Below are 141,809 nucleotides of genomic sequence, written 5' to 3' on the forward strand. Positions count from 1 at the left end.
ATTATTAAGGACACTGACTTTTGTATTGACGACTTTACAGCAAATGAATGCTGATATTGTGCTGCACTTTTGCAGGAGTGCCAGCCCCTTCTTCCATCATTTCCTACTCCTAAATCAGCCAATGCACCCTGGCAAGCTGTACACAGAGGCTCTGGGGCGCATTCTGGATAGCTTCAATGTCTGGTGTGAAAAGAGGATGAGGCCTTTTGGCTGAGCCTGCATATGCAACCTGACAAATCTAATCTGTTAGCCTCTCACTTCATCACCAAGACAATGTATTCATCTTCCCTGGTCCATTAAAGCTTTAAAGGAACATTAAGTCCTCTATAATCTATTTTAATCAAATCAGCATAAATCGCTCTCATGATACCTGCTAAAAGCAGCATGCCCATTTCCCTCCAAAATACGGGGGAGTCCTACAGCAGGTGTGTGATTCACCTGTTTTACAATTAACATTTGCTTACACATTTTTTCCTAACTGTGATTGTATCTGTTCATCTTTTCCTAGATCTCCTCAGTGCAAGTCCTTCAATGAGCCAGCATCTGTGAGACTCTTCTAGTGCTTGGACGCCTAGTTTGTTGTTCTGAAACCAGGAGTGTTTCATCTTCTTGGCAAGTATTCCCTGGTTCAATTTCCACAAAATTGTTAGCCAATCACAAAAGGGTTTGAAAAACGTGTTGGTTGAGTGCGAGTATTTTTGGGTTGAAGGTGAAGTCACAAGCGTTTGGAGTCCAATTTGAGTTGCCAGATCTTGTGTCACAGGTCCAAACCTCTGGATACCAGAGGTTAACCAACAGGGCGGGCACCTTGTCGCCCCTGGGTATGTTCTATCACTTGTTGCCATGGAGCTCCTCCAAAAAAATCTATTGCTTTTCTTTTTACATAGATTTGGAGATTTGATACAAATATGATATGATTAACTTAAATATGGGAAAGAAATTATGTGTTAAATATTATATTACTGGTAGTTTGTCCAGATGCGAGACAAAGTTCATGATTTGATAAAAAAAATGTCACAAAAGTGTTAATTTGAACAAAAATAAAATTGGCAACTTGAAACAAAATGTTACAAATGTGCTCATTTATACAGTGCAGTCAAGAAAGACAGATGAGTCAGAAATGTGATCGTTCAATTGTTGAAACTGAATAATATGAACAAAAATAAATAATGAAAAATGTTGCATGTTTAAATCCATAGACGTTTTTTTCTTTTGTCTCTTCTGTTTCTTCTTTCATGTCATTGGTAATATTTATTGTGAGGATTCATTAACGACAATATGATATAACAACAAGCACTAGTGTGTCAGCCTTATCACACATATAAGTTATTATTATTACTATTATTTTTATTATTAAAGGTTAACTCCTGTTACTTGTAACCCTTGAAGTAGCTCTCAGTTTCATGAAGGTTGGTGACCCCTGATCTACATACACAACAGCATACAACTGCCGGGTGTTCATTTTCTTCCTACAGTGACAGCGGTTGAGCAAGTTAAGTGAAAAACTCAGCACTCTGTTTCTGGCTTGCTAAGCTGCTTGTCATCCACAGATGTTGACTAGCTGAAGCAGTGCATGTCTTTTTCACAGTCAATGTGGAAACAAAGCTACATGAAAATCCCCAGACACTCATTTTCTTCAAACGCTGCCACTCTGCAAAAGTTTCCACAAACCGCTCTGACCATTTTATTTAAACATTTTCATAAAAGTGTCCCACTGGCAGGGAGGTATTACCCTCTCAAACAGCTTCAGCTGACAGATCTACCAATTATATAAAACAGAGGAGAAAACAGCTTACACCAGCCTGGTGATTTGTGTGTCAATTTATCCCATTTTATGCACCGAGATGCATGTTCAGCACCGTTTCTGCTCACGGATGGTTGACGTGGACAGATGTTTGGGGTTATAAGGTACTACCATTTGCAAGTCACATGTGAGAGGTTCACAACAGACCAATTTGTACTTACCGCTGAGTCCTCCGCTTGTATGCAACATCTGATGCCTCGTCGGATTTTACGCATGTGTGTGTACATCGCTGCCAGTAAATGCACGGAGGCGAACGCTACAGAGCACAATCTGACAGGCTACAAACATTTGATCCTAGTTAGGAAGGAGTTACCTGCATATGAATCCCCGTGGCTCGCGTGCATAATAAATGTGCTCTGACCTTGAGCTTTCGCTGTATGTTCACATTTACCAGCTGAATACAAACACAGATGGTTTTCTAAAATCAAAATGTGTACAAATGTACCAAATGTAAGCAATGAGCAGCGACAGCAGCTGTTGTGTAATCCAACATTATTTGAAGCTTTTATACAGAATTCTGTGTAGTCTCACTGTATTTGTGGGGGTGGGTGTTTATAGTCACATTATTTTATTCTGTGTATGAATTTCTTTCTCTCTTCTTCTTAATACGTTCCAATACTACTGATTATTTGTAGTTTACAGGGAGAATGTGCCCAGATTGGAATCTTTCTCTTTGCATGTAAACCTCTGTGAGTGATACTTTCATTAGGAGATTTTTTTTGAAGGGCTTGTTTAACATTTCTGGTCCAAAGGTAACAAAAATGACCTACCCTCAACTTTGAAGCCCACAAGTTAGAGAGGAACATGCAAATCTCTTTAGAGGCCTCTGGGGCTAGGGCTACCAATGTGGAAAAAACAGTGTGTAAACCATTGGCAGTTTCTCCACACGGGCAATCGGGCGGCACAACGCCAAAGGGAAAAAAAGTTTTGTGGGTTTTTTTTCTACCACCTTCAACCATAATGTTTGGCTAGCTGTCAGCGGCTGTCAATGTTGAAGACATCTTCTCCATGTGAAACTGAATGTAGTCCAATCGGCACCAAGCCGCGTTCCCCCGGAGCACTGCTGGCCCACTACTTTTTTGGCAATTTCGGTCTGCTTGCAAATTTCCTCATTCTCCTACACTGTTAAATTGAAGTTTATTTTTGCCAAAGATACTAGAGTCCAGGAAGGCTTGTGCTAGTACAACACCTAACGCCAGGGTCAGCAATATCTCAATGCACGTGGAGAGGGAACTAGTCAGTAAAAAGTCTAACTTCAATGACAGGGGAAATGATCACTTTACTCCTTTGAAAGAGGGACCAGGAAAGTAAGTTCTGTCATTGAAATCATGAGTCATGCGTTATGAAGTTATTGTAAATTAATTGAATACATATCATCAACTCCTGTGCTGTTTATTATGGATTTGCTGCACCCAGAATGAAATATGCGCAGTGAACTGAATGAGACGATGGTGGGGAGTCAATTTATTCTTCATTAATGCTAAAGTAGCCTTTACATCCAAAGCTGCAGAGCAGATAAATGGCCATGTCGAGTCGGTTGCTGGTGGCATTGAGTTGAACAGCAGAAACTAAATGTCCAATGAAATGTTAACATTGTCAAGTAAGGCTGCTATTTAATTTACCCATTGAACAGGTCAGCTTTGGTTGTGAAGGCTACACGTTGGAAAGCTGAGAAGAATACTTTGGGTTTTAGGGAAGTTGGGCAGAAGTATACTTACCAGAGTAAGTGGCTTGAGTTTACACCAGCCTCCACCACCATAGCTCACCCAAAGGAAGTTGCACTGTGGGTTATGTAGGTGTTGGATTTTGACAAGGAAAAATAAGCCTTTTAATAAAAAGTAAAGCCTGGTTCTGCTGCATCAAAATGTGATTGCTTTAAACTGTCCATTATTGTAGGATTTCAGCTCTAAATTAGTACAGCCTGGAGAAGTGGCTTCCTGCAAGGGATGTGTTAATTGGTGAGGTTTAGATGTGTTGGACAGGGGCATGCTAGCTGCTTCCTCATAGTTCCACTCTACATGCTAGGCTAAGCTAACTATCTCCTAAATGTACACTACCAGTCAAACGTTTGAACACACATTCTCACTGAATTGAATGAGACGGTGTGTCCAAACTTAAACTTAACGTAAATGATACTGACAGCTTTAGGAGATGAGCACAGTGAACTGCTAACTTTTTTTTTATGAGGATTCAGGCGCTCTTTTCACATTTTTTCCTCCTCAGATTACGTAGACTTGTCATAAGATGGAGTCACTCAAAGGACTTTAATGAACTGAATATTCTTCCAGACAGCTTATCTCTGTTTTGTCATTATGAAGCAGAATAGCCCCTCACATCGCCAACGTTAAACGTCTGGGGATGTTTCACACCATCTTCATGCTGTATTAGACTCCCGGTCCCTGTATCCTTGTAACGGCAGTGGAGTGTGGACACTGCGGGGTTGAGGGTGGAGGGATGAGGTGGCATTCGACCAACAGTTAGCACCACATAAAGCCTTTATCACACCTAAATGGCTCTGTCTCCCAAAGCCAGAGTGAGATAAGCGCTGCCCATTCATCTGTAATGATGTGGAAGCAACTGGACTGAGTTGAGAGGGAAAGGCTAACTCTGACACTGTGTGGATGGCTGAAAAAGGGTGCAGGGCCAATGGGGCTTTTGTTTGCTCGCTTATCAGAATAATGTGTGAACATGTGTTTATTTATTATGTGTTCTCTGCATGCCTCAAGTTAATTATAAGAAAGGCATTGTTTTACCCTTCAGAGTCCTGTAATTAGGTGAAAATATGTAGCAGTGGCCACATCATGCCATGGATGTTGAAAAAGTTTCCCTTTTGACTGCAACTTACATTTTTGCAGCCAGAGCAGACGCTAGTAGAAACCTGTAACCCTGTCATCACATGTTCTTCGTAAGTTTCTGTTCTCAAGTTATAATTGCAAAACCCTGGAGTTCATGTTCGGCTTTTACTTTAGTAAACAGTATTTGGAATACTTCTTAAAGCATGTCAGGGCAAAAAAACATTTGGCCTTATTTATAGCAGCAGACCTAACTCTAAAGTAAGTTCAGAAGTCTGTCTTTGTTTTTTTGTTTTTGTTTTTCACCCATTTGTGTGGTGATCTGATACCAGGTTCATGACTATAAGGCCCTAAATGCATCAGGGAACCATCACACAAGCCTTTTGTAGATAGGATGTACATTATTATTAGTATTCATATTCAGTTTGGATTTGACAGCTGACAGAAGCTGAATTGAAGACACATTCAGATGTCACTCGAGCTGCACACTAGACACGGTCTGGTTCCAGCTTATCATGAAGAGCAGGGATAAAACGCAGCCTAAAAATGTCCATAAAAATATAAGTCAAGATTGACAGTGTAGTCAGATGCCAGTCCTGTGACACAAAAGAAAGCATAACTAAATAAAAATGGAATGAAAAAAGTAATAATAAAAAATACACGTGCATATCACTCTCCATGGTAGTTTTATTTGCAGCAAATAAAAAAAAAGCTGGCTGACATGACAATTGGGAAAAAAAAAGGCAGCAAACAATATGTAGACAATGTGCCCCAGAGACATAGGCTGTATCTCAGTGGCCTATTTTCACAGGTGCTTTCACATTCATTTAAGATTTACACCTTAACTACATCAATTAAATTCGGGCCGCTACCATGACAACATGTTCACATTTCACTGGGCTTTTCAGAGAGAACAAGACTAAGACTACTTCACAGCCATGTTAGCAGTACTCTGAGGCTGTATTTAAGCACCGCAGTGCATTCGGTTAAAGGCAAATGTCAGCCTGCTGTCATGTGCACAACTCTGAAGTGCTGGGATTATAGCAGATATAATGGTTACCATGTTCTCCATCCTCAATTACCGTGGTAGCATTGTGAGATCTGCTAATTAGTCTGCAACAGCTGATGGACGTCCCATTCTCTTTCCAAGCCATACAAGAGAGCTGAAAGTAATCCGTCTTGTCGTATTTTCAAGTGATTTAAATATAATATATAATCCTCTATTTCTGTAGTGGCACAGAGAAAAGTGAAGATAGTCCTCAGGTAAATATAAGTGCTATAAAAAAATTATACTATAATGATCTTAGTCACATCTAACAGGCACGAAAATCAGCTTCCCGTTGTGTCACCTTGTACCTCTTTAAACACACTGATAGGGCTTAGGGCACTTCTGTTTGCACACACTCACTCATACCTGCAACCTGTCTGTGTCTTGCAGGTTAAATTTGCATCTCGACCGCAGCTCTGGACCCTTCAGGAGTTCCAAAGAGGAAGACGGATGCGACCACAGAGTCTACCTGAGAATGCTACCTGTCCCCTGGCTTCAGCATGGCACCCTAGGAACGCCGTTAACCTGCCCCCTTCCTCCACTCCTGTTTTTGCCTTCGTCATCTCCTATAACCCACTGACTTTTTGATCCCTCTCTGCACCCAGCTGAAGTCCCAGTAATATGAGTACAAGAGCTTTTATTTTGGACATGTTGTTTTTTCCTTTCAATGCTGCCGGCCACCATGGCTCTGGTGGGAAGCGCCACTATACTCCTCAGCAGGTTGCTAATCATTGTCTGGTGTGGCTCTTGGGACTCGGGCTGCACCTGACCCTTTCCTCGTGTCAGCGAGTTGACCTGAAACACCCCATAGTGTCCACAGGTTATGGAAAGGTCCGGGGTATCAAGAAGGATCTCAACAATGAGATCTTGGGCCCAGTGGAACAGTACCTAGGTGTGCCATATGCCACCGCACCTATTGGCGAGCGCCGCTTCCAGCCTCCGGAAGCTCCTGGTTCCTGGCAAGAGATCCGCAACGCCACCCATTTCGCGCCAGTGTGTCCCCAGAACGTGCACGGGGTTTTACCCGAGATCATGCTGCCAGTGTGGTTCACGGACAACCTGGATGCTGCAGCGACGTACGTTCAGAACCAGAGTGAGGACTGCCTTTACCTCAACATCTACGTACCCACTGAAGATGGTGAGTCTGTGGTGTGAGGCAAAACTCTAATACGATATAAAGGAGAAGGTGAAAGTGCTTTGAGAATGGGTCACTGTGAATATTAGCAGATCTTTTAGCGTATTTGCATCAAGCATAAAAGAATTAGCACGTGTCACCCGTGCAGACAGTGTAAGCACAGCTTTTACTTTTCTAATCATTTTCAAATTTTGTATTTGTGTCAGCACTGTTGAGAATGGTGTCATTTTGATAGGCTAGTCAGGATTACATTCTATAGAAGAAGACCTCTTAATGTAAGCCTAAAGACACCCAGGAAATTACTAAAAGAAAATATTAAGATCACTTCTGGAGCTTGTATTCACGACTGTTTCGATTAGTATTGATTAATGTATAATTTTATAAATGCTCCACAGCCGAGTCAGACATAAACTCTCTATTTTGTTTTCACTTTCTTAAGCAATTAGACACATTTTTTAGTACATATTTTATATTGATGTTAATATGTTTAAAAATTATACAGTACATGATATTTGTACTCTACCACACTCTGACATGACGTATTTAGGCTTGAATAACACTAAGAGTATATTGTGGTCAGTTCATTTTTTGACTAAAAAAAAAAAAAACTAATCAGTATGTTTCTGCAAGAAAGCCAAAATACTTATTGTCTTTTAACGGATGATAAAAAGAGGAGAACCTCCTGATATATAATGGAAACTAGCTAAAGAAACTCATGCAGCAACACAAATGTCCTCCAGTATACGGCGTGATGACGTAAGAACATGAAAGCTAATTTTAAGGACATCCTTAATTCATTTTTAGTTAGTGTCATTTTATTATTACCAGACTTCCCCTCACATTTGTGGTTGGTAAGATCTGTTGACCAGCCGACATGCACCAATAATAATCACAATGTTAGTCACAATGTTAATCACAGTGATAGCTTCTTATTCTTATATGGTTGTATATGGTATTCCATATCAAATTGGCAGAATTTGGGCTGGCCTCCTCTTTTTGGAATTTCAATGACCCCAAAGTCAAACAATACCATTGCCATATGTTGTGAAGTGAGTTATTGAGAAATACTGACTGAAAAAGCATTTTACACAATACTTCACACCCAGGGATCATATCACCAAAGTTAAACTTTTTTTATTGGGTTATAAAAATATGTAGCAAATACAGGACTCTGCCAAACACAACCTTGTTTACTCCTCAGGGGGTGATATTAGTTGAAAACTGAAGATCACTACAACGCACAACCTCCACCTCTTCATGGACTGTCTGGGTGTAGGTCTTGCATTAATGATCCTGTGGAGAACATTTGAGAAAACAGATGGGCAAGTAGAAGAACGCAGGATCAAAGTGTAGCTTCGGCGGCAAGGCATATGCTACCGATGATAGCATCAAGGCTAATGATAAAATGCGATTAATGGGCTCGCCTGAGAGTTGACTTAGAGAATTCAAGAAAATACATGTTTATGCGCTACTGCTGCTACGAATGCACAAAGTCTAAGGCTGGGATTAGTCTAGAGTGGTGTAAAGCGTTGTTGTATTTTAATGCTAAAGCTGAAGTTCAAGCCTATTATATTGATGAATGCTCCACAGCCCAATAAAAAGATGGAAACAGATTAATTGCTAGTGGAAAATATGAATGTCACTGTACTATAAAGAGAGACCAGAGCATAAGAGATAATAAAACGGGAATTGTCAAGTGAATTCCTCATACATCCCACAGGAAAGAGTAGATGCATGTTGTTCATGGGTGGAAGGAGAGTTTATAATTGTACAGGATGTATCTTGTACACTACCTATGTCACGTAGTCACAGAGAAGATGATGCAGAGTCTGCTGCGCTATTCCCACGAGAGAAGGTGTGCAAATGAGTAAGACAGATTTTACATGTATCCCTGTCTGCTTGTCAGTATCTGTCACTTATTGTCAGGGGTCACCGCTTACACAAGGCTGATTCTCTCCCCAAGGATATGTTTTGCCTTGTGTGTGAGAGGAAAAAAGAGCCTGGAGGAGAGTGAAGTGTCCCTGAAATCAAATACATTTTTCACTTGTTACCGTTGTCACAATCTCTCCAGTTGTTTACATAATGTTTGACTTAAGTATTTATTAAGTCAATAAGGAACAATCTTAGATCTTGGTACGTAATGGGACAGTCCTACAACCTTCATGGCAGCCATTTTCTTGTTAACAAAATCAACTCAGCGGCCCTCAGATACTGTGTTTTCCTATGTCTCACACCCAGACTGTTTGAACGGTCTGGCAGATCTTCGCTAATGGGTTCCAAACGGAGCGACTCCAGGCTGAAATTCCCCCACTAACAACTTTGTGGGTGGGTGGATTTTAGCCTGGCTTCCAGGTTACTTTAGATTAGGTAACACTAAAAAATAGCTGTGAGTGGTTTGATCAGATTGAAATGACTTTGTACAATTCATCCATACACAGAGCTGTACTGATTTTAAAGTTCGATACAACCCCCTTGCCGAATTTAACTGGTCATTAGCTAAATACCTTTAAAGACTGCATAGGATGCAGGGTCATTCCCTGCATCCTAAGGCATAATATTCTGTATCCCACAAGACTTCTGATATTGATGCTATACTGAAAAGGCAATAAGAATTCAGATTCAGATTCAGAATCTCAATTCTTATTGCCTTTTCAGTTCAATATACATTTTTTTAATCCAATCTTGCAATGTATCTCAATCTGGCGAAAACTTCCTAACTTCAGTGATCCCCTGACTTTTACTCTAGTGCCAACAGAGGTTTGACATCTTTGGTTTTATGTGAAACGTCTCAACAACTGTGAGATTGATTGTGGAGCCTGACATTCATGGTTCCCAGATTTGTGATTCTGAGTGAGATGTACTATACTGTGGTAGGGTTAACTGCCATATCATTTGTCAGACATCCATACACCGTAGAGTATCAACTGTGCTTTAAATTACAGCACCATTATCGCATTATTTTATAGCCATACACAAACAGAAAGTACCATTATCCTCAACTTTGGCTGGTGTTCACTTCTAATTAGGAAATGTTTGCACGATAAAAAGCTGCAGACAGATGAGCTTGGTGAGGATTATAGCTGCTAAACACAGAATGTTAGCTTGCTCATATTAGCATTTAGGTAAAAGCACTACAGTGCCTAAACACAGCTTCGCAGGGTCACTAGCTTGGCCACAGTGTTTCAGCTACACTCAGCTTTTATAGCTCTGTAGTAGGTTTGTTCTCTAAAGTGACGGTCAAGCGTCCAAACGGAGGATGTCGGTGCTGTATTGTGCTGTGTTTGGCAAGGAGCAGATGCATTCCCACTCACAGCGGATGTAGGTGGGCCAATATGAATTGGCAGTGCAGATTCATAAACAGCCTGGATCACAATGTTTTGGTGCCAGGTCCGTGCAACACAGCTCAATTTCAAGACATTTCATCTCCATAGTACAATGCTATCTATATGCTATATTCCACATGCTATATTCTAGCTTAACCCTTTATAGGCCATTCATTGAAATACTTTATAAATTTCAGCCTTGGAGTGTCATAAGACGCCAGAAAACGATATTACTTTTGTGAAAATTTTTTTTTTTTTTTAATATTCATGGAGAAAATCAAGATACATGAATTTAACATATATCATTCCATGCCCTTCTTCATGGTATATAATAAAGCAGTTACACTTATTCATGCAGGGTTGGACCGAGCAGACCAGATATGACACTGATTTGACCTGAGAATCTCTCCTTGATCTCTGATTGGCTGAATGAAAACCACATGCTTCTAAACCTCACTGAGAAGCACAGGGTCATAATTTAAAATGTGTACCAAAGTTACCATATACTGTATGGTTCCTCGCCCTATAAAGGGTTAAGTCATTCACCTTCTGCCTAGTATATCTATTTCTATACCCAGTACTGCTCCCACTGATCATGTTCTCCATGTTTGTCTTTGAACAAGCGGAAATTCACAGCTCTCCTTTCTTTCTGCATCTGTTCACCCCTCTTTCTCTGAAACCATCCCTGCCTCTCCTCCTCTCTGCTCTCCTCTCTCCTCCTCTTATGCAGATGATGGTAGAAGGGGTCACTGTTCTGAATGCAAATGAGCTCAGTGTCCTTCCCCACCAGGCCACGATGTAACCCGCTACTTATTCAACTCAAATGAAATTCCGTTAACTTACTAGATTTATGTAAATAACACAAATGTTCAGCTGGACTGAACCGCGAATTTTACACTCTCCTTTTTTCTCTCTCTTGCTTCTTACCTCCTTCTCTGGTGTTCCACCTTAACTCCCATGGTAGGCAAGAACACTGTCTCACTGCATTCCCATTTCCTCAAGACACTCCCCAGCCAAGGGCCTGAGATCCTTCATTTTTATTACCGCTAGAGCAGCCATTTACCGTGCTCTTTATTAAAAACCATATTTCAGGAGGCAGGACAGTGGAGGCAAGGATGGAGCTGGAGGCTGGGGGCAGTAGAAGAGATGGAGAGCAGAAGGATAGGGCTGCATGTGCTGGAAGCTGCTCCGTGGATGCAAGGTGGGGGGGTTGAACTGAAGCCGTGTCTGACACCTTGTCAAGCAGACAGGCCACCACAGACATGACATACTGCAGCTTCATCCCATTTACTACTCTGAGGAAATGGAGAGGGACGGGAGACAGCTTGCGTTCTGGCCACTAGCGCACTGAACCGAACAGAAGCGCTGTTGACTGAGGGATGGGGCTGCGTTAGGTCAAACTGTGCTGGGACAACCCAAGCTAACTGCTCCTGCATAGGCCATTGCATTTCACTGACCAGTGGTCCATTACATCATGTGGCAGTCAGCCTACTGGCAGGATCCTGTGCTGGAGCAGATGGGAAAGATGTTTTTTTTATCCTAAAAAGTGTGTTTTTCCCTTTGGCTACATCCTACTTTTTGTCTTATCTAGTCCAGTGTAGCGTCTCTTTAAACCTCAGAAGTCCATCAAGACCTAGATACTGACATGAGCGATTATTTCAGCTCAGATACCAAACAAAGAAAAAATGACCAAAGTTTGCCACAGTAGCATAGTCATTGTCTGACTGCTTTCCATACAGGAGTGCCAGCAACAATGTATCCACACAAAACATAGACATCAGTGGGCTTCAAAGCATGTAGCATAAGGGTCCCCTGACTTTTTTTCCCCTCCTCAGACACCACCATGTTGTCAGGGTTGGTTTTTACTAAAACATCTCAACAGCTGTTGGACTGACTTTTAATGACTTGTGATGCCCAAATTTGTCATGACCAGAGGATTGAACGGCTCAGGCTGATGATCCAACAGGTTGAAGTTTAATTTTATCCTGTGAGTCCTATCTCAGCTGCCAAATTAACAAAATTTTGCAAAAGCATTGAACGTCACCAGAGTATAAATAACATTAACTCAGGTTTCAATGAAGTTTACTTTCATAGTTTCTGATAAAACTAGAAAACTATTTGAACTGGTATAGAATTAGGTTCCCTCAAGATTAATTGTAATTACTCACAGTAGTTACTCAAATTTAGTTTATCTAACCCCTTTTCTTCAATTTGTGATACTTTCAAAGTTAATGACATTAGATCCTGAAGCCTTTATATTGCGCTCTAGGATACAAAGATTTCCACTTATTTTCTAAACTTTCCTCAACTCACCAATCCAAAGATTCTTTGTTAATGAAAAAAATCAAAGTACACAGTACAAAGTCAATCTCTCATGTTATTTCCCCTGTTTTATGGAGCCCTGCGTGTTCCATTACAAAGTGCGAACATCTTTGAGACGTGCGTATCATCGCATTTAGCTCTTTATTCGGCATTAAGGACTGGACTGAAATAAGAGAAGTCTCCATTAAGCAGCAAGGTGTAGCTTGAGAGTGGTGCTAAGTAATGACAAAGTGCTGACAATACAGGAAATTAATGTGCCTTTCTATCCATTACCGTTGTGGCTACCTGTCTGCCCTGTAGCCCAGGAACCACGACTGTACCATCTCCTCCTATGGTAGTAAGTGCTCTCTGGATCGGGCGCCTCCATGGTGGTATTCCGAGACTGCATCAAATCCATTCAGCATTGATCCTCTCCCATTAAGACGGGAGATAAACATTTTATATCAGGAAACCATATTCATACAGATGGATGGTTGAAAATGCAGCATCATTACGGTGGAGTGCAGTGATGCCGTGCGTATCCTCCGTCAATAGATGCAAAGCACTGTGAAAGGGGTGCATGCCATCACTTCGCTGTGAGGTTTCCAGCAGGAGGGTTGAAGCATACACACCGGCAGAGTGATAAACCCCTTGGCAACACACAACGTAGTGTATTTCTTTAAAATGAGAGTGCAACTCCTCCCATCGAAGAGAGGAGAATGTGCTGCTGGGTGGGTACGAGGAGGACGGCCACAGATGAGAAGGACACTGTTAACATGCTTTGTGTAGCGCATGGATCTTTACTGTGTGTGTGTGCTTTCTAAAAGGCATGCGGCTGAGAATGACACAAAACGAAGTGATAATTGTTTGTTGATGGAAAGCTCCAGTGACAGACACCAAGAAGAAGCAAATTAATGGGCTCCTTATCAGTTAAGACTTACAGAGGCTGACACGCCAAGGTGTTGGTTGGTCACTGATAAATGCTTGTTATTGGCTCTGCCCTATGGAGCATTTAACTGGTGTTGCCATTAAAGCTTAATGCCGAGTTCCTCTTTGACCTTGGTGAGGAGAAACCTGTCACGAGCCCTTCGCGGGCGGTTTAAATAACGAGAACAGCTCCCTCTTGGCTCATTTGGAAGGAAACCCTACATTTTAAGTTTTGCGCTAATGCGACTACGTGATCACACGCGTCCACGAGTTCCCTCTCGCACGTGTGTTTTTCACAAGGACTGCAACACTGACCCGAGCTTGCACGGGCCACACAGTATCTTGGCAATCCTTCGCTTTTTTCTGGCCGAAAAGAGTGATGGCTTGATTCCGCTTATTGATTTTTCCTCACAAAGCAGCAGCGTGTCAGGGCTGATTGGGAGAACGGTAGAGGAGAGGTGGCCTCTGGGGTCATTTACGAGGCAGTCCTTAACTAGATCCGAAGCAGTTAAAACAGATGAGTTCTGGGTTATCTTTTTAGGAAGCGGCGTGCAACTCTTGTACACAGTCGCCGAAGTGAAACGGACCGTGACGTCTCACAGGTTGTTCGGCCGTTCTCGTCTTTTAATCCTCTCTTGTTTATTCTGTTTAGTTTTTCTGCAAATGCAATCTTTTTGAATTTTGTCTTTTGTCTTCCCTCCCCCCCCTCCCTGTTTTTTTTTTTTTTGAAATCCAGGTCCGCTCACAAAAAAACAAGATGAGTCTACAATGAACAGACCCAGGGATGAAGGTATTTTAATTGCATGTTTTTCTCTCTCATGCTCTATTTTTCAAACTCCGTGGGGAATATGGTATTTGCATCTATATTAATAATCATCTCCGAGTCATCACTCTTTGTGCACATCATATTGTTCACTGTTAACTGGCTTTGTTGGCACACAAACCTGTCATTCTTTCTCGCACACATGCACGTAAATAAACACTACCTGCAATATATATGTTCTTCACCCCCCCTTTGTCAAGTATACTGTTGACTTACAAGAGGAGTTCATTTACCGTCCTTTCTCAGTTGCTATGTGGCTGATCAACCACATGCTGACGTCCTGGCTGCTCCGTGTGTGCATCTCTGAAAATCTATATTCAGCCCTTCATTGTCTGTGCTTTTATTCCGGCACTTAAAGTTGCTATGAAATGGTCTGCTAAATTATTGCCCCTCATAATGTTACTGGGTTTTTCCCAAACCTTCATTTTTAGGCAAGTGGGGAAGTGGAGGATTTCTGCACATTCAGGATCACTTAGGCCGCACAGAGACGCTCTCACTACTCTTTAGTGATGCAGCCAAAACCTGTGCAGACATGTGCATCTGTTTTTGTACACGTGCCCAGCCTCACTGTACATTACATAGCATTGTGCACACGCAGTTGCGTTTCATTCCCACTTTGTGCACGTGTGTCGGCGGCGCGTGTGCAAATCTACGCGTGAGTGCACGTGCTCTAATTTGTACAAATGTGTGTGTGTGTTTTTTCTTTTTTTGTATTTTGGGCTCTGTGCTATTTGAATATTGAATTCTCTCCGTTGCATCTCTAATTGCAATGGTTTAAAAAGAGACAGATGTAGCTAATCCAATTGTGTGGTTCCTTAACGGTGGAAACAGAAGGATGGATTCGTGCGGGATTGTAGAGGAGAGGAGAATAGAGATGAAAGAAAAGGAAAAGCTGAGCACTGGGGAGGGAAACGAGGGGGGGAAATAGTCATAATGAAGACAAGTGCATGATGAAATGACATTTGTAGAGCTTTGGAAGTGAAAGAGATGTGGAGAAAGTCAGAGTGGAAGGGTGGATGAGTCTGGCAGAGCTTGACATTTATGCCGACAACTGACGGGACCTCGTTGGGATCCGGGGCTGGGGGGGCTGGGGTGCGGCTGAATTCTTTCCGCTAATTGCTCAGGTATGGATCGGACACAGGTTCTTAAACATTGTTGGAAAACAGTAGAATTAGCAGCTTATTTCGTGGAAGTAGTTTGTATTGCCTGGGTGTGGATTTGGGTGCTGAGTCTGGCTGAAAAAAAAAATCTTTTACATCCTAATCAATCAAGATTACCACAGGAGAATGAGTGAGAGAGGAGCAGAGGAATGGAAAAAGTAGAAAGTAGGCAGTTTGTGTAGCGGGGTAAGACATTGCTTTGAGAATGGGTGTGCAGGAGGGAGGTGGATGTTGAGGAGGATAGTATCAGGTTAGATCGGAATGATGGAAGTGAATAATGTGCCAGTGTTTTCGGGGGAGGCAGGAAACACAGTGAGCTCCTTGTTGGCCCTATGGGCCGTGGTTTGGTCCCCTAATCCCCTCCCTTTTTGTGCTGAGGCCCCTCTCAATCATTACACTATTTCCTTCACTTCAAAACACATTCAGTTCTTCTATTTATCTATTTTTTATAATTAAACATTGTTGTGAAAAGTGCATCCTTTCCGAATGATATGGTATTCTCCGTTTGGTACTATCACTGCAGGGTCCCCCCCCCCCACCCCCCCTTTATTGCTTTTTAAGCTTAACTCCAGGATAAAGTGGCCCAGACGTTTCTCTTTCTTTTACATCACTTTAACATCTTCCCATGACCTTCTTTCATTATAAGAGGAATTGAAGGCATGGCCGAACAAATATTTCAGTTTTCAGGATTTCATTGTGTTTCTTAGTGTGGCGATTTACGTTCCAGTTACTTTTGGAGATGCCAGTTTCAGTCCGCTTTCATGGTTACGGACTTCACGCAGCACTCTTAATTTGCTGTGTGAAGTCTGTGTACTGTCAGAGTTAAGACAACTCTTGTGGACGCGTGCCATAATCTCAATTGAGAATTGTGAGCTCTCATTGTTTAAATTTCAACGTGCTTGCATTTAGCTGCCTGTTACAGCAGTGGATAAATCAATTTCATATAGAAAATGTTATTTAGAAAACTTGAACCATAATGTGTTCTATTGAAAACATAATAAAAGAAAGCTTCAATGATGAAACATATTTTATGATTGAGGTGCATGGAACAGAAAAATTGGGACACATACTACATAATTGGGAGTATAAGAAAAGTAATTCTCCCCAACACGTAACTATATAGCACTTAACAAACAGGACAGCTGATCCAATGGGCTGTACCCACAGAGAGGAAAACAAAAAATAAACAATTGCTTCTTACAGGACAGCTCCGCTAATTTTCCACATCAGAGACATTTATTGAGTCTGTAGGTAAGTTATTCAAAGCCTTTTCACAACTGTCCAAAGTCAGTGATCCGGCGTCTGGTGGAGCTCGAACATTTGGAAAGGAAAACAGCCGGGGAGTGTGGAGCTGGAAAGCACTGGGCTCACCAGACCTCTGTAACCTGCTGCTCACCTCTCCTCTGCTTGAGGCTTTCAGCTTGAGGCTGCATTAGCTGCTGCTAGCGGAGTCACACAGTCGACTCTCAGACTGGAGCTGTCGGCAGCCGACAACACCTTCTGGTTCCATTGTTGGGCTGACAGTATTATATGGTGCAGTGCTAATCGATTGGCAGCAAGTATGTTTACATTGGTGGTCTTTGTTACTACAGCAGGGTACAACAGTGAAGAGAAAGCGCTGATTGAGCCCTTGAAATGTAGATCCGTGTCTCATCTTAGGTTCTACCTCTCTGAGGATTTAATCCACTGTATTTCTGTGCATGCGGCTGATAACATCTGCTCATACGTCACTCCTCCATACTGTCCTGGCAATGCAGAGATAATAGAACTTGTTTACATGTCCGCTGGGAAATCAGCCGAGGTTCAGAATACACCAGAGGAGGGCAGGAAAAGAGCAGCGCAGTGTCGTGTGCCACTGAAATTTTTTTTATTTTAATCCGGCTTGTGTCATATGATCCATAAAAGATGTCTGCATGTGTGAAGCCATATGTGCCGTTTCTACCACGCGTGTGTGTATGTGCGTGTGTGCGTGCGCGCGCGCGCGCATGTGACTGTGAGTGACGCACCCAAGTGCATGTGTAACCTGAGATTCAGGTGGTGATGCAGGCGGGTGTGCAAATACGTGAGTAGAATTTGTTACCACGGCAACAGGCATTCAGTGAGTCGGTGCAATGGAATGGCTGGTGCAGTTCTATTAGCAAGAGGCAGTTTCCATAGCGACTCGACATCGCAGCTGCCTATGCAAGAGTTTGTGTGTGCGCGTGTTGTGTGTGTGTCTCCGTATGAATACGGTATGAATCCTGTGTGAATTTGAGTGTTCATTAGCGTACCTCGCTATGTATGACTTGCTTTGTAACGTTTCATATCTTTTTCATCCTGGCTATCATGTTGTTGTTGTTTTTTTTGTTGTTTTTTTTTTCCTGTGTGAACCTCCCATCCATTTCTTTGCTGCCGCCAGTTCTGTCTCATGCTGCCCTATTTTCATCTCCTTCCTCTCGTTGCCATACATCCCCCTCCACCCCCCGCCGCCACCCCCCCCATCTCTCTTTCTCTCCTCTTATCTCCCTGTCTCCCCCATCTCTGAGTGCTGAAGCTCATCAGGGTAAACAGATGCTGTGGCTGTTATTTATGTTTCCACTTGGTCTGGCTTTCATACAAATTATCCACAGGCCCTGCACAGTGCGGGCGCTCATCCTAACTGGGCTGCACTGGCAGCTCTCTCAGCCTTATCCACACTCAGACCATACCACAGACGCTGAGGGGAGGGGGGGTGTTTGGTTGGCAAGGGAATGGGGGGGGTCGGGCGGTGGGGGCACGCTGACAGACTGAACCATAGCAACACACTGATGGGCACAAAAACACCAATAGCATAGAGCTCTTCAAACCTGTCTGCAAGATATGCTGCACACATAGAGACAAATTTTAGTTTGGGAAACTACTATCACCGCACACGACAGGGGAAATAGACATCATAGAATAAGATATAGAGTATAGGCCGAGTGGGACAAGCATAAAATACTTGCTCTCAACTGCTAGTCCAAGTGATTTTTTATTTTTTTTATACTACTCGTCTTCCTCCTCCAATTGCCACTCTAACTGTCTGAGGGTAGAGAAATGTACGCACCCCATTTATATTTGTACAAGTCACACCACCTGTTGCTGAAGACGTCTTCCCAGAACAGTCACGGAATTAAACACAACCAACACCTTTCTCAATCTGTGCCATGCAGACATTCGGGACCGCCGCAAGAAGCCGGTGATGCTGTTCATCCACGGAGGCTCCTACATGGAGGGCTCGGGGAACATGTTCGACGGTAGCGTCCTCGCCGCCTATGGAAACGTCATCGTGGTCACCATGAACTATCGGCTTGGTGTGCTCGGTAAGTCTGCCACGTCACGCATTTGAGTCGCTGGGGTGGCGCACGCACCCGCTCGCCGACTTCGTGCTGCCGCGCCTGATCTCACCTTGACCAGAGCTGATGTCAGAATGCGTGTTCTGGAAAAGTTGGCACATCCAGCTTATTGCTCCTTCAGAACATATCTCTTTTGAACACAAAGTGTGCAAGAGTCAAAATGTAAACTCCTTCATCTGCAGGGTTGTGTAGTAGCTCTCAACCTGTCTGACTCTGAGCAAACATCACGGGCCGCATGGAAGTCACTTTATGCCAGTAATGGCAAATAGTCTAAAGACGCTATTTGAGTTTCAACTTGAAGTAGTAAGTCTCTTTTAATGGTTCCTGCAGTGTTGACAGGCCACAGCAGGAAGGACATGTAAGGGAAAGTGCTGGCAGCATGTATAAAAGAAAGACAGGTGTAAATGGGGGGGTGGTATCTCAAGGGAGCTACTGTTTTTGTGTTCTATGTATTATTTTGTTTGCCCTTTCTCCCTTTGACATGTAAATGTCATAAAATATATATATATAGAAAATGTAAAACATACATGGAGAAGAAGCTGCTATCCAAACATGACAGGGTTTTCTACATATGATAGCATTTCTACACACTTCCCAAACCAGTGCCGCACTATAGATTATATTAACACTAAGAAGACTAACTGACTTCAATTAGTGCTGTATTTAAAGAGTGTAAAAAGCTTGTAAACATCAGCTTTGCTCAGGCAGGGCGGTAAGTTAAAACAGTAAATTTTAGATAGCAGTTGCTTAACCTGTTACTTTGCGCAAAATTACATTATGTGAGCATGTGGAAGAAGAAAGGAGAAGGCAATTAAGGCCCACAGTAACTAAAAAGATCCCCAGTGTTTGTGTTAGTTTAATTGTCTTATTGCATAATTCTAAATCTCTCATTCATTTTACATCAGACATGGCTTAATAGAGCATTAGCGGTTATAATAAAAGTACACACAAAACAATAAAAACCAGTGAAACATGTCATGTTTGGTTACTCCTGCCGGGTTCTGGGGGTTTTTAAGATGCTCTTAGCCATCTGTGAGTAGGAGGCACTCATTAATCTAGAGTCAGTTTTTAACAGTGTGAAAACACCTCTTAAGATTCAGATGTTTCATGAGGTGGATCGTGCGCCGATGTTTGGCTTTACAAAGCAACCAGGCGCCGTGTTCGTGAACATGCCCTCTTCACAAATTCGATAATACAATCGAATCCCGACCCTGCGAACAATTCACTTTTTCCTCAGAGTTGTGGGTCTGTAAAGGGAAGAAACCTTGCCAGTTTATTTTTCTTCGGCAGTGTCTGTGAAGAGGCAAGACCTTACTTTGAGAATAGGTGCGCAGGAGGGAGGAAACAACAGAAAGGAAAACACAGTCTGTTATGATGAACTATGGAATTGGATCAATAGATAGCATAATAAAGTTACAATACATCGTTTTCTAAAAGTGAATTCAGTGTTCTGTTACGCTTTAATAACATGACTCACCAGATGGTTTGTTACACAGAACCATCTGAGGCGTCGTCCTTGGAAGCCATTTGGCAAAGGGCAGCACTAAAAAATATTTTTGTTATTGGATGAACTTACGAATCTTCACTGTCCGTCACAGGTTAAAGCCCGATTTAGGGTCTTGTTTTAGATGTGGGGCATGACCATAAAGGCCCCAGGTACTGCCAAGCCCGACGTATACTTCCTCAGAAATGAGGAGACCACAACAGAAAACAGTTGTTTTTCCTTCTGCCGTCTACATGCCATCTCCTCGTCTTTTTTGTGTGTTGCACTGGTAAAAGAAACTGTTGTTCGTCATTTATTAACTTCCACTTTTCAATTCCATTGTTTAAAGTATACAAGGAAACTCAACACAGCTGACCAGCTTTTGTGGCATAATTACAAATCAATGCAGACACACCACCGCACAAATGTAAGGGCTACTTCCTTTGTGGGCATATAAACCAAGCTTTTACCAATGAGACCAACTAATGGCATGATGCAGTGGAAGCTGGAGCAGCGGTTTGTGGATGTTAGCAAGCCAGTAGGAGTCAGTCGTCAGGATGCTTCAGCAGCATCCACACTAACCTTTCTGTATAAACGGTCATCTCCAGAATCTTGACCGCCATGTCCTTAAGCACATAGATCTTTTGATATTGCCATTCTCACAAGGATCCAGCTGCCTCACAAGGCGAACTCTTTAAGTCTCTTCTTGGTGGTTATGAACAGTGGTCTTTAAAATTTAACTTGACAACTACTGCTAAATAAGACCTGAACCATTCCTGAGACGTCGCCATATTTTTGCTTTATTTCATCCCTTGTTGATGATTTGAGCGAAGTGCTAATGTAATGTAGTGACTACTTTTCCCACTGACACACACATCGCATGTGTAGCTAGGACATGTTACAGTCCTGAAAACAAAAGATTAGTGCAATCAGAGAGAAACATTTTAGTATTACATGTGAAAACTACTACAGTCAAACCCAACCTGAACCTTACAGGTTCTGAAACATTATCATCTCAGGTAGTAGAACTCTAAAGCATGCCCGATATTATAGACTCTAATATGCTACAGTGTATTGCTAATTTGGGACTTTGGTCCCCTAAACAGTCATATAGCGTTTTCTCACAGTCTTTAAATTGCACACAATGAGGTCTAGTTAATCTTGAGTTATCATTTTCACAACTAAACTCAGATTTCACCAGCTACTCCTTAATCCGTCAAACGATTGTTATTTGTGCAGCCGGGATTTCACAATAAAACACAAACAGGTGATTTCACTGAGTTCACTCAGCTTAATTAATCGTTGTATTAATGTGCTCTAGTGCAGAGACGCAGAGACAACAGGTAGGACCTGACTCACTACACTTCAGAGACGCGACTTAGTGCCTTTGGTGTACATTCAGCCACTGCAAACAGAGCTGAAATGTGTGTCTGTCAGTGTATTTTTGGATTAAGGGGTATTCTGTTTGTTCATTGTGGTGGAGATTTGCAGTGCTTGCATGGCCTGTGTGAGTGTGGGCTGAGCCGTGTGTGTGTGTGTGTGCGTGCGTGCATGTGTGTGTGTGCGCCGAGCCCTTGTGCTTGCGGGATATCAGTGGAGTCAAGTATTTGCATTCGCCATCATCTTTTTGGAGGTGTTTGCACACAGACACTCTGTGTCAGTCATTGTGGTTGCCAGGTTGGGTAATCAGATCTTGTTTATTGCATCACGCCTGTTTCAACATATCAGAATAATGATAAACAGAGAAATGGAAGTAGTTTAGGATGCAGTCCAAGAATTGCAGTGAGCATTAACAGAGGGTAACGTGATCCAGACTGTTATTGACAGTGCCAGTGGAGAGGCAACAGGGGCAAGGACAAACTGAGAGTTAGTGAAATGAGGACCTGGACCTGCTGCATTATCTTTTTCGATTCTGGCTTTATTAGTTCACTTTTTCTTGCAGCAAATCCTGCCCATTACAAGCTGAGCTTGACTTTCAGCTCACAATTTGGTGTCAGGATTGTAATGTTGTAAAAAATTCTGCACTGATGCTCTTCAGTGGTATCTTCACGTGCTTCTGTTCCACACAATTTGCCCTTGTTTCCAGAGGGTAACGGTGGCCGATTTACACGGACATCTTTGCTGTGATTCATGTTGGAGATATCTGAAGTGCACTCGTGCACTGGACAGTATGTTCATAACCCTGAACCTCTACGCGCTGTCATTAAAATACATACAAGTGCACACACACACACAAAGAGGTGGAGGTTGATCCTGCTGACTGATTATGAAGGATGACGCAGTGTCCTCGATTCCTTTAACATTGTTGAGAATTTTGGTATGTGGGCGAATGTGCTCTCTCCTCTCTCAGATATGCTTCAAATGGGTTACTGTAGTAAGGCGCATGTCCTTGTGTGTGTGTACACATGTGTTTGCGTGTTTTGCGTGTCACGAGCATGCATGTTTGCCTGTGTGCTCCTCTACTCCTTCTTGTGTATACGATAGTGTGTGTGTGTGTGTGTAGTAATTGGTTGCGTGCTGTGCGTAAAATACATATATGAATAATGCACTATCCATCTGAATTTTTAATAGCACCCCTCTCTGACACTGTGCAGTTTAGTCCAAGCGCGAAACAGAGGCATACCATATTTTAATAGTTTTATGTTCTAATCTTTAGCGTTATCCTGTACTTACACACACAGGAGCTTACACATGCCAACCTCATTTCATACGATTGCTGCGCCTTTAAGAGAGTGATACGGAGTCAGGAATCAGGGAAGAAGAGCGAGCAGGGAATGGAGACAGATGAGCGAGGGAGAATCATAGAGAGACAGTGAGGGAAAAGGAAACAGAAGGGGGGGAGATGGGAGCAGTCTAAAAATAAACCTTCTGGAATGCTTTTTTAAATCTGCAGCGATGCAAAGTATTCATTCGAATAAATGCTCCTGCAGTGTGACCGCAGCACCCCTGCATATGGCTGAACGCTTTACGCTTTCGTTCCAGTCTGACAGATACACGTGTAATTTTCCAGCAAATTATATACTTTAAGGAATTTTCTCATCAATTCACGGTACGCCTTGTCGCTGAGGAATAAAAACGGGTGAATGAGGAGAAAATGCGCCGCTGCACACAGCCCGGTTCAGAGGTTTGGTGACAGTTGTGATTTCAGATCGCTGTTCTGCTCACCTTCTCCTACCTTCCTCCTGCTCCGGGCCCAGAGAGCCTTCTGATTTGTGTTGCATAGCCATCTGTTCAGACTAATTAACTAATTAACTAATTAATGAACTCTGGGGAAAGGCCCACCATCGTGGGCTGTGAGAGTGAGAACATTTTTCACCTCAGGAAGAGAGATGAAACGCTTCTTCTGGAAACGTTTCTCCACACTTTCTTCCTAATTTCAGCTTTTTACTTGCAAGTAGTCAAGTAACCTATATAGGAGAAAATGGCACCACGTTTAATAACCTCCTCCTGTACACTATCCAATTCAAGATATGAATTAACCTTAAGTAGGTTATTATCCTACCAAAGGTTTCTTTTAATATTCACACTTTTTGCTCATATGTTTTCTCTTGGAGATTAAAAAGAAGCCGATTCTTTAAAGCAGGCACATTTTAGTGGCAATATCTTGAAAATACCCTGGAAACCAGCCCTACTTCTGCCACCCACTAAATTCTTTTGATAGAAACTTGGCCTGGTGTCTCTCCGTTTGAAACTGACTATGCTCCACCCGAAAACTGCCAGGCCAATCAAATCAATAGGCATTATGTGCTCATCTCTGTATCAGTTGGAACACGCTCTATAGTTAAATCCAAATATTGTGTTACCAGACATACTGACGTCATGATGTTAGCTGGAGGCAAAACAGAGGGAAGCTTGAAGCGAACACGGTCACTTTCACCATGAAAATGTCGCCTTGCTGAAAGATCAAATACACTAACTTGAAGTTTTATCACATACCAGCCACTGCCAGTTGCAGACAGTTTTGGTTTGGCTTTGGCAATTAAAAGAAAGGATTGACAATCATCAACAACGGCACACGGCACAACACATATCAGGTCAGATCAATATGTAATGCATCATCAGTTTCAGCCTTGATAACATTATGGGTTAGAATAAATCGTGACTGAAATTACATTAAGTTAATCATTATTTAGGGGATTCTTATTACACATTGACGCTAATGCTAACCGCTAGGTAACACAATGTAAGTTGCATGTTTCCGGGGGTTCGAGCAGAAGTTGCTACGTTAACCTTCCACAGTGGTTCTTCTTACTTCTTGTAATATCTTTAAAAGGCTTCAATTGATGAAGAAAGCCCCTCGTATGGACAAAAGTCATCTATTGCAAATCTTGCATATGTCCATTCAAGTCATGGTTATAGGCATCAAATGATTTGTATGCCTTTAATTTTTCTTTCATGCAGATGCTAGTTTTCTCAGTTAGGTACGTGTAAACGTCTGGCCATTGCATGGTCAGCAGTCCTTATATAAATAATGATTAACTTAACGAAATTTGTCAAATCGTCCATCCCTCAACTTTTTAAAATAACACTTATGGTCTCAGGGAGTGAGTGTAGTAGTATATTCTCTAAAATGGGCATTGAAATATGGTAACTGCTGTTTACAAGCTATAGTGTTTGAGATGTGTTGTATTCAGTTAAACCCCACCTCTCAAAAAACATCACATTGTTTACAAACCGTGTAGGGCTCTGTTAGCATAAAAGTTTTACTTTACGTAGCAGAATTTGCATCTCCTCTGAGTGAATCCAGAATCCAGTCCTGACCTGTGGGCGGTAAGTTACGTATCTATACACTAGATATGGAACAACGTTCATTTGGAGCTACGTTTACAGTCACCTCATGAATTTATCATCTGCACATAGTGTTTATCTGTGACTTTTTTTAGTTAGTTAGTTTATGCCTTATCAGGAGATTTTCAGATGTTCGTAGAAACAGAGAAACAGACAATAAGACAATGTTCAGTAACATTATTTCAATGTCTTAGTGTTTTAAACCTCACTAAACTTAGTAATGATGTATACTCATACTCATGAATATATACGTTCTGGCTTGCTGTATTACCAGTTTGTCCGTCAACATTAGTTTTAGTGAAAGGATGACACTACTAACAACACTACTTTATCCATTACTTAACCCACACCATTGTTTTTTCCGAGGCCATGAACGCAATCATGTCAAACAATGTCAGTGTATACACAAAATACTGCTCTGCTCAGAGAGCCTTGGGAGTCCGTTCACATTGTGTTGCCTGTTGTTCTCAAAGGCGTCCTTTTTTAATATGACATAAATGGTATTTTTAGCCAGAGCTGTCAATTAATTTGAGTCCGCTGCCTTCTCACAGCTCAGCTGTCTCTAAACACAGATAAAACACACCTCCCACTCTATGCATAGATCCTCAGACGTCCCACTCTGCATGCAGTCCTTCTTTCCCCATGTTTTGCCTGGTGGTCATGCACCGACTATCATGACAGGAAATAAAATAACAGTAATCTTGTCTCAGTTTCAGTCTGATTTTCGATAGAATCAGTTACAGGCCAAATGATGGAACTAAAGACTACATATTTAAATAGTAGGCTTAAGAGATAGAATAGTAGCTAAAGTGTCAAATGTAAGACAGATACTTTATACTAAGCAAAATGTCTTACACATCACATTAATTGTCAAAATTTGTCTGACATTGTCCAGGTCTCTAGTGTATTTAAATATCAGCCATACATCCCTCACCTAATTTGTGTTGCAGACCTCCAACCCTTCATTATCTGTAACAGCTTATCTTGTAGAGGGTCGCAGGTGGCTGGAGCCTGTCCAGGGTACGCCCTGGACAGGTTGCCAGTTGGCACCGACACTTATTTGAAGGTATATTACGATGTTTGTCAAGAAAACAAGATGTCAAGATTTTCTGGAAGTCATAACATCACATAATGTTGTCTAATGTGATAATGTGTATGTTGACAAGTGCCTGAATCAGCACTTATGTTCTAATGGTTGTTTACCACTTAAGTCCAGGGAACCTGCTATCCGGTAACTTCACTGACCCTTGTTTTCTACATAAAACTGGAATTTTTTTTAAAAGAAATTCACAAAATTCTGAAAAATTTAAATTAAAGTGCAATTCTTATGTTCCCAACTTTGCTTGAAAATCATCATGTTTATCAAAATTTCGCACACTGTAAAAAGTAACTACTTAAACCAATTTGCTAAATGCTAAATCCTTTATGTGACTGTTAAATGTAATCAGTTACTTGTAGTATTAGTTAGGAAATGAACGTGACTCAGATATAAAAAGTGTTGAGATGCCTTAACTTAACGTAGACTATATGTTAACTTGATGATTAAAATTGAATTCTGTTTGATGTAAGTAGATGTTTCTTTGAGAAGCTTCGAAACATCTCTGTGTCTGTGAGAGTGATGTTTGAAGCATTGCTTTACAAATTTGCGGGACAGCCTGATTTTATTGCACAGCTCGGCGCCGCTTGAGCGTACATTTGCGACTAAAAATCAAATGAGATAGGTGAGGTAATAAATTCAACGACATATAAGACCTATGGACGCTGTGCTGAAATCGCATTAGTTCAACAGGAGGAAGCCCAATTACAATATAATGATACGTAATTGAAATGGACCTGCCAGCAGGTCTTTGGATTGTACCTTTACTACTGCCAACTAGGGGATTTAACAGATTTGTGTTTAAAAAAAAGTAAATGAATTAAAAAAGATCTTTGAGTAAGAGAATTTTCCATTGTGATTTTCTCCTGTCATATCATCCACCGTTACATTCATACATCGCAGATAATCCCCAACTTTTCTGAGTAGTATTGAATGATCAGATCCACTCTGTTCCAATCATCTTCAGTGCAGGAGACATTCACCATCTGCTCAGGTTTATTCTTTCCTTTTTTGTAATAGTGTCTCCACCTGTGCTTGGTTATTTAGTGACTCCCGTACAGAGAAACGGGGAAGCTTTGTTTTGCTCCCTGGATCTTGACTTCTCACATCATGTCCTGTGTGACGTCACGGTCAAATGATCAGTTATCTCCTTCACTGTATTCCTTTCACCTTTCTGTCATTTAGGATCTAATAGTATCTTTGGGTCATATTCAGTAAAATACCTATCTTATACCTCTGGATTATTTTTTTATTTTTTATTTATCTCCCTCTCCCCTTATTTCTCTGTTGAGAGAATATGTGCAGTGACCTGCTACATTCATTCTGTCCAGTCCTAAATATTACTCTGCAGACGTATGCTCCCATCTCAACAGTCAAACAGTCAGATGTCTGCCTGCAATTCAGCTCTGGAGTGCGAATTTATTTTGTACACAATTCTGGAAACTCAGTTTCTCTCTGTTTTGATGTGGCTTTTTTATATAATGAACTTCTTCTGTCTCAAAAAACAATCCATTTGATACATCACTATGGTAAAATATCTTCCGGTTGCGGATGCAATATCAATAGGGGAAAATGGCTCTTGCCATGACTCATCTCGTCGGTGTTCATTAGAGAAAGGCCAAGTGCTTCTACTGGTTTTTGTGTTATGCTTTCATGAACTCATAAAATAAACTTTTAGAAAAGATTTTTTTTTTTTGATAATGGAAGAGTATGCAGTTAATGAACACAATACACTGTAACCATTTCTGTTTTAAACTTCCCTCCATTAGCTGCTCACTACGCCTCTGTTTCCTTTCATCCATTCATTTCACCGTCTTCACCCTGTATCTTTACTTAGAGGTTGATGACTCTCCTCTCAGTTCCTCGGCCGTTACCTAAAGCAAGTGTTGAATATGCATGAGTTCAGCCTCATAAACTGCTGCTCTCAGCTCTAAAGTCAGAAGTAAGCCCAAGTCAGCAGATGGGAGGGGGGATCAGAAAGAAAACTTACTGGAAGAAAAGGGAGAAGGGAACTTGTTTGACTTATCTTTGGCGATGGAAGATAAACCAGGTTTCCCATCTTTTTTTTGTGCCCTTCCAAAAGGATTGCAGCAGGAGGCGCTAGCTCAAGCTAGCCTGCTAGCTGACACGCTGCACTGCACATGCGTGCGTTGACTTTGTCTTCTAAGTTCACGGACGCGTGCAATGTTGCCGTTCTACTTGAATATGGAAGTGCTGCTCGGATGTGTGTATGCAAGTGCTTTTGTGAGTGTCTGTCCATATCATTTTGCCTGAAGCCCTGGACAGTTGCCAGGCAACCGTGGCAGGCAGCTCAGCACGGCTGGGCAGCAGACACTTCCACATGCCCATGGTTTTGATAAGCGGCACAGGTCAGCGCTGATACATTACCAGGTCAGAGTCGCATCAGGCTAAAGCCAGTCAATTGCTGGAATGATCTAAAGATAATACAATTACATGCTAACATGCAAACTATATATTGATTACTGCCTGTAATCCCTTCAAGGTAGTATTTCTGCTGTGCCAATGATATTTAAATTTATGTTTTTAATAATCCACCAAACACTGCACAGTGGAAGCAGGGAGCAGCTGTTCTTTCTTATAAATCTGGCAAACCTATTATCTCTAGATCACAATTTAATAATACTTTGGTCTCTCCTGATCATTATCTCATTATCATTATTAAAGAAGAAAGATTATTGCCCACTCCAGACTGTGTCACGGTTTGTGAATGCATATTTCTCACATATCAGACGTGACAGATTATAGATTTCCATTTACTTGTGAATGTGAGATAATGTAAAAAGAACATGAGCATCTGACTGTCATGACCTTAGATGTTTAGCTCGTATCTTTGTATAGTCTCTGTTTAAAAAATAAAAATTAAATTAGTATTATTTTTGGGTTCTGACAAGTGTCCTGTTCATCTTTATATTGTTTTTCACACAATATTCTTGTTCATTAAATGTGAGAAATTACTAAATTTACAAAATACTTTCGGCCCCTCTCCCATAAAACAAAAATAACACTTGTGGCTAACATTTATTAACACTGTCCAAATGTGAACCAACGCAAAATAGCCATTTAGTAAAAAAAATATATATATATATATATGTACAGAATATCTGACAGAGTATGTGGAGTCTCTGTAATATGAATCATAATTAATGTAGGTTAACCCACCAAAACACTCCAGGCTTCAAGTGCTGTTAACTGTAGTGCAAGTACAGTGAAGAGTGTGGAAAGAGACGCGCGCTGTGTCACGCTGACTGTTCTGGAAAGGTCAATTTGGCAGGTTATCATCACCACCATCATCGCGGCTGCTGTTGCCATCATCATCATCATCACCATCATCATCATCAACGCCATCACTTACGTTATAAGCATTGACAATAAAACTTAATTTACTGTTCCTCGCCCTAAAAAACGTGCTGACTCTTTGAACTCCGACCATCTGTCCGTGTGTGATGTACTTTACAGCTGTCCCACTTCTTCTCCGACTGCCCTTTAGAGCACATGGCTTAAGTCAGTCACTTCTGTGCCTTCTTTTTGTGTATCTTTGTTAAACACTTGAATGCGTGCTTCAAGAGGAACATCATAGCAGACTGAGGCTGTGACCTTGTGTACAGTGGTATATGCTGCATATACAAGGTTAGACTGGGCATAGCCCTGCAAAGGTAAACATTTATTCACTAGCTCTGCTTATTTAGGTGACATACTGTACAAATAATAAAGGATACGTGTTCAGCGGGGTGGTACAAAACATACTGACATTCCGGTGTCTCTCCGTACCTCAAACTGTCCTAGGACAGAAAAAGCCCCGTTTAATTCCTGCTGTCTCACTTCTGCTCAAGGTAAGACGCAAGCATTCTGCTTATTGTATTCATAACATTCGTGCATCTGTGAAAAACCCTGCCACTTTTTCTCCAAACGTGCCAGATGTGTTTCGTTATGTCCTTTTAAAGATGACTGCCATGACTGTGCTCATCAGACTGCTCAGTGAATCATTGATCAGAGTCCAACAAACGTTTGCTGCTCTTCGATAAACAGTCTTTCATACACAGCTGTCTTTACTTAGCAGCAGCATTTATTCTTCCAGAATTTGGAAGAATGCCTTCTTGGTCCAAATTTCTTTTTAGGTCTCTGCTTGAAGGCTAATTCTGGTCTCTGAGACGCTTCCTTCTTTTGCCAATCAGCAGTTTCCCACCCATTTCATTTACAGTTTGGGTTTAAACCAGTTAACAGCACAAACAAACTGACATCACTGTTTTCAAAAGCTTTACTCAGACTACAGGGGTTTGGGACTGATTTTTCCCACATTCACACCTTCTGACACTTGGCTGAAAAATCTGCCCCAGACTGTGCTATGTACGGAGGTTTAGCCCAGATTATAAGATAATGTCAGGTCCTGAACTGCTTGTAGAATCATCTGGGCCAGCTGGATAAACATCACACATGCTTGAATTTAAGAATTAAAAAATAGGATGATTACACTTTAACTGATGAGACAGTAAACCCTCTGGGCTAGCCTACTATATATAGCTAGCGTAATCCATTTAACAGATATTAAAACTGATGGTTCAAATCTCACCTTCACTTCTGGTAAAAGAAGACGCTCAGAGTGGACCTTGTCTTCCCAACCAGGTTCTCACGCACACATGCATCTCATATATGACATTCGAAAATCCATTGTGTTATGTAATATTCTATTATCTGGAAGTCTGCCATCCACATTTCCGATGAGATTGTTAGTGGCTGATGACTGATGTTGTACAATTTCTCATCATCTTATCCATTTAAGCCGCAAAACCATTGTTGGATATAAGCTGAGACCTTCCTCAACCCTCAACCCTCAACCCTTGTTGATATTTTTAAATTCCCAGTGGACCACGTGGCGTATGTAGAAATGGTAGAAGAAGGACACCACAGTTCCTTTTGTTGTTGTTGTTTTACTTTTAAAGGTTCTTTGAAGCCACAGGGATCTAAGAAGAAATTTATCATGTCTTGTCACAGATTCTTTCTGCTGCCCCCAGGTGGTCAAAATCAGTCACTGCAGATTTGCAAAGTTTTTTTTACACTGGTCTACTTTTAAATTAACCTTTTACACTTAAGTTTCATATGAATAAAGACAAACTTATCTTATACCTAGTAATTACCCACCTGACCACCAGGTGAATTCTTGAACTGGGAAGTTACGGTCTGTTTTGTGGAGAACAAAAACAAAGACATCTGTTATGAAGAACGTTGGGGACGTTCTCAACATGTGTCTCTCCCTGGTGTACTGACAGTCTCGCATGTTTCCCAGAATTCATGTCAGGTGCATCCCGCTTAACATCATCGAGTATGATCGAGGCTTTGTGCCGTTTAGATCTGTGTGTGCAGTTTACGGAAATCCTTTCCAATTTTTGAAGTCCTCACAGTAAAAACAAATTGACAAGTTTGTTGCAAGGTGAAATCGCTCGGTGCTGCCTAAACTGCATGTCAAGGACGGTAGTTCAGAACAAAGCATTCTGCGTGTGCGTTTGGCATTTTGTTCAGTTTATTTTATCTTGTTGTGGGTGTGCACCTACTGTGTAAATGTGTGTCCTGGAAGTAGGTGAAACATGCCTTCTGTTGCTCTCCTCCTCTCTCTGCTGACAAGTTCTCTTAACTGTGTCGTATTTTGAGCGTGGGTATTAGAAATGAGTAATTTGGCAAGCTTTTCGGTGTGAAATCTCCTCAGACTCTCAGTGAGTTGGAGGCTGAGAAGTTACTGATAATAACAGGATGCCATCTTCCGTTTGTGTGGGATATTAAAAAAAAAAAACAAACAAAAAAAACTCATGCCTCCTGAATTTCTGACCTGCTCCCCCATTCGCACATAATCAGTATTTTCACTTTCTTTTCTTTTCTCTGTGTTTCCTCTAATTTGCCCTGCAGGGTTTCTGAGCACAGGGGACCAGTCTGCTAAGGGGAACTATGGCTTGTTGGACCAGATCCAGGCCCTGCGCTGGCTCAATGAAAACATTGGCCACTTTGGAGGAGACCCAGATAGAATCACCATCTTTGGCTCAGGGGCTGGTGCCGCCTGTGTGAACCTTCTCATCCTTTCCCACCACTCCGAGGGTAAGGTTCTGTCACTGTCAGTGCCACATTGGTGGTCGTATACCCTGCTCAAAAGAAATCACCAGTGTGGTGAGTGTATTTCTTTACATGGCACGTTGGGCGTTACAGTCTATGGCCTAAACCTGATAAAGATACATCGCAATATTAGTCCCCCTAGTCTAGGGATGCAGTCAACAGAAATGCATCACTCTCCACTTGTAGCATTATAGTATTGCTGTAAAGACTGAGTAATGTGAAAGAAATCCAGAGTGTCAGCATAGAGGCTGCTGGAGTCGCCAGATGGGTGAAATCAGTTGTTTTTTTGTTTTTTTTGGAGTAAAAACCATTACTCATCTTGGGACACACACCCTGTAATAATCCCAAATAACGTCATTGGGGCTAAGATCACCGAACTGCACTGACAGAATTGTCCTTCTCCAATAACACTAATCCTGTCTGGACAAAGCATTAAGAAGAGATGCCTCCTATACACACGTACACACACACACACACACACACACACACACACACACACACACACACACACACACACAGATAGATAGGGATGACCCTGAGCATGAATGTGTTCTTCTTTTTTTTTCTTGGGTTAGGCCGTACATGTTCGAGCTGAGAGTCAAACTCACCGCTGCTGCTTGTGTAGACGGAGAGGGAGAAAGGGAGGGACATAATGATTCTCCCAGAGAAGAATGAGTCATCAGCATTTTCAAATTGTCTTCCAGGAAACTCTAAAATGCCATTAAGAGTACCTGCTAATGTTTTTGTCTTTGTTGAGCCAGATGCTGGCATACAGGTGACTTTCAGTACAAGATGCGTCCTATACAACCAGTTAAACGGCGTCGACTGTTTTGCACAAAAATCCATCCTGTTGATAGATGATGAGCAGTTAAAATGCGCTCCTTTGGTCATTACCCGTGATGACTTCTAAAAACTATATTAGACACATGTCATGTTTAATTTATTTTATTTTATTTTTTTGCGTAAAATTTGATTTTTTTTGTTGAAAAAAACTCATTGTACTTCTTTTCTAGCTATACAAAGCAAGGAGTTTACCATGTTTTCCACCCCAGTAGGATGCAGCCTGACACGGACCCACACAAAAAAACAGTTTAGGCACAACTTACAAACATGAAGAACAGCACAATGTGTTGACCTGGCCTCCAAATCCACTAGATCCATAACTGATCAAGCATCTGTGTGATGATCCACAGAGACCCCTCCTCTCAACCCATAGAACCCAAAGACCCCCATTAACAGCATATTGTTGCCAGACACCACAGGACACCCTCAGAAGGTCCATGTCCATTCTCTGATGAGTCACAACTCATCAGAGCACAAGAGAGACCTACACATTATTAGGAAGGTGGTCATAATGCTATGCCTGATCGGTGTATAGTGTTAGTCAAAGTCCATGGTTTAGTCCACGATTCCGAGCAGATTGTGTGAATACATATACGTGAACCTATAAATGAATATTTGGTTATGTTTCTTTCTTTTTCTCGTTTCAAAAGTACATTTTGTTCTTTTGCTTTTTCCTCCTTCATGCACCTTGGCAGCTGGTGAAGTCGTGAAAGAAATACAACTTTTTCAAAAGTAAATTTTGCTCACACTTGACATTATGCAACGATTATTGATTGTTACTCATTAATCCCTTAATCCCTTCATCTGATGAAATGACCAGATGTATTGAGTCTCCTTTCTGGCTTAGGTTTTTTTTTTTAAATGTCTCCTTGGCACTGTTTCCACATCTGACAGTTTTCCTCTGCAGATAATGGATTCTGGTGTGGGCCAGCTAGATCTCTCTACCAATGGCTGTGAGCTCAGCACTTACAGCCATGCAGACTGACTTGTATGGCTTCTCCTGGTCACTACTATAACAGTCATTATTTCCACACCTGCTGTGCACCTGGAAACCTTGAGTATGTCACATTGTGTCACATTTCTTTGACAGCGTGCTACTGTGAAACTGATTTAGATATTCTGTAGCAGATGAAAGCACAGCTTTAAAATGCAGGTGATGGCTGTATTGTTCTTTTATGTGATGAAATAACAGCACTGAAAATGCAGCATAAAAAAACTGAAATTAATCTTGTAAAATGCTTGGCCCAATACAGGGAATATTGGGAATATATATCAGAATGCTATTTATTAAAGACTGTGTTCACTTAATTTGAACGGCGTGCCTTTTAAAATACCCACCAGATGCTCGGTCACTAATCTTCTGCTGTGATCTTGGTCGGTAGAGTTGAGAAGGTGAATGGCATTTTGTGCTCTACCAAGAATTCAGATTATGTTATTACTAAACTGGTAACCTTCATTCTGACAGACTGTCCTTGGGCAGATTATAAAAACCGTCACGTTTAGACGTACCGTAGGAAGCAGATCCTCAGTGTGTGCGTGCGAGGGAACACACATCTTTTTTGTCTGTCACGAGTCAGGAAACATTCAGGAGGAGATGGAAAAGCGATTCAGAGATGGGCTTTAATCTGCCAAGGTGTTAGCTCTTGTCATGTTGCCAGCTCTTGTTAACTATGCTGCATGCGGCCCGTAGACAAAGACAAATACGCGCACCTGAGAGGAGACTTCATGTAATACTGGTCACACCCATCAGCTTTCATCTCCATGTGTTCTCATATTATAATATTCCTTTAAGGGTTTGTTTCTATCATTGCTTAATGTAGAATTATTTTTGGTCCAGATTTCGCTATAGTTTGTGCGGTGTCAAGAAAAATCGAAATGAGCTGTTATGCCTAGATTTTCTGTACTCCATTTTGAAGGCAGGCTTTAATGCCGCAAAGTGCAGTAAAAGTTGGAGGGTGCGCGGTTTTTAAAGGTGCCGTGTGTGCGTCTGTGTGTGTGTGTTCAGAGGAGAGATGAGATGAGGAGTCGAGCTGAAGCTGCAGCTGAGAGGCTTCTTAATTGATTTCACAGGGAGAGGAGCGGGGGCGGGGCACATGCAGAATATGGGGGGGCTTAATTATTAATGACAGAATCTGCAGATAAAACAGGGGGACAGCAAGCCACTTTACATAACAGTGCAGCGGCGCAAACAGCGCGAGCCGTTTTCTTTCTCTTTCTGTCGCCCGTCTTCCCTTCTCGCTTTATCCGACTGGCCCACCGCCTCGCGAAGAGTTGTCGACGTTTTCCTTGCTGCTATTTCGCGTTGTATGCGGTGGAAACACTTCATTTTTGTACACCAACTGTTCATGAAGATTTTATCGAGCTATGAGACGCAGTAGAATGTCTACTTCGCCTTGCTTCATATCTAACATTGTACAATTGCGCCTCCTCCCAAATATGCATTATTTATTGTGCTCCTTCTGTAAGGTCTTTAAGGCCCCCTCAGCTGCTTGCAAAAAATGTGTCAGAAAGAAGAAAAAACACATCTAAATGGATCTAGATTAAGTTTTTGAATATTCCCACATATCTTCTGCTTGTGGTCGTTCGTTGTGCAGGCCTGTTCCAGAGGGCCATAGCTCAGAGTGGCTCAGCCATCTCCAGCTGGTCAGTCAACTACCGACCGCTCATGTACACCAAGATCCTGGCGAAGAAGGTCGGCTGCACTCTGGGCGATATGGCTGAGTTGGTGGACTGCCTGCGGAGAAAGAGTTTTCGGGAGTTGGTGGACCAGGACATCCAGCCTGCACGCTACCACATCGCCTTTGGGCCCGTGGTAGACGGAGACGTGGTGCCGGACGACCCAGAGATCCTCATGCAGCAGGTTAGCGGTGATTTCTCTTGACAGCCATCCGGTGAATAATTTAACTTATTGTGTTACCAAACATGTCAGGGTTTTTTTTCTCTAACTGATGAGTGAATACTCTCCTATCAGTGCCGCTGCATTCTCTTATTTTATGTCATGTTGTTTGTCTGTTGGAACGCCAGGGCGAATTCCTCAACTACGACATACTGCTCGGGGTCAACCAGGGGGAGGGCCTGAAGTTCGTGGATGACAGTGAAGGAGAGGATGGAATATCGGCCGCCTCTTTTGACTACACTATCTCCAACTTTGTGGACAATCTCTATGGATACCCTGATGGTCAGATCCTACCCTGTTTTGTCTCAAAATTATTGGCTAATTTAAAGCTGAAATGTAGATTTCCACATGTTGTGCTGTTTATGGTTGGGAGGTTTAAGTTTGTGCTTGTAACTGGACACACTCATCCACTTCAGCCTGCAAGGCAAGGGTCAGGAATAATAAAGCCTGGCATGCCATTGGCGTACTAACCAGTTAGCATTTTACCCCCATCCGTGCATGACATTAATACAGTGTTATCTTCTATGGCTGTAGCTACCATGCACAGGGTTTGACACAAGTGTTTTGTGAGAGTCTTTCATGTAACACGTTTTAGCCTTGAAGCCTTCCTCCTAATGTGGCAGATAGACCACTGCGTGTGCACTCACATTCCTTTTTTGTTTCTTCCAAGGTAAAGATATCCTGAGGGAAACCATAAAGTTCATGTACACAGACTGGGCTGACAGGGACAACAGTGACATGCGTAGGAAGACCCTCCTGGCGCTGTTCACGGACCATCAGTGGGTGGCCCCGGCTGTCGCCACGGCCAAACTGCATGCTGAGTTCCAGTCGCCTGTCTACTTCTATACCTTCCACCACCACTGTCAGACTGAGGCAAGGCCAGACTGGGCTGACGCTGCCCATGGAGATGAGATCCCCTATGTGTTTGGGATTCCCATGGTGGGAGCCACTGACCTGTTCCCCTGTAACTTCTCCAAGAATGACGTAATGCTCAGTGCAGTAGTCATGACGTACTGGACCAACTTTGCCAAGACAGGGTTAGTATAACGCCAAATTTCAAGTGAAATAAAACATAATTTAATATTAACAGATTGTGTGTAAAATTAAATATGTCACAGTTTCACTGTCTGAAAAACTGAGTCTGTTGTACCTTTAGCACTTAACCCAATTGGGAAGTCAGAAATAGGACGTGATTATGACAATCTTATCCCAGGAAAGAGCACGTTGTAATTCTGCTGGAGGTGAAAATATAACAATGTCCGTTTAGTTTTAGTAACTTAAGCCGTGTCTACACAGAATGCACTGAACCACATTAGCAGAACGGCAGCAGCTTTGGTGCTCCGTCTGCGTCTACGCGGGAGGCCTTCAGGCACAGTGCTGAGCTGTGGGTCACCCACACGGAAACGCTCGGATCCCGGTTCACCATCACTGCGGTTTTGAGTAAACGTGGGAAGATAGACTCGATGCGTAAAAATACGCTTTGGCTCGCTCTATGGGTGTATAGCTCAAGTAAAACATGAGCGGTAAGCTTAAAATAGGAGCGTATGAGTTCCGTCAGACATTTGTCAGGTATTTGACTGAAAGATGCAGCTGGAAGGCTTTCTGCGTAGCTTTTGGACTATTTTTTCCCGTAGACACATTATTAGGAACACCTGCTACACCTACACCTGCTTATGTATGCAATTATACAAGCATCTAGTCATGTGGAGGCGGTGCAATGCATGAACTCACGCAGGTTCAAGTCAGGAGTTAATGTCAGTGTTCAAACATGACAGACTGGTGTGCACAGCAGCGTATACAATTTAAATATGATGTCGCTAAACACAAAGAATTCTCTATGATGCCCTGTGTTTTGGGGACTGAAATGCCTGAAGAAAGGTCGCAGGGCAACAGCCAGACTGGAGCTAATGCTAAGGCTACACAGAAACTGAGCAGAAAAGAGTACAATACACCAAACACTGAACTGGATGAGCTATTTGCTTCCACTGTCATCAGCTAAGAACAGAAATCTCCGGATGCATTCACACTTATTTCAATTGATAGAACATTGTTAGAGTGCTGCATTTAATTGTCTGTTCCGTTCTGTACATAAACAGCATGTTCAGTTTGATCATCCGTTTCATGAATCGTCAGTAGTGTGGAGTGTTTTTCTTGGTACACTTTCACACAATGCACAATTTACCACTTTCTAATGGCTATTTCAAGCATGACGGGTTCTCAAATCAAAAGTCATCTCAAACTTTCACAAACATGACAAAGAGTTTGGCGGACTTTGGTGGCAGAATGGCAGATTGGTAGCTTGAATGTGAAGTTGATGAATGTGTAGAAATCACTGAGGCATTCTTGTTCGTCTGAAAAAGAATCTGATAGGAAGGTTTTCAAGAGCTTGTGGAATCCATGAGACTAAGAATAGAAATAGTTTTTAGAACAAATTGAGGTCCATTCAACAAGTGTGGTGTGGTGTTCCTAATAATTCGCTTAATGCGAGTAAAGCCCTGCCCTTTTTGAACGGTTCTTTCTTGAACAAATCCTGTTGGTTTGGTTTACTTGGATTACTGAATTAAAAACACAGATGATACTATTGACGTTGAACTGATTAATAATTTGTCATAAAAAATGATGTGATTCTGATCTTTCTGTGTTCCAGGGATCCTAACTTGCCAGTTCCTCAGGACACCACATTTATCCACACGAAGCCAAACCGTTTCGAGGAGGTCATCTGGACTAAGTTCAGCTCCAAAGACAAGCAGTACTTGCATATTGGCCTGAAGCCCCGTGTCAGAGATAACTACCGTGCCAACAAGGTGGCCTTTTGGCTGGAGCTGGTGCCACATCTCCACAGCCTACACGAGGAAATCCTTAGCTCCATCACGACCCGACTGCCGCCCGGAGGCACCAGCCGCTGGAAGGTCCCTCATCCAGGCACCCGCTCCACACGGCACCCCGTGATCTCCACCTATCCGCCGGACCCTGAACCCGACGGTTCGGAGAGACCCCGCTATTCCCCCTTCCCCAGCGAGACGCGGGACTACTCCACCGAGCTGAGCGTGACCGTCGCCGTTGGCGCCTCTCTTCTTTTCCTGAACGTGCTCGCCTTCGCCGCACTTTACTACAAGCGCGACAAGCGCCACGAACTCATGCAGAGACGCCACCGCCGACTCTCCCCGCAGCGTGGCACGACGATGGGCATGGGTGTCGGAATGGGAGTCGTGGGGGCGCCACCGCACAATGACCTGGCTCTGAGTCAGGAGGAGGAGCTGATGTCACTTCAGATGAAGCAGCAGAGGGTGGAGCTGGAGCACGGGACGCCCCTGCCTTCCCGCGGCGTCCACGGCGACCTGGAACCCCTGCGGCCCCCCGTGTGCCCACCCGACTACACGCTGGCCCTGCGACGGGCTCCGGAGGACGTGCCATTGATGACAGCCAATACAATCACCATGATCCCCAGCACTATCAGCAGCATGCAGCCTCTCCACCCCTTCAACACTTATCCCCCGGTTCCGGCACCATCTACTACACCCGTCCCCAGCCACAGCAACAATGCCCTGCCACACCAACACTCCACCACCCGTGTATAGGACCAGGCACAAGCTCTGCTGTCCCCTCTCTGGGCTTACAGAGATGCACCACACAAACTGCTCCATACAAACTTCACTCTCATCGCCCTCTTTTCTTCTTCTTCTTCTTCTTCTTCTTCTTCTTCACTATATGTTTTGTCTCTTCTCATTAAGCCCTCAAATAAAGCTGCACTTTGTAAGATCCGAAGCAGTGAAATACCTCTAGACTGTAATCATAACACAAAAGGGACTTGATTGAAAAGCTTCTTTGAAAAGCTTGTCATCCTGCTGAAGGTACAAACTGCTTTTCCCCGTCGAAGCTCTTTGAATATGCGGCACTTGGAGCAGTCACCAAACATGCAGCTTTAACCGTGGAGCTCTCCCTCGAAGAGGTTTCGAGAAAATCACAATCAGTCAGGCATCTAATGTGTAGCTTGGTTGTTTTGCGCATGTGTTGACGTGTCAGTGTAAAGCTATGTTGAACATAGAAAACAAATGTTCCCTTTTAGTTATTTAGTGAAACACAGTCGCGAGCGGCTTGTATGAGGCAACATATGCACCAACAAGCTGCCTGTCATAAAGCGCTGATTTCCCGAAACTTACAAATTGCAGCTTTACAGGCCCAATCTGGAAGTGAAATTTGGCACCCTGTGTTGAGCACTGTGTCCAAACAGCTGTCTGAGATTACTGTTTAGTGTGTAATGTATTGACACGGCTGGGAGTGCAAGGATGAGCGCTATTTGACAGCGAAGCATGAGTTTTTCCATCCTAAAACTTAATTTCTCCCACTTACAAATGTGTGTACCTGTTTTCGGGTATAATGCTACCTAATTGTCATCCTAAAGATCCGTATACTCACTTTCGCTTTCGCTTTCGAGACATTTCCAGATTGGGGCTTCACCTGTCAGACGGTACAGGAAATAACCGAGTCCCACTCGGCCTGTGGGACACAACCTGGAATCCAGGCTGCCCATTAGAGCTCGCTGCATCTCCGCCTCGCAGGCTCTAATCATGCCCATTACTTTATTTGTTACTCGCTCATTATCTCTCTGTCTGTATCCCCACCTCGGCTCATTTAACTGCTTCTCTCTTCTCGCCGCCTCGCACTCCTTCTCTCGCTCTGCATCGGCCCTTGTAGCTCTTTTTATTAAACCATTAACGTATTCCATTTCCATCTCAACTTCTTTCTCGCAATCACTTCTAGACTCTCTTTTCCTTTTGGAGTCTTTTATACAAAAAACACAAATGTAAATGATGTATTATTAATAAATTGTAAGGATATGAATGAAAAAAAAAAAAGATATTCTGATATCTCGTTTTTACCAGCATTCTTGGTGCCAAGTACTGTGATAACGTTCCTCTTTCACTGGCGTCCAGTGGAGCGTCTGGAGAGGTCCATCATGACTGTATCTTACAAAAGGAATTACCATCATAAAAAGTGCCAACCCCTTCATCTTTCTTTTTGAACCACACACTTCTTCTTTTTTTTCTTTTTTCTTTTTTTTTATTACACTCAATGTTGCACTGTGGCTGGTCTCTTTTTTAAAGGGAAATCAGATTCAATATATCCTCATTTAAAAAAATATATATATAAAGTTTTATTAACTACTTTGCTGCGTGGAATATTTGCATGATGTTTTTTTTTCATTTCTAAAGCGTGTGGACAAAAGAATTTGTAATCTTGATTATTTGCCTTGTTCTTCATTTATTTTTAATTTTATTTTAATTTCGAAAATCATTTTCATTACTATTTTAATATCAGCTGCACTTTGTGGTACTTCAGAAAGTATTAAGAGATGAATATTGTGTAAAACTATAACAAAGAGAGTAAATATTTCCTCCTTATTTTTTTCCCCCGTTTCCTAACACTGAGGCTGTGCCGCAAAACTACCAGAGAGACTGATGAGTTTTCGTTTGACCCCCCCTCCCTCCCCTTTTTGCTTTTCGCTGTTTATCTTTTGCAACCGCACAGTCACTGTCTCTCAAACTCACCTGAAGAAGCACTTTTTTAAGTTACAAAAAAAAAGAGAGAGAGAGAGACTACTTTAAATGAATAGTCTAAATAAGGTTTTTGTCTGTGACTGACATTGACCACATGCTTCAAGTGTTCGGAGACTGCCCGACAGTTATCTTTTCGTCTGCTCTTTTGTTGTTTCATGACTCTCCCCCCTTTCCAAGGCGGGAGAACGGATGAGATATATTTATGGTCAAAAGGTCAGAGAGCCTTGTATGCGCGTTTCACATCTTTCGCACAATTGACACAGAGACGGGTCACACTCTGGACAACTCTATAAAAAAAAAAAAAAGAGAAAAGAAAAGAAAAACAACAGTGACATTAGGACAACACTGGACAATTTCAGACAGTGATTCAGAGGAGGTGGCGACGAAATAGCTCGTCAACAGTAGGATCTGTCAATGCACAGAGAATGCATTCTAAAAAAAAAACAACAACAACAAAAAAAACAACCTGATTTAACAGACATTACTCACGCACCATATACCACGAAAGCAAGGCGAGTGGGATTATTTCCCTCCCTCCTCCACCTCTTTCTCCTCCTCCTCCTCCTCCTCCTCCTCCTCCTCCTCCTTGTAACGTCCTGTATCCTGTCTGCTGTCTGCTCAGGATAAACGACACTCCGGAGCCAGACTGCCATCCCTCACGCTGGACTGGAGCGAGCGGCGAGGACAAAAGAACACATAAAACAAACTGTACATTTTTTAAGTGTAAGAGAACAAACTGGAATTTGTAAATATTATGTTTGTTGTTTGGTTTGAGTGATTGGCCGGATCTTTTCTTTGTGACAGCAGGTGCAAGTTCAGATGACTTACATGATTTTAGCGCTCATGCGTACGGTTTGATTCTTCTTCATTTCCTTGATTTCAAGGTCAGATCGATCCCAGGAGGTTATGGGCACATGAGTACATCTATTAGCGTACATGAATCAGTTTAACACAGCATGGTTGAGGTCACCATAAACATGAAAAAGAATGCTTACTGCTCAGGTTAGTTTAGATATTGTGATATATATATAAAAAAAAATGCTCTTATATGGTTGTCTAAAACATACACACCTGGTACTATCCCATCAGTCGTGGGGGCAGCTTTTGAGTGAAATGAGTCCTTTCATTGGTGGAAAAAGCCAAAGAACAGCTGCAGAAGACAGACGAAGGAATGTAGGAAAGGGGAGGATTTGAGAAATACGAGCTGGATGCTTCAGATGTGCTCAAAACAAACCGCAAATCAAGGAATTTTACTTGTGATGCTGTTGGATTTAATTGTTCGTGTCTCACATTGTCTTGAGCGTTGTCATACAGTCGAACCTGTAAGTGGAAGGTTGTGAAATCCTTGGTGCTCCTTTGGTCTTATTTCCGAATCTCAGTGGTTTTGTTTTGTCACCTTTTGCAATTTAGTCCGCACATTCTGTTTGTGGGATTACTGGCCCAGCTGTTTGATGTGAGTTGCCCCATGCTACCAAAAACAGCGCTGCAGAGTACTACTTCTCTTTTCTTTTGTAACAAGAGTTTGGACCGGCCAACCGATAATGGAAGCACACTCACCAGGTTTACATGTTTACACTACAGTTTTGATGTTGGCTTGAGGCAAAGGAATGGGGGGAAAGCATCACACAGATCCAAATATCTTCTTCTTCTTCTTCTAACATTTTATGCCGGAATCGTAAAGTGAAGGCTTGCACCTGTTTGTCTGTTTCATTTAGTCTGATTCAGTAACCTGCTTGAGGCTTAAGATACTGTGAGAGAGCATAATGACCAGAAGGGGTTGAAAGAATTAAAGTTAATATTTCTATTTCAAATAGAGGCTATTACACACTGTATGTTGTGTATCTGAACTGGAAAACATTAAAAAACATTCTTAAACAAAAGCATTGCCATCCTTTTTTTTCTTTTTTTTCCCCCCTTAGATGTTGTTAAAACTGTAAGACTTTATTCGGCCACTTGGGGGCAGAAGAACTCTGCACTTTGTGATTACTAAACAGACTCATCTAGTAAAAGGCTATGTGACCATTTGAAGCAGGAGAAACCAGAAGAAATTGAGCAATGCTTTATTTTTTGGCTGCTTGTTGAATTTAAGTCTGGTATTTATTTATATTTTAATATACTGGTTTGGTTTGAACCAACTTCTGAGTAAATATCTTTAGTTGTCTCTAGCAGTCCTAAGCTGCTAAGGGTAATTGTCATTATAGCTAGTTTAGCTGCTAATGCTTGTGTTAAATTTGTTTGCTTAAAGTTAAGAAAAGTGTCATAAGGAAGCCTAAAAGCTGAACAGGTTTTGGCTAATGGTGTGTTTTTACTGTTTCCTTTTACTGTCTTTTTGGCATTGGCCGAAATTAATTTGAAAACATTCATATAAGATAATATTGGAATTCCTTAAATGAAAGTTTACAACACCGCAAATTTTTATTTGTACCTTTTTTTTTTTTTTTTTTAATATTCTTTAATATATTGGCTGCGTAAATGTTTAAAATTGTCCTCTGGGACATTTCCATGTATAGCATGTCTTGTTTTCCTGTAGTCAGTCAGGTCATGCTTAAGTGTGTAACTCTCAACATCTGCACATTCCTCTAAACCAAACTGCACTGCCCGTACTTCAATATATATAATATATATTATAATAATATATATTATATATTATAACAGGTAGCCTTAGCCACCTCACCTTGCTCTGCCCATGTGTCTTTGTGCTGTTTAAGCTGCTTCATTTTCACAATAAAATTTTTCCAGACCTGAGCAAAATAATGACAATAGTAGCTTAATAATAATAACTTTTTTTAAACTCAGTCCCAGAAATGAGGGAATGCAAATAGTATTTTTTAAGAGGTTATTGCTGCATTCGCTATATTTGTACTGATTGCAGCACATGTTCATTAGCGTTTGAACTCTCAACTCTGCTTATCTTTCATCATGTTGTAAGTTGCTCCCATTTGTAAACTAACTGAAAGGAGGACAGAGCTAGTAAATCTCAGCTGAGTTTGGAAACACCTACTGTATGCTTCATCATCATGCATTAAATTAAAATATTATAGGCTTACTTTTGTGTTGTGCACATCAGGCGGTGACGTGGGCTTTTAAAGAACCCTGTCCTTTCCATATGCTTCCATACCTATACTGACGTTTCAATAGTAGATGAAGCTTATTATGAGTATTATGCTATCCATTGTATTAAATGTTGTGGAAAGCAACACAAACTGAGCTGGGATTGCCACTCCATTAATTCACATTCAAATGATTTTCATTTCAAATCCTGAAATAACTTGGCAGCAGCAGTTTTGCAAGGGGAGTCGTCCTCTGATCTATGTTTACTCAGCTGTTGTACACAGTAGATTATTACAGCAAATATGCCGAACTACACTGTTGCACCAATTTTGTTGTATAAGGCATTTCTTCTAACAGCCAAGCTTTCCACTCCTTCGAGCCCCAATGTAGCATTCATTTAATACCTTCTTGGCCACTGTTACATTTATTTCATTTTGTTATCACTGGTGAGTAAGTACTTTTAGAGTACGTTGCTCCTCTTTTTACCTCTCCAAAGTCACATTTTACTCCCTAATCAATTGATCATTTCATTTTTCAATTACACATTTGGCTTTGTAAATAACGCGGGTAGACTCTAAATAATAGCCTTGGCAAAACTATAACGATAGATAATTTTGATACTCGTTTTTCCTGCGGCTGTGTTGCAAGATCATGTGTTAAAAGTATTCAGATTAATGTACTAGAGTTCCCTAAAGGAAAGAAAGAAAACTGTGTGCAGACATTTCTAACCGGCTTACTATATATCAGATATTGTTAGCGTTTAAATCCGTATTTGGGCTTTCAATAACTGTTGAGTTATTGGTGCGATAAGAATGTAGTTATTACACCCTGCTAGGTCTAATGGGATTCATCATTAACAGATGACTGATGCACATTGTAATGTCATAGCACTTTTCTTTTTCAGTTTAACTCAATTAGCTTTGCAGACAATACTCTCTTGGGCTCTCTGCAATCCAGCATCAGAGACAGCAATGCTCTTCAGACACTAGATGGCAGTGTGCAACTAAAATGTATCCATCCAAAAGCAGCTATCTGCTCATGAGTTTACTGCTTCTAAAATGAACTAAAAAAAACCTTAACACCTCAGCTCACAGGAACAAGTCCTGACTTTTAACTCTCTTTTAAATGATTAAATGTACATGTTATGTTTATACAAGTTCTCAAATCCTTTTGGTTTTCTAGTTAAAACTCCACAAGAAATGTGTTTGAATGCCTGTGGATTTAGTATTAAATTAAGAAGAGTTTAATCTCTAACTAAATGATAAAAGACACTAACACACATCAGGCAGACATAAAATTCAAATCTAATTTTTACAACTGCCATAACTGTTGTAAGTTTTAGGATATGATGAATGAAAACTATTTTATGTTCCACCACAGCTGTACATTATGTTTTTGAAGTATATGACCAGAAGGAACAGTAGCTGTAGTGAAAAAGGATGTTCTTGTGTTTTTGTGTTGTTTTGGGTTTTTTTTTTTTACCCGTGTCGCTGTGAATAATGACACATTTGCGTCCGTATTTTGTGTACATGTACAAATGCTTTCTCTAGAAGTAACACAAAAACAATTCAAGAAGGTAATTTAGGATATTTTATTGAATGAGACCATTTTTGTTGCATCTGATACACTTGTATTTTAATTCCTGTCAACAAAAGTAATGAAAAGATGCTAAGGTAATGAAAGAAAACCTGCATCTAGACAATATAGCTGACAACAAAAACTGCTCGGTTTCTTGAGAATTTTTTTTCAAAGAATAACAAATTGCAAATTAAATCACCAGTGTGGAGAATTATGGGTATATCTGATTGTATTTCCTTATATTAAGCTTTGCAAAACAGCACAAACATCTATTATTCGTGGAAGTAAAGAGAAAGCCATATGCACTGAGAAGGTGTAACTGACAGTGCTTTCAGATGGTGTGTTGCAGGTACAGAGGAAGGGGTGAAGGAGAAATACAGTTATCGTAGAAGAGCTGGAGGTTCTGGTCAACATCCATGTTATTTTTCAGGAAGTTTTCAAGCTCCTGGACGGACATCTCGTGAACGGTGGTGGTCTCTTTCGCGTTTTTGGCCAAAGCCGCGTAGGATGGGAAGCGAATGCGAACGGGGTGGGGTGCGTTCCGGTCGTAGTCGGTGCAGCAGTAAGCGGACCACACATCTTCTGGGATGGCCACGCGGTCCTGGTTGTTGCGACGGATCATGTTGCCCCTCGTGGTCACTCCAGTGACGATGTAGGCAGTGCCACGGCAGAAGTTGTTGAGGCGGAGTCGGATCCGCTCCTCAAACTCGCGCCAAGGCCCGATGTTGAACTCCCGGATCTCTGGGACCACGTTGGTCAGGGTGTAAGTGGCCGCCCGGTCGTGTGGAGTGGACTGGTGCTGGTCTGGATTTAGGTGACCTCTCTCGTAAAGCACCACATCAGAGTAGTCATCAAGCACGGCCTGGCTGTCCTCAAACTTCATGTGCAGGTAGCCAGTGGGGAAAGGCAGCATGTTTCCATTTCCATCGACTTCGGCCAGCTATAGAGCATGGAAGAAAACAGAAGTTTTTAATAAATGCTGGAAAATAACACAGATGCCAAATAGCAGTATCATCTTCAAGGACTTCTAGTTCCCTCATCTTTATCCCAATTTGCTTGTGGAATTGCCCACTTTGGCTTCTGCAAGTATCTTTGAGAAAACACTTTCAGCTTTTGTGAATACAGACATTTCTCCTAAAAAGACTGACCTGTGGTTCATACATCCAGGGGTAATCCACACGTCTGTCTCCCTCTGTTTTCTTGAAGGTGTAAGCCGAGTAAACCGGAATCCTTTTGTGAGGGTCGTACAGGGTCACGTATCGGGGTTTGTCAGCGTAGCGTTGGCAGATCTTCTTCAGTTTGCTTTCGATAATCCCCCGTGGCGGCGTCCCCATGTACAGGGAGTCCTTGCATCTCTCAACGTGATTGAAGTCTTGCACGACAGTCGCCGATGCGAGAAAATCGGTTATAAGAGCGAAAACTAAAGGTGTTAGCTTCTTCATGGTCAAAAACCTTTGCCCAGTGTCTCCTGCTGCAGTCACAGTGATAGAAAAAAGTCTGCAGTTATAATTTAAATGTCACACAGCAGATATGCAAAGCAGGAAGAGTGTGAGCAGAAGACAGGCCCCCACGACATATGTGGGTGTGAACGTTCAGGTCATTGCAGCGTGACTCTAATGTACACTTCTGAAATAATATTCATTTAAAATAATAATTAAAATTATAGATCTGATGTTGATGATGTGGTTACGTGCATCATCTCAGTGGCTGCTTACTTTTACAGGTGTTTCTCTAGTAGTTTTTTTTAAATTTATGGATTGGCGAAAGAGACTCATAATATACTGAAGGTGCCATCAAACAACTGGGCACCAAGACATTAGATTATTGACTCTCTCCTCTTGGGGAACAGTGATGTACAATGAAGACATGTCTTTTTCATCTGTTGGAATTCAACCCAGCAGAAGCCTGAACTCTGGGTGACGCCAGAAACACACAACATTGAGATACTCAGGAATGTTCTGCTGCAGTGTAATCGTGAAATGCAAAACGGTTTAATCTCTCTCAGTGCCCAGTGATGAACAAAAGGCTCAGTCACCAGTGTGGTTCAGAGGTACTATGCTGCTCAGTGTGAGTGGTGGATAAGCCAATGGACCAAAGAGAGATAAAGCATGAAAGTTGAACTGCATAGTGACAGAGAGTGTATGAATTTTCAAGTGACAGCCTGTGTATAGATACGCCCTCATTTGTTTAGCTGTTATATAATTTAAAAAAGTGTAGCTGAACTTGGAATGGAATGAAATGAAAGACAATTTTCTGTGAGAATGTCACTGGAAAACAAGTAATGTATATAGAAGAGTTTGTGAAGATATTAATGAATGTGGAGGAGACGCATCTTTTATAGCAAATGGCTTAGCTCTTTTCCAAAATGGATTCTCTATCTGTTTAAGCAGCCCGTTGTCTACGGAGAAGTTCATTTAACTTCTTCCCATACTTCTAAGTCTTTCAGGTTTTGGTTCTCTTTTTTAAATTCAGCACCATGTGACATTGCCTGAGCTGGTGGTTACAGTGACCTCATATAGGCATACATACAGTCACACTGAAACATTAAGCATGTAGTAATAGATAAATAGTAGATATAGTTATGTTATAAATAATGAAATAATTATTACAATATTACACAATAAAAGATATATAAACGATAAATAAAGTCCCTATAAACAATGAATTGCTGAAATAAATATACCATATGAATAAGCAGATAAATAGGTTATAAAGTTAGCTTAAACAACCGTGTAATAAAGTGATGTATAATCAGTTTGAAATACATATGTGAAAGTATGTTCACCCATTTAAAATCAGTTCAAACAAACACGTTTGGGCTGTCACAGTAGGTCTGATAAGAATGATTTGGAACCCCTTGATCTAAACTGTCGGAGATGTAAATGACATTGGAATTTCTGGTTATATACTGCCCCCTGCTAAACTCTGCCCCATGTAAATGGAAACTGTTTGTCAGATCAGTCGGAGCAACAATCCTTCACTGCCCTAATAAGTCAATTTGAGTGACTGAGTGTTGTTATTCATGGAGGGAGCAGCTTGCCTCTCTAATCTAATCTTGAGTTATGACAATCATAACTTATGTGGTTGGGGCTGATGATGCAGTTATGTGAACCGACATTTTTCAGCTGTCAGCGTTTTTGCCAATTAGAATTATAAATTCAGACCAAGTGCAGACCCAGCTCAGATGCTCTCTGCTGCTCACCAGTTGAAGAGAGACATCCGAGCCAGAAAAGACACGGTTAAAGACATGTTTGAAACAATGCCTGCACGGCTGTTTGCTTTGTTTCTATGTGATAAATAGAGTATTTGTCATACAAAGTCCTTTACAAATGTAAATTAAATAAAATGCTTCATTGAAAAGTGATCAGTCAGAATAAATTTAAAAACACCTCAGAATAAAGAAATGTTTGACTCAGCACCAACTAAACTGTATTTTAAAAAGAAAGTCGCAACTTTAAACGTCAACTTTATATTTTGCCACCAGGCTGTGCTATATTTTGTCCACATGGAGGCAGTGTAGACTAGTCGGTTGCTTATTCTTACTTCCTGCTTCATAATGAAACTTGTTTTTTATTTTATTTTTTTTTTATGATCCAGCCTGTCAAATTAAAGCTATCAAACACTGCCCTTGTAATAGTGTGAAAACTTTATTGCAAAGTGCATTTGAAGCCTGAAGGCGATGTGATTAGAATTTTAATTTGCCTAAATAGTTGTTTGGCATAACAGTATTATGTGATGAACATTTTTTTTCTAGAGTCTGCAATTGTTTATAGTTTTGATTAATCTAATTATTATATATTATATAATAATATATATAAGATATTATTTAATGAATTTGAATGACACCCCTGTTTGATTCTTTTGATTTGTTTTGTATCACTTAATTTACCATTTTATTTTTGTATATCTATATTTTTACTGTTTTATATATATTGCATATTTGTTCACATTTTCATTTATTCGAAGTTCACAGACAACATCGCAAACAACACTGGTTCCCAGGCATGACAACTGATTGTTTTTGCTCCCAACTCACAACACAAAACACAAGCTCCCCTCGCTTTTAAAGTTGTTGTACGAGCAGAGTATGTTCCTTCGCTGAGCCACCAGGGGGCATCATTTAGCCGCTATTCTTGCCTATGAAGCTGCCCCCACTTAGTTCTGCACCAAAGCCCGCTGATTGGTCCAAATACCCACATGGGGTAGAGCGCTGACCAATAGAGTTTGTGCTGTTCGGGGACTGTTGCTAAGGCACTTCAGAAGTAAAAAAAAAAAAAAAAGAAAAAGAAAAAAAATCTGTCAGCAGTCTGCTTCCTCCATTTCACTCTTACACACGTCTGGCTCCTCATCAGCTCTCCCTCGGTCTCTACCACTCACTGTGCTCTCGGGGCCCGAAGCTTTTTATGCCTGCTTTTTATTGGTCGGCGATGGGTGAAATGAGCAGAGGGGTGAGTGGTTGTTTTGCATTGTGAGCCACAAAGGCAAGCCCCCCTACCCCCACCCTCCCTCTTGAACCGAGAGCTATAAGCCCCACCTCCCCCGGTTATCCTGTCACTTGACATTTGAGCTCAGCCAGCACTGGCAGCCTCTCTGTCACCATTTCACTCTGCCTCAGTTCATGCAAAAAGACGCCGGGGTGTTCAGCTCCAGCAGACACATAACTGGGAGAAAGTGCTGCTCTGCATTTCTATGAGATGTAACACCTTTGTTTTTCCAAAGATTAAAAAAAAAGGTGTCAACACGAAGAGCGCTGCAACACAAAAATATTGCCAGTAGGATAACACAAATGATATTGTATTTTTTTTTTTCTGTATCACCTCTCATGGATTCTTTTACAGCCAAGGAGGGACTGAAAATATCTCCTCTACTGTACTGGCTGTGTTCCAACTTCCTCTCTCTCACACATACAGTACACACACACACACACACACACACACACAGAGTTAGAGAAATAAAGAGCCCTTCTTTATTTCTCTCTGTCTGCCTTTTTCCCCTCCTCCTGCCTCCCCTTGTTCGCTGCAAAATGTCACAGATAAGACACGCTCGCCCCTCATTGGCTCGGGCTGTCGTGACTGGCAGCCCGTCGTCCCGCCCCCTCGGTCTCTACACATGGATCGCTCTGCTGTGAGAGCCTGAGCATCAGAGAGTGGAGTGGAAACAGGAAGAGGAGGAGAGGGGAAGAAAGGAGACAGAGGAGAGGATCGGGTGAGACAAGGTGGCGAGGAGTGAAAGGGAGGAAAAGGGGAGCAGAGGGGCGTGTGGACCAAAGAGAACGAGGAGAAAAAAAAGAGAGGTAAAGAGAACTACAGGGGAGCAACTTGATGTTTGCCTTAATGGCCAAATGGAAATGTACTGCATGCATTGAACAGTGGGCAAGAAGTGTGTGTGCATGTTATTGTCTCTTTTCTGTCTGCTGTTTTGGTCTATATTGGTTCCTTGTGTAGATTTCCTCTGTCAGTGTGTCTGAACGATCTGTCTTGGCTGAACATACTGCAGTGTGTGTCTGCAGACTGCTGCACATTCATGCATGAAGCTCACACACACACACACGCACGCACGCACATACATGCACATGCAATGCTCACGTGCAGACCCACTGAGCGCAGGAGCAGAGACGTGAAATGATGAATGTAGTGGAGGGGAACTGTTGCGGCTACACTTGCGCTGCGGTCACATTTGTGCTCTACAAAACTGTTGAATAACAGCCTGTTTGTGTGTGTTGGTGCGTGAGGTGTACAGTAGCAAGAAGCTACAGTGCGTCCAAGTGGAATAATTAACCCTGATTTAGAGCAAAGTCTGAACTGTGTCAGTGTAACACTCAAAGTTCAGCTCAGTTTGTTCAACACGTTTTACAAACAGATGTTTGCCTTTGCGGTGCGTTTAATGTAATAACTTGCTCCAAAAATGTCATTCTTTCATATCTTGACACAATCATTTATTTGTCGAGGAATCGGCGAAAGGAATCTAGGGTACTTTCACTAATGTACAGCATGAACCCAGTGTATGAATTTCAGTGGATATGATCTACCTGGATGTTACCATTTCCACACGCAGCCCGGCTTTCTGACACACACACACACACACACACTCAGGCTCACGCATTCACACTGTCTTCTCCAAACCTGTTAACCTGCTTCATTGTCTTTGTTCACAAAAAGCTCTACATTCCGTATTGTTTTCCAAAAGACACCCCTCTTTCTTGTTCTTGACCTTGCCTTGGTACATTCCAGCACCCCTCAGAGGGCTGTGCTTTATGGAGCATACGCCGGGAGAAGCTGCTATTATAGAAAGGGAGAAGGGGATAGAGCGGAGGGAAGCGGGGCTGCAGGGATGTTATTTTTAGAAGTGTGATTGATATCAGGCTTGTACTGTACATTCTTTCTCTGTGATTGTGATGCTATTCCAGGCCTGTGTCCAATAAAATCACGCACGTGCATGCGTCCGGGGTGGGTTGCCTGTGCAGCCTCTGTCTGTCTGTACGTTGCTGCTTCTCCCTCCATCTGTTCTCCTCACATCTCAGTTCCTTGTGTTAGCTAGCCTAGGAGCCACCGGAGGCATGTCTGTTCTGTTGCAGCCTATCCTTTTATGGTACTGGAGCGGTATTCTTACTACATGCACACACACGCACACACACACGCACACACATGCACACATGAAGTGTCAAGAAGAGATGCACATCTGCAGCGGGTGACTGCAGCGAGCATGCTGTGAGATATGCATGAATGTGCCTGCACTCCGATTGGAGCTCTTTGCATTGAATATTTAAATGTATTCTGCAAACCTTTAAACAAAGTGAACAGGGAAATGTGTATACACTTAATCCTACAGACTATCTCCACCCCATCACTCTCTTTCCATGTCAAAATCACACACAAATGCAAACACTCCCCTCTTTGCTTGAGGCCTTCCTCCCAGCTCTGGACTAAATGATATCATCGTTGCCAGGGATACAAGGACACAGCGTGCAGAGGAAGGGGAGGGCGAGGCATAGGCAGAGCCATACACATTGCCCGAAAGGGAAAGCAAGAGGCTGGGATATTGGATATCAAGGAACAAAAATGGAGCCTTGTTGAAACAAGTAGTGAAGATAGCGAATGAAGGCAATAGAGCAGGGGCCGTGAGGAGGAAACGAAGGAGAAAAGAATGCTTGTCATGTCGTATGGCCCATATTCTCTCTCCCCTCTTCCTTACATCTCATTGCATGTTCTTCCTTTGTCTGGAGAAGTGCAACATTGTGCAGCTGTTGTTGGAAGCAAAAGAACAGCAACTACTATACCAGAGGGACAGAGGAAAGATCTGATTTGAAACAGTAAAACCTTGCTGTCATGTACATCTGTGCACCAACTGGCTATGGTATTTCCTCAGTCTCTCTACTGTGTGTGTGTGTCTGTGTGTGTGTGTGTATGTGTGTGTGTGTGTTTGCCAGCTTGCAGAGGATGAGCATGTCTATTTAAAGGGATCTGAAGCTGCACGGGTCTGCTGTCTTTCTATTCCTGACCGACTACATCATTGAATTTGGACCAGAAAGTCTGTCTCCCCCTTTTCTCTCAGTGCTCATTGCAAGGTAAGAAACACATGGATGCAAGCGCCCACCCTTGTAAGGCTGCAAATAAACACCTCAAAGTTGCACTCTGCAAACGGGATCAGCGTGTGGTTGCACTGTAGCTTGTTTGCTTTTCGACACACGCAGTGGCCGTGATCACCTGTGTCAACTAATCACCCGGCGCCGTAACAAATGAAAAGCATCATTCATGCACAGATATTTCACTGCACGGGAACAGAACCTAGTGCAGCTGGTGTTTAATACGTGACACTCCTACATACACATGCACTGTTTGCACTTCGCATACTTGCTTTAAGGTTATCTCAGTGTGAGTAGCCAACAGCAATGTTAACCCATTTTGCACATTACATCATTTTGCCTCAGAGCTGAATTCCAGATGTCTTGAGTTAACCCTGCACACATGGGTTTAATACTGGAAGCATAGAGCCATTGTTGTGTGGAGTCAAAATTAAGCTGCTGCTGACTGACAGCTCCCCCTACGACCATGTAACAAAAGTGTGTGTTCCAGTGTTCAGGAGCGAAGAGGGTCAACAACAGATGGTATATCTACTGGCTGCGTAATGCTGTACTAGCAAGCTGAGGGTTACAATCGCAGCAGCTGCAACACTTTGTCTTACAGTGTTGTAAAAAAAAAAAACAACGCAAACTGTGAAACAGAGTTTACAAGTAATCTGCTTGAAATAAGCACACAGTGCTTCTTTTTCACAATTCACAGCTGACAACAAGGTGACATTAAGCTAAGCCGCTATTTGTGGATACAAACAGGCGTGTCTCAACTTTAAAAAACAAACACACAGTGCTACGCTGATGATCATTTCAGCGTTTGTAGAGAAAGCTGATCTGTGAAACATCAGAGTTTAGTGGAACAGGAGGTGATGTGAGGATTAGTGTTGATGTAACCAGACATGTTGTGTCAGCTTTGCGCAGCCACCAGAGGCATACAGAGTTGCATGTAAAAAACAGAGACTTGCAGTGTTTGTTTTATCGTACATTTGCAGTGTAACGTTGTGCGTACAGAAAGGCCTGTTGTGTCCTCTCTCTGCTCTAAAAATACATCTAAATGCAATTGAGTCTAAAAAGCCTAAAGCCACAGCAGGAAGAACTGTCTGGCTTCAGTTGCTCTAGCAACCTCTCAGAGAGGCTGCTTACTTCTCATTGTGCACTCACAGAAAGGTTAATATAGCACAGCTGCAGCAGCCTTACCGCAAACAAACCTGTGGAACAAACATATAGTACAAAGAAACATACCACTAGGGAAGTGGTAAAATGTTGCACGGCAGTTCTTCATAGACCTTAAAAATAGCTGTAGGAAATGCACGCACGCGAGGGCTACCTATCACCAGTACAGCTATGTTATCTTCGCCGTGCTACTTTACAAAGTGAGGAGTAGAGACAGTCAACCACCTTCTCCGTGTGTGGTAACAAAAATGCTATGTGTAGTAATTTTGTTTGAAGCGGGCAAGTTGAAATTTTGCATACGAAACCAGCCAGCGACACCTGGCCAGGTACAGGTGTACATTATACTCGGCACTTGGCAGCTATATGCATTTAGAAGTTGGTGTACTTGAAGCAAGCGGAAGTACAGCTCTACTGAACTGGCTGATGACCATAATGAATGGCTGTTGAGGGAATGTGACAGTAAATAAAGGAGTCATTACTTAAAAGGAACTGTGAGAGAAACACCACAGCAGGCCACCATGTCTCTCTTCCCTTCTTCCCTCTTACTGTGGTGTTGCCATGGTCATTGGTCATTTTTTTTTCCTATCACTGGATTGCCACTGGCTGAGGTGGCTTCTGGGTAGCGGTGATTAGAGAGGCTGAGTGCACAATGCAGCTCTGGCTGACTGATGATATGAACAGATACAGTGCAGCAGAAAATACAGCACGAGGAATTAAATCTGCTACTGAAACACAAAGGGACAGTTTGGCGTGGCTCAGTCACAAACCAGCCTGATAAAAAGCTTATTTTATGCGACGTCAGGATAATTGCAAATGTTTTTCTGTTTCTTTTTCTGTTTCACTCAAGCATGTGACTTCTTTTTTCCTCCCAGGTGTGAAGTGGAGGGCATCCCAAACACGGACCAAGACTGGTAACCACTGTACTTTGTGTAGGCATGACTGTTTCAATGCAAGCACTATTTACTATGTTCATCACTGTAAAACTCTGTAATGTCACAGTATTTTCACACTGTACACATTCGGTGTTGCAGGCTGCATGTATCACCCAGCAGAGCTCTACTCTGGCCGTAACACATGGGACTCCTATCCAGCTGGAGGTCCTAACAGAGGACAATGGGCTCCTGTAAACAGTCGCCCCTGGAGCCACACACAAAGGTCAGCGGCATCACAACACATTTTTATTCTGTATTCTATTAATAAGGGTCACATTTGATTTCAGATGCAGCAGACACAGCCTGTTATGCATTTACTGTGCTCTTGTGTGGGTTTCTTTTCCACTTCTGTCCTGATTATGCTGATATAAACTGAGGTCTTGAACACCAGCCAAAACTCCCACTAAGAGTACACTAACCTTCATTGTCAGGGGAGACGCTGTTGGCTGGAATGGTTAAGGAGGCAGATACAAAAAAAAATGCAAAATTTCTGAATAAAATTCAAACTGAGTGGGAGTTGATAGTGTGGAGTAACTTAAAGCGCCAACATCCTCGGTAAGGGTCATTCCAGCAGGTGGAACCTCGTCCGTTGTTGTCTGGGCTGATTCAAGATAAGCACCACTTTATGGGGCTGACTGATTAACTCAAACTCTGATGAGCATATTCATGAAAAGCTCTTATTTCAGCTGCAGCTGTGAGAATATACCAATGTGCAGTTTGAACAAGCAGGACTGTGGTGAATGAAACTGTGGCATCTTCAGCTGCAGCTGACAGGAGCCTCAATCAAACTATTCAGTCGAGCGCAGCTCAAATGACGATACGCAAGTACGATTGTAACTGCAACTGCATATCTGATTGAGGCTTTGGGAAATGTAAACAGTTGTGTCTCCCATAAACAGATATGTCTGCGAACTCTAACTGATACGATGTTTTGTGTGGGAAAACTTAAGAGACAGAATTGATTGACTTATCAAGTTGTTTCTTCAGAAAGCTCAATTGGGTCACAGTTATAACACGACCCTCTGGTTAAATGATCCTTGCAGCTACATTTAATTAACAAGCTGTGGCAACTGCATGAGGTCAAATAAGTTAATTGCCACAAAAGTGGATGTTTTTTTAATCAGTCATGGTTAATTAGAGACACCATTAAGGAAATGTTCGGATGCGCTGTCTCATTTTTGAGGATTTCTCAAGTCGCTTTCAGCTGCGAGGCTACACTTGATTAAGGCGTTCAGAGAAAGAGTATACATTCACAGCAGAAACGTGTGAAGAAAAAATGACAGCTTGTTACGTCAACAGCAAAGAAAAAAATATCGGTTTGGCTTCAGATCTCCTTCTAAGAGTGTCTGAGCTGATCCCAGATTTGCTGTATTTTCACATAACTGAATTATTATCTGGAGACAATATTATATTCTGTGTTTTTTTTTTATTACTACAGATGCCAGGAAGGGCGCAATCAATCACATCATTTACTTTCAAGTCGTCTTTATAACAGGTCAGTGAAACTTTATGTTTAACGATCACATGCTCTGCTAAAAATTTCAAATTTCAAATTTCAAAATTTCATTGAGTTGTATGGATAGGCTTCATGTGAAGTTGTGCGCCATATTTGGTGCTAAAACCATTTCATAAATAGTAAAGGTAACTTTGCGATCATTTATGTCTTACTGTGCATAATTGTGTTGAATCCTTGAATGGTACCTGTTGCTAAGTTCAGGTGGACTTTTTCTTAGGGGGGACAGGACAGTCAACCATGTCCAGGACAAAGGTATCTCAAAGGGGCACCGGCAGCAGCTTCGAATTTGGGATGCTAAGGAGCAGCCGTTTGAGGCGCAGAATTGGCATCACAACTCTAACCGTTCATTCCACAACCGAGCTGGCACCAACAACAGTTATCCAACGGGACCAGGGGAACGCTACACAAACTGGGACAACAATGTCAACAACTCTGTGGTGAGACCCGCTGATCTGGAACATTATTATCTACAAAGGCCTTCACATTAGCAACAAAGCCTGAAGAATGTTTTGGGGTCGTGCGCGTCCTCTCTCTCTTTCTGTCAGCACGGAGGTCCTCGCCTGCATCGCAACAACAGGGAACTCCAGGCTCCACCAGAGAGATGGGCCCCTTCAGACTGCAACAGGAGCTTTCCAGGAAGAATGGTAAACAACAGAGCAGGACCCTGGAAACGGCCAGCCCACCACCAGCGACGAGAGCAACTACACCATCACAGTCCACCCCCTCAGCACCCTTTAGCCCGAAGGGGTGAGTGTCCAGCTAAGAGGAGAAGAGACTCTGGCCCTGATCAGGTAAAGCTGTTCAACTTTCCGTCTTAATTTCATTTAATCACAACCTGTTCATCTGTAGACTTCATTTCTGTACAACAGCGCCCTCTATTGGCAAAATGTTTGACAAGACATATGCTTCTCTCTTCAGCCATCTCACCTTGGATCAAGACATTTACCTTTACTTGCCCATGCCCCGTCACCACCACGCCACTCCCACTGTAGCCATGATGACTGGAAGCCTCTAAATGACAGGGCAGGTCCTTGCCACCACTCTGACCACAGGACCTCAACAACACAGCAACAGGTAAGCTTGCTTCACCTATGAGTAATTATTTAATGATGCGATTACTAAAATGTTGCATGGTTGTTTTTGAATTGTGCAGGAAACCTCTAAACTGCGAGCTGGAGGACATGGCTTCAGTACCCCAACACCTCCACATCGAGGAAGCAGAGGGAAGGTCGACCGGAAAATCTCATCTTCACCAGCAGACCACACCCGTGTGCCTTACAGCCACCAAAATCACCATCACCACCATCAGCGGCACACAGGCCACCCTAGACCCCCGCAGCACAACACCTTGCTCCAGCCTCTGGAGGGAACCGACTCACGGAGCCATCACCACAAACAAAGCACAGTAAGGAATGAACATTGGATCACGTATATGTATTCACAGGATTTACCCAAGGTTTCATTTTACACATATTAAAAAGCGTGTACTTGTTGTTTTCTAGATCCTTATGTTACGGAGGTAGTAATTTAAAAATTCTCTGTCAAGATTGTTGCATTTCAGCAGGCCACGTTTTCTACTTTTTCTTTTGTCAGTATTAGAGTAAACATACCTAAAATAGTTGAACAAAACAGCCCTAATAAATATAACTTTAAATCTGCAGGAAACTCAGCGCAATCATCTAAGGGGAAATTCAAGGGATCCAGCCCTCTCCAAGTCATCTGGTGTGGACTCTGCTCTCTATTCATCTCTCCACTGCAGTCCTAAAGATGGAGGTTCTACTTCCAGCAGTCCTGGTGCTTTTCCCAGTCCATCATCATACACAGTAGCCAGTGGCAGAAAAGACCCATCAGGCAATCAACAGTGTGCTCCCGGCCTCAGTGGACAGCAGAAAGCCCAAGTAAGCCCCGGTCAGACCCAGAGGCCCAGCCTCCCATCTACCACATCTCACGCTAGTTCTAAGTCCAGGCTTTCTGACCCCAAATATAGAAAGACCCCGCAGACCCTCTGCTCGCGACAGCCTCCTCACGACAGGCCGAGAGCAAACAAGGATGAGCAGGAGCTGGAACATAAAAAACCAGAGTACAAACTAAAAGATAAGCCAGTGAAAAATGAGAGAAAGGGTGAGGTTCTCAAGACTAATAGAAACGGTGAGGAAAGAAAAAGGCGAAAGAAAAAAGAGGAAAAAAGGTTGGGCGAGAGGAAAAAGAAAAAAGAAAAATCCACTAAAAAGGAAAAAAAATTTGGCATGACAGCGAAAGTCACAGAAAAGAAAATGGCTCATTCCATCTCTACTTCAACCTTTCCAGGCGAAGCCAAAATAACTAAAATGGAGACTTCCTCAGAAAATCAATGCCACACGCCACCTAAACACAGGCACAGGGAGAGTGAACAAGCAGTGAGGACATCACACAGGCCGTCCACAGATTCTCTTCATTCCAGTTGTGCTACACAAAAGCCATGCTCCAAATCTCAAAATCACAGAATGCCCAAAAAGAACAGCAGCTCCCTGAAACCCAAGGGTCAACGAGTACAGTCTGTCCCCAAGAAAACCAGCCCCAGTCAGACCAACAAGAAGCCCACCATTGTCACAACCCAATCAGAACGTGGACAAAAGACAAAACCTGATGACACCCTCCGTTCTCTCCTATTTAAAGCCTTGGCTCCTCTCAGTACATCATGTTCTGTTAGCTTAGAGAAGCCCATCCAAGAAAAAGAAGGTGGACAGGGAGGGGTTCTCAATGCCCCAGACCTTCAGCCTGTTGCTGTGCTGGGAAATTTGAGGGAAATGGGAGACAACCTTGCCAACACTCCTCCTGTACTCAGCTGGCAGGGCTCTCCAGTATCCGTTCTGGGAGAAGATGAGGAGCTAGAAAAAGGAGTGCTAAGTAGACCTGTCCTCCAGCCCAGCCCCACACAGTGCTTTTCACCTCCGCCTGTAGAAAGTGAAAGCAATGATGATATGGATAAGGAGCCTTGTAAGGGAACACTTGATGATCAGTCACACGATGATGTATCTAATATCTGCGATGTACCCCATACGACAAAACAAGTTTCTGAAAAAGAAAGTGACGAAGAGGTGGATAGCAGCGGGGAAACATCAAGCTCTCTACTTAATGAGCTCCACCACCACAAAACAGGTTTGGACGATGTTTTTAAGAGTTTGGTCACCTTCCTCGAAGGCCAGAGGGTGACATGTCGAGGAGGTCCATTCGGTGGGCTTGCTTCCAGTACCACAAGAGGAGTGAAATATTCTTCTTCTCTTGAGCTGGGGCCAGAGATCCAGTGTCTTGAAAATCCAGATTTTTCCCCCAAATCAGACCCCACAACATCCCCGAAACCTGGTAATCAGTCACCAGCCCACACTACCTCACACACATCACTTTCAAAATTCCCCAGTCAGACAGATCGGAGTGAGTCTGTCACCAACACACCAGTGTTGGAAAAGCAGGAACAAACTGAGAGTGATATAAAACAGAAGCAAGGGGACAATGAAACAGAGACCCTGCCAGAGAGAACAGAATCGTCTCTCTTGGATGGGTCACTGAGTGCAGAGCTGAGACTGACCACGACGCATACAGCCTCTTTCACCAGCCTCATTACCGTCTCTACCAAGGAAGAGAGAGGAAACAGCAAAGAGACAGAACACGCGGGTACAGAGAAAAAGAGAAAACACAAGGCTAAGGATGGAAGAAGAGAAGGAGAGATCAAGGTTAAGATCAAGACAGAAGAAAGCAAGGGCATCCGTTCTAAAACAAAGGAAAATGAAATAAAGGATTTGGAAGAGAGGGATATTTCATCTGCAGCCATCTCCAGAAACACACCCAGACCTCTCAAAAACAGTACGAAGGGCCAGATTGCTCAGGAAAATCAAACCCAACGTGGCAAAGACACCCAGAGAGAAAAATTGGACACCTGTAAAGCTGATACAAAGAAAGCAACAGAGAAGAAGGAAAAGGCCAGTGAGGTACAAAATAAGGCAACCTCAGCAACAGGAAATCCAGACACCAAGACATCAAACTCAATATCAGCTGTGACAATAAGTACATCCAAAACAGGTGCTCAGGCACCATCAAGTAAACCCCCCAGCTCAACTCCAACTAAAGTGGACCCATTGAAACTAAAAGCACTGTCCATGGGCTTGTCTAAGGAGCTAAGGATCCTCTTGATTAAAGTCGAGAGTGCTGGAAGGCAAACATTCAACATATCGGAGGTGGAGGAACAAAGGATTCCACTTTCCAAAGTCAGCATCAACAACTCGGCTACCGAAGTGATCAGAGCATGCAAGTGAGTACTTGGACCAAGACAGAAGTATGTCTATCGAGTTTTCATTTACTTCTGTCAGGTGTCGTCTTTAATTGCTGTGTTATCTTTGTTGTAGGGGGACAAGGATGAAGGGGAAGTTCAAGGAGTCATACCTACTTCCCACCTTCTCTGTTAAACCCAACATTGCCATAAAGATCCCCATTCCTCGGGAGAAGCTGAACCCTCCCACACCAAGCATCTATGTGAGTACACACTTGTTAGTGCACTAACTAGTACAAGTAATGTCCCGTAGCTCTTGACAGATAAATGGTACCTTCCCTACTACTACTACTTAATAGTGCACTTCTTGTTAGATCTAATTAGTCTAGTCAGCTGCTGAAAGTGGTCAACTTTATGTATGTATATACTGCTGACATGTTAGCATGCATGTGTTAGCATTTGCTCAGAGCCTTGCAGAGTCCCTACAAAAAGATCTTTAGGGAGACATTTCTTTTTACTTTGTTTCAAGACATTTACACGTCCAACCTACCGCCACAATATTGCATTTTTACTTTCAAGACAAATATATTCCATTGCTGTGCTTGACCGCTCGTCGTACGCTTCGCTCTTTTCTGCAGTTGGAGAGCAAGAGGGACGCCTTTTCTCCGGTTCTGCTTCAGTTCTGCACTGATCCCAAGAATGCTGTGACGGTAATCAGGGGCCTCGCTGGCTCCCTCCGCCTTAGTAAGTTTACACACCGCGCTCATCTCAGCAATTTTATTCAAACTGAATGATTGGTTCTGATTATGTTTTTGGTGATTAGTGATACAGTACATGTTGCCTGCAAGGAATACTTTGCCTCGAAAACTCTGTATAGCCAGTTTGCCAGCAAAGTACCACGTAGTGCCACGTTTCCATTGTCCTTCCACGTCACATTATGTCACTATCTTCCATATTTGAATGCTTAATCATGGCGTGATGGCTGGGCCACTGGGAGACTGCACCCTGACAGAGGATTGTTGCTTTGAATACATTTGCTTATTCGGTGTCTGTATTTTACAACTGTCAGTGTAGATAAACTGAACTTAATTCTGCTCCTGCACCTTTTTTCGGTATCTGCAGTACCATGTTAAGCTTTCAGACAGAAAAAATGGATTAGTGCAGCTATTCTGAGTGTTTTTAAATCTGAGTGACTTGATGATAAAAAAAAAATTGTAATTTGTATTTATCCAATCATTATCTCTGCTTTCTTTTCCCTATGTTAGACCTTGGTCTGTTTTCCACTAAATCTCTGGTGGAGGCCAATTCAGACCATGCAGTAGAAGTGAGGACTCAGGTTCAGCAGCCTGCTGACGAGAACTGGGATCCAAGTGGCTCGGCACAGACGTGGCCGTGCGAAAGCAGCCGTTCACACACCACCATTGCCAAATACGCCCAGTACCAGGCCTCCAGCTTCCAGGAGAGTCTGCAGGTAGACATTTTCTCTCATGACACATGCATTCACACCCGTGCTAAATGAAGGCATTGTTAACTGACCTGAGCTTGAAAACCAGCTCTCCTTTAAATGCTTTTAGTGATTTCCAGACACAGAACCACTCCTACAAGCAGATCTGTTCTAAGTGAGCACACTGAGGCTTTTTGATCTATTTGGCATTTTTCAGCACATTAAATTCTACAGGTCAGTAGTTGGTGGTAAATTCACTTCTAAAGAGCCGCTGTGGTGGCTGCAGGCTACTGTCCAGAGGCAGCCACTGGTGCCGTGCAGGCTACTGAAGACCTTAATATTCTCTTTTACAATATCTGTCACAGTCACGTCCCCTGTGACTGCTTCTTTTTAGGAATATTTGTGAATGATTCCTGCCCACACTGAATCTTTCAGCTGATGATCGGTTCCCTTGCAGACGCCTCACAAACAGCCAAAATTCATGAGGCTGAAAAGATTGTTCATTGAAGAAAGTTGTTTGATTCATCAGAAAAGATGTTAAGAGTTCCTTGTGAGTTTTCAGACAGTTGTTTTTTGTATTTGCTAGAATAGAGAGTAAGAGAAAGCGCAGTATTTCCCATGTGAAACAACATTTTAGTGCTTGTTTTGTCAACTAATACTAGTGGTGTTTGATGTGGATCTGTTCCACTTTCACTATATTGAAATCAGCTCATGTGGTAGGAAACGGTTATCTGAGTCCTTGTCCAGGACGATTTTTATAAGCTAACTATCTGATGATGCTGTCAGCTAAGCTCATGTAGATGTGTTATAGGACGAGAAGGAGAGTGAGAATGAGGAAGAAGGAGAGCAGACCTCAGACTCATCTGCCACCACAAAATCCACTCTGGCATTAGCCAACAGTAAAGGCAGTCTCACCTCAATGAACATGACAGCCAGTTCTTCTCCCGTCTCCAGCAAAGCCCACCCTGTTCACGACACCAGCACGCCCAGGTTAGCACAAACTCATGATTTGCTGTTTCACTCTTTAAACAACACGCATCTCAGACTTCTCTCCTCTCCTCTCCTCTCTCCCCCCCCAGCTCAGAGCAGAAAGCAGGGGGAAAGATCATTAAATTTGGCACCAACATTGACCTCTCTGACCCTAAAAGGTGAGATGTTGTTTTTAAATTCCTCCCACTTCAAACTGAACTCACTGAGGGACATTGTCACGCATTACTTGCCATTTTTTAACAAGGTGGAAGCCACAGCTGCAGGAGCTGCTCAAGCTGCCAGCTTTCATGAGAGTGGAATCAAGCAACAACATGCTCAGTCATGTCGGTCACACCATCCTGGGCATGAACACTGTCCAGCTCTACATGAAGGTGCCAGGCAGCCGCACGCCAGGTGGGTGCCAGATTACAACACACTTACTGAGGAGTCTCTGATTTTGAATGAATTAACCTCTTGCACTTTTCATCAGGCCATCAAGAAAACAACAATTTCTGCTCCGTCAACATTAATATCGGGCCTGGTGACTGTGAGTGGTTTGCTGTCCACGAACACTACTGGGAAGCCATCAACAAATTCTGCGAGAAGTGAGTTGAGAGGTTATTTCCTCTCTAGCGCTCTGGCTGCCACTGCATCATTCCAAAGAAATATTCACTTCTGAGACGGAAATGAAATGTTGTGTTCCAATTTATGTTTTGTTCAATCTACATTTTCTCACACAGTCACATACACCAATCAGTCACAGGAGAAGTAAATAACACTGATCATCTTGTGACAATACAATGTTTTGCCGGGAAATTTTTGGCATTCATGTAGGTGTTACATAGACCCCCACACCTCGAAAGCCTTGTAATAGCTGTTATTTTTCTGTGTACACTAAGTTGCTTTGTCTGCTCCTTCAGGCATGGAGTAGACTACCTTACAGGGTCTTGGTGGCCAGTCCTAGAAGACCTCTACAGCTCCAACATCCCTGTGTACCGCTTCATTCAGAGGCCAGGAGACCTGGTGTGGATTAACGCAGGGACTGTACACTGGGTCCAGGCAGTGGGCTGGTGCAACAACATCGCCTGGAACGTTGGACCACTCAACTGTGAGTTACAACAAACACCCAAAACAAAGAGAACTCTTCAACCGGATAACCAGTTCAATATGCCGTTAAGCCACTGTTTGTGTTTTCCCTCCGCCCAGCGTACCAATATCAACTGGCCTTGGAGCGCTTCGAGTGGAACGAGGTGAAGAAGGTTAAGTCCATCGTCCCCATGATCCACGTCACCTGGAACGTGGCGCGCACCATCAAAATCACAGATCAGGATACTTTCAAGATGATCAAGTAAGATGTGTGCCTGCACGAATCTGTGTGCGTGTGCGAGTGGGTGTTTGTGTGCATCTTCCCCTGTCTACCCGTCTGTCTGCTCTTCAGACACTGCCTGATGCAGTCCATCAAGCACATCCAGATTCTGAGAGACCAGCTGGTGGCTGCAGGGAAGAAAATCTGTTACCAGAGCCGCGTGAAGGACGAGCCGGCCTACTATTGCAATGATTGTGATGTGAGTCCATCGTTCTCTTTGTGGCATACATCCATTACAAACATGACACAAACCTGAATGCCCAAAACGGTGTTTGCGCAGGTGGAGGTGTTTGACCTGCTGTTTGTGACCAGTGAGAACAGCAGTAAGAAGACCTATGTGGTGCACTGTGAGGACTGCGCCCGAGCTAAGAGCCCGTTGCTGGCAGGGGTAGTGGTGCTGGAACAGTATCGAGTAGAGGACTTGATGAGGACCTACGACACCTTTGTGCTGGTTAGTATCACTTTATAGTTTTGTACGACAATGTAACGTGGTATGTTTGATAGACATTTGGGTTCTACAGTTCTTTTTAGAGTGAGTTCAACACTTCGATACCATCTCAAAATGAGACCTATCACAGTTACCTTCATTTACTACAGTTTTACATTACCACTGGCCTTTTGGAAAGCTCTACAACATTACAAGTCCGTCCAGTTTTTGTCTGTATGATGCATTTGTTTGTTCTCATACTTTGCTTTTAAAATAAATGCCTTATCTGCTTGTAGATTTCTTTCTTGGCAGCAGACACAGTTAACTGAGAGGAAGATTTGTCAAAGAAACTTTTGCCCAAGCATGAATTAGAGTGCAGCTGTCAACTTGTTGCCTGTTTTCACTGTGTTTCTCCCCCACATTTCCTGCCTTCTGATTAACAAAGGCATAAAAATCCACCCTGAAGCACTCTCTGCTCACAACCAGGAAACAGTAAATCTAAGTTTGATAATTCAAACGTATTGCCCACTCCGGTGGTTCACCAACTGTTTCTAGCACATATTTTAAGTTCCTGCAGGATCACAGTGACTGCCTGCAGACGTAGAGTTGTATACAAAGATGTCCACTGTACTTTGGAAAATGGTCGGTTTTAATGTCTGAAAATGTAAATATTAAACTTCAAACTGATGTCACTAACAGAGAAGATGTGACAAAAGCCAACAACAACAGGAATAAATTTAGCGACTACTGGGAAATACATATAACATCACAAATACCATCATTCAAAATATTCGTTGTGCATTTTGTGTTTGAAATGGTTGTTTGTAGCTCTTCCAGCTGAGCCCTGTCTTCCTCTTTTATTTCCCCCCTCCAGACCCCATCGCCCTTCTCAAAGTGAGGACTCCTCCGCGGTGTCTTTCAGCCATAAACCAAAACTCTAACGGCAGCACAAATGTTGTCTACAAGGCAGTCTGTTCCTGCAAACACTTTCTCAATCAGCCAATCACGTTTACTCAGTATTGTTTACATCACACAATAAGGTATGGACACTCAGCCAATCCAACAATAGCTCACTGTCTTCCCCATACCAGCTGCTGATTGGACGTGTGTTTTGAAATAGAATGACTAGACTGGTTCTTCTCATGAAAAGCATTTCAGAAAAAAGAAAACAATGTGAGCACTGCTAGCACTGAAAATCAGGTTATATATGTTCAACGGACACTGCTGTGATTCAAAAGCGTCAAGTAGCCGGTTCTGTGTATTGATTCAGGTACTTTTATGCAAATTCAGTAGAACTTTTTTACACCAATCTAGTTATTCTATATGTCCATGAATTTGCTGTGATCCTATCGTACCAGCAGGGGAATTGCTTCACAGGAGAAGTAGCTGATTGTCACATTTGGCATCGTATTGGTTCTTGTTTTTGTTTGGTATTCAGGTAAACTTTTGACATTTGTTATTCCTGTCTGTAAACTCTTTGAGGTGCTATTCCAATCTTATTTATTCTCGTTAGATACTTAAAATGTTTTACCAGCCTAGAAGTACACCACATTGGCCTTGTGAACTGTATTTAGAGGAGAAGTAATTGGAGCATTAAACACACATAAATAAGGTTTTATGTAAGTATTAAAAAAGAAATAAATCAGCAATTTTTGTCAGTTTCTCTAAAATACGGGTTTACTAGAGGACTAATATGGTTTCATTCTTAGTTGGAAATCAAGTGTGTAGAGAGAAAATTGGAAGAAAAAAATAGTTTACTTTTTCAAAAGCCCAGCTAAACGGTGGTTGGTGTGGTTTCTATGATACGCCGGAAAAACAGACATACTGTCGTTTTTATTTTTGGAATGGGCAAACAGTCCCAGTTTTATACCTCTTTTGTTGAAAATAAAACAAAGAATTGTAAATTGTGAATGGATTTATGGAATACACAGTGGTGTGCATAGATGGGGTGCAGAGAGAGAGACAGAGAGAGAGAGAGATTAAAAGGGGGTGAGTCACTATTGATGTTTGTGTCAATGAAGTGCCCAAAAAATAATATGTCCAAAGAGACACACAATCATAATCTTATAATGCAAAAACCAGTGAGGCCAAGCAGATGCGCAGGCTGCAGGGCATTTCACAGTCCGACCCCAACCATCCGTCCTGATGAGGTTCAGCTCCGTGCACTGCCACAATATTGAATTCGTTCGAGCTGAACCCTAGCATGCGGAAAAACCGATGACCTGAAATATTTCATGAAAGGCCCAGGTGCCATTGTTTTGGTCATTCTGCTGTGTTTTGCATTTCCCTTTTAATTTCAGTTACAAACAGGAGCAATGCAAGGATGACAACCTAGAACGTGACCGATGCTAATTGTGATTGTTTTGGAGAATTTAAAATTTGGTCTAATGCCATAGTGACCAGTTTTATTAAACGTCTAACATAAACAAGGTTGGCACAGACCCCTTAGATCATTTGTTTATTCAGGTGTTTTAGGAACTGTGATCATAGACTGTATTTAAAAGGTGGACGTAGCCTCTGACTCTGAAAAGTGAAGCCATTGCACCGGTACCTTAAACTGCAATACCAGTGGTGGTCACTAGGTGCTCCACTAGAGTCCCTTTGAAAATCTTTTTTTCTTCTGAGAGTCAGTCAGTCTTTCCCATTTCATTAGTTTAATTTCACTTCATCTGATCAGTGTGCTGGAAATCTTTTAAAAATAATTTCATACTTAAGAAGATGGGTCATAGTCACCAGGTGTGGTTCTCAGTTTGATCAACCCCTTGCTCCTCCCCACCTCCTCCCTCTCATCCAGATGTAGTTAATTGGGGCCAAAAAAAAAAAACAAAACAAAAAAAAAAACAGGATTGCTATGGACAAATGCAAAACTGAAGTGGAAGGCCACAATCTTTGATTTACAGTCTATGATGATGATGATTATGACGATTATACATACTTAGCATTTTACTTGTCGGTGCACTGTTTCTAAATGACTTCAGATGTTATTTGGCATATCTGTGCCGTGCAGTTTCTACAGCAGCAATCCACACACAATGTCACAATGTACACAACACACAATCACTCACCGCACTGGACTGTATTCACATCTTGTTGGACTGCTTTCGAATTTCAATGGAGGCTTGGTAATCCCAATAAAATCGACACAGATTTGAGATCACAGCTCTGCCCTCATCAGTCTGTGCACACCATCTCATGTACATAATATATCTGTTTTTGAGGTTTACTAGAAAACTTATGTAGTTTTGTTCTCAATCAGCAATCTAAGTTGTATATGGTCAAATTTGTCCACCTCAGTCATTTGTTGTTGTTTTTTTTGTTCTTTGTTTTTTTGTTGTTGCTATATTATAATAGACCCTAAAAAATACCCAGTTTCACTCTGAATTACTGCAATGGGAATTTATTCCTACTTTTATACCTCTTTTTGTTGTCAGTTTCTGTTTTTTTGGATTACGGAGAAAATGGAAAATTGTAAATTGTGACATTATTTATACTGTACATGGTTGTTTTCTTATATATTTATTGCATATCAAAGGATACTTCACTCGATGAGGGGCTACAAGGTATTTTAAAAATGTAGTATGGTCATATTGTGTGGATAGGGGAAGTGCAATCAGGGGGCGGTTTAATTCTCATGGTGCTAGACCTCTCCTTGCCTCAGTGCCCCCTCATTAAGCAGCATATAATGATGTATGAACATAAGTCGGTGATACAACTCAAACCATTTGGTGCTTAGAACCATTTCAACACAGTTGACTGGGAACAGAAATGGAATGATGTCTTTGTACTGTATGTAACAGATGAATACAAGATCTTTTTTAACCTTTTTTTCCATTGTATGAAATTCATAATCTTGTGAGGCATTAGTGGTTTTCTGATGAGCATTAGCAGTAGTTGTAATTCCTGACACTTTTGCAGAGACTTTTAGGGATGTGACTTTTAATGGCGTCGAGGTTTTTTGTGTGTTGTCCTCATTATTAGTATTATTTGGAGGATGTAATGATGCTCTTATTTCCCCTCTTGTTTGAGTTATGCTGCACTTATTGTTTCAAAAAGAACTCACATAGAAGAAAACCTGAGCCAGACCTGTCTTAAATCCCTCTGTGATTTTTCTGTGACATATTGTATTGTTGTTCAAGGAAATAAAATGTTTTGATAAATTATTCGACAATGTCTGTTTAGCTTTGGTTTTCTTTCTGTCGTCTCACCAGGTGGCATCTGTTATCATGTTTTCAGCCATGTCTAAGAGGTCAAAAAAGAGGCGTGCACTACTTTTATGTTGTTCTCAACACATGGTGGTGTCAGTTGCTTCATATTACTTCACTGAAGCGCTTCAAATTGTATTGTTACCATGATAGCAAAGGTGTTGTAGCTTGGCTCTATGGACACACTAAACCAAAGAAATACCCTAACCCTACTGCCAACGTTTGCCTGCCACAAATGTTCTTGTGTGAAAGGAAATAACTTTTCCTGGAAACCGGAAGAGCTACTATTAGCACAGAGGATGGGGAGCCAGGAAGAGCTACAAAACTCTCCTGAATCGTGTTGGTCTACATGGTGGAAATATTTGAGAGTTCAGATTACACGCTCGAATGTCAGAGAAGCTTCTGCCAGGGGTCTGATGTGGTCCACAATCAGCTCTTAAGAGTTGGAATGTGAGCAGCACTGGGTTTCTTTCATTTTTTTGAAAACTTATGCCTTTTTCTACAATATTGTGTCTCACACAGACACAGAAAGACAGGTTCAAACACAAACTAATACCTACTTGAAACCTTACTACCTTAGTCTTGAGGTATGAAGTGCTGATAGTGTGGCACCACAGCAGAACTATCATGCTGACACTTGGAGACTCCTAGGGTCACTGTCTGGGCCTTGTAACATTTTTAGTCACGATCGCAGTATGACTTTCAGCAGTCTGTGCACCACTTCGGTCAAAGCCGAAATATCACACAAACTGTGAAACTCTCTGCCAGGACATTGTGTCCAATCCCTTATTCTTCCCAGAAGATGAATCATGCTGAGTTTTCCTGTTGCACCAACACCAGACTGGCACTTCTGGCTTTTAGTGGAATATCTCAACAACTCCTACTACTACATATGTGCTCAGATATCCATGGCGCCTGGAGGCAGCGACTTAATATTCTTTTTATGTAGCACCAGCACAGCACAGACATTGGAAGATTGAATTTCTTTTGAGAAATATCTCAACATCCATGTACTGGATACTGAACTCTTGACTTTTTAGACAAAATACCAAAACCAATGAGGTTTCTGTTTGCCCCCACCGTGCTTTGGTACTAAAGAAGGGGAATCTTTGCATGATAACAAGTTATATTAAAATGGTGTTTATGGATAATATACATGGTTAGCCTCACCTTGCTGACATTAGCATGTAGCTCAAAGCACTGCTGCCCAGCCGTTTGGAGCTGATAGGATGGAGTCTGATGAGGACCCTTTTTCTGCAGCAATGAACAGCTCTCTGTGTTGCAACATGATGTCCTGTATATCAAGACTGGGTGTCTCTGCAACTTATATTACTGTGTTAGTAAAAACAACTATTTAGGACCATTTATTATTATTATGTGTGCCCCCTGACACACTTGTGTCAGGCTGCAGCTGATCACCACCAAGTGGCTCCACTGGACCTGTTCACGACCCTCAGAGTATATGTTCAGTATTACTCATATATTTTTCCTTCAGGATTTTCCTGATGTCATCCTGTCAAAGCTACAGTTTGCAACTGCTCCTTTGAGCCAAGAAGCAAAGTAATTCAAAGGCGACATTAAGTCACCATCTGAATTACATATTACGAAAATATGTGGCTGAAATGACCAGAGGGAGACACTGCCACTATTTATACAACATACAGTGATTATTCATAGCATTATGACCACCTTCCCGGTATTGTTTAGGTCTCCTTTGTGCCTCTAAGTCGGTTGTGACTCATCAGAGAATGGACATGGGTCTTCTGAGGGGTCCTGTTGTGTATGGTAACATAATGTTGTTAGTGGGGATCTTTAGGTCCTGTGGATTGAGTGGAGGGGCCTCTGTGGATCATCGCACAGATACTTGATCAGTTGAAGATCTAGTGAATTTGGGGGCCAGGTTAACACCTTGAACTGTTCTTCATGTTTTTTTTTTTGTTTGTTTTGTTTTGTTTTTATTTGTTCCTAAACCATTTTTGTGTCTGTGTCAGGCTGCATCCTCCTGGGGGTGACTGCTGCCATTGAGGAGTGTCATTGCTATGTGGTGGGGGTGCCTGGTCTGGTGTAGGGTGGTGGTTCATATCCGAAGTAACATCCACATGAATGCCAGTTCCAAAATTTTCCCAGCAGAACTTTGCATTGTCACGAGATGATCAATGTTATTTCCTTCCCCTGTCAGTCTGTCAGTGGTTTTAATGTTGTGGCTGATCAGTGTGTGTGTACATACAGTCAGTCATAGAGACTAAGAACTAAAATAACACATGTAGGCATACTTTAAATAGCAAACGCTAACAACATTAGGGGCAAAGGCTGCGATGAGTGTCATTTATTTGTGTCCCAGTACATGAGGACATGGCAAACCTGCAGACACGAGGACATCACATCGTAGAGCGTGGACACAGCAGCGGATATCCCGCTTCCAAGGACAGGAAGGCTGCTCTTCCTCTACCAGCCCCCTCAGACCCCGTCATACAAACAGGCTCACTGTGGCACTGCTAATGACAAAAACACCCAGTGCTACCACTTCTTTTTTTTTCTTTCTTTCTTTTTTTTACACACACATCACTAATGCATCTGAGCTCTTTGATCATTTCTCTATGGTACCAACTATTAAAATGTTCTTATTCTCCCTGAGGAGTCTATGTATCTACCCCCATGAAGAAACAAATAAACAAAGATGCCCCGAGTGAGAGGGAAACAAAATGAGACTTGTATTGAAATGCCGATTTCACCCTTTGAACTGAGCCCCTCTGGTTTCTTATCAGTCCCATGATAGCCTCTTTTCCCCCCCACCAAATTAGTCAGTGTTCTCCCCCATCCTCATTTCCTTGTGTTTTCTGAAGACAGAGATCTGTTTTTCATCACAAGGTCAAGGGCCAAACCTTTGTCATTCCTGCTTTGGAGGAAAATCTTAAGCAACCCTGGCTCCGCACGTACCTCCTTATTTTACAGCTCTGTTGCTGCAGGGTGGTTGAGTGGTGCTGTCTTGTTCTATAGTATGAGTGTGTGATCAGAGAATGGCCCCGATTATGGTTCATGTGCAGGTTTTACTTTTAGCATGAAAACTCATTTAAAATCACTTGTTTTGAATCACGAAACCTTATCAGTAGTTGACGGTGGAGTGGAGAAAGTGTTCGGTGAGGGTGTAAAGTGTAGACTGGGCAGCACCCTAACTCCTCTAATCTATCCAAATAAACAGTCTTTCCTCCCTCCGCCTGCTTTCAGGGGTTATCACGGAACCCCCCTCCGCTGCTCGCCTGGCCAGACACTAACAGCAGCCTTTACCACAGCCCAGCCCGCTTTCTGTGCATTCTCGTTGGAGGCGGCACAGGATACAGACTCACACGCTCTCAATCATATCTCAGGCTGGAGTCAGAGTGAGGAAACAGAATGCCAGGGAAGGAAGCGCAGAAGCCAGTGGGAAAGCACAGTTAGCCTCCAGTCTGCTGAGCCTTTTTCTGAGCCGCTCTGTAACCGCTCCAAAGCGGGAGTTTAGATTCAAAACAGCTGGCAGAAATCTGGGGATTTGTTTACTTTTCTTTTCTTTTTCTCTCTCTCACTTTTTTTTTTTTTTTGGAAAAAGCCCAGAAGTTGGGAAAGATTTAGGTTTGTGGTGGAACATTTACTTGGATACTACCTTCAAGATCTGGAATTTCAGACGGAGTAGACGCACATCAGGGGGACATTCTTGAGATTCTCCTCATCTGCTGCCTCCATCGAACTCCAGGAGGACACATTCTAAGGTTGAAAGCACAGTGAGTATGGCATCATTGCTTTTGAATACATGCTGAATAATCAGAAAAGATTATCCTGACATCAGAGAAGCACCTCGGTTGATCAGATCTGTCTGATCATTCTGAAGTCTACCTGTGTAATGGTGAAGACTACTTTTTATTCTGGGAAGGAAAAGTTGTGCTGATGAGGTCATATGAAGTGTGGTGTTGGAGCTCCATGGTGAGAAGAGAAGGTGAAGTTCAGCTCTCAGGAGGAACTACTTCAAACTTAAGAATAAAATAAAAGTTTGTTTAGGCTAAAGGGATTGTTGGGCATAGCGATTTTCAGTGACAGGTGGAAAAACAAGACAAGAAGAACGCCTAAAAGTAACATTAATTCTCAACAGTCTTCTATCTCCTGTTACAGTGTTGGTCTCCTACTGCATGATACTGCTCTTTGACTGTGTTTAAATAAATAAAAAAAAAGAAATGTGCACGCATCCTGTTTCTCTTTATGGAGGATCCATGTGGGCACTTGATAGACTTTGATAGAGTAGTTGCATAAAAGGTCTATACATGGGGTTTTTGGAGCAACAGAGTAATTAAATGAAAAGTGGAAATAGAAGCCCACAAACGACATTTGTCCTCTCAAAATTTAAAGTCCAAACATCTTCCATCCTCTTCAGAGACTATCTGGATATTTCGGAGATTTTCCAGCCGCTCCTGGCTTATTGTTCTGGGGGGGTGGTTATTCTGGGGTTGGGAGGGGGAGCCAGCGTAGCTCATTTCCTCGCACTTAGAGCTGTGCGGTTATCTTGTGTTGACTCTCCACACCTTTCACCACATTATTTAAAAGACCCATTACTTAATTCTTTAACATTCTTTGGCTGGACAGATTGAAACAAACAGGACGATGAAGGGAAAGAAGAGTCTCTACAGAAAGACCCATTGATATTCTAAATAATCAGAAACAAAGATATAGTTATTTAGACGCATAAACTACTACACTGAATAATTTTTCTGCAGGGCAGACCGTAAAGACGATGAGTCTGTCACGGAGCGGGACGCTGGAGAAGACCATCTCAGAGAAGGCCCACTCTGAAGCACGTTCCCCATCCAGGGCAGGGTCAGGGGTCGTCGTGCCTCCCCCGTACTCCCTCGGTGGCAGCGAAGCTGCCGACACCCCTCTGGAGTTGCGGGGCTCTCTGGACTGCTGGGCGTGCTCCGTCCTGGTCACCGCTCAGAACCTGATCATCGCCCTGATCAACGCCGGCCTAGCCAGCGTCGTGTTCGGCACCATCCTCACCCCGGCTCTCGTCATGGTCACATTCGGCTTCCTCTGCCACTCCACAGTAAGTGTGCTTTCCATCGCATGAACTGAGATCAGTGCTGTATGCAACTGTACAAATATAAACGCCTGTGTCTACGACATGCAGTCTGAATATTTACTGAAGTTAATGTACAGCAATGAACTTTTATCTCTTGTACTCAGAGGAAATGATGTAGCCTGTCAATTAAACTGTCATTTTGGAGTACCACTGCCAGTTAAACTACACAAGGGAAGGACATTGTTTTTCCAGAGATTTGACACTGTTTTCTCAGATCTTCCTGGAGCTTAAATCTAACTTACTGCAGCTGTGACTAAGCTCTGCGCAATGCATTGTGGGAGTATAGGATATAGCGGCAGCACACTGAAAATTCCAGCAGATTCATTACATATACCGACTGTATCATACCCCACTAGTTATTTTTTCTAGCATGAACAAGTTAAAGCTGTGTTATTCATTCTCCTCCTTCAGGTGCAGCCCCATGGAACATCCATGTACTGCTCAGAAGTACTAGACGACGGCGGCTGCGTGGCCCTGCTGGTGGTGGGCTTTCTCCTGCTCACACCCCTGCTGGTGCTCGCGCTGGCCGCCTACTGCCGCCTGGCTCGGCACTTCCAGCTGGGCCTGTGTTTCATCCCCTACAGCCGCGCCGTCTACAAGAACATACCCGCCTCACATCACCGGGGGCCCGGGGCCTGCTGTGGCCAGCAGGGAGGAAAGGGGGAGGGGGAGGGGAAAGGCAGCGTGTGGGTGTAGGGGAGGAGAGAAGGGAAGGGGTTGTAATATGTACTATGACTTCAAAGTGCCACACATTTTTTTATTTTTATGGAGCCATTGTAAAAAAAAAAAAAAGAAAAGAAAAAGAAAAAAATCGCAATCATTTATATTGATTGTTTGTAAGTCAGTATTTTTTTTATATACAGTTTCAATGTACTGAATGTATTTTATACCTTTTTACAATAAAGTGTCACTGCTGAACTTTGTGTTTTGCACAGAACCTGGGGAGCTGAACAAGATGAGCTGGGAACTGATTGTAAGACACAGGGCAAGTTCAAAGGAGAATAAAATCTACCCAATTGGATATTTGGTAGATGAAATACTATAAGCATGGTCCAAGTAACAAGCTGTCTTTAGTGTTCAAGATCAAGGTGCAGTATCAAGGCATAGTATCAACAGAGTATCTTCAGGTTATTGCCTCTTTATTCACACTGGACTTCTTAGTTGTGTGTCGTAGAACGGGTCACTGTATCAGTGGAGGAAGATGTATTCATCTTAAATACTGTGGTGGAAGTTGAAAAAGATAAATTACACACATTCTAAACATATTACAAAAAGTACTGCATGTAAAACAAATGCAGAATGGCTCACTTCAGTGTAATGCACAGATCACCCACGACGTCAAACCAGCTGAATCCAGTCAAGTGATTACCATGGACCATTGGGTCATATTATTACCCAGTCTGTGTCAGTAAAGATATCCAGAATAAGTTTTCCCAAACTGAGATCTGAGATCTAATGTGTGTTCATATGGTTTGAGCAATACACACCTGTTAGCCATAACATTTAAACCTCTGACAGGTGAAGTAAATAACACTGACCATCTTGTGACAATACAGAGAAACTTTTGGATCTGGCATTCGTGTGGATGTTACTTTGACATGTACCACCCACCTAGACCAGACCAGACCAGACACCCCCATCCCAGCCTAAGTCTCACCAAAATACATCTATACTCAACATTACATCAACAATCCTAGGTGCAAGCCAAACACACTGACCTAACACAATGACACAAAGAGGCACTTTAACACTGGCTCGATCAAGCTGAATGAGGCACAAAGAGGTAGACAACTGAATACAAAGTACACCCAACCACACGTAAATCCCCACCTATGCCAAGTCAACCCATGGTACAGCCTGATGAGCCGGCTCCAGCTTTTATAGAGGCTCCACCCTCAACCACAACTTTGGCTCACCAGGAAGTACACCAAAACCAGGTAACTCAGAGAAATGAAGATTAATGTGTGCGCACCACATAACACTATATAACATATATGACATAAACTTAAATTAAACAAACTGTGGACTATCAAATGACTTAAAATGTTGTGGTTGACTGCAGATAAAATGAATGAAGTGAGTGTGGCCTGTACAGCCTTTCTCATGTGGAGGCTGTGTCCTTTATAAATGTAGTCAAATAAGAGCATTGTGAAGTTGAAGTAATCAGCATTAAGTTACTCAAATGTGTTCAAATTCATTAATCTCTGAGTAAATTCCACTAAGACACACACATTTTTTTAAAAAAAAAAATTTTTGTTGTTGTTTTAAAAATTATTTTTACCCAGAATTTCCCCCCACAATTTTAAATGTATTTAATTACACGTTAACATGAATCCAACATACTTTAGTAAGGGGATAAATGGAGGCAGAAAAGGTTACAGTTTCTCACAGAGCACATGTCTGAGGGCATCTAGCAAAAGTATGAAGCTACTCCTGTCACTCAGGAAATACACAATTACAGTAGTGTTGGTGATGTCATATTGTCATCTTATCTGCAAGACCAGACAAAAAAATACTACTAATAAAAAAAAAACTTAAAATATCAACACAACTTGGTGTCATAGTTTGCCTTGCAATTATCAGTCAATGCCATCAAAAGCAAAATTCAGGTCTGAATTCATTTTTTTTTGTTTGTTTTTTGTTTTGTCAGTTTCGACAACACAACACAAACATTAATTTATTTAAGAAGGATATATATTATATATTCTGTTTAAGACTAAGTAATTACAGTTCAAGTGATGATTTAGAAGTTTGACACCAGTTGTTTAGTCAGAGTGCTATTACCCGTTGAATCCGCTGGGTGGAGCCAGAGGCATATCTCCAACATTAGACTCACCGTTAGAGCAACAGTATAATGATTTAACAGCCAGACCATTTTAAAGAGATATATAACCTTTATTCATATATAAATTACAAACATAAGGTTTGGCCGGTGTTTGAATAAATCAATGTGTTTGTAATCCTCTAAGATGCGGTATAAAAATGAAGTTATGTTTTTGTGACATTAATCAGTGATTCACATTACAATGTGTGGATTTTTGGAGGTTGCTATGTGCTCTGAATTCCTTGGCTTGGACAAATGTGTGAGGTTAACAGGGTTGGTTGTTGATATTCATTAATAACCTTTGGTGTTGGGCTTTGTATGGAGCTGTGAATGCACCGGGCTCGAGGGTACCACGTCCGTCTTCATCCACTTGACCCATGATTATGTAGTTGGCGCCTGTTTGAAAGGAAAATGAATGACAGAGCGATTATTTAGGGTTAAAAATTAAGTGCCAGTGGACCGTGGAGTGCGTTGCGAGTTCCTACCTCTGCGGAGCAATGGGCACTTCTTGCACTGTGACACCAGCTTCACCGACATGGTCTCTCCAACCTGTGTGATGGTTAGCCGGCCTGCCTTGTAGGTCTTAATGAGGGAGATGCCAATGTGGAGAGTGCCTCTGGGACCAGGGCTGAAGGAGGACACCTTCCCCGTTAGCACTGGAAAAAGGAAGGCTCAGTCAGAAGACGACATCCAATTGAATACTTCTGTGAGTCTGTGTGTTAACAGCAGGACACTTACCAAATTCACTTGCACAGAAACTGGACTTGATGGTTCCTTCTTTTTTACAGGCCTTGGCGCACAGTGGATTTTGAGGGACTAGAAGCATAAAGAGCATACAACAGGTGCATTAGAGCCTGCGTATGAATCTTCTGACTCACGTGCCCACACCTTCACTCACCAGGCCTCCTTCCGCTTGGAGTTGCTACATGTGGCGTCCTGTTCTGGTTTGTGGACCCCTGTCTGCGGTTTCCATTGACCTTGACTTTGCTGGTCGGCTTAGGAGGAGGTGGCACGTTTTTGGTGGTGGTGGTCATGGGCGCCTGTGTAGTGGTGGGTGGACGTTTAGGCGCAGCGGGTTTGACTGCAGGTTTTGATGGGACTGATCTCGTACCGGCTCCAGAGCTGACCCTTGGAAACTGAGAGCCGCGAGGGGCGCTGGTGTAGTGGGCGAGGAATCCATCAGACGTCACACTGAGGTCAGACACAAACTGGACCAGCAGCACGTTGCCAGTTGTAACAATAGGTCTTAACAAAGAGGCAAGGAAAGGACAAGGTTTAACAAAGAGTTGTCTTAGAATTCCTCAAAATAAAAGTATCTGTCACTTACTCTGGAGCCTGGTCGCCACAGTATTTTCCAATGAGGCGTGAATCATCTCTCTCTCCACCATTAAAGAATGCCACGTAGTCAAACCGACAATAAGTGTCAGCCTCCAACACAAACTTATCAAAATTCACCTGGATCACCTGGTGGTCAGACAGTATTGGAAACATAAGTTTGAGTGGTCTCGTGAAGGAGAAATACTTGTTTGCATGTTGCTAGTGAACGGGCAACCAACCTTATCAGGCTCCACAGTGATTAGCCAGGAGCAGCTCACTCCCGCTGGGTATTTCTTGTCAGGCCAGTTGGGCGTCATGATCTCACCCTGGGCTTTTGTTATCTTCCCCCCACAGAACTGTTGGTCTGAAAAAAATCACACCGACTCCATGAGGGGAACAAACGGAGAAAATCTCTAACAGATGTATGTAAGGGTCCAGGTTCATTCTTTAACTTAACTCTCCTTTTTTTCTGGATGAACTTTTGACTTGACTTAGTCCCTTGTTGAACATTATGTTACATGAATGATGCTTATCTGGAATATCAAAGTCTTAGTTGCAATCCTTTCTCTAGCCTATTGGCAGCACATAAATACTACAAACTCACTTTGTTTTCAATCTTTAACATTTTTCAGGCACTTTATATTTTTATTATAAATCCCTGGAGGGATGGTAGGAAATGTGGTTAAAGAGAGAGTTGGAACAATAACAGAAGCGGGCAGAAGAAGGAACATGTTTAAAAGTTATGCAATATTATAAAATAAGCAGAGTTGTTGGTGTTCTTCATGCAGCCAAACCATGTGCAGCTCGAGAGGCTCTGGCGAACTTTAAATCTACCGAATCCTTTTCATCAGAGTTTACTGATGAGGTTAATTAAGTTAAACAAACAAAAACAACAGAGAGGGCCCTCTGCACGTTGCTTTGGGTAGTTAGCTCCACCCTTCTCCCCCTACTACAGCCCTGTGAACCTATGTGAAATTATAACTTCGTTATGCCATTAATAATGCTTGTTTATAAAGTTAGACTTTGGTCAAGAGCTTCTGCTGTACTCTTCCAAATGCTAAGTGTTCATATTATTCAAACTGTATAGTCAGAGGGTTATGAGATTAGCTGAAAGAAAAGGTCATGAAAAGTCATACTGTGAAATAAAATTCAGAACTGAGAAATAATTTAAAGTAGGAAATACTAATGATTTTGGACTCCTGCTTCCATTGTCAAGACATTGATTGTTAATTGGTCTGATACTTCAAGCAGAATTACCTTTTTTTTAGAACCTGAAAGTTATTGTAATCTATAGCTTCTAACTGATATGTGAAACCTTGATAAATTGTTAATTAGATCAGAATTTTGTGAAGATATTTTACACAAGATTGACTCCAAAATGTGACCACATACCATCTACATAGGGTTTGGTCCCGCTGAAATAGGCCACAAATCCCCTACTATGCGTCTCTCCGTCAGTCACCATCTCCAGCATCATGGTGTTTGTGGTGGAAATGAGATTGCCGGGACGGAAAGTTCCACAAAAGCGACCCAGTTTCTGCACCAAATTGGAATTGCCGTTGTAGACATCCAGATAGTCGTAGCGACACTGTGAGTCAGCCTCCAGGTCAAAAATGCGGAAGGAGAGCGTGACCACATTCCCCTCTGGGACCTGGAAACAGAGGGATCATCTAAGAGTCACACAGTGGAAGGATGAGGGAGGGAGGGCTAAACCACTGGGATGGTGACTCACAGTTATGCGCCAGGTGCATTTGCTGTTGGGTTTGTAGTAGCTCGGGAAGCCTTCACTGCCAACGAAGCCTGAGTCTGCAACCAAGTCTCCTCCACAGTTGAACACAGGCCTGTGAAGAAGGAGACAGAGCATTTTACGTAAGGCCATGAGACTCCACTGAGACTCTTTCATTTTCCATTTTTCTTTGTGTTTTTTTTTTTCAGTTTCCACAGATCCAGCAACCTTGATGGACTTTACATCTGTCTGCTAACTCAGACTGCTCTTGGCCATGGGGGTATGAAGACAGTTACTAGGAGAACTGAGTGCTCAGTAAGTAAACACGAAACTTCATTATGTGACCATTAAACCAGTTATTAGCCTTTTAATGCTACTGTCTTAAGTCTTGGATTTTATTATTTTCCTAATTAAAGTCTGCAGTTACTTAAAACCAAAGTGGGGAATAAAGAACAATAAACAAACCACCATCAAGTCGAGCACTAAGCTAATTCGATAAAGCTGATTTATTTTGACAGACCATTGTTTACCCATGTTCATCCACCATGTTGTAATGCAGGCTCAAAATTGATCTGTGGTTTCACCTCATTTTAAAAGTAATGTGCTGACACTGTAGCTTATGTATGGAGTCCCAAAGAGTCCAATAGTAAATAAAGACGTTGAGTTAAAACAAGTTGAAACAACACTCGAAAAGGGAAATAACTAATTTCTAAAATCAAAGTCGTCAATGCACTCTTATTTTCAAAGCATTATGTTTGCAGGAGTGCAGGCTAACCATCCAGCCAGGGTTTGGGTTCAGTTGATTGTTGTTAATGTTGGCTTCCTGCTGCTGTTGGATTTGAGAAAAGTTCCTCAAAACAAAATTAAAACATGTCTGCATGTGGTTAATTGTAGATATATAAGTTATTCTTGAAACCACACATTATTGAAATAACTGTACATACGGAAGTTTGAGGTCTTGCCAGGTCTATGTGCAGAGCAGTAATACAGTAGAACTAACATCATGTCCACATGTCATGTGTCAACAGCTGTAGAGATCAATTGGATACAGTGGCTGTATAGGATATTATTTGTATCCCAAATGACGTCAGTGGTCATTTGCATATGGAGCTCAGCGCTGAAATCAGATCTCCAGTGTTGACTGGGGACACATGTGGAGACACATTTTGAGGCCAGATGTGAACACAGGTACAGATACAGACTTAAATGCTATCGACTGTGAGATTGACTGTTATCTTCAAAGTGACTTAGTGTTTGCTCTAGCCAAGAGAAACTAACTGACTAATTTTGGTAGGAGTCGATAAGATAATGAAAACAGGCATTATTAAATAATTAAACTTTAGAAAAAGGACCAAACTCTTCCATGACTGTGAGGGGACCTCACTGCTGAGTCTAAATCTTGTCCCTTTGAGTTTAAACAAAGTGACATGTCACAGTTTGCTGCATGTTTTTAATTTATCTTTTTATGCTGCCAATAAACATGAAAAACTATTATTAAACTACACGACATTCTGCAAAAAAAGTAATTTTGGACAAGCACAAGGGAACGAAAATGTACAAGAACTGCTCACTTCTTTAGAGTCATAAAACTTAAGAACAAAATAGAGCTGCGTCTCTTTTACTGAAACAGCTGAAATGCACATTTTACAGCGACCTCATTCTTGTGTTGTGTCAATCCATGTAATAAACTCTCTTGCTTTCCAGAAACTCACAGAGCTCTCTGAATGTCTGAGCTCATTTCACAGAAGCGAAAAATTTCCTATTTGTAGTTGCCAGCAGTAATACACAAGACCCATTTCTACAGGGTCTTGTGAGGTCAGAAGAATATTTTTTTATGAATGCACTACTTTTGAGAGGGCCTTTCACAGGCTGTTAGTGGTGTGGAGCCATTTGGCTCACCTTCAAAACAAATGTTCACGACATTTTTACAGATGTTAGAAACAGTTGTCTTCAATTTGTCTGCTTCGAGGAAGTAAACACATGGTTGGAAGAGAAAAAAAGTAAGATAAACAAAATTTGATGCAATGGAAAAATAGGTTCTTCCACAGCTCAGACAGCAGAACCCCAGCAAAGTCAGACGGCTCCTGAAGCCAAAATGTCCAGGCACCGGAGCCAAGTTTCTCTGACTCGACCCCACAGGCAGAACCGAAAGCACTAACATCTGTGGCAGTTCAGCCACTGCAGACTCAGCGCGTCTCACATCAGGAGCCAAAAACCAACAGGACAACTCTGTGCCCAATCAAACGGTGGACTGGAAAGAATGCACTTACACAGACAAGAAAGAATTCAAATTTGGACAGTAAAGACTTTTCCTTTTTTTTTATCCTTTAGCTACGTGCTCATGTAAACTCTGTATTAAAGAATATCCACTCTCAAAGCCTCACTTGATCACACAATGAAGCCTACAACGAATTTCTAGAATGACAGATTCTACTCAAATGCTTTCAAAGACCCATGTGGCACAAACTGTGACCTTACCTGTTCGTCTGCTGAGCCCTCGTCCATCCTAAACCCAGACACAGGACCAAGGAGACACCCAAGATGCAGCCCACACGCATCATGATGCAACAAACAAAGCAAGGCAGACTGTTGCAGAAAAGGGAGACGGCTACAGGAGGTAAGAGGTGAAAGACTGAGGGGAGGAGGAGCAGGAGGTTTGCTTGAGATGGGCGGAGAGAATGAATGAGTGGGAAGGAGTCGAGGCCGAGGAGGGGGGTCAAGAATGGATAAAGAGAGGGACGAAGATGCTGAAAGGACGACAGTGGTGAGAAAGAGTCGCGGGGGTGGGGGGTGTGGTGTGACGTGAGTGGGGAGGGAGGAGAAGGCTCTAATTAGAGCCAGATGTTTCCTCTGGAGTAGCCCTGGTTTCGGTAGAGCAGAGGTGGCATCTAGGAAAAAAGGGCAGAGGGCAATAGGATCAGAGGTTCAGCACTGAGTGTATCCTCTTACAGTTAAATTCTCTTGTTCTTACAACCACACATTAAAGGCCCTTTGAGATTTCTGAATGGATGGCCGCCGATTCCATTAACTCCTCTGCAACCTGTGGAGCGTTAGAGAGGGTGCACAGGTGGAGCTACAGCCTGGGGCTGTATAGGAGTGAACGAAAAGGACCATAAATCTACATTCCACAGCAGGCCAGACCTTCAATTTACTAAATACAATGTTTTTCTTAATAAATCCTTTAACTTCAGCCATCAAAATACACACAGGCTCCAAAATGACCCATAAATTATTGTAAAACCAACTCTTATATCCCTCTTATAACCAACACCGTATATCCCTAAGACCCAGGAGCTCCTTTGGCTCCATTCAAGTCAGCGAGTGTCTATGTGCCCCCACAATCCACCAAGGCAAGAATAACACTCAGGAGGGGGGGAGTATTCTTTCTCTGCTGAGATTTGGGGATGAGCCAACCCTCTGGCCGGCATTGCTGAGGCCTGTGGAGGGGATGCTCGCTCATTAATGCCATAAAATGTGACACTTTAACAAACTGCAGAGGTGAAACACCTTAATCAAAGAGTGCAGCGAGCAGGATGGACGGCCTGTAAAAGCACAAAGACACAGTGATTCCAGCTGCGTAAACTCTTTCCGTGAGATATTATTTACTTAAATCCTCATTTAGGACTTGCTTGCAATTCCCAGCAAGGTTGAAAATGATTTAGTGTCCCTGATAAAAAAAAAACAAGTGTGTGAAGTTTTGCTGAATGATGTGGAGAAGTGAACATACCCTGATCCTGCTGTGCTGTTTTTGTGTTACTGTCCTGATAAGAATCAGCAAGAGCAGGAATGCATTGACTAGCAGTAGTCCGCTTGAGGCCATACAGCATCTGAAGTGTTGCTCCCAACTGTTTAGGCTTCTGCCTTGGTGTGTGGGAGCAACAGTGACCTTTACACTTGGCAGTAATGCAGGCTAAGAGTTTAGGTTTCTGCAATAACTTCTGATGAATCCTTCAGACTGGACCCACATTCCTGTTGGGAAGTCTGAGGGAATAGCAGTGGGGGAGTGGAGATGACTGTTGCGGAGGGGCTGGTGTTGTGCAGGAGAGGAGGGGCCCGTTAAATGAGGAAAAATGGAAAACAAACTTAAAACGATCTGACAGTAAGGCAGTCCAACAAAATGAAAAATTGGTTTTGAATGCACCCCGGAGTTAGGTCACGTCCGTGCCTCCCAGAGCCGACACATTTCTGTTATTACTCCACATTCCCTTTGCAAATCACTCCTACGTCTCAGTGGACCTCTCTGATTTATGGAAACACAATTCCCATAGACACTTCACTGGAGAGGTGGAAAACCGAATGGAAATGAATAGGTGCTGCAGTGCGCGCGCACATCTGCGTAGGTGACGGATCCAAGCAATCAAAGGCCCATCTATTCTCTGTAATTGTGGTTCCTCTCAGATTCTTCCTCCGCAGTTCAAAAAAAGCTCTTTCATTTGTGCAGCGCGGTACAGTCGGCCAAATTTCTTGTGATCTCAGCAATAAGTAGAAACGCAGGCAGAGAGGTGAGGATTTGACCAGACAGGATGGTTTCCGGATTCAGTGCATTCAGTTAAAAGACAAATATGCAAAAAAAAAAAAACTTGGAACCTAACCTGGCATTAACAGGGTGTCACAGTGACGGCTAATCTACTGACAATACTAACAATCTCTGAAACAAAGCAGAGAGGATCACACCTAATGCTGTGAGCCTCCCCTTTCTTTTCATGGCAGCTGCTCAGGAGACACATCATCATTCGACTGTACTTCCAAGACAAAGTAATGGCAATATCATACCTAGAAAAAGTAATATCTATTTCACAGTGGAAACAGAAAAAAATAAAACCCCCCACAGACTAATTTTTAGGCTCGAAATGTCAAACATCCTGCGAGTCATGCTTGTTGACTTCGGGTGAGTAGTAGGGCAGACAATTACGGTGGATGTAATGGTCTAGCTGTTCCAGATGTTGCTTGCGGTTTTTAAAGCAGCAACATGTAAATATAGACGAAGCCTCTCCCACTGTATCTGCCACACACTGACCTACTTCTTTAATCGGTGGACATGATAATCATTAGCGCACATGTACACAGTATTTTCTTTTCGCTAAAAGTGAAAACTACAGCCTTTGGGTTAAAGTGATTTCTTCGGTCATAGTCATAGCTGGTAAAGGGATATGACATGCTGCTGAGTCATGAACATTCCTTCTGAAGACTGGCCGTCAGTTTAGTCTCGTCTGAACCAGAAGCTGTTATGGCGACACCCGGTGGTGAAAAGTTGAAGGTGCGACTTGGCCGGTGGAGCTGTTTGACGGTCTGCTTGGCTTCGTGACTCCTTGTTTATTTGGTTCTTCTGCAGACTTTGTATCTCTGGATTTTAGAGCAACGGTTTTGCGTCGGTTAATAGAAACGTGTTGTCTTAACAGACCGTCGCATTTTCACGGTGATCATAGCTTATTATTGGTTTCGGCTAATCTCCTGTTGGACCGCAGTCCTCCGGTCTGCTCCGGACCACGGGATGTGAAGCTGGCGCAGCCATTGGTTCGTTCATTAAGTCAAAAAGATTGAAAATGAGAGGGACGTCAGTTTGTGTTGCGAACTAACAATGCGCGGAATTGTCTCTTACAATCCCTGCATTTTAAGGCTCGACAGGCGGAAAGGAGCATGGTATACAAGACACGTCTGCCTGAAGATGGAAAGATAAAGCCAGAGAAGAGAGCGAAAGGAGAACACGAAATGAACGACTGGGTTATTTTATTTATTCTAATTCTCAAATTTATTTCTTTTTTCCCCACTGACGTCTGTAATTGAGTTATTGGAGGTCTGCTGCAAATTATTGTATGTCAACAGTGGTTTCCCTACAGTGTTTTTAATAAGTTTTGAATGAGTCGCTGTGGCAGAAACAGGAATTTGCACAAACGGTCACAGATTTGTTGTGACAGCTGTGTCCCAAGACTTGTAACTATTATATGCCAGTAAAGCACATCAGCTGGCAATATTTGTTAAACATTGTGGCTCTTTTTACGGAAGCCTCTTCTCTCGCAGACATTGCAGATGTGACCATGTGACACGAAGACACTCGCCATTTGAGTGAAACCGTCTGGTTTAGTTAACTGGTGTGAATTTGTGCGGCTTTATTACCGTCTCTTCCACAACGTTATGTTTCTTCATTCTCTCTAAGCGTAGGTCTTCAACGGGAGATCCGCGACCCCTAGGGGGTCCGCGGAGGAACTGCAAGGGAGGTTGCAAAATGGTTGATTAGACATTTTTATATATTTTTTAAATTTCTCCCCCCAAAATTAAATTTCTTCAAATTCTTAAATATTCTTAAATACACATTAACATGAATCAAGCATATTTTAGTAAAGGGATAAGGGATAGCTTAAAACCAAATGCAAAATGGTAATAATCTATATTTATAAACAGCACTAGGCCGAGTTTAATATAGAACACATATAGTAGGTAGGTAGGGGGTCCCCACTTAATCTGTCCATCAATTTGGGGGTCCTTGGCCTGAAAACCGTTGAAGACCCCTACTCTAAAGTGTTTTAAGAGCAGATAGATGTGACATATTGCGTTTCTGTGTTTCAGTGTGTGGCCTTACATGGTTTGAGTGTGTGTGTGTGTGTGTGTGTGTCAGTCTGTGAGAGTTTTGGTGTGAGCTTAGGGTGTAGAGGCTAATGACAGACTGAACAAGACTCTGGACAAATGCAGAAATGTGCACTTTTATGGCTCCAGGTCTCTCTTTTTTTCTTTTTTTTTTGGCACACTTGCACATACAGTAATAAGGATGAATTAAGGAAAGAGGTTTCTCTTTGTATTGGTAATAAATTTATGCTTATTCATACAGGTCAGATAAGGTCCCAGAATTGCAGTCAAAATTGCATTTTCCCATTGGTTGCACACCCACAAAAGCACATGAAGCACACACAAAAGTACAAGTTGTCATAGTTACTGTTTTTCCAATATACATATATTTCATGATGTTCATCAATATAATAAGACATTGATAGATTTACACTACAATTATTTTATGTACTTTAGTTTTTCATTCAGTCTCCTCTCCTTTACGCTGAGTCAACCACGTTTAGTTTCTAATCCCATACCAAATGACAGCACAATAAAATCTATCAATAAATAAAAGCCATAAGACAAAAAAAACAAAAAACAAAACCAAATAAAACTGAGCACATTGCCTGTGATCCTCCAGGCCTGTCCCTCCTGTAAGGCCAGAAGACCGGGGGCAATGTGAGCCATCATCCAAGAGACCCCACTCCCAAAGAGAAATCAAACGTCTTTGCTCAAAAATAAACAGATTTAAACAAAAAATAGATCTTGTAGATACAAACGGCCATCTGATGTAAACTCTAGCATCATTCTAGAAGCTCTCTGGACAATTGAAGGTAAAAATACTTTTTTTTCCCATTGACTTCCCATTTTCTTCATCATTACTCATCAGTGCTGACACACAAACAATTCAGTGACATCTGGGGTTATTACTAAACTGATGCAAAATAAAACAATATTTGGTTCAAAAATAAAACATGTTAACATAAGCAGAACGACGTACATTTATAGTCATCCAGAGAACATTCAGAGACTCAAAAGGTTCCCTCCTGTTGCTGCGTTCATATCTTTTGAGGCTAGTATTTTGGGAACATTCTGTACATACGTGACACCTTCTTGAAAAGTTTTGGATCTCGGTCTCTTTCTTTCGGGGTTGTTTCCTCACTGGTGTGAATTAAGAGTTACAGTTCAAACCCAGAGAAGGATTTGAAAACTTTTTTTCGCCCCTAAATGACCTGAACGCAGCGCTGAGATCACTGAACAGTTCTCGAGACTGACGTAAGACAATATTCTCCTTCAAACTGTGTTCCCATCCCACCGAAACGAATCACAACAGAAAAAGTGCCACGGTGTTAAAATATATGCACACTTCTTTTCATACAGACAACAAAGCAAAGGGGGGGAAAGAGAGCACTCACTTCATTCTCACTATTGTGACCAAACTGGTTGAGCACTCACAGGACAACAGTTGGACTCATGGATAACACAGAAGTCCTACCCCAATCAGTAGCGTTATTTCACTTCAGTCCACTGTGTGGTTAACTCCTGTAAGATGGCTGAAAGGACCACATTTGTAACCCCATAATGATATTTCTATTGCCAGAAAAGACCAATTTTATAGAATGCTAATATAGTTTTTGTCCTCATATATATTTTGGTAAATTGCTAATACCTTAAACCTGAGGATATAGGACCCCCTACCCCCCAAAACACCCCCATATAACAACACCAAACAATGCAGAGATATTTTTTTCTTTTTTTTTCTTTTTTTTCTTTTTTACAAGGTTTTCCTTGGTTATGTCTAACATCTATAGTTAGTTGATATTTCAAACTTGGCAGCACTATGGAGACAGAGGAAAAAAAAGAAGAATACTTGTGCTATAATTAGTTATAGGATCATGTGTCTAAAAACTCGTCACGGATCAAAGAAGCTCTTCAGACCTGGATACACATGATAGGGGAGACTTGTGTTTGAGTTTTGAAGCATGCGGTCCCCATGTTCCGGTTTAACTTGCATATGTTAGAATGGCACACTCACAAGCCAAACTGACACGCCATGTAAACAGCGCGCAAGAGTTAAAGAGTTAAAAGGTCCCACAGATAGGGTAAGGGTGTAAGCTATTTAAAACAGACCAGGACAGTTCCGATAACCTGTTTCTCTCTGCTTGTTTTTGATGGCAATTGGCAGCGTAAGCGTGGAAATCTGGTCTTTGGTAATCTTCTGCGCTTTATTCTTGCTCCAGTTTGGAGAGAGAGAGAAAAAAATTGTATTGGGAATCGAGGAGGAGTGGGCTAGAAAGGGTTGGGGTCCTTCCTAATGGAACCAGCCAGCAGATCTGTACCCTCTCTGCTTCTCTGTACTTCAGTTCAAGGAAACAAAGTGCCCTCACTCAGAGATTTAAGCGGCCTAATCTGTCAGGATAAACTGGGGATATTCCCAAGACAGAGCTATTCTAACACACACACACACACGCGCACTCACGTTCATGCACCTGTGCACACGCAGACGCACTCACACACTGTAGGAATCTGAATCAGTGAGTTGAGCAAAAAGGGGGGCATGGTCTACTCAGCTGGAAGAGGACGTAAAAAGTTGAAAAGAGACAAGGCTACTAAGGCTTTACACACACTTGTTGAGAAATATTGTAGTTCCTACCGTTTGAAGGACAGATTTATACATTTTAGGATCGTTAACAGTGGCAGTAAAGCACGAGCTGAGTAGCTTTCTATTAACGCAGGCCTGCATGCTTAGAAACCCTCCACTTCACCAAATTCAGACTGAGTAACAGCTGCAACTATTTCAGAGCGTGGACTCACCGCAACCACAGGAAACACTGTGGAAGTAGTTGTTTCCTGTGGCTGAAAGCAAAATGCTTTCGAATCCCCCTCAAGTGCCTTTCAGTGTTCACAGGAATTTCAGATTACTGCCTTCTCAAGCTCATATATACAAGGCCTTAGTTTGACACAGCGTCTGAAGATTTCAAAATCAAGTGTCGTATCACCCTGCTCTCCTGCTCATGAAGTAGCACACACCGGAGTAGATGCCAAAAAACCTTAAGAGAATAGTTCAAGACCAAACCAGTGAGGGCACCAATGAAAGAAAAAACAACAGAAGCCTCTCCCTTGATGCTTGGCAGTGTATAACGCACAGAGCTGAATTACAAAAAACACACCAGACGGAGGTAAAGAGGAGCTCACTGCAGTTGGCAGCAAATGGTACTGATTGCACACTCCCTCTTTACCTGTCTGTTTCACACAAAAATATACTATAATAAAAAATAGAATCTATTGTATTTAAAAAAGAAAAAAGGCCTTAACTATAGGGAGAATCACTGAGACAGAACCAGCGCACTAGCAAAACACTCGTCTTAGGAATGCTACTCTTCTCACTCCTCATGAAATTTGACTGTAAATTTCTGAGCCTACCGCAAAGTTAGCAAACTGCTGAACTAATATTCGACTGCGAATTAGACGTTTTCCTCATCAGCCACTGTCCCAGTTCCTAGATCTGCAAAGGCTGAATTGTCTCTTGTGTAAATGTGCTCTTCATGTGGAGAGGTTTTGCTGCACCAGGATCTCCTATGGTTGGCCAGGCTAAAGGACCAGCCGAGACAGCGCCATCAAAAACAAGGTTGTTTGTGCATTTTAAACAGATTCCTTTTCTGCAGTCGACCACGCCCTCCACACGGAATAAAAGTGCGAGGGTATGTTTGACCGGAAGTAATCGACAGTAACAAAAAGACTGAAGACTAAGGCTTTTCAGTGTCTACTTAGGGGATGGGCTGGCAAGAATTAAACTTTGCTTCGTGGAAATCACCAATTAATGCAACGGTACCATGTTATCCCCTGGAATTAGAATAGTATTTTTAAGCCCAAATCCACAGTTTGACATGAACACATCTGCACAGTATATTGTAAGTGTAATGTTAAGATATTGTCACCACTATCACGAAAGAAAATAATTTGGACAGATTAAAAGTCTAATCCTGTCTATCCAAAATGTACCCTTACAACTATTAACTATTTTCTCCTATGGTTTGCATGACTGACGTTTTCACAAGTTTCATCGCATGTATTTTTTTTTTTAAAGATACTTACACTTACATGTGCTACAGTAAGAGCATTTGCACTAGACTGCAATGAAGGAATGTTTTCGAAATAAGACACTACGTAATATTTAAATAAAAAAGAAACATCTACAGACATTGGTCCAACTGTACTATGGCAGTTTTGAAATTATCAGAGAAAACTGAGGTGTCCGAGCATGCCAAGTTATTAAAAAAGAGAAATGACAGAGAAGGGGAGGATGAGATGGAAAGGACTGAAAATGATAATTACTAGAGGTGCGTTTCACAATCCATGCATCATTTGTACGTTTGATCAATATCAGTGAGCTTTAACTCTTTTTGTTGATGGCATCAAGTTATAAAAATACGGATCTGAACTAAGAGTAACTTGGGGAATGTTTAAGAGCAGTTGAGTCTGTGGGACAGCTCCAATTTCTGTAACTTGATAACACAATTTTCACATCCAGACTGCCTTAGTGGATACGAGTAAGACAGAAAGATGAAAATCTATCGGTAATTCCAATAGTCAAATGGAGATTGTGCAAAAATACACCAAAAACGAGAGAAGAAGCAGGGGACAGACGGATGATGAGAACATGCAAGATACACACTTGGATTAATAGGCAGTAGTTAACGCTGAAGCATACGTAAAATAAATACAAAAAATAAAAAGTACAAAATGCACACACACACACGCGCACACATCTACAAAACAGTATATATCAGAATAAAACTCTACAAAGAACTATATATATATCAGTTATGTAACAATTATCGCCAATTGTTGTTTCCTTTTCCGCGGTTGCATCGTCACAAGTGTTTGGTTCTCAGAATGGCAGGTTAGAAAAGCCAAGAGTACCCAGAAAGGAGACAGGGCCACACACTCACAGGACAAATATTGACAGGGGTCCAGAGGCGAGGTGGTGGAAGTGGGGGAGCCACGGGGCCCTGAAGGGTTTAGGGGTGTTATATCGAGGCTAATCGGGGAGGTATACATATAATAAATGAATCATCTGTGGTTAATTTTGTCATCAATTTGAGGGTTTTTTTCTGTAGCAAGGAAGTTGAGATCAGACTGGGGTAGGAGCAACTCTTCTTAGGTGCTGAAGTACACTGTAGACAGAGAGAGAAGAGGAACGGTGAGTCTAAGACACGATCTCAAACGTCATTGCATGTGACAGTGAAAACTGACAAATGGAAAAAAAAAAGCAGTTCAACTGTTACGTGTCGGAAATGAGTGTTCTTGTGTTAACAGCGTCAAGTCCATGTGCACAAGGAAGTACAAAGGGTTCTTACCAATAATGACGATGAGGACGATCACACATATCACACCCAGGATAATCATCATCTGGAGTCAGAAAGAGAATAGTCATTAGAAAAACTGTAATTTCAAAAAAGCTCAAAAATATTAACCAAAGGCAATCTTAGACTTGTATATCCCACACAAGGTCTGCCTTTCTTTCCAAATTTCTATGAAACAAACGACCCCTGCCTTGCAGATATCCTACACAGCAGAACTTACGACCAGAAACTGACAGCTGTAATTGGCTTCCCATTCCTGGAGGCTTTCTTTTTTGTTTAGTTTTTCTGTAAACATGGCACTCCAAGACCGACACAAACATTTGCTTTCCGAGTGAGTCTGTCTGCTTGCCCTCACCTTGGCATTCTTCCACCAGTATTTATTCTTCAGTTTTGCAGCGCTGGTCTCAAACTGAGAGGCTCCAGCCTGCAGGGCATCGGCCCTGTCGTCCAGTTCTGACAGCTTCTGATCACGCTCGAGAACCTTGTCCACGTTTACACGCATGATATCCACCACCTGGGGAAAGACGGGGACATGTAGAGTAAGCAGCTATCGAGATGAGGATGATTGTCTGTGGGAGTGTGACAGGATGGAGAAGGGCTGCTAAATATGGACAGTGTATGAACGTTTTTCATTAGTTTTTATGTCATGTTATGACTCCAGGATATTAAAGAGTTCTCTGTGTGTGTGTAGTATGTGAGAAGGCAGGAAGACTTGACTTAGCAGCGTACTCACCTCATCCACCTGTGCCTGTGTCTGCTGCAGACGGCGGTTGCTGGTGAGGTTGGGAGGGGGCTGATTCCCTCCCTCTGGTGCGGGGGCTCCAGCTGGGGCAGACCTGATGATAAAAAAATAAATAAAAGGATTTAAATACCATCCTCTAGTAACATGTTAACGTGTGAATCTGAGACAAATCAGATTCATTTTGTCTCACTTTAACGCAGAGCTCAAGCATCTTGGATGGTTCCATCCCACTCTTGCACTGCGTAACATTTTACTACCACACAATATGTAACTGACAAAATGGTTCCACAATAAGGACACACAAAATTCAGGGAATTTGCAACATTTTTAATTTGGGATAGTCTTACTTTTCAAATCTATTAGCTGATAATTGATTCAGTTGCCCACAGAGTGTGGACATTTGCTGTGAAGTGGAGCGTGCTGCGATCTTCGACACTGGCAGTGTAAGTGAGACATTTCTGTGACAGGAGGTTATCAGTAGGATGGAAAAATACCTTGCATTTCTATCTTGTATTTCAGATTAAGCCTTCCAAACTTGATAATATTTATCAAGTTTGGAAGGCTTTTAAAGATTAGAAGGCTTCAATGGATCTATGAATAAACAATTGTAAGATAGGCTGATAGAGTTAGTGTCCATCAAAAAAAGAATGGACTCAGCTTCTTAAAAGTCAAGCTGATTTATCATGTCCTTTTGTATTGTCCCCTACAAAGACCTATTCTTTTGGATGCACAATGCACAGATAATGACCGCAGCAAGAGACAGAGAGTTTACGTGACAGAGCCATTTACCACTGAAAACTGAAAGCTAACATAAACGAGAACTCATTTATTCATTTTTTCTATATCTTACTTAAATGCAGCCTTGTTTGTTTGTTTGTAATATTTGTTTCCTATTGCTTCTATTCTTATTTTTATTGTTTTTCTTACATAGTCCTCCCATGTGTGCGCTGTGTGCACTGTCCGTGTGATTGCTGAATGCCTCTGCTGCTGCTAACAATGAGAATTTCCCCATTGTGAGGTGAATAAAGACATTTCTTATCTTATCTTATCTGAACTTTCTCCATCTTATCTTATCTCTCTGCAGCAGGACACACAGGAACCTAAAAAACAATATTTAGGTAATGACTTGTTTTCATTATTTCTTTGTGCTTTTACTTTTTATTTTATTTCTCTGGTTGAATGCTTATCCTGCTAAATCATACATCAGTTGGTGATTGTGTAAAATCCCGCATCAATGAAAGAGAATTAAAGTAAAAAAAAAAAAAATGTAAAATGTCATGCAGACAAGTCAAAAAGATCATACCATCATACACACATTTTTTCTTGAATTAGTAATGCAAATCATGCAAATGTTTTTTTGTTTTGTTTTGTTTTGTTTCAATAAAAATCAGTTCTAAACTGATTGGGATAATAACCAAGGCTTTCTTCAAATAATACATGAGCTTAATTTTGTCTCAACCAAGGAATAGAATTTGCCTTGTTGATGTCAAATGTAGACTCCGTTTATCTCTTTTTTAAACTTGTAGGAGTAAACCAGAAGCTCAGTCGTCACAGACTGGCTACTCTCAGTTATAATGGTGTATCTGTTAGAATGCACTACCCCCCTGTCTGCATGTAAATAATGAATCCTTAGACAGATGATCAATTTACTGCTCTTTGATGCAGTACACTGTGTGTGTGTGTGTGTGTGTGTGTGTGTGTGTGTGTGTGTGTGTGTGTGTGTGTGTGTGTGTGTGTGTGTGTGTTCCTGTGCGTCTGCGTGAGTGTGTGTGTGGCTCTGAAAGATAAAAGATACACAGGATCTATTAATAACAGCTCACGCATAATAAAATAAGATTAAAAGCATCCACTAGCCACAGACATTCACTAGTCTACAGTTAATCTACTACACACAAGTTACCAAACTACCATGAAACCAACCTGGATGTTTCCCAGAAACTTCTAAATAATTTACAAAACTGTATACATACTGGCAACATTATGTCCCTAAATTACAAACTGTTAAAAAAGCTAGGCACAGAAACACAACGGGACACTTGTTACCATTAAATTATACATTACCACTGCTATTCGTGCATATTATGCATAGTGATTACAGAATTGTAACAAAATAGCTATGTATCTGGTGAGGAAACATCTGGAACCTAAAAATAATTAAACCTGCACCGTGTAGTGCTGAAACTGCAACATACTCTACATAAAGTTCAATGACATAAAAGCAACCCAAAAGCAAAGAAATACATTTAAATCTTCACTTCTTTCAATACTTGGCGTGAAATGAGAGATGTACTTCCCTGAACAATTTTACCTATAACACAGTGATTTATTATCTTTGCAGCCAACTGCAACGTCCGAAAATGACAGTTCAAATTGACCCATCATCACTGAGGTGCACAATAAGCAGCAGGTACAATTTTAATCACAAAACCTACAACAGTAAAATGAACATCCTGCCCTCAGGATATTTAACATGAGACATGATTACCTAAATCTTTCTACAACTTGATGTAGCAGAAGATACACTTTAAAAAGAGTAATGAAAAATCATTTAAACGGTTTAAATACGTCTCTGTATCACGTAGGGCAGAGTAGCTGAGCATACCTGATCCAATATGTTTTGTTGCTAACTATCCATTAAAATGAAATTTATTTTCACAAAGGGAATCTGTGATAGCTGTTGAGATAGCAGTCATCCTATGACCAATAAACCTCAGTTGTAACTTAGCTACACCACAAGTGTGAGACAAAACTGTGTGTAAAGGTCACCTTTACACACTCACACATTGCTAATCCTCTAACAACAAATCCTTAAGAATAGTTGACCTGACGGTGCTGGTGGTCCCTCTCAAGTGCCTATTAGCCCTGTAATGGCAATGCCTTATTCTGTGCCTTTAAAGAAGTCTAACTGGAAAACATAGAGTGAAAAGTTTTGTGTGTTTGTGTTTTGTAAGATTTGTTCATTTACTGCTTAAAATTAAATTACATAACATCATTGCCTCCTTTCACTTGTCCGCATGGAGTACCACCACAGTGGTGTAAGTGTGCACAGACTCACATTGTCATCACCTCTGATCTGACACCAGGAAGGAGGTGCTAGTGCACTGACAAAGGGTTCTCACCAGCTTCCCTATCCTGTGAAAACTGTGTTCGATACTGCCTGGTGGGTCAAATGTTTCTCATCTGTGCAACTCTGGAGCATAATCTCTACTGTAAAGTGAAGATGACGAATTGCATCCGAGCCTTAACATGTTTCGCTGATTATGTCACAAGGGACGGCATTAACACCTCCTATCAAAATGATACATTTCCTGATCTGATTCAGTCGATATCGCAAATCAAATAAATACATAAAATTAGACACCGTTGGCCCATGCATTTCACTGCTGGCTGAGTTTGTGCTGTTATTCAGTTTTCTAATCTCATTTTCCAGATCATAAATGGAGAAAACGGCCAAAGGGGAAAAAAGAATAACATAAAGGCAGTCTCCACAGTCCACTGCTAATGTCAGATTTGTTACAAAGACTAAATATATTCAACCTTCTTTTAAGACCGGGCTTAAAAAACAATGTGGACTTGTAGTTTCCAAAGACAGCTACTGCTGCATTGATAGGAAGGGGTTCGGGTGTCTGTGACTAAATGAGAAAGCAAATCAACATTTATACAGTGAACCCTAAAGAAATTAGACAGATAGATGGTAAACTACCTGCCAAAACAATCAAAATCTAAATCAAGTGAGGCCGCAGGTCTGATGGATTTCTGTGTGGGGGGCCACTGTCATGGAAAAGCATGGTGTCTGGTTTTCAGCACTGGAGAGCGACATTTCAGCACCGGACAGCGCCACAGCAGTCCAGACCAGAGAGAGCCTGACCCCAGCCTCTCTGTCTCATTCTGTTTGATGCTGTGGCACTGGATCCCACGCCACTTTCATTTCTGACCATGTCCTGAGACACAGCAGGTCGACACAGTGTTCTGTGAAAGCTCAGGAGGAGCAGGACGGGCCTGTAAATACACCTACAGCCTTCCCACCACACCGAGGGCGGGGAGGTTCCTCAGGGGAGGAGGGTGGATTTTCAAAAAACTTGGATATACCATTGTAAGCAACAATGCAAATTCAACAAACAGAACGCAGATCGCGTGTTAACGGGCACGACGCCGCCGCCGAACAACACGTCGTGCGTTGGCAGCAGGTTATTAAACGTTTTAAGTGCCTGCGATGAGGACACTGACAGACGAGGCTGGCACGGCTAAGTCCGACTCTTTAAATACGTGCATTGTGGAAACACAAAAGGAGGGAGACAAAACGGGAGAGGAAAGACGTTTTACACGGTTCGTTTAGACCGGGGTATGGTGCGATATATAGATGTCCGCCCTCGCACGACAATCGACGACATACAGTCGGAGGCTAGGCTATCCCCACCCCCCCGCTGTAGGCTGCAAATATCACGTAAACCAGGCCCGAAACTAATTCAGACCTCATAGAATTATGGTCTAATGGAAGGTCTGTGGCGTATTCGTCGAATATTGTCGAAGCTGTGAACGTTCAACAGGCTAAATGGACGCCGTGCCCTTGCTCTTTCTAGAATTAGCCTAATCGTCAGCTGCGGTCCAGCGACACAAATATTATCTAAGCCCTGGAAATGTAAAGCAAAGAGGGGGTGAAAGGCTCTGTTTGAGGCATTATTTTTTTTCTTGATACAGTTTTATAATTAGCCCGAGGGTTATCACGCATACACACACGGTGTCCTTTTCAAAAGCAAACCAGTCCAAACTGGAAAATAATACGTGCGTGCTGTCTCAACTGAACCACATCGGACGATAAAAAATGAATAAATAAATGAAAGAGAAAGGAAATGGAAAAATGGAAATATATGACCAACTGGAGGCAGGGGACGAGGCTAATAATACATTTAAAAACAGATAAACCCGATGACTCCGTCTGCTCCAAGGTTAGGCCGACGCGTTACCCTTATCTTCACGTTTGGGTCACATTATAGAACTCGGACAACACTAAAATTAAACGTAACATTGCTATTTAGCACCGATTAACACGACGCCAGTGAAATATCCACAGTATATGATGGGAAAGAGACACGGAGGGCTATTCAGACACCGTAAATTCCAAACAGCCTGCCAACGCGGAGTCGTGAGGACCTAATTTATTAATAAATAAGGATTTGTTTGGGTGGTGGGGAAAAGGGCATTAAAACGGTGTTGTACTTACATTTTCCTGGTTGTATTAGCTGGACAGCTGTGCTGAAATCCGGGCTGGAAATGTTAGCGCGTCCTAAGTGGCTGGCAGATGGATGTGGATTGCCTTCTGCGCTCCTCTCTACCCTCTGGCAGCCTTTGGTTGGTTATTGTGGCGTTTCCCTGCCTGTAGCCTAGGAGGAGCACTGGTTTGGTATCTGCCACTGAAATTTGTCTCCTCGCTATAAAAGCCCTTCTTCTTCTTCCTTTTTTTGTTTAAAAAATATATCTTTTTTCAGCGGCTTTGCGGCACCTGCAGGCTATTAGTGGAGCCTGGCGCTGTCAGGGTCTGTCGGTAATGAAGGAGTAATAAACAGCCGCCTGGATTAAGGGGACAAAGATGGCTCGGTGACGTCAATCGCGGCGAGTTTCATGTTGGAGCGAGAGGCCGGAGACTACACACGAACCGATTTATCGCTCGGGACAGCGCTGTTTTTAACTTGACACGCTTTTAATCGGAGTGCACTCGTGTCTCCTTCACACACGTTTCATTTCACGGGCCAGGCTCGGCTCTAAAGCTCTTCAAAGGGAGCTTGTTTTGACTGTAAGTCTGTGTGTCAACAAAATGGCGTTCATCGAAAGGGGGTGTGGCGAGCAGTGGGAGCCTGTTATCATTTATAGTAAATATGGCAGTAGTTAACCCACCTGGCAGCAGTCTACTAACCCCTAACCTCAGGGAAAACACAGTACACTGTTATTTCACGTTGATATTAATCTGCACCACGCCATGCATGATAGTGTGAATTGTATAGGTAATTCATAGTTACTGTAGCTTTTAGGTTTCCTATGTATCCCATTATGGTGCCATCATGTTTGAGTCAGACCATTTCGATTTGTGCTACACAGACAGGCATAACATTATGAACACTTTCCCGATATTGTGTAGCTCTCCCTTTTGCTTCCAATACAGTTGTGACTCATCAGAGAATGGACGTGGGTCTCCTGAGGGTGTCCTGTGGTGTCTGGAGACATAATGTTGTTAGTGGGGGCCTATGGGTCCTGTGGGTTGAGGGGAGGGGCCTCTGTGGATCATCCCACAGATACTTGATCAGTTCGGGATCTAGTGAATTTGGAGGCCATGTCAACACCTTGTGCTGTTTTTCATGTTTTTTAATTGTTCCTAAACTATTTTTGTGTGTGTTAGGTTACATCCTGCTGGGGATGGCTGCTGCCATCAAGGAGTGTCATTGCTATGGGATGGAGGTGCCTGGTCTGGTCTAGGTGGGTGCTACATGTCTAAGTAACATCCATCATATCCCAATTGGGGAAAACTTTATGTTGGATGTCTTTACTGATATGGACTGGTTAATAATGTTATGCCTGCCAGGCCAGTTTTGTATTTGTAAAGGTTTGTGTATCTCCCCAAATGTGTCAGTTTATTCTGAATATGAATATCTCCAGCGCATATATGCTTGGGCCGTGTAAGGTTAATTTCTAGATTATAACTCTTAACAGAGAACTGGTGAGAATTACATTTGGTATTATAGCGTGTTTTCAGGTGTGACTGGTATCTTAAACCATTTTTGTTTACCAGTTAACCAATAGTCAATATTTCATTTTCAAACCATTTCCAAACCTAGCAGTGATATATTTGTGAATCAAAAATAAGTGTTGTTCCATTTAAAGTATCTGTGAAGATTGAAATTATGTTTGTATACTTGTATCAATAGTTACCCATGCAGAGCAAAATCAAAGCTACAAATTACTAGATGAATCAGAGGATGAATAACACCTTCTTTCTGACAGATTCATTCATTTGCTGACTCTTTGGTTTTCTGAAAGACATGGCCTGAAATCTTTTGAGTCACTAAACCAATAAAAATCTGTACACAAATATTCAGTTGTGTTGATTTCTGTTAGATCCTGAAGAACTCTTGGTAGCAGACACGAGTGTTTTATCTTCAGATATGTTTGCCGGATAAAATAGACAGTAAGTAGAGCATGATTTGACTTTAAGAAACAAGTTTTGTTGATTTACCATAAACCTAAAAATGGCTCATATCATATATGTGGAGGTCAATAGGCCTCAACAGATTTTTAGTTTTTGCCAGTGTCATGTGAAGCAAATCCACGTCAGTATTTTTAAGGATGTGTGAAGGACATTGAAATTTAAATTCTCCTTAAAAAGCAACAACACACCATTCCAACAGAAGTTTGCACCCAACAAAAGATGTGTCTCATGAAAACTATTTCATTATGTTCATGTAGCTTGCCCATTCTGCATATATATATATATATATACATTTACACAGCAGCTTCATGGCAAATCAGAGGCAAAGCAGCAACTGTGCATATTTGAGTGGGGGGTGTGAGTGTGTGTGCTCAGTTGTCTGTCTAATCTTGGGCAAATAGCACCGTTATTATCCCCAGGATATTCAGAGCAGAACAAATACCCAAAGAGTGAAACACAATGATTGAATATAGAGTCACTAAAGGCTTTGCTGTAGTGACAACAGGTCAACATGACCGGACATTAGCAAGGAAACATTAGCAACAGGCAGCAGACTGAGGAGCAAAAAAAGCTTTGCAGCGATAATTTTTTCACACACGTCTTCAACTCTGTCTGTTATATTCATGTTCACCTCATTTAATCTTTCAGGCTTTGATGGTAACACATGCCATCAACACAACTACAACGGGTTACACATGTTTGGTACTAGTCACTCAGCGATATCATCTTGGTTTAGGATGTATTCTCAGATCCAACCACATGGTGGCACCAAAGGACCATTTTGGCATGAATGGTGACCTCAGTCGTGACAAAAGTTCAGGGCTGGCTGCTTTGAGTAGACTCAGCTGGTTGTTATGCATGAGTTTGTCTTATTTGAATGTGGTGTATGAGACCAGAAGAGTGACTGATGAGGGTTTATGGTGATACAAACTGAGATCACAGCATCTTTAAATCTGTCTTTCTTCTTTTTGTTCCCAAAACATCACCCAGTCTGTATCAGTATAAATATCCAGCATGACCCCCCCTACTGAGATCTAATGTCTTCAAAGTGCGCTTTTATTTTTTGAGCAGTGTGTAATATTTAATACAAATTTTGTTTCCCTCAGTACACATTTAAAGCAGTGAGACCAGGAAACTGTACAATGCCAGGCTGGATGAAACCATGGTCACATTCATTGTCATGTATAACCTGTAACCGTTTCACTCACAGCGGATGAGGGGAGAATTGCAATGTGGGAGATGCAGGTACCTTACTTGTGCCGTACAACTCAAACGCGCACATCTTGATCTATAATTGATCACAGCCCTGAGTTGTGATGTGAAACATTCAAGAAGGCATGAACCCCCCCACCCCCCACAGTCTGCACTGCATGTAGTGGGATTCTTAGTATTTAATATTCTGCTCAGATATGATGAGCCGCCCGAGGCAGCAAACATAAAGTGAAGTCTAGTCTTGATAAGAGCTTACCCAAACTAACCTTTATATTTGACTTCGCCATGTTTTTTTCTGTCTTCTCTGGATTTAGAGGAAGGAGTTGAAGAAGGTTGAAGTGACACAGTCGCAGTAACAGTTGGAACAGAGCTGGGAAATTTATTTTTGTTTAAAAGTGCATTTATAGTACCCCATGAGGTATACAATTTTGATAAGATGAGTCAAGTGAGGCTGTCAGTGACGGACATGTGAGGTGAAAAGGACGTTGCCAATGCATGGAGTGACGTTGACTGCATGAACAAAGGATTTTTAGAAACTCAAGTCGGTGGGGCAATGTAATGAGAGAAACGAAGACATAATGAATCCAGAAACAATGATCAATCAATTTACTGTAGATGAGAAAAATACAGTGATTTTAAAGACAAGGATTTAATTCACAGTTGTGGTCCTGTTTTGCATTTTCTAATATTCCAACAATCACAAGGTTGTACTGCACCAAATCTGAACCCTTAGCCCCTCAAAAGCCTGAAGCACAAATGTCTAAACATCCAAACAAACATCCCTGGTGAGGTTCTTGACTTTCTCCAACAAACCTTTCTATATATTGCTTATTTTTTTAACGCATTTGTGCAAAGAAAAAAAAAAAAACTCAGTGACAACATAAACCACGAAGTAAACCCGAACACAGCTGGGACATTTCTAACTCGAGGTTTTATATAAGGAGTGATATTGCACTGCTTTTACACAAACTGCATCATGCAGACATGTTTTAATACACCCACGATACAGGCACCCACTGCGGGGTGGAGGTGGCCCGCTCTATGGCCTCCTCCACACCTTTGACACTCTCATCCACGTCATTGTTGACGAGAACCACATCAAAGAAGTGTCTATACGTGGTCAAAATGGCGTCCGACTCTTTCTGGAGCATCTGCAGGTTTTCCGTCTAAGAGAGAAGACACAGAAGATTAGCACTTTGAAGGGTGGGGGGTGGGGGGGTGGGGGGGTGGGGGTGGTGTTTTTAAGCACCAGAAGCATTTTCAGATGAAGGTTAGTACCTGGGCAGCGGAGTCTGTAGGTGCGATGAATATCACCAGCGGTGCAAAATCAGCAGTTCGCAAGACTTTCAAGGTCTGCAAAAAGAATACACGGTGGATTATTTAACTACAGAGAGAAAGATGGTCATTTCAAATCACAGGCTTTTAGGCTGACACAGGATTTTCAGATGGATAATGATGAAGTGTTTTTTTCATGTTATCGTAGACCAAAAAAAAGTATTTATTTGGATTTTGAATTATTCTCATACTGTTGCATTTTTGGAGGAAATTAAGAGATGACTAGTTTTGTACACACAAACAATATTTGTAATAAAAGAAGTGAAGCAACCCTGTCTTAAATATTGTTGAACTGGAGACCGAATCAAAGTGACTTTTCATTTGCAGCATTCTAATCAAGAGCCCATTATGGCAAATAAGTGGAAATTAAAGTTTAATTAAGAAATGGTTTAAGTTAAATTGATATTCTCAAAGATTTTCATCTGAATAAATGTCTGTTAATTCACTATCCACCACCAAATGTGCTAACACAAGTGACAGAGCCTGTGGCCCACTGAACTGTGCTGCATTTAGTTCAGCTAATGCAGTCTTTATAAATAAAGATCTGGCTATGAATGTGGAATGCTAATGCTCGTCAACAGATGCTGACTCATGGCTTCAGAAACCGATGCTAATGCTGTGGCTTCACAGGAAACGCATTAAACAGGCAAAACACATCATCTACAAAACAGGTCATTTTTTTGACAGCAGAGCAGTTTGTAATATCACAGGATGTAAAAGAAGAAGAAGGAGCAGCAACAGTGAGCTGGTAAATGGAGAATGAATCTTTGAGGTGTCCGTTTTAAGTAAGATTCAAGCGTTTAACAGAACTCAAATTAATTTGAGGAAGGATGGACTTCTGTTCTTCTTCTGTCATCTTTTCTTTTCTTATGTGCTGTGTATCAGACCTGTGGAGCTCCATAAACTACATCTGCCCCAGTCGTCATGGCCTCCTCCAGTTGTCCACTCCTACCTAGATGAACAATTCACCAACCTGCCCAAGATTCCTGTTATACTCACAAACTGTCTCACAGATCATCAGCTATGTGTTATATTACTAGATCCTACATGTTTCCTTCAGCTTGATGTATGTATCTATGACAGAAGTTTGTTCATCTTGTTTCTCCTGTTCTTCTTCTCTCTCTATCTTCTCTGCTTCTACCCGGCTGGCCTTAGGCAGATGGGTCCCTCCATATGAGCTGTGTTCTGCTCAAGGTTTCTTCCTGTAAAAAGGGAGTTTTTCCTTGCCACCGTCGCCCTCAGGCTTGCTGTGGAGGTTGCAGGCTGGTTTTTGTGAAGCGTCTTGAGATGTTTTGTATTGTTATTGGCGCTATATAAATAAAACTGAATTGAATTGAATTGAATTGGATCTAAACCAACAGATGCCACTGCCATAGTGACCAGTTTGTGCTGCATGTGGTGGGAATTTATATGTACATTTGCTTCACCAAATATGAACAGTAAGCCTAACGCCCCATCTAACTGTCTGAATGAAAAACTAAAGCATCAGATCGATACGATGTCAACATTGGTGGTGGATTCCCATGTGGTTGAAGTTGTTATTGTACATATGTAGTTTAATATTACAATTTTAACATACTTTAAATTTACTTAAGAAAGCAATATTGGTAATAATAGTGACAGTTTACCTCGATAACCTGTATTGCTTTCATTTTATGAGTACAGAACATCTCGCCAGCACTAACCTGTGGTTCTACATCCAGCACAGCGATTTTGCCCTGCTCATGGATCTTCTGGATGGTCTCAAGTTTGGTACCAAACATAAACCCCTGGAAGCTGCCGTACTCCAGGAGCTCATTTCCAGAGATGCACTTGGTCATGGCTTCGTTGGAGATGAAATAATATTCCTGACCGTTCTCCTCATCCTTACGCGGGGGCCTGGTAGTGTCTGTGCAGATTGAAAGTTAAAGAATTAGCTATGAACAGTTGAGCTGCTCCGTGGGAAGAAAATACTGCAGGTCTACTTACGTGGCGCCGGGTAGGAAAATTTCTCTGGGTATCTTGTCAACAGTGCATTTTTGATATGCCTCCTTCCTACACCCGGTGCACCTAACAAACAGAATGGTCAAAATAATGGTAGAATTTAAAATATTTTAATGAAGCGCTAGCCTTAATGTAATTAAAACTAAAACTTAAACCACAACTTGAGTAGCCTACTTTGATACTGTGTTAAGAGTACATTAGCATGATTTGTAACCATTAGACTAAAACACGTGAACTTCAAAATACACTATACACAATAGAAAGGGTAAATGTGGAACAATATTGATGCTTACCAATAAGCACCAGCGTTTTTCTCGAAAAGGCAGGGAGTTGGACGACTTCCTCGTAAGAAATCACATCCAGCTGGTCAAAAACTGCAAAAGATGGTTGTTTTGGATGAAATCATACTCAAATCCAACGGAGTAAACGTGCAGGGATTCTAGAGCCATACTCACTAGAGCTGTGTTTAGCTAGATACTTGTCTTTGCACTTCTTTTTCTTTCCGAATGGGCTGCAGGACTGACTGCCCTCTCTGGCCTTGCTTTTACTAGCCACCCTCCTGCAGGGAAACCAGAAAGTCAGGTTAAGCCGAAGACATCTTATCTTATCTAATCTGATGTTTAGTATGGGTTCTTTCTGCAAGATTAATCTTCACATATGATTTATATAACGGAGCTGTTAACCATTCTTGGAGCTCTGGGGAGGGTATCAGTCCAGCGTAGTCAGCAGCACTGCTCTCCACTCTGCCCTGCCACCAATTTGGATCCTGCTTGTTGATGATCTGAATGATGTCTCCAGTCTGAAACTTCAGACCTGCTTCTTTGCATGGGATGAGGTCATCCTTGGTTGGGTCATAATCGAACTGGGCCCTCATATACATCTGTGAATGAAGAGCATCTCTGTTGAATGACCTTAGTGGGAACAAAAATAATATATAGAGTCTGTGCTTTCACTACCCACGTGGAGTCTAGTTTCACTGAACTGATATAACACATTTAAGCAAACAGCTAAGTGGTTTGAAGAAGCTACATTGATGACAGTTGCAGCATCTGCACACCATTGATGTGTGCATCAACAAATACTGGACTTGAAAGACCTGCAGAGCCGGAACACACACATGAATAGCATCCTTAAGAATAAATATTGACAGTAGTACAGAGGGGAAGAAAATACTCTTGGATTCTACTAGTGTTAATAGTGGAATTCACCCTGAAGCAGGATATACAATTTCATGATGTGATCTTGAACAGTTCAGTTCAGGCTGTGGACATACGGTGCATTTGTGCAGACCGACTGGTGTATTCTTCATTCGTCTCACTTATTAGAAACTCCTTAGGAAGAACCTTTACCTAACTGTCGAATATCACACCAAGAACATATGTAAATTCTCCTCAGGGTAAACTCTGAAGCGTAATTTATAGTCCCGCGACACTTCTATGGAGTAGGTGCTGCATAGGTCCAGAAGTACTGGGTCAACAGCATGGTTGCCATTCTAGTTGTAGTAGTCACTACCAGCGTGCTGTGGGGCCTTGGTGTTCACAGGTTTCACGTCTATGCTGCCAACACAGTTCAGGAAGTTTTACAGTCGCCACAATTTGCACAGTGCTGACCCATTAGACGACTAATGGACACAAAAGGAACTATGCACGCAGTGGTTGTCATAATACTTCACTTCCCTCCGAAATGATGGAGGAAACTGTACTTGACACTAGGCTGATAGACAGTCTCTGATAAACGTCTACAGCACAGTTGTCAAACATACGGCCCGCAAGCCAAAAGAGGCCCATTAGAGGGTCTAATCTTGAGAAATGTCTGGTTGTTCATTACACGCTTTGTAATAGTGCAGTTCATTAAATGTAAACATGTTCATGATGTTCTTCTTTGCACTAAAACAAAGAGAAATATTTGGAGTTCCATCCCAGCAGATTCACCCTCCCACTGAATGGCCCCATCTCCTTCCAACGTCTTCAATGTTGTTTTCTAATTTGCAGTAACTTCAGTAAAAGTATCTGTTGTTCAACATTTATCAGCACATGCTGCAACAAAAACTTCTTTAAATTGCAGCTGGACGTAGGGGAAGTAAACAAAAAGCGACTCAACTGCAACAAAAACAGTCACATTGCCCACTAGTGTTTGGGAGGCGTTGTTACACAGTGAGCGCACCAGTATAAGGGGCTAACAACGGCATATGCAATAGCCCAGACCCAGCACAGTTCTATAAATTACGCTTTACTATTGTTAGTAGCATTCATGAACATTTGTGGTTAGCCCAAGACACTCCAGTCAGTGGTAGTTATGTGTGCACACACAAACTATTATGTCCACTGTGTGTGTGTGTATGTGTGTGGAGTGGTTTGAGTTACCAAAAATGACATTCTTAGTATGAAAAGCATATTAACTATACCTACATATTAATGAGCTACAAGCTTTTAAGTAGATTGCCATCACTGACCACAGCAACAAAAAAAAGAGCAGCCATTTTTATGCTACATGAGGCTCATGACTGCCAGAGAAACATGTTGTGGCCAGCCAATGGCAGAATGAAACACTATGCGTTTCAAGTCAAATTAGCAAAACTAATGTGAGCGATGTTCTTTGAATTTGAACTAGTTTCATAGTCACCTGGAATGTTCACTGACTAATGGAGGGTTCACCTAAACAAAATCATTTCAAAGAAGTAAGTTGTCGAAAATAGTACTGGCGGACATGAAATCAAACTCATCGTTGACTGTACAACGAAAGGGAAACCAAATTTTAGAAAGGATTAAATAAATACGAAGCGCAGCACTGAATCAGAACAAACATTAGAAGCAATGCAAGACCAAAGGCTTCTGATCGTGTCAGTACCTCGCAGGCCTGGGATCGACTCTGAGCATTGGGAATGATCTTCATTGTGACCACTCCACTGGTTTCTTTCTGCATGTGAATAAGACAATTTTACATTTACATGTTGTTAGCAAAATGAAAAAAATAAAAATAAAATAGCTTGCACTGATTATAGGGCCAAAATGAATTGCAGTAAATGCTCACCAGGATCTTCTGTAGCTGGTCTACAGATTGGTTTGTCACACTTTTCCCATTGATTTCTGCTATTTCATCTCCCTCATGTAAGGACCCTGCAGAGAGCAAGAAACCAGGGAATGTAGAGTAAGAAGATGTGCTATATATTCAAATAACAACACTGATCTGAAAAGTTGTTGCTGACAATGAAACTCCACCCCATAACACACCCCAACTGCAGCAGCAACTCCCAGCAGGACACTGCCCCACCATAAGAATTACTTTGGAATACCTAACAACATGAAAAATAGCCCAATGTATTGGGCAATATCAATTTTGGCCCTTTATTTAAACCCATCAGACCTAAAAGTTCCCTCTACTTCCCTCTCCCTCAGAAGGTCCATGTCCATTCTCTGACGAGTCAGAAGAACCATTTTGGGTAAACGAGAGAGCCTTACACAACATTAGGCAGGTCGTGGCTGATTGGTGTTTACACACAGATGCCAACACAAAGCAGATCGGCTCAAATCTAATCCTTGTGATTAGTTACCTTGCCTGTGGATCATCCCCCCGTGCAATATTCTCGCCACCGTGCACCGTTGTTTGTCGTTCAGTTTCAGGGTGACGCCCTACAGATGAAAACCACAGTCAATGAGGAGGAATTTACACAAATTTAAAGGCACGACATTTCTCATGTGTTGGTACGTGAAGAGGCGGGCAGCTTACCATTGGCTCGGAGGGACTCTTTTCAAATGCTACTTCTTTCATCCTGGTCAGTTCTGCCCCGTTCATGTGTCCAGTGCTTCCATTCGTGTAAACCTCAGCCCCTTTATTTTCGTAGGTTTGCATAGCGGCCTGTTAAGAAAACAAAAAACAAGAAGAAGATATATAGTTTCATCTCTCATAAACTGAAGGTTTGAACTTCCCATTATGCAATTATGTCATTTAATTCACTGCTCATCAGTACATCTGGACACATCACATCACTATCTCACTGGTATTTCCAATAACTGCACTGAACACCTCCTGCTCATGTGTGTGCCAACAGCTATGTTTCATTTGCAGTTTCAACATATGTTCAAGGTTGAAAATTAACCCAGCGTTATAACACCTCATTAACCACGTCCAGTCATCTGGTCCACCAGGTTCATGTGGTCATGGATACCACCAGAGTCATCAGCTGATCACCGCTAACTAAGGAATTAAGGTAAGAAAACTTCAAATATAATATTTTTAAAAAATAAAATAAATAGTATTTTGTCTTTGGAGTTTAGTGTACAAATCAAATATGTGGATTAATACTGTGCTTTCACACCCAAATGAATCCAAAGACGAGTCTAAAAGCAGGAAGTCCCCATCCATGCTACTTTCATAGAGTCAACAAAGACAGTCCAGAGCTCCACTGACAACTCACGCCACAGAGGAATCGAGTTAAATGCATGAGGTACAAGACAGGACGCCCTAGATGACCCCCGTAGAATAACGCGCTTTTTTCTGTGGCTAGCACTGAACACTGAGTGCACCATATCAAAAGCTATATCAATTGGTCACTAGAGTTAAACCCGAGTCACGATTAACTGCATCAGCACAAGCTTTCTGCGTGAAAATGACACATCAGCACTATTTCAGCCAAAAGTATATCATCTATTTTCCAGCATCAGCACTACAATAAACCAATAAATATCATTATCACCCCCCTCTGTCTCCTCCTACTTGGCTCTACAGTTATGTAGAGCAGTTTGATGTGTGTGTGACACGGGCAGGGATTTCTACTATCCTTCACTTGAAATAAACATGTTTTTGTGAACATGTTCGCAGTAAGTGTGCACATCATTTTAGCGCCTCTCTGATTTAGAAAATGATTTTCCTCTTTCTGTCAAGCGGTGACTGGACGCAGGAGTCATGACAGTTGTTTTTCTGTGCAACCTGATAGTTATTTACCGGCCTTGTGCTGTTGTATGCCAGGACTGTACAGCACCAGGACAGAGTGTTGATAACATTACGTCTGCAGAGGAAAGGAGCCTGTGTAGCAATGAAAATCCTGAAACTTCACACTTTGTTCTCTTTCACTTGGCTTTCTTATCTAAGGGAGTTGCCAAGGGAGTTGCTCCAAACACAGATTCATTTGGTCAATTCTTATGTTTAACCACTGCAAAAGAATTTGATTGTGTAATAATTATTATTTCTCTCTGTTTTTGGTGGGGCTGTAATGACCTAGAACTACTGTTAAACTGATATATTTCCAGATATTAAGGGATTGTCCTCCAAGTATGTGGCAAAGACTCTTTTCCTCCCTCTCACTAAAAAGTGCTGAACCTCTGGAAGGAAAGGTTAAATGTGAATGTCAGATACTATCACGGCAGGTAATAATCTACTTAGCACACAGCAGCCCAAGCTTTGTAAAGGACAGTGGAAGGTTACGTAACAGATACGTTTAAAATAATTGTGAGTACATGTGAATTGGAAATAAAAGGCCTTCTAAGTGAATGTCTCATCGGGATGGTAACAATGAGCTCTATCAGCTCCACCACTCACACTATCAGTGTGTAAAGAAATAAACGCATGATTAAAGGTATTTGTCTGTTTATCACTGCGTTCCAAAAGCTGGTAGAATGCTGCTACATTCAGCCAGGGTCAGGAAGTCCTTTCAGATGCCAGTTTCGGGTGTGGAGAAGCAACGGGACAAACAAACACATTCAGGAAATGAGCAAAGCCCTAGAGAGGGATACGCTTCTCAAGAAAGCTTCATTCAAAGTAGATCAAACAGAATTTCATAGAGCTGTCTTCTCCTGAGATGACTTTCTTTCTATACACATCAAGAAATATTAGTTAGGAATCCTATCTCAATGTAGGATTTAGGATGTCTCTCCCTTGTGTCCTATTGATCTCTTGAAATACCACAGAAGAAAATCAATAACTGAACTACATGGGAAACAGTGTTAAAAACTCAACAGCTACAGTTTCTCCTGAACACAGGCTGGGTGAATTTGGACGGATTATAGAGAAACAGCACGAAGGGCTGCTGATGTTCAAATCTCATGCGAGCCATCATCTGCCCAAGGCCTTTCCTGCCTAAACTTGTGAAGATGTATATCAGTTCACGGCTCAAAACTGTCAAAAGTGAGGTTAAGTAACAAGCAGTGCTTTAAGCAGTTTAAACAGGCGAACGGCTGAGTATGTAGGGCAGCGCCGAGTTCTTAAGCCTTGAGTATTTGCAGACGTTTCAAGAGGAGCCTAACACAAGACAAAGCTGGAGTGTGCGCAAAGTAGAGCAGGCGCTCTCACTTCACTTTAACTTCCAGCAGCATAGCATCAGTTCCCCATGAAGTCTCTTGCGCAAACCTGTGTGAGACAAAGGCAGACGTGACCTCACTTTCGGGCGCTGATTTCGGCCATCAGTACTGAGTAAAGGAGCCTGCCTGCCAGTATGTTACTCAAGGCTGTTGAACTGCAAACTGCTGATGTCAGGAATGGAGTTTCCTCCCTTCCCCATTTCCCTCAGTAACTCACTGCTGACTTTTCAAATTCAGGTCTGTATCAGTGGCCACCAAACCCGGGCCTAAAGGGTCGTCAAGGCTTTGAGCCTGGCCTCACCCTCACCTGTCTTTTACCAAGTCATTCATGAGAGAGACAAGTTTGTGTTTCCACAAAGCAAGCTGGCCGTAAGCAATAAAGTTTAAACACTGGAACAGTGTGATGTAGTAAACAACAGGCTGTTTCAACACCACTGCTGATTCCTGGACAGGGGCACTAAAGCTGCAGACAATCTATTAAACACAGTCACGTGATTAATATGAAGCTGATATTAAACAGGGTATACGGCTCTGTAAATCAGGCTTACATGACTGTTTGTCACATGATCACAACTATAAATACTGACCAAGTTGTCAAGTGACCGTGTCGTTTCGTGGGAAATGCAGAAGCGAAAATGCCCATGCAAGGTCTGCAGGATCCAGGCTAAGGGTGACCGAGCACTGCATGTGTTGCTAACCTACCTAAATGTTCTTTGTTTAAGAGATCAACATATTCGCCAGCTGTGAGCCGTATGATGAAAAACACAAGCGCGTCTATTTTTAGAGATCTTGTCGAGGGGTATCAACAACGGTCATATGCAGCGCGTCTGCTTCCCGGAAGTAGACACCCAAATGTGGGGGCTCGAAGAAAACATGGTAAACAAAATAAATAAATATATAAAGCAGCAACCTCCTTACCTTGTCAGACTTTGGTTTGTTTTGGAGGAGCTGCTCCAGGTACAGGTCAGAGAGCGCCGTCCGCACGCTGTTCAGCGGCTCCAGTATGACAGCAGGTTCGTTTTTATTGGATTTTAACGTCATCTTTCCCTGTTAGCTAGAAAAAAAAAAAAAGAAAATCTCTGAACCCAATGTGCCCCCGATCAAGGTCCGCTAGAGGCTGGCAACAAAATGCTGCAAGAGAGGAAACTGCTGATAAGGAGACCTGACGACGCGATAAGTCACTCTCCGAGACAAAAGTCCAAGGTTCTGATCAGCAGCAGGTGAGGTACATGAGATAACTAGTGCGGGGACACCGCTGACAAAGCAAGTAAACACGCATCTGACTGACTGCTGCTGCTGCTGCTGTGCTCGCAGGGGCAGGCCCGTGCTGCATTCGCGGCCCGTTCTAAGCTCCCAAATCCCAGCACTCGAGTCGTTTCGGTTTGAGCGCAAATCAAATCACGCCAGAACGTAGCGTAACACGAGTGCCGTGACTCTTTTGCACCGTTGCTTTTTAAATTACATCCACTGAGACCTTTATTACACAGTCCTCTGTTTATTCGTTTAACATGTCCAGTTAATGCTTCATATGGACCAGTTCTTAGTTTATTTAAGCAGATTAAAGCAGCTGTCTGAACCCTCCTGTTACCTTCAAATTTACTAACACTTGTTACCCTTGGGGTCAATTTGACCCCAGCAATGTAGATTTCCAAAAAGAGGATTACAATTAAAAATATTTTCCCAAGTTTATGTGTCAGGTAGCCTACTCATGTTTGTTCTTTTGACTACCTTAATAGTTCTCTGAATAAACACGATCCCTCCACCCCATACCACATACTATATATATATAGTATTGAGCAAAAGTATTTGCTCAACCATCCAAATAACTGAATTCAGGTGTTCCAATCACTTCTATGGCCACAGGTGTATAAAATCAAGCACCTAGGCATGCAGACTGCTTCTACAAGCATTTGTGAAAGAATGCACCAAAGAATACATCACTCTCAGTGCACAAAGCAAGGTCCATAAAGACATGGATGAGTGAGTGTGGTGTGAAAGAACTTGACTGGCTTGCACAGAGTCCCGATCTCAACCAGATAGAACACCTTTGGGATGAATTAGATGAAGACTGTGAGCCAGGTCACAGTTACGTCAATTATATATTTAGAGACATTAAACATTGACCTCAAATATAAAGGGGCTAAGTACTTCAGATTTGATTTATTGTTTGCTCTAAATTGTGTGGTTAATATATATATATATATATATATATATATATATATATATATATATATATATATATATACATACATATATATATATATATTATTGTTTAACCTCGTCCAAAATAATTTATTCAAAACGCATTTAATTGATTAGAAGTTTCAGATCTTGATTAATTATCCATGTGGGTAGGTCTAAGTGGATGATTATTTATTATTATCTCTTTGAAGCCGTTCGTGGGCTCTCTGCACTAAAATGTCCATTTCCGACAGTACCTGAACGCAGCATTACCGCAGTGTTTTCCCTATGAGGCTGCACGGAAGCAAAATAACGTCGCCCCGCTGACTGTGATTCCAGCAGCTGACATCAAACGTGTCCGTGACAACATACGTGCCGCTGTCTGTATGACTGTACGGGTGCCCATTAAAATAAATAAATAAATAAATAACACGTTGGCAGCAAACGGGAGACTAGCCTGATCACATGACTCATGTGACACGGACATGACACGGACGGTTCAGACAAGGAGACTTGCCAAAATATCCCAACACGTGAACGGCTGTGCTTTTATAAGGATAATGGACGTTAGAGTCAACATAGAGGGGTTTGCAGTGGACAAAACCTCTTCAGGTCTTCTTGAGATCATTATCTCAGGGGCCCACGTAGACTAGTATAACACAACTAAAGAGTCCAATTAAAGTCATACAATGACTGAACATGCATTCCCTCAGCAAGCATTTTTCTCACAGCAGTCATGTATGTGTGCGACCTCTTTATTATGCTAACTATTGACTCAGGCAATGACTCTATTACAGTGTGTGTTGTGTGTGACTTTCAATTAAACCTTTACCCACTGTACAGTAGAGCCAAGGCTGTGCTGAAAAGACAGCAGTGCCTTTCACCTTTCAAGATGAGCCGCAACAAAACGGACTGGTAAACAAGGGGACAATGAAAGAGGTAGTATTCGGCCAGCTCATGAGTTCAAGCTCCCTGCTAAACTGTCAGTTTCTACAATGAACTCCAGAGGACGCCATTGAGCAGCTTTGTATAACCATCCACAGTAGTATGGGCCAGAAGCCAGCAGGGCCATTTATGGCGGCCTATCATGCTAATAGATCTGCACACATACAAAAAGCTCTTTGTCCAACCCCCTCAGGAATGGTTTGGTGTTATGTCAGTGTATCAAGTCAGTGCTCCAGAAACACCTAACCAGCCAGAAACAGCAGCTTCCCTGCTTGCTCACCTACTTTGTGAGAGGTGTTTAGAATCTTTGGAAATTCTATACTATTCTGTATTTTATACTATTGCATAAGTTTAACTAACTGACACAACTGTGTTTATTTAACACTGACCTATACATTATGCTGTTCAGTCTATGTGGAACTGCCTTAACCGGAAGCGCACTTCATCGCTTTTATTTTGAAATACGCGCATTAACGGCTTTTATTTACGGTAAATGTGACACTATTATCCTGCGAACGAATTTATAAGAAAGAGATTTAAGCTGGATGTGGAAAATTGTCATTTATATTAAACAATTGTAGAAACGACACAGCGCTTATTCCATGATTGTGGACAAAATCAAACTTTACGGAAAGCTCACCGTGTCACCTGTTGTCTTCAAAATCCATAAACATTGATTTCTGGTAATTTCAAAATATTTAATTTGTTTGTTGTTGTTGTTGTTGTTGTTGTTTTGTTTGTTTTTGTTTTGTGGAAATGTCCATGCGAGAAAATTATATAATTTATTGCTAATATTTGAGCTGCAAAAAACATTTATCTTTTTCCTCCTTTCTCTATAAAGGATAGAGAAAATAGGAAACTAAAGGAGGCAAGGAAACTAAATTAACACATACATTTATGTGTTAACTTAGTTAAGCTCAGTTTAGCTCAGCTTCATTTGCTGAAGGGAGGTTGGTTTGTTTGGATTCATTCACGCATACTTACGTGTGTATATAAATTAAAAATAAAAATAAAAAATAAAAAAATAAAATAAGTTTAGTGGGGTGGAAACCATAGCGAATGGTGGAAGTTAAGGCTGTGTTGAATCAGCACCACAGGGTCCCATCTCCATCTACGACCCACGCTTGAACCCTGTTTGACCTGTTGGCTGTATAGGGGCTTGAATCTATAGTAGTCTAAACGCAAGCATTTCCGCCCTTAGGCTTCACAGCCGGAAGTTACGTATGGGATTAAATCCTAAACATTATATCTCATTTCCAACATTGTGAACTTTCTCCGATTCAACCCACATCACGAGAAGACACATGGGGTGTTAATAATTAACCCGGGGAGACATGTTCATGGAAAGGAAAACTCTTACTTGAAACTGAAACTGTAAAGCGGAGACTACGCACACGCCACCGTCTCTCCAGCAGGCGTGATCTCCATCGCACGGAGAATTTTCCGTCAGTTTACTATTTATGAAAGTCTAAGTTTAGGATTCATTTTTTTATTTATAGCTCAGTTACGATTAAACCTGCTATGCTTGTCACATTGAAGGGTAAAGTGCTTCCTGCGCTGAAACATGTTCCGGTACTGACTGGTCTCAGAAACGCCCGAAAACCCTCGGGGCAGAATGTGCACATCCGCGCGTGTTACGCGACTTCTGCAACTTTTCAGTTACTTGAAAACTGTCTCGGTGAGTTCAGTGACATTCTTCAACCCAATGTATACGCTCTGCCTCATTACAATACCCGCCATTGTTGTTGTTCATTGTTACTGCCAGAGCTCAACTATAAAGGGACGCCGATGCATTTTAACTACGTGTGGCTGCGGGATCACTGCCGCTCTGCATCCTCTTACGACTCCTCAACGAACCAGAGGAACCTAGACACTGGGAGCATAGACCTCGCAATCCGTCCTGACAGTACCACAGTGGAAGACGGGCATCTCGTCCTCACGTGTAAGTCAGTCACAAGTGAAGTATTAATACATTGAAACTTTGCAAGTGCAGTAAAGGCTTGCTTGACTGACGGTGGCACAAAAGAGAAAGTAACGTTCCAGTAAGGTGTGTCCTGCAGAACTGTATCAAAATTTGCATTTTTTTTAATCTATTTTTTTTTCCTGAACAGCACACACAGGATAGGGACAAAACAATAGGTGCAGAACACTGAACAGCATAGAAAGGCATGTGCTGTGTTGTGTTGTGTGGGTGAATATTAAGTGCGGAAGGGAGAATATGTGTGTAAAGGAGGGATGCAAAAAAAATGCAGGAAGGAGAAATAAAAAGGAAAGACAGTACCAGGAAAGCATCGCTAATTTCATGTTTCTTGATGATATTTGGATAATGGTACGGAAATGTAATAATATATTACATGTGGTATAATATGAAAATAAGTAATATTTGAAGTCTATGTGATACAGTACTGGTGTAATAACCATGATGGTAGGGGTGGTGTGCACACATACGTGTACAGAAACAGACAAAGGAACGTGTCCTTAAAAATGAAATAGTGGGGTCCATCACTTGAGTGGTGCACTGGTGGATTGCATCAGAATCTGCATTTATGTGCACGTGTTGATGATAATGTTGTGCAAAGTTTGTATAATTATAGGGGGAAAAAAATATCAGTTCATTTGTCATTGTGCATAGGCAACACTTATATGAATAAATGCACAAGCATATTGGAAAAGTGTTCTGCTGGAAAATAATTTTAAAGGTCAGATGGGTAGATTTTGTAGACTTGGTTATCTATTCAGATATATCAATCATTATACAATTCTCTCCATGTGCAAGGGTGAATAGCTCTTTGTCCCCATGACATGATGCTCTTTTGTTTAAAGATTCACTTTGCTCTCAGGCACTTCTCAGTGTGTAGTCCAGTGAAGAAACAAGACCCTGGACTGTTTGGAGTGGCATACCATAAAGAAAGATAATATATGTGCAATTAAAAGGAGAATTGTGTAACCTGGATTTAACTGTCAACCTCAAGTCAACCTCAGTTTAACAGGCTGTAACAGCCTGTTACATAGTCACATGACAAGATGCATACAGACAATGTGTGCAGCTCATTTAATATATTCTGTGGCCACATACATGCTTACAGTAGCAAGAAAGAGAAGTTCAACAGGTGTGCAATTTGTGTTGTGTTCCTATTGATCCATGGTCTCTTTGGTCCGCTCTGTAATAAATCAGAGAAAAGCTAAAGGTTTCCCCTTTCATGTGATAGCATGTGCAGCGCAGAACACAGGGAGGATCAAAGATTTTTCTGTCATTGCCTACCGCTGGGAAAAAAAGAAAAAAGAACATCTTCCATAGAAGCGGTTCTCCCTTTCTAACTCCTCATTTCCCACCTAATCATCCATATGGAACATGGAACTCCAAGTCATTGCTCACTGTGCTGAGCTGTTCCCCAGAGATGCCCCAGTAAAGCAGAAGTGAACTAGGTAGCAGTAGCTAGCTGACATCCAGTACTCTGTCTTATCCTCCTCCTGAATCCAAAGAGAGATTTAGTTCCCCTATGTTGCGTTACCAGGATAAACTGTCCCATTGGAGCCAGGTGTGGAAAAGCAGTGAAATCTACCACCTTCATTTGCATCACCTTGACACATTCTGTGCTTTGTTATAGTTTTATTATCTTGGGCAGACCCTGACATAAGAAGAAAGATATTTTAGAGCTGGATCATTCAGTTTTTAAAATGGGGAGCACAACATGACCAGTGAGGTACCATGATGTCTGTTTGGATTATATTGTGCAGTTCTATACTAAAGACTGATTGATGCCTTCCCGGGGGCTGTGTTTTTATGCGCACCCCTGAGTGACACTGTATCTTACATAAAGTGACAAATGTGGATCTGACAGCCCCAAGACAGTTGATGACACACATGCACCTGCAGGCACACTGCCAAGCATGCCTCTCCCTGTTAGTGGAATATACTTAAGGTCAGCTGGGTAACAGAGCCTGGGAAATGGATTTTCAATGCATGAACCTATGCATAGACCTCTAAAACCCGATAAAGTCAACATTCTATCCACAATGGTACATTGGCCACCATGGATCCTTATGTTGCACAAAGAACCGAGGCCCAGCTGTTCATTTCACTGCATGCATACAAGTTTTTATGGTTCTTCTGCAATCAGTGATAACCTGATGGTATGGAAACCTACGTAACTGCCAGAAACACTATAAAATAGACACTCAGTAATCCTGTAGCCTGTTACAGAGAAAAAGTTAAAAAAAAAAAAAAAAAAATCAGGTATTCAGTGCTACTTGTCGACAATGCTAATCCCAATGTTAATCCTTAAGCAGTACATTTCCCCAGGACAAAGTTAAACTTCATAAACATACTGACCCCCAGTTGCAATGGTACATAGTTTATCTGTTCAGTTGCAATAAAGTCCCTGTACCTCCTTTAATCTTCTGCTGCAGGTTAGTAATGTGGTACTTTCATTAAATGTGCTGTACTTATTTGGGCATATGTTACCTCTTCCTGATTTCTTATTTTTTTACATGTTTGTTCCATCTAAATGTTTCAGATCATCAAACATTTTTAAATATTAAACCAAGATAACACAAGTAAACACAAAGTGCAGTTTTACAGTACGGTTTTTATTATTAAGGGGAAAAAATACAAACATACATGGTCCTGTGTGGAAAGGTGTTTGCCCCTCCTGTTAAAACATAACTGTGGTTTATCACACCTGAGTTCAGTTTCTCTAGCCACACCCAGGCCTGATTACTACCACACCTGTTCTCAATCAAGAAATCACTTCAACAGGACTTGACTGACAAAGTGAAGCAGACCAAAAGATCATCAAAAGCTAGACATCATGCTGAGATCCAAACATATTCAGGAACTAATGAGAAAGAAAGTAATTGAGATCTATCAGTCTGGAAAAGGTTATAAATTTATTCTAAAACTTTTAGACTCCGGTGAACCATAGTGAGAGCCATTATCCACAAATGGTGAAAACATGGAACAGTGGTGAACCTTCACAGGACTGGCCGGCCAAAATTACCCCAAGAGCTCAGAGACGACTCATCCAATAGGTCACAAAAGACCTCACAGCAACATCCAGAACTGCAGGCCTCACGTTCTCCACCATAAGAAAGACACTGGGCTAAAATGACCTGCATGGCAGAGTTCATAAAGGCTCATCTCAGTTTGGCCAGAAAACATCTTGGTGACCCCCAAGGCTTTTGGGACAATTTTCTGTGGACTGACGAGACAAAAGTTTAACTATTTTTTGTGTCCTATTACAGCTGGTGTAAAAGTAAAAAGGCATTTAAGAAAAATAACATCATAACAACATTAAATCTGGTGGTGGTGTGATGGCCTGGGGCTGTTTTGCCACTTAGGACCTGAAACCATGAATTCTACTGTCTACCAGAAAATACTGAGGGAGAGAATCCAGCCATCTGTTTGTGACCTCAAGCTGAAGAGAGCTTGGGTTCTGTAGCAGGACAATGATCCAAAACACACCAGCAAGTCCACTTCTGAATGGCTGAAGAAAACTAAACTAAAGACTTTAGAGAGGCCTAGTCAAAGTCCTGACCTGAATCCTATTGAGATGCTGTGGCATGCTGGTAAACCCTCTAATGAGGCTGAATTACAACAGTTCCACAAAGATGAGTGGGCCAAAACTCCTCCACAGTGCTAGAAAAGGCTCATTGCAAGTTATCACAAATGTTTGTAGTTGTAGAAATCAGAAAAATGATAAAGTTGGTATGTAAAGTGCTAACAAAAACACCTCCCATGTCTGGTTTCCAGGGCCTGATGGACATGTAACAAAGTACAGCCTCAGCTGGCTGGCTGACAACGCATATGAAGGAAAGAAGCAGGGCACCGTGCAGCCACGTATCCTCTGGAACTCCGAGATCTATAAAAAAGTGAACGTACCGTCAGCCAAATGGGACACGTTTATGAGCTGCGACAACGAGCTGAAGAAGTTTCTTCAGAACTACCTTCTGTATGGGTTCGCTTTTGTGGACGATGTCCCAGCCACAGTGGAAGCCACAGAGGCAGTTACCCAGAGGGTCAGTCTTATCAGGTATTAAGTGCTTGTGTCTGCTACATGATATACTCTTGGAAGTATTTAGCATTACTAATTTACCTTCAATGGCTATGTTAAAAAAAAAAGTGCAATGTCCCTATATATTCTACTAGTATTTGTGTTTATTGCTCTTCAGGGAGACTACGTATGGAAAAATGTGGTGCTTTACCTCAGATTTTTCCCGAGGAGACAGCGCCTATAGCCAGGTGGCCCTGGATCGCCATACTGACACCTCATACTTTCATGAACCATGTGGGTAGGTGCATTATTATTTTTTAATCTAAATAAATCTAAATCTAAATAATAGCCTAGTCTTACAAAAATGCCTCATTTAACCACTTCAGTTATTTCGACTGGACTGATGGTGTAAATCTTTTATATAAATATTATCTAATAACCTTTTAAATGCTTGATCCTACCTCTTTTGTCACACACCATTATCTTTCTGATAAAGTAACACAACAAGTTTACAGACCTTTAATTGTTGAACAAAAGTTACCCTAGTAAACTTATTGCATTGTTGCAGAATCCAGGTTTTCCACTGTCTGAAGCATGAAGGAACTGGCGGAAGGACGTTACTCGTTGATGGGTTCTACGGTGCAGAAAAAGTACGGCAAAAATCCCCAGAAAACTTCGATCTGCTCACTCGTGTGCCCATCAGACACGATTACATCGAGAATACCAGCGGCCACCAAAACCACATGATAGGCTTCGGCCCTTTAATCAACGTCTACCCCTGGAACAATGAAGTTTACCAGATAAGGTATGTTGCTGTTGTCGTTGGTGAGAAACCTACTAGTCCCATAGCAGTTAGAATAGTTAAATATTTATTACGTAGTTTATAGGCTAGATTTAGATTTAGTTTTTCAATTTCAAACAAAATTTAACCAAAAAGAAAAACAACAGTGCATGAACATTGTCACCAGTCCACATCATACTTGATGCTTCTCAGTGAATAAACAGTTGCTATGGAGAGCACTCAAGGGCTCTGATAAACCTCATCACACAATTCGTGGACTACTCCTCTCTTCAAAAACATACAGAATTCATAGTAAAGAAAAGACAAACTGCCCAATTAAGAAACCCCTCGTACATATCACTCTATTCCCCAAGAAACGGAGACCACTTTTCCCATCTTGCCATGTAAAGGTCCTTTATAAGTCTTAGAAAGAATGTAAGTCTTTCCATCTTGGCAATTTCTTTAATAATGCTTGGGCAATTATTTACTGTAGGTGGATCAGATTTCAACCAATTTCATGTGATTGCTTTCTTTGCAGCCAAAGTCATAATTTTCAAAAGATACTTGTATCTTACTGTCAAGTCTACTGGAAAATCTCAGATAGTGACACATACGTTGGTGGGATCCGATATCTAAGAACGTACTGTATAGCTGTCAGAACATTTTCCCAGAATATTTTTATTCCAGGACAGCACCAAAAAATGTGGTGATTAGCTTCATAATTACCGCAATATCTCCAACATTTTTGATATGGCAATGATAGGTGCACTTCCATCTTGGGAGTAATACAAAAAAAAAAACTTTTGAGTGTTTCTTTCTCCAGAATGTCAAAGTAGGTAGCGATTCCATGTTTTTGGGTTGTTTTAAACTTGAAATCAACAGTGTGATTGTGTCTTTTTTTCCTCAGATATAACAACTACGACCGAACGGTGATAAACACAATCCCCCATGACACTGTTCAGCGGTGGTATGTCGCACATCGAGATCTGACCACAGAGCTGAGGCGGCCAGAGAATGAGCTCTGGGTGAAACTGAACCCAGGCAGAGTAAGACGGTTAAACAGCATCAAGGCCACAAAATCAAAACATTAATTCTCATCTAATTGTCGGTTGAGGATTTTGTTGAAGCTTTGGGATAACTGAAAGGCTGAAATGTATGCTAGTGAGTTTACGCTCTCTTTTATTCTGCAGGTCATTTTCATAGACAACTGGCGTGTCTTGCATGGCCGGGAGTCGTTCACCGGCCTGCGGCAGCTCTGTGGATGCTACATGACCAGAGACGACGTCCTCAGCATGGCACGCCGCTTTGGCCTGCAGGCCTAGTCCCAACCGTGCATCTCCCCCTCACTTCTGTGCCTTGTCAGTCTGCCCATTAGCTCTGCAAGCTAACGGCTATTTTGGTGGTCAAGTCAACTATCAGTTGTTAAAAGGAACAAATATCCATCCCAGTTATGGAGTGCAGACGTACACTGTTTCTCCATCAGCTTTTCAAAATAGCTTAAGGTGGTGTTGGCAACATGTTTGCTATTACAAATTTGAAAAAGAAAGTTCCAATCCTATCAAAATTAACATAAATGGATCAATCCATATATTTGAAATAAATGAACTTGAGGATAGAGGAGCACATTTCACTGCTGCTCTCTGCTGTGGTCTGTACTCTCCTGAGGGCCCAGCCGAGGTGATGAAGTGGATGTAGCAGAAAGGCAGTAAAAAGATCTTGACAGCTTTGACAGTGTGGTGGAAATGCCCCACGTTTTAACTCTATCAGTTGAAAGGGTTTATTTTTTTTCACCGTTTGAATGTTCGGGTCCTCTTGGATGTCCTCATCCTCACTGAGACCCTTATCCTGAGACTCTGATGCCTCTTGCTGCGTCTTGGTGTGCTGTCCTCATTCTATAGCCTTCACTTAATTGAATGTGCACTGAGAGTTCCTCCTCTGCAGTTTGTAGAAGCAAGTACTTCTACAAACTACAGCTTTATACTTTAATAATGTACTTTGAAAGGTTGTGATTTTGGTCTCAACATTTTGTTAAATTTGTATCTAGACTGGTTGAATGTCTCCTGACTAGCATTTGCAACAATTAAATGTATGAATCGTCAAATGGCTTCCAGTTGTTGAGCTTGCACATGCACATGTAATGATGGGATTGCACAAAACGCACACTAATCTCAGTTACTTAATATTTACAGACAGGCACTCGCCAATCAAAGGACTCGACGCCTGTTCTCTGGTGGCTCAGAGGCAAATGTTTTAGGTTTTCTGATGTAACTAAAGGATATCTGGAAAACAAATTTCGGATATCTGGGCTTCTTCCTGCTTCGTTCTCCAGTCAGTGTTTATTTAGTCCAACTAGCAACTTAAGAGAAAGAATGCAGTTGGAGCTGAGAAACGAAGTCGGGTAATGGTTTTAAAACAATTGAACTATCTTCAGGTGTTTCCCCTACAGCTGTGATATGTTAGATTAGATTAGAAACGGATACAAAATACCTCGTTTCACAGGGACTGTTTATCTCAGTTTCAAGGGCGTAGATATCAAATCTATGATTTTCCTGTTTGTGAAAGTATCTGTTTAACAACAATTATTTACATCACATGTCAAGGAAATCCTGTATGTCCCTCACTTTTCTATGGACATGTGACACTGGTCTTGGACTACAGGTAAAAAAAAAATTAATTCATTAGACTTCCTTAAAATAAAAAAAAATTAAAAAAGCACTGATGTGTTATCTGCCTTCCTGCATGCAACAAAAGCCCATTCAAACCTGGCTGGTAAATACTACTCATGAGCTTTGTATGCTCCAAGCTTGACATTACATCAGCCTGAAGTAGCTAGGCAGCTGTTGCTGTGTGAAGGCCACTGACACAATTTAAGGGTGTGGTGATGTAGGAAATGCAAGGGCAGATGAAAAGATGAGGGGAAGAAGGAAAAGCCCTGTGCAACTAAATCACCCTAGTGATCAACGACTGAAAAAGACACTTCCATGACCTTCCATGAAACGTCCTAAACTAAGTCTCCACAATTCTCTTGGTCAAGAAACAATACCCATCGTGCAGATGCCTTACAACAATTGCCAGAAAGCTTCCTCTGCCAATATCTTTATAAAGATTAAAGTAGTCAATATCAGGGCTATGCACTCATGTCCACATGTCACAAATAAACAACTAAGACCATTATTGTAGCTTGTAGGCACAGTGCTGCTTTGAATACCTTACTAACATGCTGAGTTACTATTTAGTGTAGTAGGTTGGCATGCAAACGTTTGATAGTTACCACTAAGCAGTAAGAACAGCTGACAGTGGTAGAAATGTATTTGTTTTTGGGCAGTTGTGGATGATTTCACGCTATGTCAGAGGTGGCTGAATATCAAGGAATCACCAAAGCTGCTACACTTGCTTCTAAATAACTTTTTCAGCCGCTGTGCCACTGTTCAGATATTTCAGGCTGGTGCAAAGTGGTGGTCCAACCACCAGGCTGAGTTTACCAGTGGAAATATATATAATGAGTAACACAATAACTGATTGTAGCTGTGTCAAGTCCAGTTCAAGTGAGTCATTTTGTAGTAGTGAGGTGTGTGGAAATACTTTATTTTTAAAAAAATAATAACCTTAAAACCCCTGTTGTCTGATATGACTTGATATTTGTTTAAATTTAAACTTAAACCTTTAAACTGACAGCCAGTGTGCAAAGCAACAACGGTGTCACTTTGGAAAGCTAGATGGTGTTAGTTTTGGAAATATTTGATCCATTTGACTTACTTATTTATTTGCTTAAACAATAATTATATAAGAATTGATTACAATTATATCCGCAGTTTTCATTTTAATTTAAGCATCCAAATTGTAAAACCTTAACTGAGGCTTGGGCAAGACATGGTCCCAAGTATGTTGGTAAATGTGAAATGTATTTGGCTGTCTTCATTTGATTGCTGCTGCAGCATTTGTTCAATATAGCTGTCTTATACAGCAGTCAGCCGCAACATTATGACTAACATTGACCATTTGCGATAATTCAGTGTTCTGCTGGGAAACGTTTGAACCCGTTCATGTGGATGTTATTTAGACATGTAGCACCCACCTAGACCAGACCAGGCACCCCTAACAAGGCACCAACAATGACACTCCTTGGTGACAGCAGCCATCCCCAGCAGGATGCAGCTTGACACAGGCACACACACACAAAAGCATTTTAACTAAAAAAAAAAAAAAATCTTAGTACCCAAAGTCTCCCACTAACAACATTCTGTTTGCAGTCACCATAAGACAGAAGACCCATGTCCATTCTCTGATGAGTCACAACTGACTTGGACTACACAGTATTAGGTAGATGGTCACAATGTTATGCCTGTGTGCCACAGCAGCACAGTAAAAGCACTATAAGATTAACCCACGCAAATAATGTTGTAAAAAGCTCTTCCTAGCTAAGGTTTTATATGTGTAAGCTGTAAACCCATAATTAAAATGAATGTACAGTGCACTCACTATTTGGCTCCATAAAGATACCCCACATCGGCCAGTCAAAGGATGCATATTGCCAAACCATAAATTCTCAGTTGTTAGTTTTGTCATAGGCAGCTGCTAGACAGGTACTTATTTATATTGAATTTACTGTTGGGTCAAGGGGCTGTTTAATATTTGCTTTTCCCAACAGGGAAATAAATTATGTTGGCAACACTGCTGGCATCACTCTATGGTACAAAATTCCCATAATTAACCTGCAGATATTAACAGAAGTGGTGATCAAACCATCGGCAGTGACCAAGTGATTTCTCGCTTATCCTATTAGAATATCCTAGGCGAAGCTATTATCAGTGCTTTACTGCAACACGTGTAAATGAATAAAGCAAGAAAATCTGAATAATCTGACGAGACACATGTCTTTTAGTTTAAACTGGTGCATTAGTCAACAGCACGTGTAAAAACAGTATAAAGTTCTAATGCAAAATCTCAGAGTCTTAGACATAGACATTATTTTATCATGATCTGTAAATTTGCTCTCATTGGAAAAATGTTCTGCAGTTATTCACAAACATTGCGCGAAACAAACAAGTCTCATTATTGTTTTTTTTTTTTAATTCAAAAAGTAACCATAAAAACCTTAATCATACTTTGAGCTTATTGCTCCAACCCTCAGTATTTGCAGCCATTTGCACAAAGAGTATTTGTATGGTGCACAGTCATTATGTCTATGTCATGATACAAACAGTGCATTCAAATATTGTAAATATACAGTATAAATACACAGTATATAAGTATGATTAGGTCATGAGCATGCATTGATTGTCGATTACTAGGCACTGCATCAAAGGTTTGAGTGAAAAAGATGACTGAATCATAGAAACAAAACAACTTCAAATGAGAAAATGAGCATCATAATACGGACTGAATGTGAGACTGATGCACGTTAAAGACTGAACATCCCAGACTTCCTGTTATTCAGATGAGTGACGCTGATCCTGTTGTTTTCTGCAGGCCCTTTTTAGGCCTGCGGCTCTTCTCCGTCAGCGTGGGGCTGGCCTGCTACGGTTGCCAGGGGAACGCTATCTGGGGTCTCATTGGCCTGAGGAGAGCTCCTCCTAGTGGACAGAGAGGAGGTTGACGTTACAACCCCCCTTAATTGTGCATGATGAAATATAGCGCGGCATTAAAAACGTAAAGACTCACTTCATCTCGGTCTCCTGTGCTTTCACAGCTCTGTATTTTTGCTTCTTCGCCGAGTGAGCAATGAACCACACTACCAGGATGATCAGCACACAGCCGAGCAATGCTCCAATCACTGCGCCAGCAATAACTCCATCTCCCACTTCTATAGAAATATAAAATCCATGCATTAAGCCTTATTAGTATTTTGCTCAGTGTACACTTTTGTGGTTATGAAAATATGAACACACCAGGACTCAGTTCAATGGCGCAAGTTGCGTATCCCACTGCATTGGTAGCGTTGCACTGGTACTCCCCGAACTCAAACTGGGAAATATTTCTGATAACCAGCACTCCATTCATGTTCCCTGAGGAAGCAAAGTGCACAAATGAGTTCATGAAAGGGTAAATGTGCTAAGGCAATTGTAGGACTCACCCACCTACTCTTTGACTCCTTGTCTTAGCCTGATTCAGTCTGGTCCAAGTGTACATCGGGTGCGGGCTCCCGCGCTCACTGTGGCAGGTGAGAGTGACCAGGTGACCTGATTCTATATCACCGTGGACGGCGCAGTAAGGAGTAGAGGGCTTCTCTGACAGACCACGAGGGAGAGGCAAGGGTTTATTTATATACGTTACGTTTAGTCTAGTAAAGGTGCTCGACATCAAGAAAACACTGACACTTTACAAGAGCTTCGTAGTAAATAGGTCAGCGTCCCTGAGGGGGTAAGTAACAGAATATGCTTTCAAACACTAAGCAGTATGCCCATGAGTCATGTTCAAATACAATTAGTCATCATCTTGACATTCTGATTGACCCCTAGACAAACTGTTACGCAAATTTGTAGATATGCCTTCTCTCTCTCTCTCTCTCTAATTTTGAAGATAATTGTATCACTGAGGCTTGAGGTTATTTCAACAAAACTCTCTGAGAAATTTAAAGAGAAAATACGTCTTTGGTGACCTTGCAAGCAACTTGTGGACATCTGAAAAGATCACAAGTAAAAAAATGTCTGTAATGCCTGGTAAGGTCAAAATGTCTGTGTTTTCTGAGTTGTAGTTTGAAAACTAATTAATTAAGGGTGCATAAAGACTTATTGTGGAGTAAAAAGTAAAAAGCACATTTCCTTTGCAATTTAAAGTAGGATACAAAAGAAAAAAGTAAAGTTCTTCTAAATGTTCTTCGCACCACTACTTTACAGCAAATACACTGGGCCTTTGTGTTTGTGCGTATGTTTTCTTTTCTGATTCTCTAGGTGATCAATAATTGGCTCCCTACACAACACCTCAGAGTCTAATCTGAGTGAGCAAAGGTGGTTCTGACAGAGCAGGTGTCAAGAATAAGAGTCCTCTGTACAGGCTTCTGTCACTCTATTGGTGCTACAGAGACACAGCTTATTTGGATTTGTTGAAACTGTAAATCGTTGCTTATTATTAATCAAACATTAAGTCACATGTGGCTCTCCCTTAGTCACTGTGAGTGAGTAAATATTGGGTGTGGCTCCCGAGCTGAGATTGAACCCTCACTGTACGTTTCCCGGACCCTGTCTTCTGATCACTTGTCTGCTTTATGCCCATCCTAAGGTGCTTATCATACTGCAGTGCTTAAAATGTATGTGTATTTATCATTTAAGATGGATTGCTCAGTCTGAGTAAAACCACAAGTGATGATAAAAAAAAAAACATGCTTGCTACCGTGTCAGTTGGCACAAAAACAGCTGCACATACTGACAGTTTGATTCACATGTACATGTACCAACTGTCCCTCAGACCCTTCCACACAGGCCGAAAGATGTAAGAAATACAAGATGTACTGTTAGCACGCGCCAGATGCTGATATATATTCTGTATGCAGTACAAGGATGCAGTCACAGTCCTTCTCTAATTTCCAACACTGACAATGAGGAGACTGCTGCGGTAACCATGGAAACTACTGAGGATACTGAGGCCTGCAAGGTTGTCCTGGTAACTCGCTGAATGAGAGGATTCGAACTGAATGTAATTCCCTATTCACACTGTTCAAGGCCACTCTTATAATAGGTTTGTTAATGTTATGACACTGGTAATAGATCTCAGATGTGGAAAGAGTTTTATTGAAATCGCAATTTAAGATAAAAGGAACATGCCACTTTTTTTTACGGTTCTCAGACACCGTAAATTTCAAAAATGTGTGTCATAATAGCTGTTTAACAGCACCAGCAGCTCATGTTCCAACGCAGTGATAGCCGAGCCCAAAACTGAATGCTGCTTTTATCTTATATTGTAAAGATTAGCTACTGCCGCCATGATACAAATATTCAGCTAATACTGAAAGTGGGTGTGGACAAGTAGCATGGCATGTTTTACACTCTCTGTTTGCTCAGGCTGAGCACGGTGAGAATGGGTACAAATCCTGACTGATAAAGTAGCAGAAGTAGTTGCTTGTTATTAAACACACACATTAGACTGCGTGAACTGTACACGACAAAGATGATCAAAAAGTAACCGTCACTCTATCATCTGAGGAAACTCACCAAGGACAAGCACATTGATAGTGACCTGAGACTGTCCCTGCACGTCAGGGAAGTTGTGAACTTCACAAGTGTAGAATCCTGTATCCGATGGCTGCATGTTGCTTATTAACAGTGAGACGTTGGTGGTGGTGGCAGGAGAAGAGGGAGGCTGAATCCTACTCCTGTAGGAATCTGCGATGACAACCTTTCCCGACTGATAGTAGTAGATCTGGAAGCAGATAGCAACAAATCACATTGTTTGTGTGACAAGTGAAAACATATGGAGAAATGAACACTCAAGTACCCACTTAATAATGGATAGTGGTTTAACTTAACACAAAAGTACGATGCTATCTCATCGTGTGCACATTTTTAAAAGACATCTAATTGTGCGAAACTTCACAAGGAAGGAGATTTGTCAGGTCCAAGTGACCGGCTTTGTTGTCCCAAGCGAGGTGTGTCTCCCAACGGTCAGCCATGAAAAGGCGCCACAGGACTGACCGAAAGTTCAATACGTTGCCTCGCCTGAAGACATTGCAAACAGTTTAACACCAAATTAAAAGTTAAAAGTTAAAAGTTGCGTTTCAATAATTAAGATGCCACATTGAAAATCTGTGATTGTGAACTGCTCTCGGAAAAGGAACTTGTTGTTGTGTCTCGGTCGTATCAGCCCAAGTCGCGGTAATAAAACAAACACCGTGGACTTTAAGATGTTAGCGAAATACACAAGAAAAAAGTATAAATTGTGTTCAAGAGATTTAATTTGAAATACTGCAATATTCTTATTACGTTTGGAGGAAGTCACTGAACCTAGAGACGATGGTATTTTACTATCTCAGCCCAAATCACACATTTGAGCACGTAAAACTTGCTCTGGCGGACTAGCAGTGAGTATACCTACCTGAACTGAATTCGCAGAGGACGATGAAACAAAATCCCATTGGAGGTTAAGGCCGCCAGTTGAGGCCTCAGTAGATTCATACATACACTGGAGCAGGATACTTTCGCCCACCGTAACATTGACATTTTTCACGGGGGTCGTGACTTTGATCAGTTCGACGCATCCTAAAAAAAAAAAAAAAAAAAACACAACACGCACACACAAAAAAAGCAAGTTTGCATGCAATTCAGACAAATTTTTCTAAAAAAGATGAATCTAAAACATCTAATAACAAGAGGGATAAGAAGAACGAAGTTACCTATTATGCTTAGAAGCACCAACAAGGGTAGATTTGAGCACATCTTCACAACTACGGAGCCTCTTAAGAAATGAGCTTTCCACTTTGCAGTGCCACCACTGATAAATGCATTACAGTTTTGCGGGCAAGGTTACAGTATTCTTAGTAATGGACTGACTGATACTGGGAATGTTTGCATATCAGTGTTTGCCAGACTGGGTGTGTGCACTGGGTGGGTAAGCTGTTGATTTAGCTGTTAACAGTTTTTTTCATAGGGGCACATGAATTTGAAAAATCACGACAAAAACAGAAAAATCAGACATCTGTTAATAGTGTTAAGTGGACTGAGCTCAGCGTATTTTGTGTGCATGTGATTTAGACGGTTGATTGTACATGTCAGGTTAGGATCACCCTGTGTTGTGACACTGATGGTTAATTCATTTTTCAGTGCTTTGGCAGTAGTTTCACTGCAGCTCATCCTCCTTGTCTTGTAAGTCATTCTGGGTCAGGGCTTCTGGCGAAGGAATTAATGTAATTTAATCTCCACCTGGCCTTTACCGCTCGCCTCGAGGAAGTGTAAGCCAAAGCCCTGCAACATGTTGCTTATCATAGGGGAGTTCACTCCCTGGTGCCGCCGCTTGCTTAATAAAGCCAGTTTCACCTTTGTCGTTTTCGCTCACACGCCGCGCGGCACAATACTGATGGAGAGAGACAGTGAATCACACATGATTAATTGTCTATAATTACCGGAAGCTGACATAAGTGATTAACAGCGTGGAAAATGTTGATCAGGGGTGACTGGAGGGGTTGCTGGAAGGAGGTAGTGGGATTGTGTGGGAAGTGGAAGCAGGCGTGTGAAACTCATTATCCAGGAGACACGTGTGATAGTGGGATGATCTCAGTGTCCTGAGACTCTGTCTGAAGAAAACAACCTGGCAGCTGTGATTTGGGCAGAATTTTACAGTGTTTAAATAAATACGACAGCATGACTCACGGCTAACTGAACAGTGGCTACATTCACATGAACACTTGTGTTACCCTAATAATCAGAAAAATGCACCTGATCTGGCTCAATGCACTGCTTCATAAATGCTTGATCTGACCAGTTGTGCCTGCGTGGTAATAATACATCCTTTCTGCTCCATGTGAGGAGAGAAGGAACCATGTTTGTAGCAAAACAATGAGCTGGAATGAAGTCAATCCATAGAGAAGAGCCATCGAAGACACAGGTTTATATTGGTCACCTTCTTTATTTGAACAATTTCAGTCTTGTCCCAAGTGTGCGGAACCACTTTGTGCATGTTGAAAAAAAAAGTTATATTTTGATAAATGTTAGCGACTCTACGTAAAGAGTTAAGTAATTGTAATGATTTCAAGTGTTATCCACAGATATCCAAAAGCTAATCTAAAACAAAAGGGGCTATATAGAACTCCACAAATCAGGTTGCCTTTTTTAAATGCCCTTTGGATTACTATGACCTGGATGACCGAGAATCTTCGCAGATAAAAGGGGCTAGACTTGTTGAGTTGTCCCACTATCCTCAGTGAATGGTAATGGTAGGTGGGTGTTTTTTGGAACATCTGTGAGTGGTAACTACCTGGAATTTACTTCAGTCTGTTTGCAAATGGTTCCTGCAATCTGCAACTTTCTTCAGTGTCTCCCTTCACTAGTCAAAGGATGCTCTTCCCAACATATCTGAAATGTTTCTGTTGCAATTTATATAGCATGACCTGGGTGACTGAGAGTTTTCCATTTAAAGCAGCCCTAAAGCCACAGGCCAAGTGGCTAAACCACAAAAGAATAAATAAAATCATTAACAATGTATTGTATTTACGAAAAGGTTAGTCAGTTCAGACATAATTTAAGATTAAGAATGCGCAAATCCATTAAACACTGTTATTTATTTGTTTGATTTCAGAGCACTACACACATCTGTTCGTCTTGAGCAGTATATTTCTATAACAATCTACTATATTTTTTGCGCGGACATTTGTTGTGTGCAATTTGTAGCGCAAGATGCCGCACGTCTGTTGTATCGAAACAGGAGTGGGTCGCCTCAGAATAAAAGCCCACGAGGACAGCAGAGGACACGATGCGGTGACTGCGGGAATTAAACCATTTAGGGGGAGCAGCTAGGTTCAGCAATGGGGCAGAGCTGGTTCAACAGGAGGTTAATGTAATTTAATAAGCACAGTAGACGTGTGACTGTAAATGTTGACTGTGTCTTTTTGTTGCTGTTCTTGGACTGTTAGAATACAGCATTTATTTTTAGGACTGTAGAGCTAACTACTGAAATGTTACGTATATATTCTGAATAAATAAAATTATAAAATACACGTACCCTTAGCTATGTATGAGTAAGTTTTTACACAAGCTACTGGCTGCCTACCACTGATGTACTGTAAGGAAAAGTTTACGTTAACACGAAGCTGAACGCGTATATTACGAGCAGGCTCAAGGGCCACAAGGAAAGGAAGAACAAAAGGAAAAACAAAAAGGAGACAGGTGAGGCACGGTGAGCCTCTGTAGCTAATAAGCGATCTCTGAGGCCTCAACAAGGCAATGTAATTAAGCCAGCAAGGCCAGTAGAGGTGAAGAGGGGCATAACATCATGCAACGTCAATTTAATATGAGAAACTTTTGCCTTTAGAACTCGAACGCCTCTGGTAAAGGTGGTGACTCCGCATTCGGCAACAAACGCTGTACGTTCATGCTAGCCATGTAAATGTAGCATACCGACTTAAAAGGAAGTAGCTAAGGGTCCATAACAACCATTTCTGCCCAAACAAAACACAATTCCAACACCAAGCATCAATAACGTGCTACATCCCATAAACTCTTTTCACTCCAGGAGCAAGAAAACATATTTTCTATACACAGCCATAACCTTAAATGTTGCTAGAGTTTGTGAGAAACAACAGAAATTAATTGTGTTCATTGTGTAACTCCACTGGTAACAGCTAAGCTCTCTCTTCTGGGTCACTTTAAAAATATCCCTGAGAGCTTCTGGCGTTTTCAGTTCCAGGAGAAGCTTTCTAATGTGTGTTTGCTTCATGAGACCTCCTGAGACTGTCCCTCAAATCCATGAGCCTGGACAGACGCCTCGCTTGTTCAAACTGACCCGTGGGTTACTGAGATATTGCGTTACATAGCCTGTGTTACACACTGGATCCCAGCGCCCGCTGCTGAATCCCTCACCTTTATTCACCAGATTATTATTTTTTGCTTTCTCTGCATTTTCGTGCAGAATAATGGCGGACACAAAAGGGAAAGTGCATTCACATGTGGATATTGCCTTTGAGTCAATGGTCCCAAGCCGTTGTATTTCAGATTAAATGAACAGCTTTACAGTAGTAGAAAAGTAGATTTTAATGAATTTTATCGCTAGGTACCTGAGAAATGTTTTGTGGTACAGATGGTCCTGAGAGATTCCAAAATGTGTCAAAATATCCACTTTAAAATAGTTTGTGAAAACAGGCCTGCTCAAACCCCTTTAAAATTGTTCTGCTACACTTTATTGGCATCAGTCTTGCTACAGGTCATGACCAGATGTTGTGTTTTGTTTTTCCTGGAGGTTTTGGGAAGTTTCCAGAACTGCACAAAAAGGTCAAGTCATTCTGAACATAATATAGATTTGTATACCTTTGCATTTAGCTAACGAGTGTTTACTGTGAGGTATAAATTAGACAAATAAACCTGATGTTGCTCAGACACTTAATGTATTTGGAGTATTTCAGGTTCGAGCAGGAGTTTGAGAGAGAGGCATTCGATTAAACTACTGACATGGAAGATACACCAATCAGGCATAACATTATGACCATCCCAATATATTGTGTAGGTCTCCCTGGTGCCTGCAAAACAGACTCATTGGAGAATGGACAAGGGTTTTCTGAGGGTGTCCTGTGGTGGTGGTGATCAGTTATGGATCCAGTGAATTTGGAGGCTATGTCAACACCTTGTGCTGTTTGTTAAGTTTTTGAGTTTTTGCTAAATGTCAGGCTGCATCCTGCTGATAATGGCTGCTGCCATTAAAGAGTATCATTGTTATGGGGTGGGGTTGCCTGGTCTGGTCAAGGTGGGTGGTACATGTCTAAATAACTTATATAAGAATGAATGCCAGGTCAAAAAGTTTCCAGAAGAACACTGAAATGATGGTCAATGTTTTGTTTTGTTTTGTTTTGTTTTGTTTTGTTTTGTTTTGTTTTGACCTCTCAGTGGTTTTAATGTTCTGCCTGATCGCTGTATTTGTTCCAAATCCAATGATGAATCACCCCTTATTTGTGAAAAGGCTGAGAAAATGTTAACCCCATGTTGGCATTAGAGAAAAAAATAAAAGGCTGTATTTTTATATGAGATCTACAAATTGTACTGTAGCTTGCTGCCACACTCTGACTGAGAAACCATACTCTCAATTATATTCCAATCACATTAATGACTCTTCCGCTGCATTGAATGTGAGTGGAAGGCTGATGACTAATCCGTCCTCCAGCAAGCACTAGAGCGGAGAGCCGTCTCACACAGTAAAACGAAGGTTACTGTGTCCCACTCAAACCTCCAACAGGTTTCGGTGTAATACCTCCACACAGACCTATTCATCCACCCACCATGACCAGTGTTTCCCTGTGGTAAGACTGCCAGGGTGAATCAGAGCTGGAGAGAAAATGAGTACACATTTGAGTTGTGTTGTTTTCATTTCGACAGACCTGTGACAGGATAGCCGTCACACGACGCCTGACTGATTGCTGCAGTCTCGTATCTAGTGTATGTGGCTGCAGTACTGTTTGGATAAGATACGAACGCCGCGGAAGGCACGGGGGTGCAGCTCAGATACTGTCCATTAGATGGCAGGCTAGTCTGTTAGATGCTTGAGTGAGTGACTTTTCCCCTTTCTCTCCCTCTCTCCGTGTGCGTGTTTGTGTGCATTGAGCTTGATGCAGCGGATGGCATCAGAGTCAGGGACGCCACACTAGTGCCTTAGCAGGCCTCACTCTTCCTCACCCTCCTCTCCCACTTGGTGAAAAGATATATAGGCCAGGCGTTTAGCATGGCTTCCCCTAATGTCCCTGCAGCAACAAGGCAACCAAAACACCAGCGATGGTTCAAAACCAAATCATATGCGAGAGCAAGAACACGCACCTACAAAAACACTGTAGCGTGAAACGTCATCTGACTGGCACAGAAGAAAAGGTCTCCTTTGCATCGTTTTTTTTTTTTTTCTCTCTCTCCCTACGCACTAAAAGCCAAACTCGGTGACACTGAACTATCATCTCACATCGGCGTCAAATGCGAGCAGGAGGCACGGCTTTTACTTAGACTGACACAATTGTGCAAATAAACCCAAAAGAAGTGGGACAGGGGCAGTCAGAGGGAACATCTCCTCATACTTTTGCTATCCCTGAAACTCAGTGTCTGGCACCGGAGAAGGTCACGTATCACATATTATCCGAGGAAGAGAAGCAGAGGATGAGTACATTTACATGATCAAATGGTTCATCCGCAGCTTGTCACAGTTTCATTTAGGCTGTGTGGTTCATAAAGTGGCGGCAGTGACAAAGGAACCAATCACTCAGAAGACTTTCTTTAGACACATTATGTCCTTGAACGCATTTTGTCGAATGTCACTTTTGATCATCTGAAATATGTGCTTCACACACGGGGGAATTGCCGAAATAAACTAAGAAGCAGGTTGCAAATTGCTAGAAAATTGTACTTTTTAAGTGTTTGACAACGCGGAACTGAAAGATCTTAGTCTGTAAGAGGAAGTTTGTGTTTCGCTAATGTGTCAAAGTGATTCTTGCTGTTCCCTTTTAATGTCAAATGTACATTCCTGGAAAGAGGTCTCAAATTATTCATGAGATAATTCAAATGTTGGATGTCAAACGCAGTCGATGTTAACCACACAGTATCATTTAATTGAGAAAATTAACTCTTAGCACCGCGTGTGTCCCTTCTTGCTGTAGGTGTATTATTCTCTGCGCAATGTGCAGTGTTTGCATTTTCTCCTGCACGTATGTGACCATAATCTCACTTTCAATAGCACCACCCTCCCACCAGCCTTTTTTTTTTTTTTTCTATACTCTAGGATTTTCTAAATGATGCCCCCGGGGGGTTGGATTTAGTGGTTCAGTTGTGGTCACACTGCATAAAAAGAGATAGGTCTTAATATTTTATTACACACGTTATGTTTCCAGTCTTCCGCGGCTCCTCGCTCTCTTTTCAAACCCCAAACAAGAACTCCATGGCAACACTGATGAACATCCTGTGAAAGGAAAATAGATGGACACAGCACTCTGCAGAAGACGCTTGACATTTTATCATGACATGATGCTCAGAGAATTTGTGATTCTTGTCAGCCAACAGATGTAACTGTCTACCGACTGAATAATTTATTGTTTCGTTGGACATTATCTATCCTGGCAATCTAAGAAAAAGCAACGTAAAACAAATCTCCTAAATCTTTTTCTCTGTAGTAGCCGTTGCACCATTGTGTGCCTTAACAACTGCGTGGCCACTATAGCCACTATAGCCACTATAGCTCCAACTTTACTATTTGCCTTGGAATTATTGACATTTTTTTAGATGTACTTTGCATATAAATGAATGTTAGGATTCTATCCCATTAAGACTGAAGGCCCACCTTAATGCACTGCTTAGAATTAGCGAAGGCAGTTTATTAAAAGACGTATATAAAGCACCAGCATGTGCATTCTATACCGCAGAGCCGAATTCTTCGCTGCTGTTTGACCACTTTCGTTTTTCCCCCATCTGTGCAGAGGAACAGCCATCAATTCCTGACCCATGTTAATGCACCCTTTCAATATTTTATGTTTTTATATGGAGTGCTGACAATAGAACGCAGAAATGGAAGGCACATTTTGCTGAGCTGCTTCGTTGGCTCTGTATCCGTCTTCTCTGTGGAGCTATGCACTCAGCCGCAGAAGGAGTCACTGAAAGAAAGATGAAAATGCGGGCAAAGCAAACCTTCAGCTGCAAGCTGAAGGGGTAAAGAAATAAGGGGGGGTCACTTTATCTTTTACCCACACTAAACATCAGTGTTGAAATGAAACGGTTAAGTTGTTGTTTTTCCAAAGGCTACATTCTAATGAGCTGTGACGGGCCATGCGTTGAGCTTGACTTCATAAAGGTGATCTCTCCACATCGCTGCATGGTGAGCATATTATTTATATACCTCCACTCCTCTCAAGGTGAACTCACTTAGCGGCGTAATCAGGTGCTGAAGAGCCTGGTGGAGTCGACTGAGAGTAAATTAAAAGAAATCAATTAGGAGAGACAAACCTGTGCATTAAATCTGCATCTGAGGGAGGACGTGTCAGAGGAGGATCATTACACAGGTCACAGGTACAAGGGGAGGCTAAGCGTGACGAAATGCAACACACAAACGACAAGAAGATAGTTCTGAGTTTGGTCCAATTGTTGCCTCAGTTACCCAGTCAATTTTGAGCATGTGACAGTTGAAGGTCACTTTTATTTTTATTTTCCCATAAGGTAAATTTTCAAATCTCACTCCGTAGGCTAAAACAGGTGTGATCCAAGTGGCGCTTTCTATCAGACTCCATTCCAGCAAAAACATTTCAAATGCATGTATCATATCAAACCATCACTTCACATTTTTTATGAACCGCTTTACCGCAACTTTTAGTTTTAATCAGGGGCATTGATTCTGAGGTCCCCTGGTTATCTGTTTAGTGTTTTTCATTCCACTGAATCAATGTTTGACCTGTGACCTCAAATCAGTCTTGCTAATGTGTGTAACTACAGGGTGAACAGGGGTAGCTCCAAAGCTCAAGATCATTGATTGCAGTTACTTATCAATAGTTGGAAAAAGGACATTTTTATAATAACGACTTTCTTTTTGTCAGGTGTGTCACAGAAAACACATGGAGAAGAAGAAGAGACTAGATATATGCGCAACACTGATTTATTTATTTTTTTGGTATATACTGTATGTGCTGGACATTAAAAGAATGATTCTCAATCTCTCTCTTAACCGTGCAGCTGCATGCGTTTCCTTGCCCCTATGTATTATTTATGGTGAAATGCCTATGTCCCAAAAAAGAACTGATATGGAGCAGAAAAAAAAGGGGAAAAACAAGAGTGAGTAGGCTGAAGCTATTATATTAATGGTAGGTGGGTGGCTGTTTTGCATTTCTGAGGTTAGGCTTGCAGCTTTCTTTAGTGGATGGGAAAAAAAACGGTGCCCATGAAAAATCTGAACGCCTCATTGAAACCAGAATTTCACTCATTTCACTCATTTTCCTGGTCTTCCATTCCTCCCCTGTCACAGCTACCACAAAAGCTCGGCATCAGTAACGCCTGGGCATTTCCTGGAGCGACAAGTCAAAATGTCTTCTGTTAAAATGGCCCGCTGGGTGGCAGCACTGTTGACCCAGCACCGTCCCGCAACAGACAGGCTCTAAAGCCAGTGCTCACATGGTTTCATGTGAACTACCACAACGCCTCCAAAAAAAAATCTATTGACTCTGGTTCAAAAAATCATCTTCTTTCACCAAATTCAATCAATAACCGCTTCCCACAAGTAATTATTATGTCATTAGTTAAATTCTCGTCTTCTGATCTGTTGGTTCTGGTAGTACTTTGAAAATAAGTCAATATTAAGTCTCAAAAGGGGTAAGTTTGAAGGCATGCACGGCTTGATTGACATAGCCAGTGAAGTGATTCTCAGTGTTGTCTGGAAGACCTTCGTGACGTCTCGTAACTAACTTCGTTTTTACCAACAAATTCTTCCAAACAACTCGCTCCCTAACCTGCAGTCGACAGCAGTGGTGCATCATCGGGCTGGAAACCATGAGCTCCACCTGACAACACTGGTCATTCTTAAGACGTCCTTGGGTTCTAGGTTTCCTTGAGCATATACTCTTCCCCAGTGTTATCCCTTTCATCCAATTATGGTCACTTTTGGTCCCAAAAATCAAGAAAAAAAAAATAAGATGCTGTGAACCAACTGCCAAAGTCAACACTTCCACAAATCAATGACCCAGTAGCCTGTAACCTACATTAATGCCACACAAAACACAAACAAGATCATACCTGCTAAACAGCAACATCTTAGTGTTGTCACATATTCCTACATGCTGATGTTAGCTTTTAGCCCAATTCACTGCTGTTTGTGAGTATGGACTCAAATAGCTTCCTTGAGCCCTAAAGCTCAATTTATATTTCTGCAGTGCATCCATACCAAAGTGTCCGTACTATTCTACACAAGTATTTGTATTTGTGCTTTGACGTACAAGCAATGGTCACTACAACTGAGCGGTTAATGTTGGAGTTGTTCAAAGTCACTTCTACGGAAATCACTGCAACCCAGGAAAGAGAGAAGACATCTCTGTGAGGGTTTGTAGGAGGCAGAAGAAAGGAGAATTTCCCATGCTTGTTCAGCCTCTCACAGACGAGGACATTTCAGACCAATCACAATCATTGCAGCCTGCACTGCTGCAACGTGTAATTGCATTTCTTGAGAGTCGCAAGTCAGGCAAAAGCGTACGCTACGGAAATACAATGCTGCATTGTGATGGCGAAGCATATATCTAATTTTAGTCTTATTGGATTACTACTATTTTAAAAGTGTTAGGTTGTGGTTGGAAAACAAGTTTTAACTTTTTACTGGTGTTATGCTACATCACTGAATCACCGGTTTACCACTTTTCCAAATCCATCTCCTAATGATTTTCCAAACGTCACACCTTCCGTTTTATGCTTTAAACGCAGAATGTTGCAAACCAAGCAGTTTTTCTGTCATTCCCATACGTGTACCATTTACACACAACGAGCGCTCTGATGTATTGGTGTCTGGGGATGTCACTGCTCCAAAATCGTTAATGAAGCATGAAACTGACGGCTGTTTAAAGCCATCAATGCACAATTAGCGACACACCCCGGTATGTGTTGATTCTAGGTAACGACATGTCCGAGTCACTATTTATCATTTGAATTACACAGATAATTGGGTATAATTAAAGTGTTTTATGTATAACCAGCAAGGATACATCCACTTTCTAAACCACTTCTCCTGTCCAGAGTCACAAGGGAGGGGCTGGAGTCCATACCAACCTGGACCATGCCCCAGGGGTCCCCAAACTTTTTTCAGTGTGGGCCCCATCAACTTTCCGTTCCTATAACTGGAAATTATATAGGCATAGCTAGCACACTGCTGTGAGTGTAGAGCGATATGTGTTTTCGCATCCGAGTCGCCGAAAGAGCATCAGAAAAAGTTGCTAGGGGGGTCTGAATACTCGCTAAATGTAGCGACAAATTCACTAAATTAACTCGGTCATGAGAAAAGTTACATCAGAATGTACCATTGTACACCACTTTTATGAATGTAATTACTATATTTAGAATAATATATGTAGTAGTATTATATTATTGTATATATTAAAATGTAATTAAAATGCCAACCTTTAAATACGGATATTTGGAAATGAAATTTTTTAAAAACTGGCGAAGTTTAAAGGGATTGTCTGGGATCGTTAAATTGGCCACTCCAATTGGTTTGGTGGGCTGGGTCTGGCCCGGGGGCTGTAGTTCGGGGAACCCTGAGGTAGGGGGTAGGGGCTCAGACATGTTTCCAGTCTGTTATGTAGCTAAACAACTGGGCAACAGACACTTTGCAATATCAGTGGACCTACCCTGCATGACTATGGATTGTGGGAGGAAACTGATGAACTCTCTGGGTGTGACTAGTAGCAATGGATCAAATAGTATTTAGTTATTTTTTATTGGTCTGTCCAGTGTTTGTATGTCCAATGTATGAGAGGCTTTGTCAGTTTGTTTGGAGGTGGTAGCATATTCTAGTGTTTGGCGCATTTACATTTTTTAGACCACAGATCTCGCCTTTAATCTGGAGTTACTTTCTATGAGACTCACAAGTGAGGCCAATGTTGCACGGGACCTCAAACCACCTCTGATCTATAAAATCAATAAGCTAAATCTGGATAGTGATACATCGTCTCCTGAAGCTGGGAGGCATCTGTGTGGCATAATATTTCAGGTGTCCCACTGGATCGG

At 41.8% G+C, this 141,809-nt stretch overlaps 9 protein-coding genes across 11 annotated transcripts; 4 read left to right on the forward strand and 5 right to left on the reverse strand.

Moving 5' to 3' along the window:
- The first annotated feature begins 6,038 nt into the window (after nucleotides 1-6,038).
- Nucleotides 6,039-41,764, forward strand: nlgn2b (neuroligin 2b). Of its 2 annotated transcripts, none has more exons than XM_047607172.1 (8): nucleotides 6,039-6,782; nucleotides 14,067-14,120; nucleotides 18,484-18,633; nucleotides 31,950-32,135; nucleotides 35,588-35,853; nucleotides 36,018-36,171; nucleotides 36,560-36,926; nucleotides 38,537-41,764. In XM_047607172.1, the coding sequence occupies exons 1-8, from the start codon at nucleotides 6,266-6,268 to the stop codon at nucleotides 39,465-39,467; spliced, it is 2,625 nt and encodes an 874-aa protein (XP_047463128.1). In that variant the 5' UTR covers nucleotides 6,039-6,265; the 3' UTR covers nucleotides 39,468-41,764. The 2 variants fall into 2 exon arrangements, with proteins under 2 accessions (XP_047463128.1, XP_047463129.1); XM_047607173.1 differs by having other exon boundaries at nucleotides 36,566-36,926.
- A 703-nt stretch (nucleotides 41,765-42,467) lies between these two features.
- LOC125021211 (endonuclease domain-containing 1 protein) lies at nucleotides 42,468-47,650 on the reverse strand. Its single transcript, XM_047607174.1, has 2 exons — nucleotides 47,225-47,650; nucleotides 42,468-47,016 (listed from the first exon to the last, which is right to left on the reverse strand). Exons 1-2 carry the CDS (start codon nucleotides 47,516-47,518, stop codon nucleotides 46,408-46,410), a joined length of 903 nt encoding a protein of 300 aa, XP_047463130.1. The 5' UTR covers nucleotides 47,519-47,650; the 3' UTR covers nucleotides 42,468-46,407.
- A 3,578-nt stretch (nucleotides 47,651-51,228) lies between these two features.
- LOC125020976 (serine/arginine repetitive matrix protein 2-like) lies at nucleotides 51,229-69,876 on the forward strand. Of its 2 annotated transcripts, none has more exons than XM_047606687.1 (22): nucleotides 51,229-51,369; nucleotides 53,503-53,640; nucleotides 55,692-55,748; nucleotides 55,851-55,974; nucleotides 57,190-57,246; nucleotides 57,485-57,704; nucleotides 57,813-58,058; nucleotides 58,186-58,341; nucleotides 58,421-58,672; nucleotides 58,929-61,552; nucleotides 61,647-61,773; nucleotides 62,149-62,254; nucleotides 62,776-62,981; nucleotides 63,766-63,944; nucleotides 64,034-64,102; nucleotides 64,189-64,337; nucleotides 64,414-64,528; nucleotides 64,844-65,031; nucleotides 65,130-65,271; nucleotides 65,362-65,488; nucleotides 65,570-65,740; nucleotides 66,591-69,876. In XM_047606687.1, exons 4-22 carry the CDS (start codon nucleotides 55,856-55,858, stop codon nucleotides 66,612-66,614), a joined length of 5,277 nt encoding a protein of 1,758 aa, XP_047462643.1. In that variant the 5' UTR covers nucleotides 51,229-51,369; nucleotides 53,503-53,640; nucleotides 55,692-55,748; nucleotides 55,851-55,855; the 3' UTR covers nucleotides 66,615-69,876. The 2 variants fall into 2 exon arrangements, with proteins under 2 accessions (XP_047462643.1, XP_047462642.1); XM_047606686.1 differs by having other exon boundaries at nucleotides 55,692-55,730.
- A 3,323-nt stretch (nucleotides 69,877-73,199) lies between these two features.
- tmem88a (transmembrane protein 88 a) lies at nucleotides 73,200-75,937 on the forward strand. Its single transcript, XM_047607735.1, has 3 exons — nucleotides 73,200-73,673; nucleotides 74,658-74,983; nucleotides 75,431-75,937. The coding sequence occupies exons 2-3, from the start codon at nucleotides 74,675-74,677 to the stop codon at nucleotides 75,713-75,715; spliced, it is 594 nt and encodes a 197-aa protein (XP_047463691.1). The 5' UTR covers nucleotides 73,200-73,673; nucleotides 74,658-74,674; the 3' UTR covers nucleotides 75,716-75,937.
- A 1,956-nt stretch (nucleotides 75,938-77,893) lies between these two features.
- Nucleotides 77,894-83,557, reverse strand: pcolcea (procollagen C-endopeptidase enhancer a). The gene is made up of 9 exons (XM_047607734.1): nucleotides 83,365-83,557; nucleotides 80,893-81,001; nucleotides 80,553-80,811; nucleotides 79,400-79,524; nucleotides 79,171-79,307; nucleotides 78,742-79,088; nucleotides 78,582-78,659; nucleotides 78,329-78,499; nucleotides 77,894-78,239 (listed from the first exon to the last, which is right to left on the reverse strand). The coding sequence occupies exons 1-9, from the start codon at nucleotides 83,445-83,447 to the stop codon at nucleotides 78,109-78,111; spliced, it is 1,440 nt and encodes a 479-aa protein (XP_047463690.1). The 5' UTR covers nucleotides 83,448-83,557; the 3' UTR covers nucleotides 77,894-78,108.
- A 4,097-nt stretch (nucleotides 83,558-87,654) lies between these two features.
- On the reverse strand, nucleotides 87,655-99,221 carry vamp2 (vesicle-associated membrane protein 2). The gene is made up of 5 exons (XM_047606450.1): nucleotides 98,759-99,221; nucleotides 93,529-93,631; nucleotides 93,151-93,309; nucleotides 92,790-92,841; nucleotides 87,655-92,606 (listed from the first exon to the last, which is right to left on the reverse strand). Coding segments are annotated over exons 1-5 (333 nt in total). The 5' UTR covers nucleotides 98,761-99,221; the 3' UTR covers nucleotides 87,655-92,589.
- A 3,309-nt stretch (nucleotides 99,222-102,530) lies between these two features.
- mpp1 (MAGUK p55 scaffold protein 1) lies at nucleotides 102,531-112,864 on the reverse strand. The gene is made up of 12 exons (XM_047607272.1): nucleotides 112,477-112,864; nucleotides 108,992-109,120; nucleotides 108,816-108,894; nucleotides 108,296-108,381; nucleotides 108,113-108,181; nucleotides 105,949-106,145; nucleotides 105,721-105,824; nucleotides 105,559-105,639; nucleotides 105,251-105,331; nucleotides 104,968-105,170; nucleotides 103,226-103,300; nucleotides 102,531-103,113 (listed from the first exon to the last, which is right to left on the reverse strand). Exons 1-12 carry the CDS (start codon nucleotides 112,597-112,599, stop codon nucleotides 102,937-102,939), a joined length of 1,404 nt encoding a protein of 467 aa, XP_047463228.1. The 5' UTR covers nucleotides 112,600-112,864; the 3' UTR covers nucleotides 102,531-102,936.
- A 3,055-nt stretch (nucleotides 112,865-115,919) lies between these two features.
- tmlhe (trimethyllysine hydroxylase, epsilon) lies at nucleotides 115,920-123,559 on the forward strand. The gene is made up of 7 exons (XM_047607919.1): nucleotides 115,920-116,362; nucleotides 116,450-116,626; nucleotides 120,437-120,716; nucleotides 120,856-120,975; nucleotides 121,246-121,482; nucleotides 122,366-122,504; nucleotides 122,649-123,559. Exons 1-7 carry the CDS (start codon nucleotides 116,206-116,208, stop codon nucleotides 122,778-122,780), a joined length of 1,242 nt encoding a protein of 413 aa, XP_047463875.1. The 5' UTR covers nucleotides 115,920-116,205; the 3' UTR covers nucleotides 122,781-123,559.
- Nucleotides 123,560-126,303: 2,744 nt separating this feature from the next.
- LOC125021232 (V-set and immunoglobulin domain-containing protein 1-like) lies at nucleotides 126,304-130,931 on the reverse strand. The gene is made up of 7 exons (XM_047607209.1): nucleotides 130,784-130,931; nucleotides 130,486-130,649; nucleotides 129,606-129,813; nucleotides 127,536-127,685; nucleotides 127,347-127,463; nucleotides 127,120-127,261; nucleotides 126,304-127,031 (listed from the first exon to the last, which is right to left on the reverse strand). Exons 1-7 carry the CDS (start codon nucleotides 130,824-130,826, stop codon nucleotides 126,935-126,937), a joined length of 921 nt encoding a protein of 306 aa, XP_047463165.1. The 5' UTR covers nucleotides 130,827-130,931; the 3' UTR covers nucleotides 126,304-126,934.
- Nucleotides 130,932-141,809: the final 10,878 nt, after the last annotated feature.

This window comes from Mugil cephalus, chromosome 15 (genome assembly GCF_022458985.1).
Source record: "Mugil cephalus isolate CIBA_MC_2020 chromosome 15, CIBA_Mcephalus_1.1, whole genome shotgun sequence".
NCBI lineage: Eukaryota > Metazoa > Chordata > Actinopteri > Mugiliformes > Mugilidae > Mugil > Mugil cephalus.

Bases quoted from the DNA above. Each gene is read 5' to 3' on its own strand.
- nlgn2b (XM_047607172.1), top strand. From the start codon at position 6,266: ATGAGTACAAGAGCTTTTATTTTGGACATGTTGTTTTTTCCTTTCAAT. The intron at 18,634-31,949 runs GTAAGTCTGCCA...TTTGCCCTGCAG, and splicing joins CTATCGGCTTGGTGTGCTCG to GGTTTCTGAGCACAGGGGAC. The intron at 35,854-36,017 runs GTTAGCGGTGAT...TTGGAACGCCAG, and splicing joins CAGAGATCCTCATGCAGCAG to GGCGAATTCCTCAACTACGA.
- LOC125021211 (XM_047607174.1), bottom strand. From the start codon at position 47,518: ATGAAGAAGCTAACACCTTTAGTTTTCGCTCTTATAACCGATTTTCTC. The intron at 47,017-47,224 runs GTCAGTCTTTTT...CATGCTCTATAG, and splicing joins CCTGGATGTATGAACCACAG to CTGGCCGAAGTCGATGGAAA.
- LOC125020976 (XM_047606687.1), top strand. From the start codon at position 55,856: ATGTATCACCCAGCAGAGCTCTACTCTGGCCGTAACACATGGGACTCC. The intron at 57,247-57,484 runs GTCAGTGAAACT...ACTTTTTCTTAG, and splicing joins TCAAGTCGTCTTTATAACAG to GGGGGACAGGACAGTCAACC. The intron at 65,032-65,129 runs GTGAGTTACAAC...CCCTCCGCCCAG, and splicing joins GAACGTTGGACCACTCAACT to CGTACCAATATCAACTGGCC.
- tmem88a (XM_047607735.1), top strand. From the start codon at position 74,675: ATGAGTCTGTCACGGAGCGGGACGCTGGAGAAGACCATCTCAGAGAAG. The intron at 74,984-75,430 runs GTAAGTGTGCTT...CTCCTCCTTCAG, and splicing joins GCTTCCTCTGCCACTCCACA to GTGCAGCCCCATGGAACATC.
- pcolcea (XM_047607734.1), bottom strand. From the start codon at position 83,447: ATGATGCGTGTGGGCTGCATCTTGGGTGTCTCCTTGGTCCTGTGTCTG. The intron at 79,525-80,552 runs GTATGTGGTCAC...GATTTTTTTCAG, and splicing joins GACCAAACCCTATGTAGATG to ACCAACAGTTCTGTGGGGGG. The intron at 78,660-78,741 runs GTGAGTGAAGGT...TTATGCTTCTAG, and splicing joins TCCAAGCGGAAGGAGGCCTG to TCCCTCAAAATCCACTGTGC.
- vamp2 (XM_047606450.1), bottom strand. The intron at 93,310-93,528 runs GTGAGTACGCTG...GTCTTTCCCCAG, and splicing joins CACAGGCACAGGTGGATGAG to GTGGTGGATATCATGCGTGT. The intron at 92,842-93,150 runs GTGAGGGCAAGC...TTCTGACTCCAG, and splicing joins ACTGGTGGAAGAATGCCAAG to ATGATGATTATCCTGGGTGT.
- mpp1 (XM_047607272.1), bottom strand. From the start codon at position 112,599: ATGACGTTAAAATCCAATAAAAACGAACCTGCTGTCATACTGGAGCCG. The intron at 106,146-108,112 runs GTACTGACACGA...CTTCATTCACAG, and splicing joins GTCGATCCCAGGCCTGCGAG to ATGTATATGAGGGCCCAGTT. The intron at 105,171-105,250 runs GTAAGTAGACCT...CAATCTGCACAG, and splicing joins ATTTTCCTACCCGGCGCCAC to ACACTACCAGGCCCCCGCGT.
- tmlhe (XM_047607919.1), top strand. From the start codon at position 116,206: ATGCTTGTCACATTGAAGGGTAAAGTGCTTCCTGCGCTGAAACATGTT. The intron at 116,627-120,436 runs GTAAGTCAGTCA...TCTGGTTTCCAG, and splicing joins CGGGCATCTCGTCCTCACGT to GGCCTGATGGACATGTAACA. The intron at 122,505-122,648 runs GTAAGACGGTTA...TTTATTCTGCAG, and splicing joins TGAAACTGAACCCAGGCAGA to GTCATTTTCATAGACAACTG.
- LOC125021232 (XM_047607209.1), bottom strand. From the start codon at position 130,826: ATGTGCTCAAATCTACCCTTGTTGGTGCTTCTAAGCATAATAG. The intron at 130,650-130,783 runs GTAACTTCGTTC...TTTTTTTTTTAG, and splicing joins GGTGCTTCTAAGCATAATAG to GATGCGTCGAACTGATCAAA. The intron at 127,032-127,119 runs GTGAGTCTTTAC...TCTGTCCACTAG, and splicing joins GCACAGGAGACCGAGATGAA to GAGGAGCTCTCCTCAGGCCA.